Source organism: Protomyctophum bolini (assembly GCF_963924005.1).
Source record: "Protomyctophum bolini genome assembly, chromosome: 12".
In the NCBI taxonomy this organism is placed as follows: Eukaryota; Metazoa; Chordata; class Actinopteri; order Myctophiformes; family Myctophidae; genus Protomyctophum; species Protomyctophum bolini.
The window spans coordinates 26,563,720-26,707,898 of NC_137873.1; the positions used below are offsets into that span (position 1 = coordinate 26,563,720).

General features: G+C 41.8%; 8 protein-coding genes across 10 annotated transcripts in view; 2 read left to right on the forward strand and 6 right to left on the reverse strand.

Moving 5' to 3' along the window:
• Positions 1 to 6,740: 6,740 nt before the first annotated feature.
• ptbp2b (polypyrimidine tract binding protein 2b) lies at positions 6,741 to 25,133 on the reverse strand. Its single transcript, XM_080778559.1, has 16 exons — positions 25,038 to 25,133; positions 24,214 to 24,235; positions 23,749 to 23,797; positions 23,365 to 23,528; positions 22,585 to 22,656; positions 22,422 to 22,493; positions 22,012 to 22,170; positions 21,397 to 21,507; positions 20,782 to 20,953; positions 17,570 to 17,682; positions 14,309 to 14,342; positions 13,507 to 13,599; positions 13,064 to 13,180; positions 10,836 to 10,935; positions 10,665 to 10,742; positions 6,741 to 9,739 (listed from the first exon to the last, which is right to left on the reverse strand). The coding sequence occupies exons 1-16, from the start codon at positions 25,043 to 25,045 to the stop codon at positions 9,610 to 9,612; spliced, it is 1,494 nt and encodes a 497-aa protein (XP_080634685.1). The 5' UTR covers positions 25,046 to 25,133; the 3' UTR covers positions 6,741 to 9,609.
• A 672-nt stretch (positions 25,134 to 25,805) lies between these two features.
• Positions 25,806 to 28,700, forward strand: sumf1 (sulfatase modifying factor 1). Its single transcript, XM_080777577.1, has 2 exons — positions 25,806 to 25,996; positions 26,175 to 28,700. The coding sequence occupies exons 1-2, from the start codon at positions 25,862 to 25,864 to the stop codon at positions 27,222 to 27,224; spliced, it is 1,185 nt and encodes a 394-aa protein (XP_080633703.1). The 5' UTR covers positions 25,806 to 25,861; the 3' UTR covers positions 27,225 to 28,700.
• A 1,032-nt stretch (positions 28,701 to 29,732) lies between these two features.
• dpydb (dihydropyrimidine dehydrogenase b) lies at positions 29,733 to 48,575 on the reverse strand (the record flags this gene model as incomplete). Its single annotated transcript, XM_080777553.1, has 26 exons — positions 48,451 to 48,575; positions 47,598 to 48,227; positions 42,608 to 42,718; positions 42,057 to 42,139; positions 41,137 to 41,224; positions 40,789 to 40,950; positions 39,529 to 39,725; positions 38,785 to 38,866; positions 38,553 to 38,640; positions 38,281 to 38,388; positions 37,921 to 38,090; positions 37,229 to 37,439; positions 35,443 to 35,627; positions 34,809 to 35,024; positions 34,472 to 34,636; positions 34,043 to 34,111; positions 33,814 to 33,897; positions 33,496 to 33,616; positions 33,252 to 33,371; positions 32,941 to 33,083; positions 32,291 to 32,345; positions 31,775 to 31,899; positions 31,480 to 31,629; positions 31,261 to 31,323; positions 31,002 to 31,079; positions 29,733 to 29,897 (listed from the first exon to the last, which is right to left on the reverse strand). Exons 2-26 carry the CDS (start codon positions 47,625 to 47,627, stop codon positions 29,733 to 29,735), a joined length of 3,069 nt encoding a protein of 1,022 aa, XP_080633679.1. The 5' UTR covers positions 47,628 to 48,227; positions 48,451 to 48,575.
• A 112-nt stretch (positions 48,576 to 48,687) lies between these two features.
• rwdd3 (RWD domain containing 3) lies at positions 48,688 to 55,525 on the reverse strand. Of its 3 annotated transcripts, none has more exons than XM_080777555.1 (5): positions 55,365 to 55,525; positions 53,188 to 53,423; positions 51,402 to 51,620; positions 50,554 to 50,672; positions 48,688 to 50,376 (listed from the first exon to the last, which is right to left on the reverse strand). In XM_080777555.1, the coding sequence occupies exons 1-5, from the start codon at positions 55,447 to 55,449 to the stop codon at positions 50,250 to 50,252; spliced, it is 786 nt and encodes a 261-aa protein (XP_080633681.1). In that variant the 5' UTR covers positions 55,450 to 55,525; the 3' UTR covers positions 48,688 to 50,249. The 3 variants fall into 3 exon arrangements, with proteins under 3 accessions (XP_080633681.1, XP_080633682.1, XP_080633680.1); XM_080777556.1 differs by having other exon boundaries at positions 48,688 to 50,368; positions 51,402 to 51,623; XM_080777554.1 differs by having other exon boundaries at positions 51,402 to 51,623.
• Positions 55,526 to 57,353: 1,828 nt separating this feature from the next.
• Positions 57,354 to 68,193, reverse strand: LOC308325279 (holocytochrome c-type synthase-like). Its single transcript, XM_080777759.1, has 9 exons — positions 68,095 to 68,193; positions 67,766 to 67,840; positions 65,633 to 65,727; positions 64,687 to 64,766; positions 64,056 to 64,166; positions 63,727 to 63,875; positions 62,655 to 62,774; positions 59,717 to 59,803; positions 57,354 to 59,249 (listed from the first exon to the last, which is right to left on the reverse strand). Exons 3-9 carry the CDS (start codon positions 65,724 to 65,726, stop codon positions 59,048 to 59,050), a joined length of 843 nt encoding a protein of 280 aa, XP_080633885.1. The 5' UTR covers position 65,727; positions 67,766 to 67,840; positions 68,095 to 68,193; the 3' UTR covers positions 57,354 to 59,047.
• A 20,600-nt stretch (positions 68,194 to 88,793) lies between these two features.
• Positions 88,794 to 98,528, forward strand: LOC308326420 (tissue factor-like). The gene is made up of 7 exons (XM_080779300.1): positions 88,794 to 89,169; positions 93,291 to 93,405; positions 93,929 to 94,015; positions 94,863 to 94,957; positions 95,175 to 95,356; positions 96,349 to 96,508; positions 97,967 to 98,528. Exons 1-7 carry the CDS (start codon positions 89,115 to 89,117, stop codon positions 98,128 to 98,130), a joined length of 858 nt encoding a protein of 285 aa, XP_080635426.1. The 5' UTR covers positions 88,794 to 89,114; the 3' UTR covers positions 98,131 to 98,528.
• Positions 98,529 to 98,965: 437 nt separating this feature from the next.
• Positions 98,966 to 116,046, reverse strand: LOC308326186 (uncharacterized protein; the record flags this gene model as incomplete). Its single annotated transcript, XM_080778994.1, has 12 exons — positions 98,966 to 103,408; positions 103,777 to 105,296; positions 105,893 to 106,348; positions 106,606 to 106,650; positions 107,123 to 107,270; positions 107,902 to 107,982; positions 108,368 to 108,526; positions 110,157 to 110,354; positions 111,181 to 111,342; positions 113,026 to 113,083; positions 115,744 to 115,871; positions 116,014 to 116,046. The coding sequence occupies 12 exons, from the start codon at positions 116,044 to 116,046 to the stop codon at positions 103,361 to 103,363; spliced, it is 3,036 nt and encodes a 1,011-aa protein (XP_080635120.1). The 3' UTR covers positions 98,966 to 103,360.
• A 7,003-nt stretch (positions 116,047 to 123,049) lies between these two features.
• LOC308326188 (voltage-gated inwardly rectifying potassium channel KCNH6-like) overlaps positions 123,050 to 144,179 on the reverse strand; it is a gene marked incomplete at both ends in the record, with an annotated part of 77,568 nt that continues 56,438 nt past the window's right edge. The window contains 15 exons of the mRNA XM_080778996.1: positions 123,050 to 123,421; positions 124,072 to 124,450; positions 125,202 to 125,499; positions 125,811 to 125,971; positions 126,924 to 126,934; positions 128,761 to 128,832; positions 129,232 to 129,353; positions 129,712 to 129,876; positions 130,286 to 130,373; positions 130,732 to 130,931; positions 131,188 to 131,429; positions 132,852 to 133,006; positions 133,600 to 133,710; positions 134,137 to 134,275; positions 134,735 to 134,907. Of these exons, the coding sequence (XP_080635122.1) occupies positions 123,050 to 123,421; positions 124,072 to 124,450; positions 125,202 to 125,499; positions 125,811 to 125,971; positions 126,924 to 126,934; positions 128,761 to 128,832; positions 129,232 to 129,353; positions 129,712 to 129,876; positions 130,286 to 130,373; positions 130,732 to 130,931; positions 131,188 to 131,429; positions 132,852 to 133,006; positions 133,600 to 133,710; positions 134,137 to 134,275; positions 134,735 to 134,907 (2,688 nt within the window). The remainder of the gene's footprint in view (positions 123,422 to 124,071; positions 124,451 to 125,201; positions 125,500 to 125,810; positions 125,972 to 126,923; positions 126,935 to 128,760; positions 128,833 to 129,231; positions 129,354 to 129,711; positions 129,877 to 130,285; positions 130,374 to 130,731; positions 130,932 to 131,187; positions 131,430 to 132,851; positions 133,007 to 133,599; positions 133,711 to 134,136; positions 134,276 to 134,734; positions 134,908 to 144,179) is intronic.

The window sequence follows — 144,179 nt, forward strand, 5'->3', positions numbered from 1 at the left end:
TTTCAAATCCTCAAAAATGATGAAAAACGGCGTGCCATAGTATGCCGTACGATATGGGCTATAGCCCACGGTCCAAAATGATGAGAAACGAGGATAACTTTTTTTTTCAAAATTTCAAAAAACATGGGCTATAACCCACCGTTTTTTTCATTTTTCATTTTTTTCAAATCCTCAAAAATGATGAAAAACGGCGTGCCATAGTATGCCGTACGATATGGGCTATAGCCCACGGTCCAAAATGATGAGAAACGAGGCTAACTTTTTTTTCCAAAATTTCAAAAAACATGGGCTATAACCCACCGTTTTTTTCATTTTTCATTTTTTTCAAATCCTCAAAAATGATGAAAAACGGCGTGCCATAGTATGCCGTACGATATGGGCTATAGCCCACGGTCCAAAATGATGAGAAACGAGGATAACTTTTTTTTTCAAAATTTCAAAAAACATGGGCTATAACCCACCGTTTTTTTCATTTTTCATTTTTTTCAAATCCTCAAAAATGATGAAAAACGGCGTGCCATAGTATGCCGTACGATATGGGCTATAGCCCACGGTCCAAAATGATGAGAAACGAGGATAACTTTTTTTTCCAAAATTTCAAAAAACATGGGCTATAACCCACCGTTTTTTTCATTTTTCATTTTTTTTCAAATCCTCAAAAATGATGAAAAACGGCGTGCCATAGTATGCCGTACGATATGGGCTATAGCCCACGGTCCAAAATGATGAGAAACGAGGCTAACTTTTTTTTCCAAAATTTCAAAAAACATGGGCTATAACCCACCGTTTTTTTCATTTTTCATTTTTTTCAAATCCTCAAAAATGATGAAAAACGGCGTGCCATAGTATGCCGTACGATATGGGCTATAGCCCACGGTCCAAAATGATGAGAAACGAGGATAACTTTTTTTTTCAAAATTTCAAAAAACATGGGCTATAACCCACCGTTTTTTTCATTTTTCATTTTTTTCAAATCCTCAAAAATGATGAAAAACGGCGTGCCATAGTATGCCGTACGATATGGGCTATAGCCCACGGTCCAAAATGATGAGAAACGAGGCTAACTTTTTTTTCCAAAATTTCAAAAAACATGGGCTATAACCCACCGTTTTTTTCATTTTTCATTTTTTTCAAATCCTCAAAAATGATGAAAAACGGCGTGCCATAGTATGCCGTACGATATGGGCTATAGCCCACGGTCCAAAATGATGAGAAACGAGGATAACTTTTTTTTTCAAAATTTCAAAAAACATGGGCTATAACCCACCGTTTTTTTCATTTTTCATTTTTTTCAAATCCTCAAAAATGATGAAAAACGGCGTGCCATAGTATGCCGTACGATATGGGCTATAGCCCACGGTCCAAAATGATGAGAAACGAGGCTAACTTTTTTTTCCAAAATTTCAAAAAACATGGGCTATAACCCACCGTTTTTTTCATTTTTCATTTTTTTCAAATCCTCAAAAATGATGAAAAACGGCGTGCCATAGTATGCCGTACGATATGGGCTATAGCCCACGGTCCAAAATGATGAGAAACGAAGCTAACTTTTTTTTTCAAAATTTCAAAAAACATGGGCTATAACCCACCGTTTTTTTCATTTTTCATTTTTTTCAAATCCTCAAAAATGATGAAAAACGGCGTGCCATAGTATGCCGTACGATATGGGCTATAGCCCACGGTCCAAAATGATGAGAAACGAGGCTAACTTTTTTTTTCAAAATTTCAAAAACATGGGCTATAACCCACCGTTTTTTTCATTTTTCATTTTTTTCAAATCCTCAAAAATGATGAAAAACGGCGTGCCATAGTATGCCGTACGATATGGGCTATAGCCCACGGTCCAAAATGATGAGAAACGAGGCTAACTTTTTTTTTCAAAATTTCAAAAAACATGGGCTATAACCCACCGTTTTTTTCATTTTTCATTTTTTTCAAATCCTCAAAAATGATGAAAAACGGCGTGCCATAGTATGCCGTACGATATGGGCTATAGCCCACGGTCCAAAATGATGAGAAACGAGGCTAACTTTTTTTTTCAAAATTAAAAAAAACATGGGCTATAACCCACCGTTTTTTTCATTTTTCATTTTCTTCAAATCCTCAAAAATGATGAAAAACGGCGTGCCATAGTATGCCGTACGATATGGGCTATAGCCCACGGTCCAAAATGATGAGAAACGAGGCTAACTTTTTTTTTCAAAATTTCAAAAAACATGGGCTATAACCCACCGTTTTTTTCATTTTTCATTTTTTTCAAATCCTCAAAAATGATGAAAAACGGCGTGCCATAGTATGCCGTACGATATGGGCTATAGCCCACGGTCCAAAATGATGAGAAACGAGGCTAACTTTTTTTTTCAAAATTTCAAAAAACATGGGCTATAACCCACCGTTTTTTTCATTTTTCATTTTTTTCAAATCCTCAAAAATGATGAAAAACGGCGTGCCATAGTATGCCGTACGATATGGGCTATAGCCCACGGTCCAAAATGATGAGAAACGAGGCTAACTTTTTTTTTCAAAATTTCAAAAAACATGGGCTATAACCCACCGTTTTTTTCATTTTTCATTTTTTTCAAATCCTCAAAAATGATGAAAAACGGCGTGCCATAGTATGCCGTACGATATGGGCTATAGCCCACGGTCCAAAATGATGAGAAACGAGGCTAACTTTTTTTTTCAAAATTAAAAAAAACATGGGCTATAACCCACCGTTTTTTTCATTTTTCATTTTCTTCAAATCCTCAAAAATGATGAAAAACGGCGTGCCATAGTATGCCGTACGATATGGGCTATAGCCCACGTTCCAAAATGATGAGAAACGAGGCTAACTTTTTTTTTCAAAATTTCAAAAAACATGGGCTATAACCCACCGTTTTTTTCATTTTTCATTTTTTTCAAATCCTCAAAAATGATGAAAAACGGCGTGCCATAGTATGCCGTACGATATGGGCTATAGCCCACGGTCCAAAATGATGAGAAACGAGGCTAACTTTTTTTTTCAAAATTTCAAAAACATGGGCTATAACCCACCGTTTTTTTCATTTTTCATTTTTTTCAAATCCTCAAAAATGATGAAAAACGGCGTGCCATAGTATGCCGTACGATATGGGCTATAGCCCACGGTCCAAAATGATGAGAAACGAGGCTAACTTTTTTTTTCAAAATTTCAAAAAACATGGGCTATAACCCACCGTTTTTTTCATTTTTCATTTTTTTCAAATCCTCAAAAATGATGAAAAACGGCGTGCCATAGTATGCCGTACGATATGGGCTATAGCCCACGGTCCAAAATGATGAGAAACGAGGCTAACTTTTTTTTTCAAAATTAAAAAAAACATGGGCTATAACCCACCGTTTTTTTCATTTTTCATTTTCTTCAAATCCTCAAAAATGATGAAAAACGGCGTGCCATAGTATGCCGTACGATATGGGCTATAGCCCACGGTCCAAAATGATGAGAAACGAGGCTAACTCTTTTTTTTCAAAATTTCAAAAAACATGGGCTATAACCCACCGTTTTTTTCATTTTTCATTTTTTTCAAATCCTCAAAAATGATGAAAAACGGCGTGCCATAGTATGCCGTACGATATGGGCTATAGCCCACGGTCCAAAATGATGAGAAACGAGGCTAACTTTTTTTTTTCAAAATTTCAAAAAACATGGGCTATAACCCACCGTTTTTTTCATTTTTCATTTTTTTCAAATCCTCAAAAATGATGAAAAACGGCGTGCCATAGTATGCCGTACGATATGGGCTATAGCCCACGGTCCAAAATGATGAGAAACAAGGCTAACTTTTTTTTTCAAAATTTCAAAAAACATGGGCTATAACCCACCGTCTTTTTTCATTTTTCTTTTTTTTCAAATCCTCAAAAATGATGAAAAACGGCGTGCCATAGTATGCCGTACGATATGGGCTATAGCCCACGGTCCAAAATGATGAGAAACGAGGCTAACTTTTTTTTCCAAAATTTAAAAAAACATGGGCTATAACCCACCGTTTTTTTCATTTTTCATTTTTTTCAAATCCTCAAAAATGATGAAAAACGGCGTGCCATAGTATGCCGTACGATATGGGCTATAGCCCACGGTCCAAAATGATGAGAAACGAGGATAACTTTTTTTTTCAAAATTTCAAAAAACATGGGCTATAACCCACCGTTTTTTTCATTTTTCATTTTTTTCAAATCCTCAAAAATGATGAAAAACGGCGTGCCATAGTATGCCGTACGATATGGGCTATAGCCCACGGTCCAAAATGATGAGAAACGAGGCTAACTTTTTTTTCCAAAATTTCAAAAAACATGGGCTATAACCCACCGTTTTTTTCATTTTTCATTTTTTTCAAATCCTCAAAAATGATGAAAAACGGCGTGCCATAGTATGCCGTACGATATGGGCTATAGCCCACGGTCCAAAATGATGAGAAACGAGGCTAACTTTTTTTTTCAAAATTTCAAAAAACATGGGCTATAACCCACCGTCTTTTTTCATTTTTCTTTTTTTTCAAATCCTCAAAAATGATGAAAAACGGCGTGCCATAGTATGCCGTACGATATGGGCTATAGCCCACGGTCCAAAATGATGAGAAACGAGGCTAACTTTTTTTTCCAAAATTTCAAAAAACATGGGCTATAACCCACCGTTTTTTTCATTTTTCATTTTTTTCAAATCCTCAAAAATGATGAAAAACGGCGTGCCATAGTATGCCGTACGATATGGGCTATAGCCCACGGTCCAAAATGATGAGAAACGAGGCTAACTTTTTTTTCCAAAATTTCAAAAAACATGGGCTATAACCCACCGTTTTTTTCATTTTTCATTTTTTTCAAATCCTCAAAAATGATGAAAAACGGCGTGCCATAGTATGCCGTACGATATGGGCTATAGCCCACGGTCCAAAATGATGAGAAACGAGGCTAACTTTTTTTTTCAAAATTTCAAAAAACATGGGCTATAACCCACCGTTTTTTTCATTTTTCATTTTTTTCAAATCCTCAAAAATGATGAAAAACGGCGTGCCATAGTATGCCGTACGATATGGGCTATAGCCCACGGTCCAAAATGATGAGAAACGAGGCTAACTTTTTTTTTCAAAATTTCAAAAAACATGGGCTATAACCCACCGTTTTTTTCATTTTTCATTTTTTTCAAATCCTCAAAAATGATGAAAAACGGCGTGCCATAGTATGCCGTACGATATGGGCTATAGCCCACGGTCCAAAATGATGAGAAACGAGGCTAACTTTTTTTTTCAAAATTTCAAAAAACATGGGCTATAACCCACCGTTTTTTTCATTTTTCATTTTTTTCAAATCCTCAAAAATGATGAAAAACGGCGTGCCATAGTATGCCGTACGATATGGGCTATAGCCCACGGTCCAAAATGATGAGAAACGAGGCTAACTTTTTTTTTCAAAATTTCAAAAAACATGGGCTATAACCCACCGTTTTTTTCATTTTTTCATTTCCGCAACAGTAGGACTTCCACCTGCCTTTGGGTCTTCTGCATTCTTGTTGTTGAAGACACCGCTGCACCGTTGCGTATGAAGTTGCGGAGGGCATTGAAGTGTTTATTAACAGCTTGCAGAACTATTTCAAGCACAACTCAATACAAACTGTGAGTGGACGACCAATAAAGCACTAGACTTGTTTACTTCATAACATTTAGAGACAAATATACACTTCTAGAGAGAGCGAGAGAGAGAGAGCAGGTGAAACTACATGTTTAAAGTAGTTTGTCATGGACAGACTGGGAAACCGACGTTTTGCTTCCATCTAGTGTTCACCAGCAGACACTGCATGTGTCTGAAGATTATTATGGATCTGCAGCAGTTCGTGACAAACCTTTTCATCCTGCTACCCTAATAGACAGGGCCCTGTACATTGACAGCATGCATGGACGGACCGACGGACGGACGTGATGGGTCATTTCCCCACAAAACAATTGAAGACATTTGGCTCATGCACTTTACTGAACTATCCGGGTACTTGTCCTTGTTTCTAAGCATGCAGCGCCATCTAGTGGCCATGGTTACAAATACTATGTATACTGCAGCTTCCGATGTCCATCATAATTGTTTTTTACTTTTTTTGAACTTTCTGGCTTTTACAACTTTTTTTCCCCTTCAGCATCTTAGTTTTCTCTGGATGATCTGCAGCGCGATCAAGTCACGGGACTAGCACTTTAATTTGCCCCATTTCTGCATAATAACTTTATCCTCCACATCTAACCCAAAAGATGAGACATGACTTTGTTCAAGTGAAGTCCCAACGATGGGACCGTGTTTAGGTGAACCTGGTGAAGGCAGCAATTCTCTTTTCTACCCAGTATTCCAAGTTAGGAAATATAGAGGATCGGTTTCTTTTTGGCATCCTCTAAAATGATATTGAAGTAGCCCAAGTATGTTTGCAGCTTGTTAATCTGTGAAAGAAGTTCTTATTCCTTACATTATACATTTTTAACATGGGTCCGCTCATTTGACCGAATTCATCCACCTTTTTCTTTAGACATTTAAACCTTTGATGCGATCCCCAACTGCCCCAAGACCTGTTGCATAGAAAAAGAAAGAAAGGTGTTCATGTATATCCACAAGGACTGAAAGAAAGAGTACAGAATATTAGAGATGCTGAGGGAAAGAAAGGAGCGAGAGCAGAGAAACAGGAGTGAGTAGAGATAGAGGTTTATTGAAAGACAGATCATGTCGTAACACACATGAACCATCAAACTTGGGACTTGTCGGTAGAAAAGGTTTTAATTTGTGCCATTGTTTTCCTTCACATTGGACTCAGAGACTGAAAACAGGTAGAAAATATACAACAAGAGAACATAAATGTGGAACCACCAGAAGACCACCAAAAATCATTTTTGCAGATTAACAGGAGGATTAGAGTGAAGAGGCACCCCTAATTGAAAAGCATTTAAAAAAAAGCATGATTTTCATGTTTTCTATATCGTCAAAAACCATGAAAGACGACATAGTATGTCATCTAAAACCAGACCGTATGTCGTTGAAAAGCATGATTCTAATAATAATAAAAAAATCCTTAACACAAAAGTTTACCGGTATATGATGTTCAAACACTGTTAACATAGGAAGACACACTTTAACCGCAACAACCATACTACAGACTAAAGGCACATGTACTTGGTCCCAACAGGTCACATTTCAAAGCCAATCAGACAGACACCAAGACCATAATCACATGTTCAAAACTTGTCCAATAGGATGACACTAGAATGCACTCCTAAGCGAGGGGGTGTGTGAGAGTGATAGAGATATGGGCTTGTACAGTATTATTCTACCACAATTCCTCCTTGGTAGGGACTCAAAGGTGGGTCAAAAATGTGAGTGACCCTTTAAGGTTATTCAGGAATTAGACTGAATGCCATTTAAAAAATATGTGTCTGCATAATTTCAATATGACAACCGCTCCTCTACAAAGTGATAAATAGGTGGAGAAAATGAGAAGTTGCACAATGTGCAACTGGGTATAATGTGGTTTGGCAAACAAAAAGCTGATCATACTTGGTTACTAGACATTTTCCGTTAGACAAAAATGACGTATATGTTACGGCTGACCCAATCACTTTGATGCAGGCCAATCTGAGCTTGAAGACTTCCATATCTTCATCACTGGGATGTTATAAAAAATATATATTTAAAAATTAAACAAATTAATTTTGTGCGAGCAATGGCTCTTAAAAGCGAATTCCTGATTTCGGCTTTATACTGAACTGTCTTTTCTAAATTATAAAGTCAGTCGGTAGAGCACTCAGTCAGTAGAGCACTCGTTTTTCGATGACAAGGTCATGGGTTTGATCGCCGACAACTCTGTGTACAAGTGACACGGCTAGGGTTGGAGAAGTCGTGAAATAAGTACTGGAAGCTGGTAGGTGTTGGGATCCACCTCAGCAGTTCATCTCCCAGGGGTCTAGTGCATTGAGAAATGAGGATAGACTCTGCCTGATACCGACATAATAAGCATCTTACGTACAGTGTAAATACTCTTCTTTCTAGATCTAGAAGGGGAGGTGAAGACCCTGCTCTGCTTCTGAGTTTTCTTGAATGCACTGTTGCTTTAAAGACAACATTTAAGTGAGCTCCAAAGACAACATTTAAGTGAGCTCCAAAGACATTTAAGAGTTAAAACCTAAAAAGTGTATCAACCCAGTGACCACTCAGTGAAAATCTAGACATAGAAAAATGATCGTTGTGTGCCTGTCCAAAGGCTGACAGGAATGACTGTCAACTAGGGGGGGGGGGGTTAAATGCTATAGCATTAGTCTCACTAATAATATTCTTCTTCGTACACAATTAACGAAGGATGATGATTACTACCTTTAAACAGAGTTGATGTGCTTCCAAAACATAATGCAGACGTAGAATACGCACATCGACAGGCTGGGTGCTGGACTAAATAAACTTCAGTAGGTATTGGATGGAGCCCGCACACGATCTATTTGATCTTCATCGGGTCATGTCCTGACCTGATGAAGATCAAATAGATCGAAACGTTGTCAGTATTTCAATAAAGAACGTCTTTCTTATACCTGTGGTGTGCAGGCTCCATCCAATACCTACTTCCAAAACATAATGCCTTGTAAATTATCAACGTTTCATAAAACCTAAATAAGTCAATGCTTTCATTGTCATTCTCATCTGGTCTTTGACTAAAAAGATAGCCTTGAACGCTTATAATTCACAGACTCCGCTATTCCACTGCGAAGTACCAGCCTAAGTCTACTTTGTTTTTGAGTGGTGCTAGCCATTCCTATGCATGACTATGTGTGTGTGTGTGTGTGTGTGTGTGTGTGTATGTCTGTGTGGTGTGTGTCTGTCTGTGAGCACGAACGTACCATGGCAATACCGCTATAGGGCGCGCACACACAGACAGCACCACTCAGTTCAGACGGGTCTGATTTTTCAGTACCTGGTAGCTCTGTTGAGGTTCAAAACAAGCCGGGGATACCAAATTATCGACTCCCCATGTAAGTTTGTAAGCCGTTTTTGTATTGTTCTGTATTTTGATTTTATGGTCTATTTTTTGCAAATATGTCTCCTGCATGTCATTAACTGGTGTTAGAAATCCAGGAGAGTTTGTTTACTATAGGTAATTTTGCAGTGAGATAACACTGGCAAGTTTTTCTATTAGCCTTATCCGCCTGCTACTGATTTTCCACAATGTCTAGTGACTATAATCCATTGCACTTGTAAATATAGTATGGAGCAGTACGGGTGAATCGCTCTGTTTCTTTAGGGAGTCAAGTCTGGTGAATGTTTTCGTTTTCTAGGAGGAATTATTGTGTTTATCAAAGAGGTAGCTTGGGTTTTTATAATTTTGGCTTTGGTTAACCCTGATGTCAAGTTTCACTGTTCTTTTTAAAAACAAAACGTCCCAGTGTGTTGCCGGTTCTATGCAATGGAAAAGTGAACGCCTTCACCCTAAAGCCAAAAATTCTGTTACAAATATGCTAATTTGGAAAGCCAAGACACTGATTTACAGTTGAGATTATAGAGAATTGAAGATTAATGAATGTAATTTGACAAAAGGTGACGTTCTCCAACGTCACAGTTGTGAGGAGTAGGAGTACTGGGACGTTAGATTGTCGACTTGGAAAAGGAAACTTTAAGGTGGTGATTCGCTCCCATGTCGTAGTTGTGAATCTCAAGCAGCCCCTGGATAGCCTCCTCTACCGCAGACATCTGGATCAACGCCATTTTATGGTCCCTGACAGAGGGAAGGAGAGGGAGAGAAACTTTGTTAAGACTCAGTAATAATTAGGGATGTGCCGAAGAGACCTTTTGGCCGATATCGATATCAGATATAATTAATTGCCGTCATGGCCGATAACCGATATTACCGATATCGATATGATCTCATTCTGTATTGAAAAAATATAATAATTTTGTCCATTCTGAAAAATCCATGTAACAGGGTGTCTGCACTGCAGGCTTAGGCAAGTCAGATATAACTTTAATACCTTTAGATCTGTTTAAGCTGTTACTTTGGGCTTGTTTATCTGTAAAGACAGACGATTAATTAATCGGTCTGATTGATTAATCGAACCGATGCCGATTAATCTAAAAACAACTAAAATCGGCCGATTGCTGATTAATCTCCCATCACTAGTAATAATAGATAAATGTACTATTCCACAAACATCTTTATTTGTTTCATTGCTTCCCTTAACCAAGGTAATGTCATACATTTTAACAGTAACCATTAATTACAGAATTGTTGAATAAGTTCCTTCTCTTTCAAAAGTGTGTCCTTTGAATTGCGAATTCCATTGGAAGAAATTAAAATGGTAATAAACAATTGTTTAATACTTTCAGTCGTAAATGAACACAGAAAGTGAATCCATCATGGACTTTTCATAAATGCTTATTTGTCATAATTATTTAGTCTTTACATAGGTTCTTCCACACTCGCTGTCTTTACTCATTCAAACATGCACTACATTTGATGAAACATTGAATCTGTGCTTTTCCTTGTCGAATAATTGTTTGTTTTTTTAAACTGAGAACATATGAACTGCCCATGTAACAGGGACATCTAGGACTTGATTAAATAGAGTTTGGTTATGAAACCGGGATATGGTTTCTTGCACAAAACAAATGAGTTGCCTGTCAAACAGATAAACGTTTCTTACTGGAAGAATTTGAAGGCCTTGACTGATGCTCCAGCATTGGAAAACAGCAAGCGCAGGTCATCCTCAGATACACCCTCCCTGAACACAAAATATGCATCTTAAAAATCCTTGTCTTAGAAATCAAACCAGTCCTTATTCAAAGAGGATTTATTTGTGTCCAGTGTGTCTTACGGTATATTGGAGAGATGTAGCGTTGCTGAGGGAGGAAATATGTTCTGAAAATTCTTGGATCCAGGCTTCTTAAAGCGATGGAGTGGAGAGCCAGAGAAATCTGCACAATATAGAAGAGACAAAGACAAATTAATTGAGGTTGTAGATGTTATCAGGGCTCGACAGTGCGAGCAGGTACTCGCATTGGCTAATTAAAAACATATTACAGTGCGAATTGTGAAATGCAATTTGTAGCACCCGTGTGACTACAGAATTTGACTAGCCACTAGATGCCTGCGGCACCTGGTGTCGTGGTTACATTTTTATACTGAGTGAGTGTGAGAGAGAAGTTAGAACGGACAAAAGGATTTATGTAACTCATGTTGGCTGTTAATGTTCCATTTCCACCATGCTATTGCTAATGGAATCACGGGTGAGTAAACATATATAAACAGTCCCGAAAAGAGTTTGACAATTTGGCTATAATCTAGTAGGCTACTGTAAAATCACAGATTACATTGCCAATGCTCTCAAACCCAGATACATACAGTAGCATGCGTAATGTGCGTCACAGACAGTAACCAAAATAACAGACATATTACAAGCCCATTAATGCACTGCTCATGGCCTGTCCACAGCTCCATTAATGCACTGCTCATGGCCTGTCCACAGCTCCATTAATCCACTGCTCATGGCCTGTCCACAGCTCCATTAATGCACTGCTCATGGCCTGTCCACAGCTCCATGAATGCACTGCTCATGGCCTGTCCACAGCTCCATTAATGCACTGCTCATGGCCTGTCCACAGCTCCATGAATGCACTGCTCATGGCCTGTCCACAGCTCCATTAATGCACTGCTCATGGCCTGTCCACAGCTTACAGGGCATTTTGGGCATATAACAAATGAGGCGCGCCACACGACAGCTACAATAACGGCTACTAAACCAAATAGCCGCTACAGTGGACTCAGGACTAACATACTGTAACATACTGTAACTACTAAACCAAATAGCCGGTACAGTGGACTCAGGACTGTAACATACTGTAACATACTGTAACTACTAAACCAAATAGCCGGTACAGTGGACTCAGGACTGTAACATACTGTAACTACTAAACCAAATAGCCGGTACAGTGGACTCAGGACTGTAACATACTGTAACATACTGTAACTACTAAACCAAATAGCCGGTACAGTGGACTCAGGACTGTAACATACTGTAACTACTAAACCAAATAGCCGGTACAGTGGACTCAGGACTGTAACATTGCATGGTCATCATGTGACGTTGATTAGTTATAATTCACGAGACATAGACAAAACGAGCTATATCGTGCGATGATCTTGTAAAACATTTCCCTGGCTAGCCGGGGCGCCTGATGGAGGGGAAAGGAACTGGTTGGAATCACCAACTTGAAGAAACAACTTGGACACTCTGGCATGAAGGAAGCATGAGTTCAAGTCCGTTGCTCTCCCCTTGTCCCCCATATATGGGGACTAGGTTGGTGGAGAGTGTGTAGAGCCCAGGATCACATTAGATGATTGACACAGGGGTGAAAAATGAGTTACAAAATCATGGGATAAAAAATATATTTTTAGATCTTGTAAAACATTTAAGCATATATGGCAAGTTAACTGAAGTTATGTAGCTCATTTGGTGCGCCGCAAACAAGAGGCCAGCCAGCGTACGGTAGCAAGTTAGCAACAACAACAACCACCACCACCAGAGCATTTTTGCTTATAAATGCCTCCTCATTGACCTCATATCACTTTAAAGAAAAATCACACCCATGTGAACTGAGTGGTGCAACTCCCCTCTCCCCCTTTTTTCCAAGTAGCATATGTGCTACTTGGAAAAAATCCTTAGCGTCGAATCCCTGGCTGTTATCTCATTCACTATTATGTTAACCCTAACCCCTATTATGTCACATGTAACGTACATTTCACCTACCATAATCGAAAGGATAATGCAACAAAAAAAAAGGAAGCTTACAGCTTGGTCCCATTGCTGTCCTTAGCTGATAGTAGTGTGGTGAGTGCATTAAATGTATAGTTTCCTGCTTGATGTTAAGAGTTCATAAATGATGTGCTAATGTGTCCCTGACCCTGGTTACATATGAAGAAGTCTCTGAGTGGATGCGATCACACAAGAACACACTGAACACGCAAAATAGCCGCCGTGTGAATATGATTATGGTGTTGACTGTAGCTAAACAAGATGCTTTGAACAGATCAGTCCCGTCTTACCTTTAGTGAGAAGCTGATCATCCAGTCCCTCTCTGGGCAGAGCAACAGTTTGGTGCTTTGACAGTGTAACTCTCATCACTTTACCAAACATCTTCTGGCCATTCAGATGACTCATAGCTATAGAGGGAGAAGACATGTTGTGATCATCAGGAGGAAGTTAGAACTATATAGCATTCATGGTTTTCTGGCTCATGACTGTGGGTAAAGAAAATTGTGTTAAATTAAATATACAGAAGAAAAATCAAAGACACATTTTTCAGTCTAAGTGAAAATAAAATAAGTATATATATATATATATACTTATATATATATAAGTAATATTATTCCCCTTTGACCTGTGTTATTCACAAGTCAAGGAAGAATTGTGGCATTAAGGCAGCCTACAGAAAAACATTAAAATGCTTGGGGTGCCTAGCACTGAGTCAGATGAAACTGTCACTCACCTAGTTGAGCCTGGTTGGCATCTGATAACTGGATCAGAGCACTGTCTTTCTTGTTATAGAGGATCTTCACACGCTGCACATCACCGTATACACCTGGAGACAGATGGAGTGAGGGAGAGTACAACAGAGAGAGCAGGGTAGGAGGAGGAGATACAAGGTTGATAGGATAGACAGAGCAGGAGAGATGGAGCCGACGGAGGTTCGAGAAAGAGGAGGATGTGAAGGATGGAAGGAACAAAGTTAGTGTCGGAAGGACAAACTGAAAAGGAGAGGTGGAGCCTTCCCGTGTGACGACAGCTAACTGATTGTGCTCTCCGTGGCAGTCTGTGGGATTGCTAACCAGTTGGTCAATGTGAGGAATACGCTCTCACTTGACCGCTTTACTGATGACAACACAAAGAGAACTCTTATAAGGTGGCTTTTCGCTGCGTCTCTCTGGCTGATAAACTGACCAATATATTACCTAGCTGACTGACTGAAAAATGTCTGGTTGGTTGACAGGTTGATAAGACATTCTGGCTGGCTGGCTGATCCAAGTGGCGGACTGGAAACTGACCCAAACTGTAGATGCTATATGCCATCTTGAATAATCTTAAATATGAAGATTAATGGGTAAACTACGACTGCACTGAATATCGACAAGACTTGACAGGGAGAGACCGAGAGAGCCGATAGAGATTAAACAGTACATAGAGAGAAAGCTAGAGGTGTAGAGGTCAACTGTACCCAAGGGGGATTGACAGTATAGATGCACAGACAGATAGTAGAGGTGAATAGATTGAATATTAGACGTTAAACATACCGAAGAGGGTAAAGAGACTTTGAGGCGTGACCATCTTTAGAGAGAGAGACCGCAGAGCAGAGGACAGGAGAGGAGGAGCAGAGGAGGAAGAGGAGAGACGGAGGTAGAGAACCATGGACGGACAGAGCAGACCGCCAGCAACGGAGGAGAGAAGAGGTGGTGGTTTCCACGACGATGGAGGGGAGTGGAGCAAAAAGATGGAAGGCATGGGGAGGTCAAATGGCAAAAGCAGTCAGGTTAGACCAGTCAGTATACAGTGGTAGGCAACAGAGGGCAGTGGCAGGCAACACAAAAGGGAGGGTCGAGGGGAGGAGGATAGAGGTGAGGACAGGAGGATGAAAAACAAGAAGAGAACAGAATGCCGACATTATATGATGCCGTAGCGAGAGAAAAAAGGTTGGAGTGGGAGGAATAAAGTAACAGACAGCGAAATAGAGGGAAAAGGGGATAAGTGGTGGTAGGGAAGGAGATAAGTGGTGGTAGGGAAGGAAGGGAGGAAGGAGGACAAAAATCAAAGCATAGGTCAGTAAACAGCATCAGTGGAACATTAACAGAATCTGAATGATCGCTGGTTTGAATCCAAAACAACTGCACACCCCCGCGCCCCTCCCAACACACACACACACAGCCAACTCCTATAGTTTTTTGTCGTCCCCACCACACACACACACACACACACACAATTATTAATGATGGGTGAAAAGGAAGCTAATTGGGGGGAACTGAGGAGTAAATTGAAGTAAAAAGAAACAAGTGGCTAAGTAAGGGAGTAAACAATGAGGAACAGGGGGGGGGGGGCATGCGGTGGCTAGCCAGTCAGGTCAGATGTAGAGTCAAGCTGATGGCAGTAGCCAATGGGTTAGAGACAGTTTATGGGGGGGGGGGGGGGGGGGGTGAGATTGCAGCCAAATGCCACTCCGAGCACTAGAGGAAAGACAACCCTGTTTTTAGTATAAAGGCCCAGTTGTGTAGAACAAGTAAAGTAGACCGATTACAGCTCATGAGTTACTATGTGCACCCCTGTTGTCGACTTTGAGGAATTGCTTTGACTCACAGAACCTTGCATGAGGATGGGTTGGGTGTGGCATCTTTCAGGACCTTTCACTGCTTCGTCTCAACCATTGCTCTATAGCTCTGGTCTCAGACACCGCTGTGTATTTTTTGACATTCCGTTTCTCTCCAAAGTTGAATGTTGCCACTACTGTTAACTACACAGGTTCATCCCGATGTTCTGGGCATCTTTGTATAGTTAGTGTTAGTAAAAAGCAGGTAAAAGAGTAACGTTTGAGCATACTAACATCAGTCACTCTACCATTCAATGTAAGAGCTGGCTGTTTACACCGCAGATACGTCGTCTCCGCCTACAGGAAATACGTTTGCTGCGACCATGAGACCCATTTCTGAATTTGTCTATATAGAGTATACGGGGGTCTATGAACATGTTCGTAGTTGGCACTTGCCGTACCCTAGTCTAGGGGTCAGAATATGTGGTTGGGGATACTACCATTACTTTCCTGCATAGAGGAATGTTTGGTGCCCCTAAGAGGTTTGAGTGTGTGCCAAAATTATAAACAAAAACTTACACAGAAGATTGTTTCACTTGCAAACGTGTTTGTGACAATGACCGTGGACGTTGAAGCCGATAAGATTTGTGAATGAAAACTTTCAGGGGTTCACAAGAGTACAATAGGAAGACAACAGAAACAAGTCCCCACAACTTTTTTGTTATCCTTTTATTTTAGCCTTAATGTCTTACTGTACTACCTGCCGTTCATATTTCAGACTAATAAATCAATCAATATTCTATGCTATGCGATGCAAGAGTGCAATCTAGCAAACACCAACTCAGGACTCCTGAATCGCTGCCTTCCACACTCTGCTATCCAACGTCGGGGTCTTGAGCTCTACAGTGTCGCTAGCTAAGCTGCCGCGCCGCAGTGGGTCTGTAGGTGGTGCCGCACGCTTCTTTCCTTTCCTGGCTTTGCATCACAGAGAGAGGGGAAAGTAAGGCCTACATAGTATGAACTATGAACGTCAAAGTGCCGTAGAACCATCAATAGCTTTGCAGTCTTTTTGTCATTATGTGGGGGTCAGAGATCAGCTTTAGTAGCATGACAGAATAAACAATGGAAGCCACCTTCAAGAGACCGCTATAAAGAAAGGAAAATAGAGAAAAGGACTACAACAATATAGTAGATAGAGATTTACAGAAACCAAAGACTTGAAAACAGAAGTTACAAACTGAGAAATCCTGCAAACATTCGATGACGACAAATATGAGTGGACAGAACAAAATACAAGATAATAGACCAGGAAATGTGAATCTGGAAATCTAAATTGTAAAGAAATATTGTAGATTGTAGAGAAAATAACACTCTGTAACCAAAGATTGTCGTTGAAATTGATTCGAAACCTCCACGGTTAATCTGGCTTGGCCCAACAAACTCGATTGACCGTGTTCGAGGGTAGGAAGAGAGGTGAGAGGGTGATCCGTCGCTTCACTAGCGACTCCTACATGTTGGTGAGGGTCTGTTGTGCAGTGGGGTGCTGAACTAGGAAGAACAGAGTGCACCTCTACACACGTTTTGTCCTCCCCATGAAACTCCTCACTGTCCGGTCACAGGTATAAAGAAGTGGACTGGCAGTGTCATGTGTAATGGAAGAGACCCCTGCTGACCTACATCCTTCCTAAGACCAACCAGTAAGGCTCAGCAGTTACAAGAGACTACAGTACAAGGGGACTTGGGAATCGACAGAATGACTAAATCGGGAGAAAGGTGGGGCGGAAGTTCAGAACAAAAGGTATTGGGGCAGAACATTTTTAAAGGAGAAAAGATTCTAGATACAACAACAGAGAGAGGGGAAAGTAAGCCTACATAGTCTGTGGAAAGCCTGTTACACACACACCCCCCTCCCAATCAAACATACAATAAAAACATTCACTTACGATATAGCATTCATCATTCTCCCATAATAGTTTCTCCCATTTTTTGAAAAAAAGCCAATGGTACACACTGTGTCTCTCTCTCTGACGTGCACGTACACACAGCCATCTCAAATGAGGTACACAGTCTGTGTCTCACTGATGTGCACGTACACACAGCCATCTCAAATGAGCTACAGTTTCAACCAATGTATTACAATTCAAAATTAACCTCAGTCTCACCTTTTCACAGACATACTGTACATGACACATACAGGTATACAGTGCACACAGTACACAGAGCCCACACACACACACACACGTTTGGTGTAGCGTACCTCGTCATTCAGGTTGGACGCCAACAGGACTCCTGAAACGCCGGACCCAGACAGAGCGACCCGTCCAGCATGTGCTGCCGCAGCGGCAGCGGCACTCAACGGATTGATGGCTCCTACGAGGACAGCAATGACACGACACAATGAACACAACAACGCCATAGAGCACAATACTGTTAGTCAGTTAGATCACAGCAGCAGCAGCAGCACGCGGCGGGACCTGTGGCTCCTGTAAGGAGAAAGGGTCAACAAATTCAAATGCATTGATGGTATAACACCATCTTGAATAATCTTAAAGCATCTACGTTTTCCATACATTTCAGTCAGTTACAATACAGCCAGAAAGACAAAAATAACTAGAAAGAGGCAATTCTGGGAAATTGCAAAGTGTGATTGCCTACATCGCAGCCGTCGAAAATGGAATCGCTTTTGGCTCCGCGTTGATTAAGCCACCCTCGACACGTGATTAAGATTTGGGATGGATCGGACATTCCGTGCGTGAATTGTGGCGTTTTTTGTAAAATAGGCCCCTCCCACTAACTTCGGAAGACGATTACGGCCGAACGATACAGAAGATCTAAATTCTGACTGTGCTGTTTTAATCAGATAGGTCCGGAGATGATGTGTACTGATTTTTGTGAGATTTGGACAAAATCTGTAGGAGGAGGAGCAAAAAGTGTGTTTTGAACAGAATTCAAAATGGCGGGAAATCTATCTAGACGCAAATGGGCGCCTATATGGGGAGATGCGTCATGACCCAAGGAATCCAGGGGAAAAAACATTTTGATTTTACGACCTACGGTTCAAGAGTTATACCCAAAAAACGTAAAGTTGGCTGTTATAGCGCCACCATGAGGCCGACCGGTATACTTCTAAGGTAATTAATTTTAGTAATTATGATGAATCTCTCCTCCAAGTCTTGTAAGTATAGCCCTTACGGTCTCAGAGGAAAAAATACTTGAAAGTGAGTTTTTGCATTTTCCCATTCATGTCTATGTGGAAATTCTAATTAATTCATATCAATTAAATTATCCAACAAATGTCTTAGCACACGATTCCCGATGTAGCCCGTCGTTTTGACATATGGCTCGAGTGCGTGCGACAAAAACTGTGGGAGGAGTAGTGCGTCAAAATAAACAGAGCAGTAAAACAATAGTATGATTGCCCTCAGGGCAATCACACTAATAAAGGCTAATTCAATATCATCCTCTACACATCAAACTTTACGATCAAAGTGCTGATGCAATTGGTGTTGGGTGTGGGGGCCAGGAAGGATGATTTAGGTACGGTCCAATTGCCTCCCCCAAACACTTTTTGGTTATACCTCATCCACAAGCGTTAACTAATAACAGACTCCTAAAGAATAAAATGCGACCATTGACACCTTATGGCAATAATCCCAACATTAAACACTCGCACAGAGTGGGCACTGGTTAGGATTAAATGTAATGTGAGGGGAAGGATTAGAGTCTTTACATGCCATGCCCACACAAACAAAACACAGCAATCTATGCATACATTACATCCCATTACCATTCACTTCACATACAGTGTAGCTCTGCTTTCAGTCCTTCCAGAGGATTTGAGAATTTGCAAAGAACAGAATAAATGCCCTGCTATTGAACTTTTTTTTAACTAGAATATCACCACACAATAAAAGTATCCATTTGCAGAAGAAGCACATTTCAAGTTTAGTTACCGTAACTGAATTTACATAATTTACTGCACTTTCAACAACATTTAAATGTATTGGGAATTAATTTATTTTTCATTGGTTAACAAAGCAGTGTGCAAAATGTATTAAGAGCAAATTCCCAAGGACAGCTTGGATGGACTGTGTGCTGAGGACACACCAGGGTGAGGAAATATCAAACAAACAAACACTGGGGACATACTTACCAATGGCTTTATCTACAATAAAGGGATAATTAAAGGAATGTAGACACTTCTATTGTGGCCAATGACCCAGTGGAAGTAATTTCCCTGCCCTGGTGTTTCCAGGCAGAAGCTCTAGCACAAGTATTAAAAGACAGAGTATAGCAGCAGGAGGACAGGGAGAGAGACAGAGAAAGAGAGGGGGGGGGAAGAAAAGTAGAAAAAGGAAAGGATAGGTACCTCCACCCTGCGAGAGGGAGAGAGAAGACGAGTAACCTCCTCCACTAGAGTAGGAAGCTAGCGCTCCAGATGGGGTACCTATAAGACAATATGACAACTACGTTTATACCACACAAAGCTAACCCACGCCAATTCACTTTCACATGTAGTGGTGTGATGTTAGCTAGTACTGCTGAACGGTGTACCTACAGTACGCGACCTAGAACAAGAGACCACATCTCTAAACTATGCTAGGAGTCTAGACAAGGACAATATCCAACTGCATTACTTGCCGCAATAGCTGAATTAGCGCAGCAACCTTGGAGGTAGATGCTTGAGATAACCTGCATAACTAGCTACAGCCGGACTGAAATCAAACGTCAATATGTTTCCATAGTGATGGAATTTCTATTGACTTTCTGAGCATCGGTTTCGTCCAACTTCTCAAAATAAGATATCCTTATTATGGAATGCAGAGATAAGCATGTCACAACTACGCCCCATCCCCACATGGGAATTTTCAAGTACATGTACAAGAGGGAGCGATAGAAATCACTGAGGGGGAAAAGAGATGAGGAAGGGAGTTGACCCAAAAGGTCTACATTATGTCGAAAATGGTCGATGTACAAACTCATAATGCATCTTTCAACTCAAGGCGTTGTAGATCTGCTATTTTAGCCTATGACATGCCCAAATAGGGATGCTACGGTTCAAGTTTATGAGGGTGACCAATCCCTGTTGACCCTGCCTTCCCATCTCCAGTTGACCGCTGTGTGCCTGACAAATCTCTCTTCATCATTGTGGACGATGCAATTCCATTAGAGTGCCCGTATACTACAGTCTACACTACCAACTTAGAGTTTACCTGAATGCTCACTGACCCAGTGGAGGAAGAAGAGAAGAGAGGGGATAGAGAGGAGGGAGAGAAGGAGGGATGAAACAGACAGCATATTTACCCAGAACGACAGCCATCGCCGTGTCTCTCCGTACCAGAGCATCGCTGGACATAATCTCTGCTGCACTTTACTTTATCATTTTTTTTAATAACTCTCGGCTGAAATCTGTGACAGACTTACTGCTCACTAGCAAAACAAGGGACGGAGCAGCGGGTGTTGTCTTACCCAGTAAAGATGAGTGGTCCTTGTTGCCGGACCCCTCGTCTCCAGTGGGCAGGTCAGGTCGTGTGTAGTCTCGGCTCTTGTCGTTGTTGTATTTGACGTTGAGGCTCACCAGCTTGCTGAAGTCTATCCTTAGTGTACAGCACGAGTTGTAGATGTTCTGTCCATCCAAAGACTGGAGGGAGGGAGAAAGAGTGTATGGATAAAATAGGGGGAAGATGGGAGTTAAGCACTAAGGCTTGGGAATACCGTGTAACAATGTACCGAATAACAAAACGTGCTTATATCTGATAATATGCAGGGCCAAATCGGCGATACCGATATTTATATTTACATCATCATTACATACATCTGTTATATATCATTTATATCTACTCTGTGTGTGTGTGTGTGTGTGTGTGTGTGTGTGTGTGTGTGTGTGTGTGTGTGTGTGTGTATATACATAATTGCTTTTTTTTTTAATTAATTTGCATCAATATCAGTCAATAGCGGTGAAATATCTGTCAATACAGGTGGAATATCTGAATTATCGCCATCGGTTTGATGGCCATATTGCATTATTCATGACATATCAATAATATTGTGCATCACCATTTAATTTGTTGGATGTCAACCTACCAGTTTAGCTTGCTGGGCGTTGACTGGATCACTGAACTGCAGCAGAGCTTGAAACTGGTTGTTCTTGGTGAAGGTTATGATTTTCATCACCGTGCCAAACTTACTAAAGATCTGCAGGGAAGAAAAAAAACGTTAGTTCACCAACACAAACTTACAATAAACATTTACATTGGCCGGTGGTGGTATAATTAAGTAGCAGGGAAACCAATGCTTCCCGAGGCCGAGCCATATGGTCCATAGGTCAGAAACCTATTTCCTGTTTCTGTAACGTGAGGCGGCTTGATGTACTACATCTCCATGAACATGACGCTAGCATGTCACAGGGACTTACTATACGCCCAATGCAATACTTGATGTTGAGTGTAAAGCAAGGAGGCATTGGGTACCATTTGTATAGCCTTTGGTATGACTCGGCCAGTGATTGACCTACAAGCCCACTGTGCTGGTAGGTGGCGATAAATATGGTAGCTTATAAAGATTAATGAAATTCCTAACTCCTAAACGTAACTAATAAACACAGAATTTGAATATTCTTGAATAATCTGAATATTGGAAATAAAGAAATACCTGTTGGAATATTCTTGAATAATCTGAATATTGTCAATAAATAAATACCTGTTGGAGAACATCCAGTGTCACAGGGTAGAACATGTTGTCAATTATGATGCGCAGAACGGGGCTGGGGGGTGGGGCCAAGTCCAGAACTCCAGGCTCAGAAGACGGAGAGCTTCCATCCTGAACAGCTGACACCGCCTGCAGCACCGCCTGAGCTCTCTGAGGTCAAGAAACAAACGCATCATAGACAATATTAAATGTGCCATCTCATATCGCCCTGAATAAAAACAAAACATTGTGGGCCAGCAGCGCCACTAGGGAGGACAAAAAACAAACACACCAGCTGGATCAGGGAGAAAGTGCAAAAGTCTTGAGAATGAATGGTGCGTTAAGACTTGCTGACTGAAAGTGCATATTCTATGTCTGTAGTGTGTGTATACCACGAATATTACATGTGCCGGTTTGTGTACCTGATTCAGAGCAGAGTCAGTCTTCAGTTCCTTGTGGTTAGAGTACTGGATGAAGACTGGTGTGTTTCTGACCTGTGTGACAAACAATATATTTTCTATCAGACACATATTCAAGTGTAAAACTAGGTAACAGGTCATCTATGAGAACAGGAGTGTTTCAAACCTGGGGGGTGACAGCTGTGTAGTAGTTCACCATAGTGATAGCCGCTTCCTCTGTCCCCAATTCCAGAAATGCCTACAATATAGTGATATTTAAATCAGTATTGCCATACGAGGTTCACATGAGGAAATGTTTAACCGGATTTGGTTTTGAGACAACCCGTAGACAATAATTTGAAGGAAGGAAAAACAACATCATAGATAGCTCGGCAAGGCTGCTCTTGTATTACAACAATAAGTATGGCATTGATTATGACATTTATTATACATGCAGCAGTTCACAATATTAATATCACAGTGATTGGCTGTTAAAGAAAACTGTGAAATAGCTTGCCACATAATTAAGGTAGTTTTTCTGTGGAAATAATTTTCCCTCAAGGGGTCAATACTAGTGTAGATCATTTCAGCTGCAACCAAAAGAAGGCTTCACATCTCAAGTGTCAGTGGGTGTATTCCTAGACCTAGAGCAGGGGTTCTCAACCCGTGGTTGCATTTTCAAAAAGAAAATGCAACTGAATGGCTGGAAAATGGAAATGCAGAGTTTACATATAGTACACATTCCCTAATGATTATATCTAGTTTCAGTATTTATTTATGGTGTATTGTCTATTATTACGATTATTGTTTGCAGCCAATTTATATTGGGGGTCGGGAGGGGGCAGGGCAGGGGCCAAAGCATTTCTGGGGGTCCCCGGCCAAAAACGTTGAGAACCCCTGACCTAGAGGACTTTCTGGTTGTTGCAGTCGATGCGACGGTCAAAACGTTATTACATTTATTATTTACCTGGTTCTTTCCCTTTAGCATCAGGATGTTCGTGACCTTTCCAAAAGGCAGTCCCAGAGCGATGACTTCGGTCTCTGAGACCTCGTTGGGAAGCTTCCGGATGTGAAGAACTCGGGAGGGAGGAGATTCATCCAGTCGCTGCTTCTTGTTGTCACTCCCGTTGGCTGCAAAAAAAAGAAGAAGTTAAACCACAATAGCAGCGATTAAAGCGACAAACTACATAAAGCCATTTTTAACAGAAGCCAGGGATATGAACATTTTTCTTCATCTTCACTCCCACACACAGACACACAGGTTGGCCTACCACACTTTTTGCAGCTTTTGTCTCTGCTAGAGTGAACGCAGCATGAGACTATCATTAGGTGTGAACTCAGTCCGACTCACCAGTCATAGGAGGGCTGCTACCGTACATGTTGAGCTCATCTGAGCCTCTCTGAAAGAAGACATTCAAAGTTTAAATAACTGGAAGACTAGACAAACATTTCCACGATGCACATTTTCAGAATTTCCCTAGCATTTCAAATTACATCTCAATTCAGTATTACATCTTCATTCATTAGCAATAATATGAACCACTCCTCCAACCATGTAAAACTAATTTGAGCTGGAAAAAAATGTAGTTAATATGAATCAATTAACAACACCAATATTGTCCATCAGCTGTTGCATATTATATTATATATCTGGGTTATGGTGAGTTTGATTTGAAAATGCATATAGCCTACATGCACATTATATGCACAAAATAAAGGATAAGCCTGAGTTTTTCATTTCCATTGTGACGCTGTGTGTGCGTGTGCGTGTGTGTGCGTGCGCGCGCGTGCGCGCACGCACGCACGCAATCTTTACCTTCAGTCCAACCGCAACATCACTGGTAGGGATGGAGAAAACCAAAGGGGGAAAAGTGGAGTAACAGCAGTATTTTAATGGTTGACATTTAACTGCATGCATGAGTTTTACATTATGCAGCAATGCAGATGAAATGTCCATCATCTTAGCCTTGGATCAAGACCACCCGAGATGTATGTGATCGATTTTGTATATTTGCATATTGATATCCAAATCAGAATCGATCAAAAACACCGATAGTCTTGATCCAAGGCTATGCATGTCAAACTGTTACTGTAAGGAAATATAGGATATATAGTACCGCGACCTTACAACAATGACGCGATCACAGCAATGTCACAGTCACACAATAATCCACCTGCCAGGACAGTGCAATAAGTGCATCCTGGTTAGCATGTTTAGGCCTCTACAGTTAGAATTAAGCTGCAGACAAAAGAAAAGCCTGCGGTTCATAACAAAGGAGGGACTGACATTAGCGCTATGCTAGGCTAACCCGGCCGGCTAAAGAAAAGGCCCATTAAATAAATGACATTGATGACATTATATTTCCAATTGCATTAAAAAAAGAATAAATAAAAATACAGTTGTAAAAGAAGCACCAAGTGTTGTTTTGTTTTTTTAGGTACCAAAATACAACATTGGTTGTGACCGTTTCTATCTACGCTAATAACCAACGACATGACGCTAACATGTAATTTCGCAAACAACGAGTGCATAAGTTCAGGTCGGGGGCCACGTCTGTGCAAGTGTATTATCATTTTATTTTTGCAGAAAATGTATAAATGTCAATTAAATGATCATAAATAGAAGGTGGTTTTATTTACCCGTCCATTGCAAGGTCCTGCTGGCTCTTATTTCAACAGCTCGAGCTCCTTCTAAATAATACTGCAGCTGCAAAATGGATACAGCTCACTTTTCTCTTTAAAAAAAAAATCCAACATCATGGAGCTTTACCGCCCCCCAGTGGCACTGTTCAGTACAACAAAAAGCTCCAGCCCCAGCTCCTCTTGTGTACTGTAAATTCTTATGGTCCCTTCACACTCTAATTGGTTATAATAATCAATATATTTCTTAATGATATCTCATCTGATTTCTATACTTGTTGTATAACTTGTTGATGGCGCTTCTTATTCTTATTTGACTGATTGATTGAACATTTTATTCACAGTTTGTAGAATGGGTACATTTCAAACGAAAGCACAAGTCAATACAAAACTGCTACGAGGATAAAACCATAATAAAAAAAGGACTAAATAAGCCTTGTTTACATCAGGGTCCTTGGCTTTCATCAATTCAGCAGAAAAGGGATGTCTGAAGTGGGATTCGAACCCACGCCTCCAGGGGAGACTGCGACCTGAACGCAGCGCCTTAGACCGCTCGGCCATCCAGACTGATAGACTACTGTTTTGCTGCATCTCTTTTCCTTACTCTGAATCTGTACATTTTGTAATATTGACTGCTGCTTGTACTGCCTCTGAGCCGTGGTGGTATCTATCTATCTACCTGATTAGATACATAGTTATAAATGGTTATATCACACTTTCCAGCTCAGACCAGCTGATTGGTCACGTGATTTTTGCGGAAGTGTGTGAGCAGCGCGTACAGATAGAAGTAGTCGAGCATGCAGTTTTAATAACTGCGTTGTGTTATGATGGTCATAATGCTGTTCCGTTGCATTCTAGTGGTAGTTGTAGTAGTCAACTGTCAGTACTCTGTTGTTGACGCGCTTCAGTCAGATCATATACCTGTTGTTGCAGCGGAAGCTGAGGGGAGCATGATGCAGGTATGTCTTGAAATGTTTTGATAAATTGAAAATGGAGGACCCTAGTGCTTTTTCTGGTTTTATCCTCTTAGCAGATGTTACAATTGACCTGTACTTTCCTTGAACTGTACCCATTCTGCAAACTGTATTCTGTACTGTTTACATTTCTGACAAAGTATTCAACCAATCAATCAATCAGGAGAATCCTGGCCTGAGCCCTGGATCTGAGGAGAGCCCAACGGAGGGCTGTGGCTGTGGTGGCCACAACCTGAACAGACAGAGAGGCCACCTGCACGATGATGAAGATGATGATGGAAACCCAGCTGTGAAATACTCCAAAACAGCTAACGAGGATCAGATTCCATCTGAGAGTGTGCCGGGCGGACATTATGATGAGACATACATGGTTCTGATCCCTGGAGGACAGGTCCTGATGGGCACCAATGACCCCGGCATCCCCTTAGATGGGGAGGGTCCTCAGAGGAGGGTCCACGTGGACCCCTTCTACATGGACGTCCACGAGGTCACCAACGCACAGTTTGAGGGCTTTGTCAACTCCACAATCTATGTCACCGAGGCGGAGAGATTCGGAGACTCGTTCGTGTTCGAGGAGATCCTGAGTGAGGCGGTGAAAAGCCAGATCACCCAGGCGGTGGCCGCTGCCCCTTGGTGGCTGCCGGTGAAAGGTGCCCACTGGAAGCAGCCTGAAGGTCCAGAGTCCTCTGTCATGGACAGATCAGACCATCCGGTGGTCCACGTCTCCTGGACGGACGCGGTAGCCTACTGCTCCTGGCTCAACAAGAGACTCCCCACGGAGGCAGAGTGGGAGCACGCATGCAGGGCCGGGCTGAAGGACAGGCTGTTCCCCTGGGGAAACAAGCTGACCCCCAAAGGTCGTCACTACGCCAACCTCTGGCAGGGAGAGTTTCCCGCGCGCAACACCGGAGAGGACGGATTCGCCACAACGTCGCCCGCGATGTCGTTTCCCGCCAACGGTTTTGGCCTGTACGACATGGTGGGGAACGCATGGGAGTGGACCTCCGATTGGTGGACGGTCCACCACGACACGCACCCACTACACAACCCCACTGGACCTCCATCGGGAACGGATCGGGTGAAGAAGGGAGGCTCCTACATGTGTCACAAGTCATACTGCTACCGGTACCGCTGTGCAGCTCGCAGCCAGAACACTCCAGACAGCTCGGCATCCAACCTGGGCTTCCGCTGCGTGTCTGAGGAGCAGCGGTGACCACTGAACTCTGACCCTTCTACACCTGTCGCTTTAGGACAGTGGTTTTCAACCCATATCAAGTCTCATTCGTTATTGGCCACCACGGACCACCATTTGATGAGATTTAGCCTCTCAGACGCAAGACTTGTCTTAGAATATTTTGTTGTTGAATAAGATTCCCAGAACTCCATGCTGTATTGATGTTGGTACCATAGGAGAAATTATAGGCAAAAAATCTTAATAACCTTTTTTCTACATTCTCTGTACAGTAGACTTCATGTAAATGAAGTAATGCAGAATGATGTTTAACGATAATTTCACTTCTGAGAGCGTAAAATGAAACCAAATAGTTTTACGCTCTCAAGAGTTAAAGATCTAGTAAGGGTCCATTTGGTTACCAACTCTCCATCATTTAAGTTTAACTGTGGACCACCTGGAACCCCCCCAAGGACCACTGGTGGTCCTCGGACCACTGGTTAAAAACCACTGTTTTAGGAGGTCAGGACAGGTCAGCGCCCTAGGGTTCAGCTCCAGGACCCTGTGTGTGCCAGCTGTGGAACGTCCCATTATGTACTGTCTGTGCCAGCTGTGGAACGTCCCATTATGTACTGTCTGTGCCAGCTGTGGGTGCTGCTTGAGAAGAACAGTGTCCCACCTTGCCAAGCCCCGCTCATCCAGTACAGCCTGCTTGGACTAAATCAATTTTCTATTTTTGGACAATACAAAAAAACAATGTACAGTATCAAGTTATACAAAACAAACAAATATATCGTTTAATTGGATATTCTGCTGGTTCCTGTTTTTACAATAAGTCTTTCCTATGGGAATATATATACTGTATATCATTTATATGAATTTGATATACATGGTATTACCATGTGGTGTTCTTGCTTACTGTAAATCACTCTGGATTAAGAGTGTCTGCTAAATGCCTAAATTGTATATTGTTTAAAAATGCTGTAATTGAAACGGGGATGTTTATTGTTTATATAGTCCCTGCTCAAAATTTAAGTTAAGTTAATTGTGGCCACATTATATATCCCACTTGTTTTGACAATAGAATAATCCTTAGACGATAATAGATTGCACGGTGAATGTAGTGAACTCGACACAATGATCATTGCACACACACACACACACACACACACACACACACACACACACACACACACACACACACACACACACACACACACACACACACACACACACAGCTTCTCCCTCTGGGCATCCATTTATAGAAAGTCCATTCTTTACCAATTTCAGAATGTGGAATTGAATGACTATCAAGGACATAGGTTTGATAGACATACGAACTGTTGACAACTGTTAGTTTGTTTAGAGCTGAATCATGTATTTCCAGTATGATGTGAACTGATGCTCTTTGATGATCTTTATGGCTCCTATAAATATTCGGTGTCCATTGAGGATATTCACTCACTGCCACGTCTGTACGTTGTAATGAGCCGCTGCAGCGAACTTGTAATAAATGAGCTTTCCCTGAGGGATCCTGGTCTCTGAGCGCTTTGCTTCTAAACCACTCATAATCCACTTTGACAAATGGCAAAAAATAGTCGTCGGGTTGCAATGTGTTGTGAGCTTGTCGATATTGTAGCCTGGACCAATAGACCAGCGGGCGCCCCATGATGTGAACATTTTGTAAACTATAGAGGGAACCAAGTACAGAACCAACTCAGGACATGCATCAGTACAAGACTCATTTATGTCATATATATCATATTTAATAACAGAAGTAGAATCTATAATCAGAATCCCAATCAGGTTCAGATATATGCACCAACACACCTCAGAGAGAATACAGCATACAATTAGGCCTACTGCAATCTGCGTCAGTTTTTCCTGCTGCTTACCCTTGGATAAACTAAACTTACACCTGAACAAACTACTCAGCTTCTTTGGTGAGTGTCTCATTCACCGTAAAATCTAAATTTCTAATTAAACACCAAAGGAATGGTCCATGATTGTATTTGTACACACTTGGGAGTTAAATTAACACTAGGGGATTTTACTGTTACCAGTCATTTGTACAATGTTTGCCTTTGATTTGATGGTAATCTGTTTATTTTGCAAAGAAAAGTACATCCATATGATTATTAGTAACACTATTTGTATAATACAATCAAGAGTGCATAGAAAGTTAAAGCAGAGAGAACCCTGGATCCCAAATGATTATACGAATCTCCTTTAGGTTCATAAAGACCCATTGTTAAATATCAATTCAGAGTATACATAAATATACAGTATTTATAGGCAGTAACACGTTGTTTCTCTATCTTGGTGCCTCTGTCTTCCCATCTCCAACATATTACTTCAGATTGATATAAGCATGACAGATTTGACAGATAAATCAAATGTATGTGCTCAGTATTGGCAAACAGGAAGAACCAAGCAAGGGACCCCTCACCAAAAATGACACAACCGTCATAATACATTTTTCCTACATCTGAGCTTTGACTCAATTATGTTTGAATGAAATGGCTCACAAAAACAGCCTCTAAACAGCGTCTAGCATACAGGGCTGACGGGCACGCCCCTCTTGGGTACATAAGGCGTTTTTCTGGTTACCATCTTGATGCAGTCTATGATTGGACAGACGCTGAAGCACAGTGTACAGCCAGTGCAGGTGTCCATCACAAAAGGCAGGTGGGTCTCTGGATCAAATGTTATAGCCTTGAGAGTGAGAGAGACATTTGAGTCACATTAGATGCCTGAGAAGTATCTCTGTCCAGAGAGAAACGCATAAAGGAGACACAATAGTTGAAACAGAGACTGCAAAATTACTGTTGTGAGGCAGAAAGACCAGTTTGTTCTCTGAATAACATAAGAAAACATAGCATAGAGGGACCCATATAGAGAATTCATCCATTAGAATGTGGATGCACAAACCTCGTCAGCAATGAAACATTGATCAAGAACATTGATGCATGCTTAACGTGTGACTGCACACAAGTTGAGTGCTGACTACGAAGGCATTAAACAAATAATCAAAAGCTACCGAGAGGGATACAGTGTTTGTGCGCTAAAAAGCTAAAGTGATACTGTAGTTGTTCTTTTGTTTAAATAAGGTCTTCTTCAGCCAAAGTCATGTTTTTATCAAGTTATTTAAGGTACACCAAAGCCTTCCCTTAAAAGTACATACCAGTAAACAAATGCATGTAACCAGGGCCTGATGTGAGCACAGGCATTCTAGACGTGTGCCTAGGAACCGGGCCCCAGACAGAGGGTGAAAAACCATGAACTGTCTACATTACATAATATTTTATATACCGTATTTGAAATGAGTGTAGTTGTAGAACTAACTTGGATCAATTAGTTCCGTTTTTGTGGAAGAGAGAGACAAAGCTGCAAGATGTGAATACAGCTATTGCCATTCTAATAGCTTCTTCCTTAAAATAAATAGCTGTAGCCTACACAATCCTGCCCACAAATTCTAAACTTAATCCCCATCTGATCGGATCAGATCAGATTTTTAAATCCTATATTTGGTGATCCAGGATCAGACAATCCAGACAGATTTTGTCCTGGGATTTAAAAGAAATTCAGCATATCCAGCTTGATCCAGATTCTGATGGTTCAGGATTCTGAATATCAGTGCTCTAATCCTACCTATTGCCACTTAGTGGATATCAATAGCAAAAATAAGGGAGCCAGACCATATCGATGAGTCTCCAGAGAGAGAGAGAGAGAGAGAGAGACACAGACAGAGACAGAGACAGACAGACAGACAGACAGACAGACAGACAGACAGACAGACAGACAGACAGACAGACAGACCTGGTATCCAGAGTCGTTACAGGTCATGTAACATTTCCCACAGTTGATGCACATGTCCTCATCTATCAGAGCTTGGACCTGCAAACACAGAGGGTTACATTAATTTATTCATGGGATTGTATCTTAAAGCTGCAATCTTCTTGGATGAGTGGTTGTCTGCTTTCCCATGCAGGAGATCTGGGTTAAAATATCGGCTATTACATCGGCCCTCCCCCAAAAACAATAACGGAAATAATAAAATAATAAAACACATTTATACCTGCTCTGTGTTGTCGAGTTCCTGGTACGCACCAATGTGACGTAGTGCTCTGGCTATCACATCCTATCACACACACGCATACAGCATGTTAAATACAACATTGTATGGTTTTAAGCATTGAAATATCAATAAAAGTGTGTGTGTGTGTGTGTGTGTGTGTGTGTGTGTGTGTGTGTGTGTTTGTGTGTGTGTGTGTGTGTGTGTGTGCATGCGGCACACCTTGACTGCAGGAACAGGTTTCTTAGGCAGGTTGACACGGGCCACATTGGTTTCAGTGACTTCATTGTCATTGCTGTCTCTCAGTCGTTTCTTGTACTCAGCGATGGCTTCTGTCTTCTCGTGCAGGTACTGACCGAAGCTAGGTAGGCTCTATGCACATCACATGCAAGTAAACACACACTTATTATTAGTAGTAGTAGTAGAAATATTAGCACTAGTATTATCATTGGTGGTTGGTAGTTTACTGTAAATCAGTATTCAGTAGTAGTAGGCCTGGTAGTAGTATAGACTTTACCTTTCCCACCAGCTCTTCCACTCTGGGGACTGGTTTGCCTTTCTGGTGTGCCCGTGTAGGAGGAGACTGTCCATCCCAGTCTCTCAAATCATCCAGACTCTTCAAATACAACAAGGTCTTCAGACCTGGACGGACGGACGGACGGACGGACGGACGGACGGACACACGCACGCGCACACGCACACGCACACACGCACACACACACAGGCAGGAAAGAAACGGTAATAAGTAGGTGGGGATAGCGATTGATTATTTGGTAGGTAGGAAGTTGGGGTAACTTGAATGTTTACTTGAAGTAAACCTAAGTTGTGGTTGAACATGCTTGTTTAGGGGAAAATACTGTTCCCTTGAGGGCCTTGGCTTGCACTGGTGTATCCCAACAGATGTCAGACATGACAAGATACAGGATACTAGGGGTAAAAGCATTAATCAATTGACAGAAATATGAATCATATACAGTACTAATCAACAAAGACATGCATATTTGTAGTTATGGTACCACAGGCTGATACACACCCGTACAGTAGTCCTCAATCACTGTGAAGTCCTGGTTCTGAACGGCACTACACACCTGGATGGATGCACATGAGGAATGGGTGAGTTCGTCAGTCAACGCTGAGTCATGACAAAAAAAAGTTCTTCAAGATTGTGATTTTAATATCCAACTAAATAATTCAAACATAATGGCAGTTTTACTTTTTCAGTCCAGTGGCTTGTGTTTGTGTGGTGTGGAGCACATGACTAGTGGAAGGCGTAGTAACTGTAACAGTGGTAAGAAAGTGGTTTAAAGCTGCTAATAATATGTAAAAAATGTAATGACTTTCTGACAGCCAGCAATGGGTAGAACACTCCCCAAAAATGTTTGTCTCTGTGACATATCTAGGGGCCACAATCTGCATTCAAAGATGTTCCTAGAAGCTTTGTCATCGGTCGATTTGCCTGTCTGCTTCCTGATTGGTTAGTCATTGCGGAGAAAAAAGGGTCATTAAAATCTTGACATATTATTGCTTATAGCAGCTTTAAGTATACCTGTAGTACTGAGGACCTATAGTGTGGCAGTATTAGCAGTACAGTAGTACTAGTATCAGTGGTAATAGTACATGTAGTACTAAAGCTACAGTGAGTATTATGCTGTATTATCAGCATAGTAGTAGTAGTTGTAGTACCTGTAGTACTGAGGCTCCAGCATGAAGGAACTGCAGTCCAGAATCTGCCGAGTCGATGCCTCCAGTGGCCAGAATTGGAAAACCAGGCAGCGCTCTGCCAATGGCTGACACTGCTCTCAGAGCTATGGGTCTGATAGCATTTCCTGAATGAATGAATGAATGAATGAATACTCTGCTTTCAAAGCTATTGGTCTGATTGATAGCATGACCTGGATGAGTGAACGAATGAATCACCTTAAAAGTTCCCTGACTGGGCCGTGTGTGTGTGTGTGTGTGTGTGTGTGTGTGTGTGTGTGTGTGTGTGCACTGACCAGACACTCCTCCATACGTGGTGCGTTTTCCCTGTCCAATGCCAGGCCAAGGGGAGCCATCCGCCTTCAATCCCATCATGCCAGAGACCGTGTTGGTGGCTGTGACTCCATCGGCACCACCTACAAAGCGAGACAACAAACATTAAATATATGTGTGACTCCATCGGTACCACCTACAAAGTGAGACAACAAACATTAAATACGTGGAAAGATGATGGGAGAGACGTCGTTGATGACGGTTTACCTTCATGGGCAGCTTTGGCGATGTCAACAATGTTGGTGACATTGGGTGTCAGTTTGGCAAAAAATGGGATGGGAGAGGCAGCACGTACCCAGCGACAGATGTTACGCACCAACTCTGTGTCCTAAATGTACACGCACATGCACGCACACATGCGTGCGCAAGCAAGCACGCGAGCAACCACACACACACCAAGTACATAAATAACAGAAACACTGATCTACTTCTCATCATTATTTTTCCACCGCGGTCGAGATCATGGATTTCACAATGCCACACCAGACTACGTGGTCCTTCATTGATGCATATGTGTGTGTGTACCTGTCCACAGGCCAGTCCCATTCCTTTCTCTCCCATCCCATGAGGACAAGACAGATTGAGCTCCAAAGCATCTGCACCTGATTCCTGCACGCGTACACACACACACACACACACACACACACACACACAACTATTATATTCAGGTCTATATTCAGGCCTACTCAGGGAAAATAAATATTCTAATTTAATTTAATTCGACTTTGTTAGGATTACAACAATATATTCTCACCACAGCCATCTTTGTCAGAACAGTCCAATCGGATTTGCTGTAACTACACATTATACTTGCAATCACCACCTGAGAGAGAGCCAGAGAGAGGAGAGAGAGAGACAGAGAGCGAGAGAGAGGAATAGAAGCATTATGTTCACTTTATGTCATGCTGCAAATGATACATATTGCTGAGTTAATGTTGTCATAAGTTTTGCGGATTCACCGTTTTGCCTGTTTACACGGAGAAGGGATAAAACGGCGTTCTCAAATATTTCCACTCTAGGAGGTGGTTTCACTTTGTTGCGTTTTCACCTCCTGAAAACACAGTTCTCGTCTAAAGGGACCACAGCAAACGATACTTTATTTTGCCGTTTTCTATGAACACCATTCTCGTGTAAAGACCACCTAACAGAGCACAAACAAAGGCAGAACAGAGGAAGGCGTTACGTTTTTAGGGAAGTCTCTCTTCAGTTCAGTCACCCCCTGGCACCAGTAGGCTGCTGTCTTCTCACTGATGAGCTCAATGTTGAGGAAGGCGCCCTGCCCAGGCCCAAACAAATGGCCCGATGTCGTACCACGCACGATACGAGGGGACACGTTGGTCACCAGGTCCTGGAAAACAGGCAGACAGAAAGGCAGATTCTACAGTATTGTCTATATCTATAACATGAATCCCACTGCTCCTAATTACGACGCCCAATAAACGCCCGACAAACGTTTAGGTTAGTCTGTGTGAGGTTTACGGTGTGTGAGGTGTAGAGGTGAATATATTATGAGGGTCTACCTTGTCCAGTCCAAATGTCTTGGTCAGAGCAAAGCCCCAGCCTTGTTCAAACGCCCTCCGGATCATAGCGGTGCTGGTGGTGGGGGGTGCTGAGGCCAGGCCAAAAGGGTTGGGAAACTTTATCCCACACACGTCCACACTGATGTCCACGTCGTCTATGGCACTGTAGAACAAAGGCAGCCTGGGCACTGGGTCTACCGTATGCCCGTACAGGGACTGGAGGGGAGAGGAGTACAGCATGGATTTGTAAAAAATATTTGTTATATGTGGCTATAACATACATACATATTTAACTGCATGTGAATAGAGGGTATGCGTGTGACATCATCATCATACCCGGACGTTATGCGGGGACACCTAATGAATGGCAAAAAACTATTGACCTTGACAGCCCATGCATCCAAACAACAACAACGTTAAACTCAATTTGCCACTTGATTTGCCACTCACTTTAATGCATGTGCAAAATATTTACCTATACAGTGTATTTGTGAAACTACTATATTTTCTTAAACATGAAATATATTTTTTTGCGGTGGGTCTTTTTCTGCCTTTATTGATAGATTCACAGTAGTATGTTGAGGGGGAGAGATGGGGGGGTGACACGCAGCAAAGGTCGCCGGGATCTATTTACCTGTAGATATCTGTGAATGTGCCAGGAGGCCTGTTTGCCGTCATTGACCGACTCCACGCTGGTGTTGGCAAGACCAGCAATGTCTCCTCCTGCAAATACCCAGGGTTCACTGCTCTGCATGGTGTCTGGGTTCAACTCCGGGGTTCCCCAACGATTCATCTTTATGGGAGCCATGGCCTGAGACACTAGGGATTTATACACAGGTAAATATAGGTTCATTTAGAGTAGGAGGTAGTTATAATTTACAACATAATGTTGCTCTCGGGCAGAAACCTCTTATTTCCATATTCTAACTTCCTTTCTTTTTTTGTAAATTAACGCCTTAATTGATCATACTACAGCGCCACAGAAAAGTATCAAAAGTAGTGGATCTACAAGCTTGAAATGCAACGTGAAGCGATGCGCTTTGACCATGTCAATCTGTTTTTTTTAATTAAAATCCTGAAAAGTACGAGTTTTAGACACATGAGGTTTCCAACCGACGATATAGTGAATTTACAATATATGATCTGACCTATGTGGGACTTGGGTTCAGCTGAGCCACTGGTTCTAAATACAAAGTTGCTTAGGAATTCACTCACTCACTACACAATATATCTATCCCCCGCTACAGTACCTACACTATACTATTGTTGACATAGGATTCACACCCAGATGCAGTGCCACGCCAAGGTGGTGTATACATTCTATCTACTGTATGTTTATTACAGCCAGCAGGTGGAGCCAGATCCACATGCTGTTACTCTTATACTCTTATAGCTATTGCCTTTTTCTACTGCATTCTATTTACTCTTTTACTGATGTAATGTATTTTTATATGTTCATCATGCTCTATCTATCTATCTATCTCTAGATCAGGGGTCTTCAATGTTTTGGTTTTTTTAGCCCGGCCAAGGACCCGCTAGGCGCTAGCTGAGAGAGAAATGATGCAGGAACCCCCACTACCCACTACATATTGTATAAAATTGTGTTGCAGACTTGCAGATTAAACTTTTTCATAGACTTATTTGACAGCACTATTATGTTGGATTCATACAATGTATTTCCAGACATTAAACAACGTCAATACTTCATTCTTCATGTATCTCTTGTGAACTTGCAGTTCTCAACAGGCCCACCTATCCATTGAAACTCTAGACGGGCCCGCCCCAAAGTTATTAGTGCAGCCGTGCCCGGCAGCCGGCGAAGTTCTCAACAGGCCCGAAAATGAAGGCCCGGCTACTACCTGGGCCCTCATCAAACCCTGTACACTCAAGAGAATGTTCCCGCTACCACCCTTAGATCTCCATAGACTGTATGGTTCTGTCATTCCATATGTTGATCTGACCTCATCAAACCCTGTACACCCTCTCTAGACATGCTCCTTAAATGGCCAGTACAGAATTCAATCCATGTGGATCTGACCCCCCATGCCAAAGCACCAGCGCTCGCCCACATTCTGCCGTCAACGAGGCGGATGCGCGTACGCAACCTCGTTCTCGCCCTCAGGCATCTTACTGGTGCCTTATTTTAGACTTGCCCTATTTGAGCTCAGCTTGTAAAAGATTGATATTTGCACAATTTTTTAGATGAAGACATTTTAATTCATAGGGATGCCAGATTGGAAGTGCTAAAGTCTGTCTGCTGTGGGTTTTACAAGCATTTAACTAATGAAAAGTATTAACAAGAGCTTGGACTAAATAATAACTTAATTGAATCCGTTGGAATACATGTTATTGCTTCGACTTACAAAGTTTATGCCTGACAGCAACAAAGTCAATAAACTCAAACTCAGTTCAATAGCTACCTTGCGAGTCACTGAGCATGGAGCCAAAGGCGCTGATGATGTAATCAGCCTTCAGCTTGACGATCTGGTCCTCGTCCTCGATCCACTGTCCATCATCCGTCTGCTCCGTGCGGCAGAACTGGAGCCCAGCGACAGAGCCATTCTTCATGGTGACCTCACGTGGAGACAGGAAGGGCAGGAACTCACACTTTTCCTCCTTGGCTAGCTCCATCTGCATGGGAAAGCAGAGGAGAATCAGAATCAGCTTTATTGTCACATCACAGCTTTACAAGTAAAAAAGTGGGTAATTTGTTTGTGCATATAGTTTCCATTGTGTTATTTTTCTAAGAAAACAAAGAAAGGGAAGAAAAGGGCGGGGGGTAAGGAGATCAAGGCAGGCAAGAAGAAAGTTTTTACCACAAAAAAGTACAAGTAAAGGGTTTCATATATTTAGAAGCTTGTTTCACAGCACACTCATGGGTCTCTCTTAGCTTATTTACAAACGGCACAGCCATAGGGTCTATCTTATTTACATTACAAGTAAGGGTTTTCAGATATGTACAAGCTTGTTTCTCTCTTAACTTATTTACAGGCTGTACAGCGGTAAAATAAATTCTACAAAGAAAATGACACATAGTACTTGATATAGTGCATGAAGAAGATCCATCTATCTAACTATCCAACCACCCATCCTTGCCTCGGTCCCTCCTTACCTCCTCGGGTACAGCTCTGATGTTGGTGAATCCCTTTCGGAAGCAGACAAACACTCTCTTGGCTCCACATCGAAGGGCGGAGGTGGCACAGTCAAACGCTGTGTCTCCAGCACCTAACACGATGACCACTCCGCGAAGCTCTGGCAGGGATGCACGACAGCTACACATCCCTACACACAAACACGCATGCGCACGCGCACATGCACACGCACACGCACACACACATTCAATGGATATGTGCTTGTATACACCCAGTTTGGCTCTTTCTAACTTTGGCAGGACAGATGTTGGATTTAACCTTGGTCATCAGGTTGCTCTCTACTCATTGTACCTGCCACTGTGCGTGCATGCGTGCGTTACCTGTTTTGCTGGCTGCAGCCACCATGGGCAGAAAGTCTTTGGAGGTGAAGAAGCCTTGCTCCATGGTGAGACCTTGAAAGATCTTTGCTCTGTTGGCCTGAGGAAGACCTACAACACAAATGAATACAACATGATGTATCACTTTGATTCATGTTATATGCCGGCAACTTAGCAACAGCCCTTTCTGTGCACAATATCATATTACAGGCTTCTGCTTATTTGTACTTCTGGTGCTACGGATCAAAATATTTTGTTGATGATGAGGTACTGACCAATTCCAATGAAGACAGCTTTGTATCCTTCCTCTTTCAATGATGTCAGAGTCATCCCGTTTACACCTAACCCCTTCTCACACACCACCTGGATACAAAAATCATGCGTTTCTAATGCTGTCTGGCTGTGTGTGCGTGCTTGCCTACCGTATTTGCCATGCATGTGTGTGTGTGTGTGTGTGTGTGTGTGTGTGTGTGTGTGTGTGCGCACGCGTGTGCGCGTGCGTGTTACCTTGACGCCCAGGTCTTTCATGAGGTCAATTTCGAACTGGACAACCTCGTAGGGCAAACGGAACTGAGGGATCTCGGCTGTGCTGCAAGGAAACCAAGGAAAGTGCAGAGTTAAAAACAGCACCGGGCGCAGCAGTGATGACTGCAGAAGATCCTCTTAATATATCCTCACACATAATCTATAATTATAGAGAGTGAGCAGGAGTGCTTAAGACACTGGCTTCTGGTTTGAGGTCAGTAATGTCATACTGGGCTGATAACTACACAGTGCAGCGAGTTCGGAAATATATATTCAAAGCCTAGTATTGAAGCGTGTGTTTGTTTGTGTGTGTGTGTGTGTGTGTGTGTGTGTGTGTGTGTGTGTGTGTGTGTGTGTGTCAGCAATATTCCACCGACAATGCACAAGTTTGACTAATGACAGTAATCGCCTTTATTTTGAGAACTACAGTATGATGACTAGATAGTCTAAGTTCATTAAATAAAAGCCTATAAAAGCCAGTGTCATCCCTTTTCATTAGGCGGCGGCCCCCCTTTTTAGTCCATTACCAGACCAACTTGGGTATTATACACTAGTATCAACTATCAATAGGCCCCAGAATGTCTGGGATGTAGCTGTAAATGCTACTGCTCTAAAAGTATTGAGATTCCTTAACTGGCAGACACAGTTGACAGCATTGTTTGAGCCAGAAACATCAAAACAGTTACCCCTCTACAGAGTACAGACACGTGACATGACAGATATTACCTCAGGCCTCCAGTGTACTTCTGCTTCTCAAAGACGGTGATGTTATCATATCCAAGGCGGGCCATGAAAGAACCACAGCTGATTGACGCAGGGCCACAGCCAATCAGCGCAATGGGGGCATGGTAAGACTCTGGCATCTCATTGACCGGTGGGAGCTCAGGGTTCCTGATCTGAGGGATACCCATTTGACCGAAAACCTGACCCCACACACACACACACACAGTTGAGGGATGTTGACAGCTTTGGAGGCATAAATGTATGCTTAGTAGAGTTAGTTAAAGACAAGATGTTTGCCCTAGCCTCGATGACCTTAGGCGTATGCAAAGACTCAATTTATGTAATTTAGATAGCATTTCATGTATACTCATAGTTTCATTGGACAGACATTCTGCTATTGGACGTATGTTCTTAGCATACTTATGATTCTTGATGACTATTGTTTATGTATTTGATGTATTACCATGTGTTGTTCTTGCTTACTGTAAATCTCTCTGGATTAAACCCCTTCTGGACGGGAACCCCTTTTGGTGTTTTAAGCATTATGTTATACTTTAGCTATTGAAAAATAGCAGATCTACGAGTGCCGCGCTACGAGCTTGTAGATCTGCTATTTTTGAAAAATCATGAAAATGCGGCGCACATCTTCACATCTGAATATATATTCTTTCAGAGCGAATGTTTTTAACTCAAATCTTTGCTTCTGGGGGGTCCCTGGAACAACATTTTCAGATGGGGGTCGGTGGTCAATTTCATATATTTCTGGGGGTCCTTGACATGAAAATGTTTGAGAACGACATAGAAACATGGGATTTTCAGAAAACTATCTAGAAGACATTTTGTAGAATCGAGCTCAGGTCTAAGTGGGTTAAGAGCGCCTGCTAAATGCCTACATTGTAAATTGTGATGACTTCTTCACAGACACACGCCCTTTTTGAGCACTGGGGTTTGAACCCCAAAACATACTGAGTGCAAAGCAAATTAGTTTGTACAGCACATTTCATACACAAATACATTGAAAAATGCACACAGTGCACAAAGACCTGCACACCGTCTGCACTTAAGAACTTTATTTAGGCAAAGTTTCGGTCAAAGACCTTCTTCAGGCATCTTTTCTGAGTACATTGAGCCCTGCCTTATACGCACCCGTTTCAGAGCATATAGGTGTGCATAAGACTTTGTTGTCTATACACAAATACATTCAAACTAAGTGCTTTACATAAGGCATAAAATACATAACTACAGGCATGAGTACAATTGTACCTCTGTGGCAAACTGCTGTAGCCCCCCTATATTGATGGGTCCTTCCTCTGAGGCGAAGAGGTTGCAGCCTCCCACACACAGCTCCGAAGTCGGACAGACCATTCCACATGTTAGACCCAGGGGGTTGTCAGAGAAGATGGCCTTCGCTGCACCATAGTAGTTCTGATACGTACGTACGCACGCACACACGCACACACGTACACACACACACGCATTACACTACAGACTACACAGTAGTATATATACAGTACAAATAATCCCTGCATCGCACTTTTACTATCATGTCATGTGTGATATAATGTATCGCTCTGCGCGCATGTCTGCAAAGCTTCATACACCTTATAGTACCTTATTGGAGATGCTTGAGATAAAGGACTTGACGTCCAGGTTGGTGGGACAGCTCTTCTGACAGGGGGCATCTGCACATTTTAGACACCTGGACACACACATTATATATTCTCATTTAACACAAATGAGAATTGCATCATGACAAAAAATAGCTGAAAAGAATCAAAAAGTCTAGTTGAGTCAACAACAAAACTCAACGCGATTCATAAAATATACACGTGTGTGTGTCGTGTGTGGGGCGTGTCTGTCTTTGACTGTCTGTCTGTGTATCCAACGGGCAAAGATATAGATTCTGCTCAGGGTAAAGTGAAGGTCGTTACCTCAGTTCTGTACACATCCTTGTTTGCAGAAGGGATACTGTGTGGGGTTTGTGTCACGTTTAGAAGTGCAATATCACTACAAGACATTCAAGGACCAGGATTTAAGCAACGTTTATTGGCTCAACCAATGACAGACTGCTCTGTATATTATCTATTCTACAGGTATACCTCTGTGGGGATGTTGAGGTACAAGGTGTGGAACCCATCGAGGTGATGTGAGGTAAAGAGCAGAAAGGAGAAACCAAGAAATGCACAAGGACAAGCACACCTTTTAGCAGAATTAGCACAAAAGGGAAGAAAGATATAAACCTGACAGTGAACAGATGTTAAAAATGTTTTGTTTAATTTCAGGGAGAGTCTTAACTGGAAATGCCTTAACCTATTGACCACAAACACACCTGAAGTTCCAACTGCACAATGTGTGTGCGCACATGCGTCTGTGTGTACTGTATTAAAAATACGTTTGGATGAACTTGTCTCACCTTATTGAGAAAACCTATGCCATTAAGTAGTGGGAATGCACTGGCTAAAGCTTCAGCGTGGTACACATGCAGGGATGGGTCATAAAATACCCATAATGCATCGTGTATTCTCTCTCACCTCATCGCCTCGCGCAGCGCTCCCCGTTCACTCAGTGTTGTATGTTTGATGTCATCAAAGTTGTTCTCCAACTTCACACAGGCCTAAAGGAGAGAGAGGTCAAGCATCCAGGAGAACATAACTTAGGAGAACATGCACTTAGGCATGTGCATAAGTTGGTTGTGAGGGGCTTACAAATGGCCGGCCTTTCCAAAAGGAGAGCCAAGCAGTTAGCGAGGTATTGCTCAGTTTCAGCCATTATAGGAAGCCGCTCAATTTGGAGGAGGCGTTGTTTCCTTTATCCATGATTTATGTCTGCTGCCCTGTGTCCGACATGTCAGCTGTACTGTATGTAACGATGCTTTGCCGTCCATGCACGTTGTAACTGGCTGCTCTCCCACTGTCAAACTGCACTGGCAGTGTTTATGTCCTTTGTACAGTAACAAGGTATTCCTGTACTTTTCATTATGTGGACATAAATAAATATTTCAAATGTGTGTGTGTGTGCGTGTGCGTGTGCGTGTGCGTGTGTGTGTGTGTGTGTGTGTGTGTGTGTGTGTGTTTTGTCTCACATCAGAGCACTTCTCAATATTCCTCTTCCAGTGTTTCTTTTCTCTCTGCTTGGTTGTCGTGGAGAAGGCCTGGGCATGAGTCTTCACACGAGGATTCAGAGCCAGGATGCTCTGTGACAAGTGACAACACATGAGAACCCATCAAAATCACATCAGAGCACACAGTAAGATAGTAAGATCTAGTATAAAGTTTGACCCTCACACATTTCAGTTTAATTTACACAGAGGAGTATTATTCACATTACGTTCATTTAAAACCAACCCTAAGCTGTTACTTCTGATTTATAACTGTCTTTAAGACGGCTGATAGAATATGTTTTGTCACACTGATGTACCTCTTCTACAGTACCTCTATTACAGACAGTCTGAGAAAGTGAGATTAGTTTTTTATAAAAGACCGTACCGTACCATGTAGTGAACATTCCAGAGTTATGTGAATGAGCTTTGATTTCTCAACAGTGAACTTGAGCAAGGCAAACATAACCTCGGTTGCTCCTGTGGAGCTAATCAGTGACTGTGGTCGCTCTAGCCAGCTCAAACGTGTATGCAATAATGTCAGAGTAATGTCGAGTTTTAAAAGACATCCTCAAAACATTAAACTCATGAATTTACAAAGAAATACATATTGTTAGTGATTGAGTAACTTGCCTATCTCTTGCCTTATCTCTTGATTACACTTTCACACACATACAGTATACACACGCAAACATGCAGTTCTGCTGGCAAAAGGTGACATAACATTCTAGGAAAAGTGGTCATGTTTTTGGTTAGAGTGGAGATGATAAGATAATGATTTAGCTGACTGACCCCTGACTGAGCCAGGGGTTTATGATTTATTTACAAAGTATTACTAGAAAATTGAGTAACATCTTCAACTTTATTCATTAAAATTGTCTAACACTTCCAAGAAATGCTACTTTACTGTAAGATGTTTTAGATTAATTATAGTAGGAGCTAATGTAATGGTATTTGATGATCAAGGTTGGGCTCAGTTCAATTTCAACTCAATCCAAACTAGAAGGCTTAGAAGACAAGTTAATTGCATTTTGCACTGACTATAACAAATGTAATTTAAATGTAGAGTTTGTCAAAATTCTTAATTTCATCATATGCCAAATAATATAAAGCAAGACATCCTGTGTAGGCTATAGGCAACAGAAATGCAAGTTATACAATTTAGGCATTTAGCAGACGCTCTTAGTTTGTCAAGCAAGGGGGCAAGCCTCAGAGCAGCAGCAAGAGACTCCTGTCAACCGAGGCAGGTGGAACATGAGGAACCTAGACCGTCAGTTGAAGTTCCCGCAAGAGATCACCAGGTGTGTCAGGCAGAAATGCCCAGCAAGTCTTCTCACTTGTGCTTACATCCATACATTTAGCCTTTGCATATGCCTGGCTGTAAGGTCGCAGAGGCTAGGGAAAGTGCTACGGCCAATGCTACGGGCTAAGATGAAGAGTCTGAAGAGGTGGGTTTTCAGACGATGGCGGAAGATTGGGAGTGAGTCTGCAGTTCTAATTTCAATGGGAAGTGCATTTTATAGTTTTGGAGCCAGAAGGGAGAAGAGTTTGGGACGTGTGGAGCATTGTCCCGACGTTTTTAGTGAAGTTACTTCCAGCTTCCCTGTGTCATGGCTGATCTGAGCGCGACGGTAGGGTCCGATCAAACTTGCAAGATATGGTCGTGCCATACCTTTGGTTTCTTTGAAGGCCAGCATCAGAGTTTTGTACTCTGTGTGGGCAGCGACTGGGAGCCTCTGAAAATAAAACCGAACTGAATTGAACCATGGAGTGCGTAATAGTGCGTAAACAGCTAAACCAACCTATGTCATATAGATAACATGTTTTGGTCATTTGATCTGCAAACACGGACAGACAGTACAGGACATTGTCCATCACCCTGGCCTCCCTCAAAATACATTACACTTGACTTATTAACAAGGTTGATAACAAGCAAACCAAGACGTGGGGGTCCTGGATGAAAAACAACTGGCTGTTATTCATTGCTTTGGAAACTGTCTTTTTGGGGAAGACAAAATGCAGTATACCACTATACCAATAAAGAAAATGCAAGGTAACCCGTTTTGCACTTGTTTTTGACATATATAACTATGTTTCTTTTTCATCCTTTTTTTAAAAGATTTAGTTTTGGGGCTATGAAAGCCCCAAAACTAAATCCTTTTAAAAAAGAAAATAAAGGCATGAAGCCTTTATTTATAGGACATCGGTAGACTGAAAGAAAATGGGGAGAGATGGGGAGTGACACGCAGCAAAGGTCATCGGGATTCGAACCCGCGACACACTGTCAGGCTGGACAGCTACGCCTGCGGTCCGGGCCAAAACTATGGTGTTATGAAAAATGAAAAATCACAATAAATGAAGAAAAAAAGTCAACTTTGGCATTTATCAAATACAGTCCACATGCATCTTGTATTTTTCAAAATTTCAATATTATATATCAATATTTTCCCACACCTGGGCATCAAAGGATAAACTAGAAATGCACTCTGTCGAGGTGCCAACGTGCGCAACACAAGTAGGCCATAAGTAGCGCAAGTACTGCTACTAACTAATGTCTATTACAACTGCTGTTCTAAATCCTTTAGACCCGTTATTGACCTTATACCAACCTTGAAACGTACCGTACGTGGTTACGTCACCATCAACAGCCAATAAGGGATAACCATCCTTACCCCGAAATACAAACATATATACAGGACAGGTACATACCCAGCCGATCACCAAACGTACCTTAGTTGGCCATCAAGAATGGTGGTCCCTTATTGGCCGGTGGACAACACCGACATACGGTGGACCGTGGACAACACCGACATACATACCCAGCCAGTCGCAGTACTGCGCAAGAAAACAAATGCAATTTCATATCCCTTTCAAACGCTAATATGGTATTCGCTTCGCATTCTGGTTCTTGGAAACGCCCCCCAGCCACTGCGTTAGTTTTACTGAGGTTAGGTTTAGGTATAGTTTACTGAGGTTAGGTTTAGGTATAGTTTTACTGAGGTTAAGGTTAGGCTTAGGTTTAGGTATAGTTTTACTGAGGTTAGGGTTAGGTTTTTAGGTATAGTTTTACTGAGGTTAAGGTTAGGGTTAGGTTTAGGTGTAGGCTGTCAATCACAGCGACTGGCCAGTCACAGCGCGCCATTTACTCAGGGGGGGCGTCGCCATTTACTCAAACGCGAAGCGAATACCATATTAGCCTTTCAAACGCATGTACTGGAAACTACCAACATTATGAATAACTTACATTACAACTACAACCAACCCCTAACAGGTCTCCCCATCGGAACGATCATCAGAGCAGCCATCATGCTGGGTGAAGATGAAACTGAATTTCCGCCATGGGATTAACAAAGATCTCCCCCTCCCCTCCACAGGGGAGGGGATAGTACAATAAACTAAAAAGTGTTGCTTGCCTTAAACCATAGACCAGGAGTATCAAGTAAGTTTGGCTTTGATTGATTGATTGAAAATGTTATTCACAGTATGAAGAATGGGTACATTTCAATTAAAGTACAGGTCAAAACAAAAACTGTTACGAGGATAAAACCAGAAAAAGCACCAAGACTTGTTAATGTTTACATCAGGGTCCTCAATTTTCAATTCATCCGAACATTTAAAAACGTACAATTTGTACAATGTAACTGTCATTCACTCTCAACTTACAATAATACAATAATCATTCCTCAGGGTAGATTGTCTATTTTAGCAGACATTTTTGCCTATATGTGGTACTTACATCACGGGTCAGTCAGATCATGTAAATGATTTACAAAATGAATTGCTCTGCCAAATATTATCACAGGGCCACCTCACTTTTCACCTGTTGCAGTCTTCAATACTGTGCCATACAGTACGTGAAACCTTTAATAATGATTATTTGGGCCTGGGCCATGGCTCAGCGGTCCAGGCACCTTGGCCAGCAGCCCGAGTCTGGCAGTGTGCCACGGGTTCGACTCCCGATCAGCCTTTACTACATTTCACTCCCCCATCTCTCTCCCCCATTTCCTGTCAGCCTACTGTCTATCCCTCCATACAAATGGGAAGGTTCACCATTTATTGACAACTGGTACTTGGTTTTATTTTGACAGGAAATGGGGAGAGAGATAGGGGGTGACATGGAGCAAAGGTCTTCGGGATCGGGACTCGAACCTGGTAGAATAGAGAAGTGGAACTAGTGTAGAAAGAGCAGGGGTACAGGTATTGCACATGGTTTTATTTTTTATTCTATGGAACTAAATGATCTGGTGGCTCATCAATATTGTCAGTAGTGGGAAGTCGGAGGTCAAGAAATTCCATAGAAAATATAGCTCTGAACAACTAGCATATTTCTGATAATGCTTGGGCTGGGCTTGCTGTAATTTGTTGCACATAGTATCATGCAATTAATTAAATAAAGTCCTTAACAGTCATTATTTAATTCCGAGCTTTTTCTTCCACACCACGCCTATTCATTCAAATATATTTTCTTACATGGATTTATGATTTATATTTAACATATATAATTACATGTATTTGCATTTTTAAACATTTTTTCCCATGGAATACCTGCAGGCCTAATTATGCCATGCCTAATCAAACATGTTTGAAAGTGAAATATCCCTTTAACATCTCCATCAAGCAACATGAACATGTCAAAGCGATGCTGGGCGTTAGTAGAAACTTGGATTCTCTACTTCGTCAAATTAGGTTTACTCATGCAGTCTACATCAACATACACTGTAGTATTTATTATCTTTATATGTTGGGTCTGTTTGATTAATTATCACTGTATGTGGAAAAAATAGACCTGTCGCAAAAATCAGTTAACTTTTTTCCATCATGTTCAATTTAACACATTGACGGCACTGAGCATACGCATGGCACATTTTGAATGCGCAACAAAGTGTTTGATCATCAAACACTTTGATGTGCACACTTTATTAAACTATAGACATTTAGGCCTATCATTGTTATTAGAAAATACACACAATTTTACCTCGATGTCAGCAAGGTCTTTACTCAGCATGGTGGTGGTCGGTTCTGAATAAGTTCCAAAGAAGGACAGTCAACTTCAGTGGCGAATTCTGGATTTATAGAGGTCCGAATCACTGTCCGGGACTACTCTGTTACAGGAAGGGCAAAGGACTGGTCCTTATTAACGATGCAAGACTCGAGGATTAGGAAAACTTTCACATGCATCCAGCCAGAGGTCAGACCGAGCTGATAAGAGTGTTAAGGGGTCGAAGTTCCCTTGGTGGTGTGCACAGTCAGGCACATTCCACCGTCCACGTGTAGTGGCAGAAAACAAGGCAGTGTGCCTGAGTGTGGCGATAGACTCGTGTAGCCTGACAGGTCACAAGTTTTAATCACGGGAAGTACAGACAAATTCAGGGGCGTATAGCTCTGGTCCAGACCGTCCATTCCAAAACCCCAGTCCCTCCCCCTTTTGTCTATTGAGAAAGCAATAAAATGTCAATGTCAATATTCGACTATAATGAATGTATGTTTTGTATTAGCCTTCACACACTGACACTGGTAGGCCTATAGCTTGTTTTGTACAACATATCAGGCTGATAATCACATTACATGAACTAAACAATAGACCAATGCAATTTTTCTTCCTGTTCTGAGGAGCATTTGACATTCCTAAACAAAGTGGGCAAAGTTAGGTATTTTGTTTGTGAATATTACTGAGGCAGCATTGCAGGCATGGGTGCATGCAAACATGTCCTCCTGCACAATACACCAAATAAATCCACCCAGGAGAGAACTCTGTCACATTCTGACCGAGTGTGGATAGTGCTTGCCAAAAGGCACTGGTTGAATAGGCAATTTTTTTTGAATATTACTGAAAATTCCTTGCTGCAGAGATGACGTACGGTTTAACTTTTGCACTGCAGTGATCAAAATTAAATAAAAGTATTTACAAGACTAACTGGATTTGACGTCTCTCTACCTCAACCGTGCTTCATTTACTGCATGGCAGTGGCAGACTGGCAGTCTCTCTACTTTTATAGGCTAAGCCCCTCCAACTGGACCATACCAAACCTGAATTGATTTCACAATTATCAATGTCCAGAGACATCATAATTCATAATACACATTTAAAGTCTCACATTTTTCCTAACCAAAATATCCACATAGTAATATAAACATTTTTACATAATTAGAGTACTCAATTTGACACCATACACAAAACCAATGTTGGTATGTTCCCTAATCCCTACACTGGAGCAAACAATCAGTCAATCATCAATTAATACCAACAATCACAATATATAAAGTCAAACAAATATCACTTTGCAACATAAATAATAATTCAAACTTTAACCCTGTGTGTTGAATTCTGTGTCAGGTTGAGCTGCCACAAACTTACAAGATACATGATAAATAACTGAAATTGGAAGTGAACAGACAAAAATTGGAACCAGAACAATATAGGCTAATTAATTAGAGCGACAGAGAGAGAGAGAGAGGTGTGTGTATGTGTGTGCGTTAACAAAAGGTGCGATCAGAAATCAGTGTGATCGATGTTTGCGCTACTGTATGCCATATTGAAGTGGACTCGGCCCCAAACATTTTTTTCACTCACTGGTGAAAGTAAGGGAAATAAACTTCACAGAAAGGAACTGGTTGGAATAACGCTCCTTGCCCTACGTCCTTCCGGGGAAACTCACAAATAAAAACAATAACAAACAAACAATATGTCTTATAGTGCATAAAACCAAAAACACTCATAACAGAGTCATGTCTGACTCTGTTATGTATAACATCAACTCAAGGTCCAGGACCAAATCATAGAAACAACATTGTGCATGTGATACACATTAGCCTGCCCTATGCACATTCCTTTCCTTGGCGCCGAGCCAAACTACAAAGTAGTAGGCTACAACGTCTAATAGAAAAAGGGGGGCACAACTCACTGAATTTACTTAATTAACGTAACAACGTTTTGAGTCTTCTTCGTCACATGATCGAACCTTGTTACACCAGGGGCCAAGGGGTTTTTCGGGCCAAGGGAGTTGAGAGATTAAACAATTTCATAGATAGCGTCATGTTTTTCCATTTGTTTACACATTATCTTTCATGTTAAAGTAAAGTGTGTATATTCAGGCACTTAAGCACTAAAACCCTAGCCTGGTGAAACCACTCTCCCTGCTGGACAACATTTGCATTCTGCCAGCAGGGATAGTCTGGGAACTCTCAGGCAGAGATGGTGTACACCGGTCCAATTCTGTCCGGAGCAATATGCGGCTGTATGGGGCCGCTAGAGGCAGGATCAACGCGAGACTTATGACATATTGAAGCGCTATTGAAGCGCTGCCACAGCGCAAATGTAAACACAAGCTAACAAGACTACAACTCGAAATTATTATAGAGATATCAAATGTTTGTCCCGCTGCTTCCGGGTTCATCGTTTCTGCTTGAGAGATCCCAGATGCAGGCAGGATGAGGGAACTGGTGAACTCAATACTGCCGCAATCTGGCGAAGTCAGGTTACTAAAACCCTGCATACTAGTAAACTTGACTCTTGGATCTGTACTGGGTCTGCTCGTTTGTCCCTCCACCAAATCTCTTCACCGACAATAGCACATCTACAAGTTCACATGTCACGCCGAGTGTTGTTAAATTTAACATTAAACAACAGTCATGTCAGGTCGTTGTCAGTTAGTGAAGACAGGATCTGTTGCTGGACATCAGGCATGTTGAGTTCCTGGAAGACTGCTTCCAACTCTGACAATGACTGGTAGTCTTTCACTATGAAACCTGATGGACTGACAGAGAGGCAGAAAGAGATACATTAAAAACTCCAGTGTTGTTGTACCGTGATTCTGATGTGGATTATATGGCATTTGGAGGTGGCGATTCTCAGTTCTGATTAAAGTGTTTCAGAATATGAACTGTATCACAACCACAGCAGACCAAAAAAATATATATATAATAATACACACCCATGTCTATAGGGGGAGAAAGAGGGGCTTTCACAGAGAACCTTCATCATCCTCTCCTTACACTTCTTTCCTGAAGAATCTACATCCACCTTCACTGTCTTCAAGAGGTGGCAAAACTCCTACACAGAGACATAGCAGTGAAATTGGGATTAATTCCCATTAATACTAATTTAAAAGTATCACTGCTACAGTATAATCAACATTCACAACAGTCATGTTTTTAATAATTAAAATTAAAACAAAAGGAAAATGCACAGTCTGTGCACTCAAAATGCCACAATGATAGTTTTTTGTTTGTTTTTCCAGTGCATTCAGGACAAACATGTTTTGACCAAAAACTATGGATTCTTCCAGCAAACTAATAATGTTGTATAATGTTTCGAAAGGCACTCCAAAGTCTGCTCTCAAAAGTAAAACAAAACAAATGCATGCCATGTACCAGTAAACAATCAGTATGACACAAATTACTCAATGCAGTATTTTTTCATTAATTGGGTCATGTAATTGCATTGCCATTCTAAAGTTGCTGTACATGATTCTGCAAACCAATATACATATCACCCGTGAAGTATTTTCGGTTTTTGACCACAGTTTGTGCACTACTGGTCAAAGGCACACTAAGCGCCCTATTTTCGCCAGTGCCTTACCCCTTACCCCTAAACATCTTTGCCTTTCTTTACTACTTAAAAAAACATTTTAAAATTGTTCAACTAGCTGTCATTGTGAGCTTGTAGGTCGGCTATTTGAATGTTTTTCAAAATAGTAAAAAAATGTTAAAGATAAGGGTGTAAGGCTCTGACTAAAATAGGGCCCTATAAATGCCCACCCGGTCTACAGTACCACTGTACCTTGATGTCAGGCCTGGTTCCCTGTAGTATGATAAGTATATGTCGTCCGAGCAGCAACCTCCCAGTCAGCTGCAGCTGTTGACTCCAGCGTTCCAGCAGTTTGACGTAGCGTCCTCTAGAGCGCATGTGGTCCAGGGACAATACTGTTGTCCACTTCTCGCCTCCTATCTCCTTTACACGCTCCTCCTCCTCTACGCATCCCTCGGTCACCTCCCCAGACTGCTGTAAAAGAGTTTAAATGGTAAATGGTGCATTTATATAGCGCCTTTATCCAAGGCGCATAGATTGTGCATTACATTCACCCATTCACACACACATTCATACACTGATGGCAGCGGAAACCATGCAAGGCACCAACCAGCACATCAGGAGCAATTAGGGTTGTTTACACGAAGACCACCTTGTTTAATTATTATTCTAGGCCTCGACTGCTAATCCAGCTTGACAGCGTGTTGCGGGTTCGACTCTCGTCTCGATCCCGACAACCTTTGCTCACTCCCCATCTCTCTTTCCCCATTTCAGCTTACTGTACATATCAAATAAAGGCAGAAAAGCCCCCAAAAAGATGTATTATCCTCAGAAGCTTTCATGCTTTATTGAATAGTACAGTAAAGTGACCAGAAAGAGATGGTAAAGATTTGATGTTATACAGATACACTTGCGTGCATGTGCATTCACTGGTAGAGCCACCAGGGTGCGCTGAAAGACTGTTTTTCAATGTTTGTTTTCCGAATATGTGAGGAAATATTTGACTTGAGTTGTAGTGTTGTCAACCTAATAATAATAATAACAACTACAATAATAATAACATAACATTCAACAACATTCCCAAACACATGTAGGCTCTCTACCTGTGCTCAAATGAGCATGAGGGCACAATCAAAATAAAAAACAAAGATCAGACTGAATCTGCTCCCTCCATTGGCTCCCGGTCGCTGCCCGCACAGAGTACAAAACTCTGATGCTGGCATTCAAAACAACCAAGGTATGGTACCACTATATCTTGCAAGTATGATCGCACGCTACAAATCCTCTTGAGCGCTCAGAATAGCCGATGCAGGGAAGCTGGAAGTACCTTCGCTAAAAACGCCGGGACAGCGCTCCACACGTCCCAAACTCTTCTCCCTTCTGGCTCTAAAACTATGGAATGCACTTCCCATTACAATCAGAACTGCAGATTCACTCCCAATCTTTCGCTGTAGAAAACGCAGAAAACGCACCTCTTCAGACTCAGACTTTTGATGTATTACCATGTTTTGTTCTTGCTTATTGTAAATCGCTCTGGATTAAGTAAATTGGATTAATGCCTAAATTGGAAATTGGAAGAAGAGCAAAGTTGACAGTGGCGCACGTATGCATGCACGCACGCACAGTCGCATGCACGTACGCACACACAAAGCCAGTTGAGGGGACTAAGCCACAGAATGTCTGTCAAACCAAGTCCAGGATAGTAACACTAGCAGAAAGGTTGTCATTTTGAGAGAGAAATGTTCGGCAAATTAATATGAATACATAATATCCAAAACATAATGTGACATGCCCACCCAAAACAACAGACATACAAGCAATCAACACACTGCGTCATGGCTGTCGACAGCTTGTAGATCTGTTCTTTTGGGCACATAGAGACACGACGAAGACACCAGCGCAAAATGAACCAAAATGGTAGTGTATGCATTATGCAACTACCAGTATGCGTTCAGTTGGCGTAGCATCTGAAAATGTTTTGTGCCAGGAGAGTATAATAAGTTGTCACTGTAACATTAATGATACATAGTTATTTTACCTGTAACCAGTCAACCAGTTGATGGATCATTGGTTCCTCAGGTAAGGTGGCGGCTTGTTCCAGAAGTTTCTGTCTGACGTGTTGACAGCGACCCCTGGATAGGAGTGGAGAGGACACTGAGATGTCAGGAGGGCAGGAAGGGTAGTGGGGGGGCATGCAGAACACCAGGCTCAACTCCACTTCTCTCTCTGCTGCTCCAACTGTTGTATTGATCTGTATCACCAGCCCGTCCTCAGCTAGAAGAAACAAAGCACAACAGTCAATATGTCCTATTAAACGTCCATTCAGGTGTGCGCTCGGCTCACACCTAGACTTTCAGGCAATTCTGCTAGTTTTTTGTTTGTTTCATGAAATCACTTCCAATTTCACTTGTTTGTACTTTATATATTGTATGAGCTCTCCTCACTGGTATCCCGACTTGAAAATATAACATATAATTTCTGTTTTGCTAGATTGACAGGGAGACCTTATACTACAAACACTATACTATTATTAAGCAATGAATATTATCCCCCTTTAATCAACAAATTGACGTTGAGCTATGCTGATCCACTGCCTTTACTGAAACAAAAAATAAATGTATTCATTGTTTATAAAGTCCACCACCACCACCCTACAATTGTGAGCTGCTTCCATCCATCCATCCATCCATCTTCGACCGCTTATCCGTAGTCGGGTCGTGGGGGCAACAGCTCCACCAGAGAGCTCCAGACTTCCCTCTCCAGAGCAACATTAGTGACTTCCTCCTGGGGGATCCCGAGACGTTCCAAGGCCAGTGAGTTGATGTAATCCCTCCATCTGCGCCTTGGTCTGCCCCGGGGTCTCCTCCCAGTGGGATGTGCATCGAGGACCTCCCTAGGGAGACGCTCGAAAGGCATTCTAACCAGATGCCCGAACCACCTAAACTGGCTCCTTTCCAGGCGAAGAAGCAGCGGCTCTACTCCAAGTCTCTCTCACGTGTCTGAACTTCTCACCCTATCTCTAAGGGAGATGTCAGCCACCTGTCGTAGAAAACTAATTTCTTATTCTTTCGGTCATGACCCACACTTCATGACCATAGGTGAGAGTAGGAACGAAGATTGCTCTGTAGAGTGTAGACGGAGAGCTTTGCCTTCTGGCTCAACTCTCTTTTCGTCACAACAGTGCGGTACAGCGACTGCAATACCGCCCCTGCCGCTCCGATTCTCCAGCTGATCTCCTTCTCCGTCCTCCCTCGGCCCTCACTCGTGAATAAGACCCCGAGATACTAAACTCCTTCACCTGGGGTAATGCCTCATTCCCTACATGGACTGCACAATTCACCGGTTTCCTGCTGAGAACCATGTGAGCTGCTTCCTCCCCCGGATAAAATTAGGTCACTTAGGTCAACAGATCAGGGGCTCCTCAAAGTTCAACGCACCAAGCTAAAGTTAAAAGGTGACCAAGCCTTTTCGGTCGCCGCTCCAAATCTGTAGAACAATTCCTACCCTTAATTATTAGGTCTGAATCCTCATTGGACACTGTTTCATGTTTACCAGAAGCCTTTATTTTATTGTATTTGATGCCGTTATTTTATTGTATTTGTTGCCCTTTTTTACCTTGATGTGACGTTTTTGCGTTTATGTGTTTGATGTGTTTATATTTGTGCAATGTGTAGATATTTTGTTTTTTCTATTGTTGAACAGCACTTGGCCGTTGGCTGTTTTTAAATGTGCTTTAAATACAATTGACTGAAATGTATAAATTGTGTTACTGGTAAGGTTATTTAGATTTAGGGTATGAATATATTTGTTTTGGGGTATTTTCTTTTCAGTTTTCATCCTAATTTGTTTAAATTATAGTGAAATGTAGCTCAGCTCATGCATGCAGTTGCAGTATAATGAAGCTGCCAAGATTATTCACATATATATTTCATATATGTGTTGTTTTAGCATTTCTTTGAGCGTAACATCATATTCACATACCAGAGATATGGGAACAACTAGAATAATAAATAAATAAATAATAATATTATGCACTTAAGAGAGCGAGTGTGTGTGTGTGTGTGTGTGTGTGTGTGTGTGTGTGTGTGTGTGTGTGTGTGTGTGTGTGTGTGTGTGTGTGTGTGTGTGTGTGTGATCACAAATAATCATGCAAACATGTGTTTGTTTACATGAGTGTTTGTGTGAACACTGATGACAATCTGCATAAGTCCTCACCGGACTGTTGTAAGAGCTGGTACTCCCCCTCTCCGCAGTAAATGGAGGCTAAAACTGAGGCTTCTTCTAAAGCCGCTTCAGACATTATCAAACTATCCGTTATGTAGAATAATTTAAAAAGTTATATTTGTTACACACGATACGGCCAAATAGCTACCATTTTTCCACTCGTGCAACGTCTTTAAATTCCGACAAGGGACGCGAACGGAAATATTTGTTCCGCTGTCCCACCACTTCCTCTTTTACCATGTCACGTTCAAAGTATCGTCTCGCGAGACTTCCGGGTTCTCTTTTTGTCTCACAAAAACAAGTCAGTAGCTGTATCAGCAGCGCGTGTTGTCGACTTCTCGTCCTACTAACTCTGTCTTTGTTTGTAATCAACTCTTATTCTGGATCCTGTTATTCTCCCATTCCTCTGTATACTATTTTGAGCGTTTATTGATTATTCAGCTCATACCAGCCTTTGCTTTTGGACAATTCATTGTAACAACAATGGCCGAACATATTGATGAAGAATTTGATTTTGAAGAGTTTGAATATGGTGGCGCGCCGTATATGTTCGAACCCGAGTATACAGATGAGGAATTACGTGAAATGGATGAACGCCGGGCACTACAACAAGAAGCTAATGGCGACACAGTTGACGGAACACCCCAGAGAATTCATGATGAAAATCTCGACTGGTGTCGTTGTGGTAAAAGATGCGCTAGAATGCCACTAAACGAGGAATGCGTCTGCTGCACAGAGTTTTATTTATGGCGCCCAGAGCAGGATTCAGACTCGGAGGTAGATGAAGATGACCAAATATCACCCTGTATTACAAACGCTGAGGAGTTTGCACCTATGATAAACAGAGGTGTCCTAGAAACTATTTTTCACGCAAAAAACAGTTGTCATAAACCAGAGCCTGCTGGACCGGATGGGCATTTATCGAACGAGTAAGTATATGATTGAATATAATCGCTTATTACAATTGGCTCAAATGTGCTATGCAAACTTCAAATATTTACACGTCGCATCTAGTTCTATTCCACTGTAAGTAGCAAATGTATAAATAACTAATACTAACACTGTAGTGTTACTGTATTACAGTAATGAGAACATGTCATAGTTTATGACATAGTTTATAGGCCTAATATATGGTTTCTATTTCATAAATGCATCTTCTAAAACGCTAGTTTGTTGTCCTTTTCTCTACAGCCAATGTCGACTCGAGTCCTATGAGTTCTGCTTGGAGTGGCTTTTGCGTGGTGAGAGCTTAGCGAAAGGAACAATCCTCCCCTCATGCATGGTTGCTGCAATCCGGAGAGCCTATCCCTCAGAAGACGTGGATTTTTAGACTAAGCTGGGGATCTTTCCGATGATAAAAAGATTATAGCAGTTGACTATTGTGAATGATGCACAACTCCCCCCCCCCCCCCCCCCCCCCCCAAGCAATTCCACTACAGAGTACAGACTGATATTTGTTTGCATAATCAAAAACTACTATTTGTATCCTTGACCAATTCCAAAGAAAGTACTTGGCACCCTGTTTGATTATTTGACTGAAGGCTTGTCTCGGACTATCCTGTGTATATTTTCTCAAAATAAAAATGCAATAAACACACATTTCATCGTAAGTAAACATTCCACTTTGTTACTTCTGAATACATAACACTGCTCGATATACAACAAATATTCATAAAAATATAGCCAAAAGATTTACTAGAATAAAAGACATGTTCAAGTGAAACAAATCAACAGTTTGACATTTTTAACTACATTTATTATTAAGATACTGAATAAATAATAAACTAAGGCACACGCATGAAATATATCTGATTTAGCACATTTTTAATTACCGGTATGTTGAAAAATAAAGCAGTTTGTGATGATGGCTGCTGCAAATCACATCTGTGTTTTCTGGGGATGGGGAAGCTTTCGAAAGTTAGTTGGAACATTGAAGAAAAACAATACTACATTCAAGCTGTTTGTTGGGATATGAGCCAACATGTCAATGTTCTTTTAATACAGAATGAGATATCGACATCGCTTATCGGCCATAATAGCAATTAATTGTATTGGATATCAATATCAGCCAAATAGTCTCATCGGTACATCCCTAAAATAAACAAATCATACATTACCACATGCAATACCTCCACGGACCACCTGTTGAAAACCCCTAACTGCTTCTGAAGGCAAGCCTGTCTGAGGCTGAGCTCAGCAGTGAACCTAGGTTTGACATGGCTGTATTTAATATGGTGGGGAATCTAGGGATACTATTAAGTACAACAGTGCAGGCAAAGCAGGCTTGAAGTTCATCCTTGACCTCTCTGGTCAATTTCTAGACTTTAGTTACTGAGCATTAGTTTGGGAAAATATACCACTCCACCAGAGGCATGAAAATAAATATGTTTTAATAGCAGAAATATCACAACACTAACATTTGCATAATAGCAGCAATGGCAAATTTGTACAGTAATGAACATTCTGAATCTACAAGGTCATCTCTCAACCCGAGGAACCCCATAAACTAAAAACCTCCTACATTGAGCGATCTGGAACTATTTGAATCCTTCAGTTCGAGCATTATGTGCAAGTAATACTCATGTATTACCATGGAAACAAACCTGTCATATTCAAACTATACCGAACAATACTAAGAATGAAAGAACAGATGAATCACAGATTCTGTTTACATGTGGATTCAATTCATCATGAATGCACTTTAGGCCTGGTTAAAGGCTGGGTAGGAATACGACTCAAATGAGAACGGGTCCATGTAGCAGTTTCTATTTACATTTTGTAATTGAAAGAGAACTGACCGTGTGACAGTGTTGAGATACAAATCCTCAAGCTGCTTCACTAATGACAAAAAGAAGAGCGACTTTGTAGACAATAGAGCAGAAAATAAATTATGCGTAAAGAAATGATGCGTACCTTTTATGAATTGCAACCGTTCCACCTAAACCGTGCCAACCCTGTGTCTAAGTCAGTGGTTCTCAACCTTTTCAAGCCGCGACCTCCTAAAATAATCATATTTGAACTGGGGACCCGGTTAAGTTAGGTTCCACAGTGGCCTGGGCCACCTAGGCCGGTAATCCAACCTGATGGCGTGCCGCGGGTTCGAGTCCCGAGCCTGTCTGCCATTGTCGAATGTCTTCCCCCCATCTCTCCCCCTTTCCTGTCACATTACTGTACCGTAATCAAATGAAGGCAAAAAAGCCATACAAATATAGTTTAAAAAAAACTTAGGTTCCACAGATAAATATTATGAAAATAGACGATCTACAAGCTTCTAAAACGGGAGCTTGTAGATCTGCAATTTTCACAATATTATCAATCAATGTTTGCCTTTCTTATAATTTGGCCAATGTTTGAATTTTTTTTATAGATCGTTTGATGCAGTAAGGCATTAAAACAGTCATAAGTCTTTATATTGTCACTTCACTGTCATCCGACAGGTTGAGAACCACTGGACTAAGCAAGGTATGAGGGGGACCAAGGCGATAAAGGATTTATTTTTTATTCTCTTTTTTCTCTCAAGCCTATTTTTGTAGTTGCTTCCATCGTGCCAATTAATTATGATAAAAATGTGTCACTTCTTTGAGCGTAAAGCTTCACATACCAGAGAGATCTGGGAACAACTAGAAAAATTGTGTTGAGAAAAAAGCCAGACTTATATCGTTTAAAGTTAAGCATCAATGTGTCCACCTCCACCATGTCACCCTCATACGGTCCCAGATGGCATTGAGGGAGTCCAGAGCGGGCCTGACGTCCAGAATGGTTTTGGACTGCTGCTTTTGGTCTATGGAGCCGGCATCATAATAGTCAATGACGTACCGCACCTCTGTACCGCAGCGATCCACAACCCAGTCATGCCTGTCAAACGGTAGGTCATAGCTACTCACATTGCGACACACACACACACACACACACACACACACACACACACACACACACAGAGTAAAAAGATTGAAACACAGCTAACTCTCCCCTCCATGTTTTTGTGACATTAAAGTTCAAGGGTAGAAACTATACTGCATGGCAGAAGGCACAATTTATGTTTACGGTACTCACTCTGTTTCAGATGAGGCATATGGACCGTTCAGAAATCTGGCCACTAATGACATCATACATTTACCAGCATGCTAACCTTCCAATGCTGCACTTTAGCTTTGCAAGTTTTAGCTACTTTAGCTTTAGCTTAGAATCCACATCAAATTCATTGTAGGCAGGATTCTGAACTGTCTATAGCCCTCCAATGAGATGCAGAGCGATTAGACTTATAATGAGCATCAGTGAGGCCCAATTAAAGACATTTTTGATAAAATGTTTGCGATTAATCACGACACACACACAATACTGACCCCATAAAATTTCTGATCCTGGCTCTGGGAGTAAGGTCTTTCGCTTTACCTCCAAAACGCACCAGAGATGGACCACATGGACATTCCCTGCACATGAACACAGAGGGGGGAAAAAAAGGCTAAATACAGACGCATTATGGCCCTCATTGTCTCTACACCAGCCAAAGGCATGTGTATGACAAGGAGTATGTTTTGCACCCTGTCTGTCTGTGTCCGTCTGTCAGTGTAGTACACTGTACAGCTAATCTCCAGCACCGTTAACCTGGCCGATGCCAAATTTTGCACACACTCTCCCTGGATGCCAACCTCTGCCCCAAATTCTCCAGAACGACCTGTTATAGCACCACCATGACGCAGCTTTTCAATTTGTTTTCACCTATAACTGCACTAATCTGAATGAAACGTTGCAGGCACACTCCCTAGAGGCCAAGGACAAACCTTTGACCTGCATTTTTGACATCTGCCTTTTATAGCGTCACCAGGAGGCCGACTTTTGTAAAACATATTTTTTAATATTACTCCTCTATTACACCTCCTATTTGATTGGCTGAGCACCCCATAGCGGTGATTTGATTAGCTGAGCAATGTACGCATTAAAGATAAAAAGTGAGGACAGAAAAGTGACGACGCCAAAAGTGATTGGCCGTTATGTGATGATGTACGATGATGATATGAGCGCACCTCACTTCACACAGGTGTGGGTTTTTTTACAACTGAATGGGTGAATTATACACCTTTACTTGGAAAATAAATTTGGAAAACACCCTGGAATCTTAAACAGCATAATGTTAACACTGGATGCTGACAATGTAACATGCCACACATTCTGATTTCAGAACGCAGGCAGATTAAAGCACATACAAAGACGGCTTTGTATGGTTCTATGTAAAAAGCCGTAACGCTGGCATTAAAATGTATGTCCTCTTTGTTATTCCAATATTTCAGGATATCTGTATAAAATTGGCTACTTTATCACCATATATCAGCTTCTGTGAAGACAATATCCCCAGCAGGGCCCAAATTAAATACAAAACAGACACTGTAGTTCACCGCCAAGGAGGAGGCCCACAGAAGTTTGTTGCACCAGAGGGAGTGCAACAAACCATGTACAACCCAGATTCGGCACAAACAAGGGACTACATTATTTTCGCTCCTATGCCACCAAAATGTGGAACGCCCTACCAACAGTCATTAAGACATGTGAATCCCTTGACTCCTTCAAAACCGCTCTCAAAGGGCACCTACGGACGGCTGCAAATCGAAACTGGCCCCCGTAAAATCTGAATCCCCCCCACCCCCCCTTTTCCCCTCACTGTATATGTTTCTTTTCCCTTAATGATGAATTCCTGTTCTGTTCTTTGACTATATAGAAGTGTCTATTTGTACGTCTCTAAATGTTTTGATGAATTGAACATGGTGGACCCTCTTGTAAACAAGTGTAATGCTTAATTGGGTCGTCCACTCACAGTTAACAGTCTTTGTATTGAGTTTGTGCTTGAAATGTACTGTAATTCAGCAAACTGTTAATAAATATTTCAATCAATCAATCAATCAAAGTGGACCAGGAAAAGAACACAATGATCAATTTAAAGCAGCCAAAAGAAACTACTCTGAAAAGCTGAAAATCAAGTTATTCTAAGGCCAAGCCAACGACAAAGAACACTGACTCTTTGTCCGTGCAGGACATCACTAACTCTAGTAACTACAGGAGGACATCCCCCATACAAAAGGAGGCCTACTGGCTGATTACATTCTAATTCAGGTTTGAGAAGACCAGGGCCACACCCTTTGTTTGCCCCAATCCACACCCTGCATAAATAATAAAGGTCATGGGCCTGTATCTGGGTAAACCGGAATGTCCCCCCCAGTCCCGATACTAGGGTTCTGGTGGCCAGAAATACCTGGTGCGTCCGCCCATTCCGAGGGCACCAGATTTGTGGGTCTGACTGTTCCGAGATTTGACTGGGGCGAGTCGACTTTGGTGGCCAGACAAAGAAGGGTCTGACCGTTCCGACGTTCCACGGTTGTGGAGCGACCATTCTTGTATTCTGGTAAACCATACAAAGCCATGCTGATGGATGTACCGCCACCGGTATGTAAATAATAGATATGCATAATACCTACATTCGAGAGAGGGCTCAAAATCTCAGTTGGCCTTTCAACTCAACCGAACTAAACAGCCTTTGTTTCTTTTGTTGGCCTATTTCTTAAAAGGCTTTAACACACCAAGTAGACTTGTTAGAACTATTGCTAACTATAACTAGTACAGCGACAGATCAAATAGGTTTGCGTCCGGTCATGTCTCCAGTGTTATTTTACATATGCTGGTCCGCTGACGGCACTGTTCTACGCCTTAATGCATCTACAGGCCAAGCGGTCTTATCTTGCTGGAGTGCTGCTATTGGGTGACGTCACGTTTAAAAGTAGCTCCAAACAAACCACAGAGACTACAGCTGACGATCAGGTGGTGCAGCTGTCCTTTGCCTGCCTGAGAGGAAATAACACGAGAGATGGGATCGTTCATTTCTATAGAAATCAATCAATCCCCTTATCGATACTTCTTATTGATTAGATGCGTTATCGATCCTTCTATTGATCCTTTTTTATTATTAGTAGTTGTTAGCTAGTAGTTGTTAGTTGTGTTGCTAATCTGGGGCACTCAATATCACTTTCATTCAATTCCTGCAAACAAACAAAGGTATAATAGCATGTTAGCTTCAACTGATGCGCAACATTGAAGCACTATGGGCATGCAAGCCGAATTCAGTTTTTACAGGTAAGTTGGTATTGGTAATATCCGACTAGCTAACGGTATGGGACACACCACACAAACTAAGGCCGACTGTCGGATACAGACACTCCTTGATGGCCCGATTTCAACAACTATGTGTGTACTTTGTGTTTGCAATTGTTTGAGTGTAATGCGTGTGTTATGTACTTTTTGTGCAGAGCTTCCCATCTCAATATTTCCTGCCAGGCAGCATCATTGTTGTGGTTGTGGATTTGGATGATGTTGTTCATGTCTTTCTGATTCAGGTCTCCCTCATTCCACCGCCACCTAGATACACGCACGCACACATGAGAGCGTGCGCACGTACACACACAAATGAGAGCGAGAGCGCACACACACACACACACACACACACACACACACACACACACACACACACACACACACACACACACACACACACACACACACCGTTATGACAGATGTTCATTTGACAATGACATCTGGGCTGATACCAAAGATAGGAGAAAAGATAAGACAAGATTATGTATGGTGGCTCAGGGGTAGTGTGGCTGATTGGTAACCGCAAGGTTGCTAGTTCGAACCCGGGCTCCCCCAGAGTTAGTGTCGAAGTAGCCTGGGGTCCACCTATGCTTTCTATGGCATAGGCAGCTCCCGACAGGATCCGCCGGGAGAATCTAGACGCAGCTGCGCAACATGAGACTAATTGATTAGAGCGACAGAGAGAGAGAGAGTGTGTGTACATACATGTGCGTCAATTTAACAAAGGTGCAGATGATCAGAAATCAGCAGAGAGTGATCGACGTTTGTGCTACTGTATGCCATATTGAAGTGGACGCGGACCCAGACTTTTTTTCTCCCTGGAAATAAAAACATTTGGGTTTCCGAGGCTAGTGTCGAAGGCTAGTGTATGAATGTGTGTGTGAATGGGTGAATGTAATGCACAATCTATGTAAAGCGCCTTGGATAAAGGCGTTATATTAAATGCACCATTTATTTGTATACCAACAGCTGTCCATGGAATGTGTAGCCTATGTATGCATTGTCTTGCTTTCCTCAACTGCCTTTGGCTGATGCCCAATCTTTTCATCAGCACAAAGTACTGCAACAGACACATGTCAATAGACAGACAGATACATACGTGCCTGCATACATAGTGTAGTGTAGACAGAGACAGTTCCTTTTTCCTTCAGCAACACATATAAGCCGTGGTCTATGAGTAAAACAGTCACACAGACAGTTATGTTGTCTTCCTCACCCTTTCCTCAACATGGCATTCCAGAACATCTGTTCAGAGGGATACACCCATTTCTGTTCGGAGCCAGCTCTTGGTATGGCAGACTCCTGTCTGTCCCGTGACAGGGAGAAGGGCTGGCCTGGAGACGGAAGCTGATTGGGAGGAGGCATCTGGAGGGACAGAACAATAACAATTAGCCAATGGCTGTGTGTGTTACTTTAGCATTTATTAACTCTGGTTTGACTCTGAGGAAGAGGAAAGTCAAAACGTCAGTCACCCCTGGAAAACAATAAAAACGTGCTCCAATCCAGTGCACCATTATATTTAATTTGGGTAGTGTGTGGGTGTACCATATTGTCTGGGTTGATGTCTGTTGGGATGTACTTGTCTCTGTTGGCAGCCTTCATGGGACATTCAACAAATTCATAAGCTCTCTCCTGGTGGGCAGGGACTGATGGAGTCTAGAATCAAGGCAAAATATTATAGTAAAAGATGACAGACTATTCTAGTACATCAATTTCCAATTAAAAAAGAGACATGGTCATAATAAATATGTGAAATAACTAAGGCAGGCAAGAGACTGAAATAAATACAGTATGACTGTACGTAGACTTAAACAGTGCTATGAAGCAAATGCCTAGAGAGTCATTTCAAGTGAAAATGAAAGATTCATTCATGGTCTATCTATGCCATAGACACTATGGAACCAGAATATGGTTTGTTAACTGTTGTCCTTTAAACAGGAAGGAACTACAACAGTCAGTTACAGTTATCTTATCACTAAGTTTAATCACGGCCGTCGATCTGTGTCCTGAGAAGACCCAAAAGTTGAGAAACACAAAATATGTTGTGAAATGTTACCACCAATGCAAACAATTTCATATAAACTAATTGGCTAGAGAAAGTACTGTTCAAGTGCTTTGGTCACACATCTGAGAAACTTGTCTCAACCTTCTATCTACAACATAAAGAGCTACTTACAGTGGGGGAGGTGTTTGACTGGTGCATGGGGCATTCTGTTGCTTTTGATTGATGCATAGGGCATTCAGAAGGAGAAGTGCCTGGCAGGTCAGAAATAAAAAAACAGGTCAGTTCAGTAGAACTTTCTTAAGCCTGATCTATAATATAAAAGGTACAGTATGCGTTTTTCACTTGCAGTTGTTTTCATTGTGCAGCAAGTTAGAAACACATGAATTTGCCTTTACACAAGGCAGATCTTTACACTGACTGAGGAAGCAAGGCTTAGGCCAGTTCTTTGTGCTTGCAGCCATCAAGCTCAACTACCATTAACAGAAATTAATCTGGAGAGCATCTGCTATTTGTATTCTTTCCAGTTTTTCATGTGCTTATGGGGTGAAAGTACTTCATTAGATTAGACCCCTTGGTCTGGTTGTTATCATGTGCAATGATGTCTTCCCTTTGTAGGGTTTCTTTCTGGAGGCTGAAACCTTGACAGTCAAACGTGCCAATGAAAAAAACAGTGATATACTTACTGACATCACAATATCATCCCCTCCCCCTTTATCATACAACAGCTGTGGGTGCGGTTCAGGTGGATGCAATGGTGTTTTTCTTTTTCCTGTACCACGAGTACGAATGAGTGTGAGCTTCAGTTCCTGGGGGATTCTCACTGCCCTCTACCATATTGCCGAATTTCGTAAAGCTTAGAACTGCCAAAACTGCTAAAATGGCGGAATGTTTACGGAAACAATAAGGGGTCTATTCTATTGTTGTCTATTTGGGCTTGACCCCTAAATAGGTGACAAGAATGGTTACAAAAATGAGTGCTAGGGGGTGTGGTGGAAATCTACAAGACCTCAGGTGGAGTCAGAAAACAATACAGATATTAATAAATTACTTTGAAATCTTTATACTTTTGCCTAATTACTTGGCTGGTAATATTATGAAAGAGAGATATTAGCCATACTTGTGTGTTTGGACTCCTGATGTGTGATGGGACATCCCTGAGTTGGAGTCACGAGGCTATCCGCTGCTACGGTGGGGTGGACTGAGGCTGCCATGCTGCCTGGGGAAAATACATTATTAGAAGAAAGCTGTGGTCATTCAGATATACAGCACGACACAATTATGTTTTACTTGACGATTAATTGTCATACAAATAATTGTGATTAGTGATTTAAAAAAGAATTGCACAGGGCAATGGGCACATATGAAACATAACTTAAAACATACAAGGAAATGACATGTTTTTTGGGGTCCCCAGATGATTACATTGTTTTCTCACTCAACAATAAACAAACCAAAATACAGTATAAGTGTATACAGAGAGTATCTTCTGCACTTTTCTAAAGTTACAATTTAATGCCGTTTTAATAACAAATTGGCCAAATATTATGTAAGAAAGAGGCAAACATGTCTGGAAAAATATATATATTTATCTTCTGAATCAAGTCAAACTGAATGTAGTCTCTCAGACTGGTTCTCAGATTGAACTAATTAATGTAATGCCTACAGAGTGTTTGTCAGGGTGGGGGTCCCCAGTTCAAATATGATTATTTTTGGGGGTTGGATGAAACGTTTTGGAACCCTTTAGAGACCAGCTATGTCTGTGGCCACTTTTCCGCCAAAAGAGCTTTGGTTAGATTCTTGGAACCTTGGTGCTTTCACGGAACTGGCAGCCATTTTTTTTGTTCCGGTTCCGCACAAACCTTTAGGGTTCTGAGCGGCTTCATTTTCAGTTGAAACGTTTGGCGGGAAAAAATAACTGATCCGGCTCAACCCCAGTGGAAAACCCCGCTACAGCAGTGGTTCCCAAAGTGGTGTCCGGGGACCCCCAGGGGTCCTTGAGGGAGTTCCAGGCGGTCCCCAGCTAAATGATAGTTTGGAACCAAATGGACCCTTATGTGTCTGTAACTCTGAGTGTACAAATGGAACCAAATGGACCCTAACATGCAGTGATGTAAATAGGTTTTCAATGTAATGGGTCCCGAGACCCAGGGGTTGTCTTTGGTCCCAGGGACATTTTATGAGTCCTAGTTCAGGATAAAGTACAATACTGAGCACAGTATTGCATCCCAGGACCCCCAGAAGGTGCCATGATTGCGTCCTTTCTCAATTTCGTAAGTCTAAGGATGCAGGATGCAGGCTATTTGCATCACTGAACAGGTCCATTTGGTTCCATTTGTACACTCTCAGAGTTAAACTAACAGTGATTTCACAATATAAATTGGGGGTCCCAGAGATAGAAATGCCATTCAATGGGGGGTCCGTAGACTAATGCATGTCAAACTGGGGGTCCAATTAAACGGGTTGAGAATCACTGCTAGAGCTGTAAAACAAATTATCCCTGTCATATCTTTTCAAATGGGGGTCTGCGGGCTAATAAGTGTCAATTTGGGGGTCCTTGACATGAAAAGGTTTGGGAACCACTGCGCTACAGACTGTGACAACAGTCACACTCGCACCTACATGTGATGTGCCCTTGAGCACAGACTGTGAATCAGGGTACGTGTTACTGAAAAAATGGCATAGTGCAGTTTTAGGCAATGAGCTGAGAGACAATTGACTTAATGACTGCTCAACAAGAACCTGAACCTTTGACTGTACTGTATAAAGATTAAGAGGTCAAATATTATAACTGTCTACAACAGCAGATGACATGATATTCTGTATGAACTTATCATTATAGTCAGGCAGACAGGAAATAAATTGGTCATTTCACTTGAGCATATTATATAGCCCTAGAATGTCTGTGATCTTATACATTCTAGGGATAGAGCATATTGAGTCAGAAAGGAAAGCTAATACGTGCTCCAATTAAGTCTGCATTAAATAGCAATTTAATGAGTAAGCAAATAAAAACCGCATGGGGATTCTGAGTGTATGTATTGCTGTCCACTTGTCCATTTCGGGTCGAGAATGGGGGGCATCTGCCATTGACATTCATAGCACACTGACCAATGCTGCATTATAGATGTTTTAATTACCATCACTCATCATCTATTCTATTGGCTATTCTGACATTACATTCTAGTATTTGTTATGTTGACAACACAACATGTATTTTAAGTATTACTTTCAGTAATTTCGCCAGTCTTACCAGCTGTATCTGCAGTCAGTCCGGACTCCAATCTCCAATGTCGTGCTAATAGAAACACCGCTTACCCACAATTCACTGCGAACGGTGACGTCAGTCACGTCAGCGAAGAAAAAAGGGTGAAATCAGTATCTTACGAATAAATAAAAAAGATAAGAAAGAAATATATACACCGATCATGTCTGTGGGTGTAATTTTTAAATTTTGTGTGATTAATTTTTTTAAATTAATCACAGTTATTTTACCTCTCCTAGATAGGAGAGGTAAAACAGAAAGGAAAGAAATACATAATAACAGTCTCCAGTAGGGGTCAGTAAACTGAGCATAAATACCGGTAGTGTGGGTTTTTCTCGTTTTTTCTGCAATGGTTCTCTTTGACTGGTTCCCCAGCCCATAGGAATGAATACTCTTCCGGTTGAAGTAGTGCTCTGTGCTCCACCCACACACACAGGCTGCGTCCGAAATCATTCCCTATGCCCCATATAGTGCACTACTTTGAGGTTCCGCCATTTTGTTATAGTGTCCGAATATGTAGTGAGCATTTTTGCACCCTAACGTAGTGGACTGAAGTATCCCACAATGCACCGGGAATTGTAGGGAGCATCCGATGGTCACTACAAAAACACAGCGAAGCAAATCTGCCCCATAATGCATTGCGCAAGCTCGCTCTTGAGCGCACATGCACGCGTTTGCGCACGTGCGCTGCTTCTGCATGCATGCGCTCATTGCGCTCCAACTCAGAAGAGGCAGAAGTTGAACCAGCGAAAGAAATCAACACAAATATACTTTTTAAACTTTCGTTTTCCCCTCTTTTCTTCCCTGGCGGATCTCGAAGCTACAGATCTCGAGACAAATGATCTGTGCATTTATTTGAAATTGTTTTATTTTATTTATAATAAATCTACTCGTTTGCAATAGTATTACTAATCTGATTCATTAAGTATCACCCAGGCCCAGCGCATGACGTTAGGAGAGCAATCAGTTGCTTGCTGTAGAATATATTTGTGAGATTCTTTATCACAAACGTAGGCTAAATACATGCATGTGAGACACATATTAATTGCCTGCCATGAATATGCTATCTAACATTATTTCATTGAATTGCGATAAATGCATTAAAACTTCATTGTGTAGGCAGTCATTTATTGGACTGCTGTTTCTGTTAACACCAAACGTCCGTATTGTGAGCAGAGCTTGTAGATCGGCTACTTTTGGTAATTCTTTACCAAAAGTACCCAAGTAAAAGTATACAAGCTCACAACACGGACGTCGCGCGTTGCTTAGATCGGCGATTTTTGCCGTATCCCCCCCGCCCCAGGATTAGCGGGGGTTCATGTGGTTAAGATTAAATCATGCTGCTGATATTTTCATATATTGTCAAGGTTGTGCACTGTTTTCCCATAACAATGGGTCTATGATTATTATCAATAAATTAATATTAGACTATATCCATTATCCTAAATAACCTTTTTATCATAGATATATAGGCCTAAATGCCTGCAAACATATTTTCATTAACCTATTTAAAAATAACTTTACAAACTGTCCTTGCAGGGAGGTGACAGCCAGACTTATTTGATACAGTCTGTTCCTAGCGGAAATTCAGCAGCAGCGTTTTGATTGGTTTCTTGTAGTCAGTTGATTCTTCATATCCAAATGAGTGAAACGGCCGGGATGATTTGTTTATTTTTCAAACAGTTCTTTAATTTTATGAGGCGATCTGAAAAAACCTAATGGGGATTTCATGCAAATAAAAAGTACATGAACCCGCGGAACTACAGCGCCCTCTATCGATATTGACGTCAGAGTCGGTGCTCCCCATACAGGGAGTATTGTCCGAAATCATCACTATAGAGTCCACTAGAATCTGGATCCCCGTATGGGGGATAGGGAGTAGGGAACAACCCTAGCAATTCGGACGCAGCCACACTCTCACTACACACTAGAAAGTAGAGACTCGAGTGAGACTCTTCGAGAGTTATAAAACAAAGCGAGAGAGAAGAAACTGAAAGCTGACGATTCTTCGAAGAGTTTTAAAACAAAGCGAGAGAGAAGAAGAAAGCTGACGACGATTGAACGCGTGAGTCAGGAAGAAAAATCGCATCCAACTTCACACACCCGCCATATTTATCGACTAAACAACAATAATAATACGGAACTTATTGCGAGTCGTCGAATATGGCTCTCACGGCGGAGATGCTGGGCATAACGCGTCCGACCGAGGAGGAGACCGACAAAGACGATGTGGCGTGCAGCGACGAGGAGTCCGCGTCGCGGCTGAAGAAGAAAGCCAAGATCAAAGTGACCCTGGAGGCGAAGTGCGGCTGCACCATCACCGTCAATCTCATCGTGGACTCGGGCTCAGGGGCCTCCATTCTCCCCGTGGCCATGTACAAGAGACATTTCAGTCACGTGACTCTCGACGCGCCCAGCGCGACTCTGTACACCTACACCAGGATCCCCATAGCCGTCCTGGGCTGCTTGGAACTGAAGGTGATTTTTAACTCAACCTCTGCCACCAAGCCCGTCCACGTTGTGCCAGTGGGACCACCCATCCTAGGTTTGGATATCCTCAAAGCCCTGCGTCTGGATGTCGACGGTGATGGTGAACTCGTTGCCCCTAAACCCTCTAAGGTGATGAGTCTATTAAAGTCGTTCATGGTGGAGAGACCCATGGCCATGCCAAAGCAGACTATACACGGATGTTTTGTCCACAGGTGTCAATTAAAAGAAGGTGAAATTCCGTTACGGCAAGGTTTGTGCCGTTTCCAGGCAAGTCTCCGTTCTGCAGTCTCCCGGGAACTACGGAAACTAGAGGAGGAGGGCATCATTGAACGCATCGATTCGTCACCGTGGGTTTCGCCCCTTTTTGCCGTGCGACACAAGTCAGGCAGGGTTAGGCTGCGTGCAGACCTGAGAGAAACCAACAGGTCTTTGGTACTAAGCCCCGCCCCGATGCCAAGTCTTGAGGAAGTTTTCCAGGAGCTCAAAGGAGCAGGGTGGTTCTCTACTATAGACCTCCAGAACCTCTACCTCCAGATACCGTTGCATCCAGACAGCAGAAACCTCACTGCATTCATCACCCACGATGGTCTCTTCCAGTACACCAAGGTCCCCTATGGTCTCGCTTCTGCACCAGCTGCATTCCAGACAATAGTGGCACAGGCGATGTGCACTCTGGACGGTGTTCTGTGTTACCTGAATTACATCATCGTGCATTCAGACAACTTTGATCTCCACCTGACGCGCCTTGATTCCGTGCTCCGCCGCCTGGGCGACTGTGGTCTTAAGTTGAGCACAGGAACGTGCCAGTTAGTGAGGAAGCAGCTCAACCTCCTGGGCCATGTGTTTTCGGCGTCGGGTGTCCGCCCAGACCCGGAAGCCACTGCTGCCCTCTCAGAAGCTCCTCCCCCCCGCAATGCTGCGGCTCTGCAATCATTCTTGAGTGCCTCGGGGATGTACAAAAAATATTTCCCCAACTACGCTTCTCACATTGAACCACTCTCTGCTCTGTTGAAGAAAAACCAGCCTTTTCAGTGGAATGACACTGTGCAAGAGGCCTATAGTTGGGTTAAAGAGCTGATGGCTGGATGCCCAGATCTGTCCATTTTTGACCCTACTCTCAAGACCTTTGTCACTACAGACACTTCTGATTATGGCATAGGCGCAGTACTGACACAGGTGCATCGTGGCAAAGAGAAGCCTGTCGCATTTGCGTCCTGCAGCCTGAGTAAAAATGAGAAAAAGTTCACAGTGACAGAAAGGAGTGTCTACGCTTGTGTGTTGGCGACTGAGAAATGGTACGATAATCTGTGGGGTATACATTTCACCTTGCGCACAAACCACATGCCACTCATAACCATGCTCTCCTCTACCGAGGGTCTTGCCAGAGGAGGCATCCTTGCAATGTGGTCTACATGTCTCATGAGCCATCACTATACTATGATGTATAATCCTGGCCCTTACGGTGCGATAGCGGAATGTCTTGCACGCATACCCTTACCCTTCACTGGCTCTCTCACTAAGACGGCACTAGTAGGACAAGAGAGATACACACCCATAAAAAGTTAATGAACCATCACCAGAAGGCGAAGACCTGGTTACCACACTGCTCCGGGCAGCGCACCCCTCGCGCCTCCGCCTCCCAGTTCTTCTGCGTGTGTGTGTGTGTAGTGTCAACACACGCAGAGATGATACATCAGAATCACACACACACTTGCGCGCACGCGACACAGTTTTGGTATGGAATGAACATAACATAATAATTAGGCTTGCATAACTAAACTAAAGAGAAGTGAGCCATCTCTCTTCCCTTACAATCTGATGATAGTTGCACAGTAGCGACTGCAAAGCAACATATGACACATAACGATTATAGTATCAAGAACAAAACATGGCTTGAATATATTGTTTTAAATGACCTATTTGAGTTCAGAAGAGTACTGTTCCTTCTAGACTGATGCATGTGTAGCAATTCTTTAATCAAATGTCACAATAAGCCTAAGACACCATGAGTTGCTTTAATACATTTTAATTTAGTTTGTCTTTTGAATGAATTATATTTTTTGTTAGTTAGAACATGTCAAATAACCTAAAATATATTTTTAAGCTTAAGGTGATAGCTAAATAAGTGTCATAATCCGATTAATCGTTTAAATAATCGGCCGATGAATCGATTATGAAAATAATCGTTAGTTGCAGCCCTAATGTACATATAACTACAGGCATTCATAACTACAGACATTAATATAGCCTGATTGTACAATTATATAGGCTACATTTAACAAACAAGTAAAGAAACTGAAAAAGCGCTAAGACTTGTTTACAACAGGTAAAAAGTAAAACGTGACATCCATATGGAAAAAGGGGCAGAACAACTTGGAGGCGGAGGTGTGGGGGGTGAGCTGTCCGGAGCAGTGGGCTAAATGGTAACCAGGTCTTCCCCACCAGAAGGTGGCCATGTTCCCCCTTTTCCCACACAGGCTGAACTGGCCAGTTTTGTATTTTTCACAAGTTTTTGTTTAGTGTTTGACTTAAGTTCAGTTAAGCATTATTTTCCAGTGTGGCTTTGCTCATTTCAGTCTATTTTGTATTACTTTAATTATTAGTATTACTATACTATATGGAGTAGCAAGATATTTGAAAGTATGATTTAAGAATGTCAGAATAATGCCAGATATTTGACAGTATGATTTAAGAATGTCAGAATAATGCCAATGCCTCCTCATGCTTAGTTGTGTTTACATAGTTGACCAAATGCAGACTAAGACATTTTCAGTATTTTTTTTTTATCCCTTTATGACCCGAGGAAGCTTCTACAAATGCCTTCTAAATCAGTAGTTCTCAAATGTTTTCGTAGTTTAAAATTACGAAAACATTAAAAACACTTTGGGCTCCATCTTGCGCCACCCCTTACCCCTTATCCCTAAACTTATTTGCCATTTTTTACAATTTTAAAAATAGTTCAACTAGCTAACGACACTTATCTTGTATTTGTACTATTTTAAAATAGAAAAATAAAATATTAAATTGCAAATAAGTTTAGGGATAAGGGGTAAGGGGTGGTGCAAGATCTTAGTTTAGTCATTGGTAACTAACCTAGCATTGAACCTGGTTGTTCTCAGCATGTGATTCCCACAGATCTTTAGAAAAACTGGTAACCCCCTGCAGCCCTGCCCCATGACACTCCAGGATCAGTGTCGGGACCAAAGACTAAGAACTCGTAGTTGGTGGTGTAACTATGAGAATTTAGGATGGCGTTTATGGACTAGTAAAAGTTGGATGGATCAACGCAAATTATGTTCAAAGAGTGCTGTTTGTTTTAGTTCCGACATACTATTGTTATGACTGTCATTATACCGACACCCTACCCAAAACCCTAACCGCAAGCACGGCACAACCTTAGAGTATAAGGGCGCAACGCATGTCGGACCAATGCAATATCGGGAGCGACGGGTGATTTCTACATGTCGGACCTTTGACGTGTCGGATCTGTGTGTGTATCCTGTTTGGATGTATGACAGTATGATCAGGTGTTGACACTAGTAAAGCAAAGTAAACGCATGCGTGTTAAAATGAACAGTAGTTGGTAGTGCTGTCGCCTCACAGCTAGAAGGTCCTGGGTTCGATTCCCGCTGGGGACTCTGTGGGCACTGGCTGCGTGTTTCCTCCCCCGCGTCATCAGTGCCCATACCCGAGGCGGGGGTTGGAAATAGGGCCTTTCTGTGTGGAGTTTGCATGTTCTCCCCGTGTCCCCTAGGGTAGATACCCTCACAAAAACATGCCGTAATCCTGGTCTCTAAAACTACCTCCCCCTGGCCAGCCGGGGCGCCTGATGGAGGAGAAAGGAACTGGTCGGAATAACGTGTCCCTTCCACGCGCTACGTCCGGCCGGGGAAATTCCCCTCTGTCAGTTGAAAAGAAGCAGCTTGGACTCCTCATGCATAGAAGGAGGCATGAGGTCAGTCCGCTGCCCCCCCAGGTTGGCAGAGGAAGTGTAGCGCCCAGGATTACATTCGATAATTGGCACTGGGTGAAAAAGAAAACTGGGTTACAAAATCGTGGGATTTTTTTTTTTAAATGAACAGTAATTCCAATTTGACCTATCACGATTTACTTTTCGGGCAAGTGGGCATGAACTTTGGGCAAGTAGAACATGACCTGTACTTGCTCAATGGGCAAGTGCCGCTGAAACCTTTGTGTCAACGCCTGAATGATTACCGATAAATCTAAAATGGTAATCCTGATACATTTGATTATTTGACTGATTATTGTACTCACAATTATTGATGATGCTCCTTATGTCTTGGATCAAATAGTATGTCAATGTCTTCATGGTTTTATTGTTCTCAGAGTCCTGGGAGTTATGAATGGAGAGATGGGTTGTACATGGTTATGGTTAATCTTTGTGTAATGGTGAGGGCAAGGTGCAAATGCTGACAAATACCTTACCTATACTTTTGCTGCATTTTGTAATTCAATTCTGAGTGTACTTTCTTAAATGCCTTACCAGTGACAGACATTTTAATTTGATAACGGGGTGCCTGTGTGTTACATATTATAGACACGCCATTTTTGTATTCCTTGCTTTTAAAAAGGTGCCCAATGAACTTTCTACTGCTTAAAACTTTAATAAATGTATGTCCTGCATTCCAGGAGCTTGCATCCCCCCCTACCAGAGAACCAAAAATGCAAACTATTGGAGGAGTAAACCAAACTAGTGGTATGATGTAAATACTCACTGACGGCTTACTTGTAGATTCCTGGAGGTGGCAGTATATCATTAAGTGAAGGAAGGTCTAGAATTGACTGATCAATGAATAATGAGTGACCCTAACCCTACAGTCTACACACTGAGTTCGCCATTTCTATTTCCTACATAGCCTACATAACCATATCCTCAAAGGACATTTTGCCTACCCGTTCAACTGCTGGGCCCAAGTCTCTAAGATCTGATCAGCATATTAGTGATTTTCTACAACATCTGTCCCTAAATTGTTTACCATGCCACCACAGGATGGTGCTTAGCTGGTCAGTTTACAAAGGTTGCTAGTGAGATATTCTACACTAGAATCTACAGGAATGGAAAAATAAATGACATTTTAGCATTCTATAACAAATATTCAGTAGGGGGTCCCCAGCTAAATCATTGATAGTTAGGAACCAAGTGGACCCTTACATGGACTTATGGGTCCATTTGTACACCTTCAGAGTTATGAGAGTGGTATTAGGTACGGTCACCCCTAAACCATCTCGGCCCTCGGTTTTTTTCCCGCCGACCGCTCGGTGACGCGGTTCTTGTATTCTTTATTTTGTTTTACTGAGAATAAGGTCAGAAATAAATGTAGGGTTAGGCATAGTTTTACTGGGGTTAGGTTTAGGCATAGTTTTACTGGGGTTAAGCCTAGGAATAAGGTTAGGTTTAAAGAAGAATAATTTACTTGGGTTACTTCAGGAATACCAGGCCGTGCATGATGCTGGGGCCTGGGGGTCAATGGAGAATTCTGGTCTCAGTTTTTTACCCCTCTTTGTATTGAGACAAAATGTTCGGTTTATTGTGTGTAGCAGATGGATCAAGTGGCATATGCTTCCTAACAGTCTGAGGGGGAGATAGAGATAAACATTGGACCACATTTTGTTAGATATTTGGAGCATATGTGGTGTTTGGCTTGGAACTGAGAGGGTTACTGGAGCATGAAGCTGTTGTAAACATCCTGAGTGCCTGTGGAGATATATTCTGCAGTGAACTCCTTCGCTGCAGCAGGTCAGAACCAACCAGCTCCGCCAAGGCAACACAGCAAAGAAATACGTATTAAGAGAAATTGACATAGGCCTACAGCTAGACTACGGGTCCACTTGTTCATTTGTGTCTAAATTATATTCCTTGAATCTTGAAAATTAGCTAAATTGTTTTCATTGTGTTTAATAAAGGTTTCGTTTTTAGTCACTTCCACTAAAGCTCGAGCTGTACACAACAAACTGTCAAACTTGTCAGTATGACTAGGTTGTCTACATTTCATGAGCTTTCATATTATCATTAATAGTCAGGTGGTTTCACCTGACAAAAACTCTGAATAGGCCAATCAATCGGTGCCTATAAACCTAACAGCCTGAGACAACTTTTTTGTTTCAGTCAGATTAATGGAAAGTATCTCCAGTTGAAAGAGACGAAATTAAACGTTTTGCGAACAATTCTCGTCTTCTTGCCTGGAGAGCAGCGCTGGAATTAGCCCCATATGTGCCCTCTCCCTCAGAGGGCACATATGGGGCTACGCTGGAATATTCTCTGGGTGTGCCATACTTTATAAACCAGTCCCAAGGCTCCCTCTTGTGGCAGCCATTTGTTACTACATGTAATATTTATATGAATTAATTTAGATGTAGGCCTTTAAACAAAATACCTTTCTGACAATGTGTTTTGCCTCAAAAGCCAATTTGTTTTTTTAACTGATTGTGAACCAGGGACCACCACCCTGACTAGTAAGAATCAACCAGCGGACCACTGTTTTCCCCCCTCGAGTTCCATAGGCTGCACTACTTGGCTATAATGGTGAACAGGGACCTTCTTGTATCATTTTCCTAATCAACCTAATCCTGTACTTATTCTTCAGGTATGTCAGGAGAAAAACACTCACAGAGATACAGTAGTAAAAGTTGCAAAAGTAACACTTTTACAGCAAAAGTATCACTTTTACAGCAAAAGTATCACTTTGCTTTTACTGTTTAATAGCTCTGAGAATTCTGCCTGGCAATTCATTCAGGGGCTGTGTTTCATTCACGTGACCTCTTGACAGAGTATTAGACCAAGTGGACATTTCAGTGAGCTGATCCTCTTCTGTTAAGTTTAAAGTACTTTTGCAATTGTACGACCACTGACAATTATGGATTTGCTTTTCCGCCCGGATACCCCCTAGAGGACAGGCTTCAGATGCGCCTCCTCAGGAGACTCGGCTCAGATCTGAACCCATTTCATTTGGCGTTAGGAACCCGTTGCTGATGTCTTTATTTCCACTGTCCTCATGCAGTGGTGGAAAACGCACTCACATGTTATATTTAATTAAAAGTATCAATACCGCAATTTAGAAATACACTGTCACAAGTAAAAGTCCGAAATTCAAAATCTACTTGAATACAAGTACACAATCAACGTTATAAAAATGTACTTAAAGTACCAAAAGTAGAAAGTACTTATTATGCAGAATGTCACATTTCACAAGTATAATCTTTTGAAAATAGCAGATCTAAAGATTTAAAGATAGCTGATCTACAAGCTGATAGCTGATCTACAAGCTCACAATGCGATGCATCGTGAGCTTGTAGATCAGCTATCTTTAAATGGCCAAAATGTATAGGACTGAAGTGGTTAATGTATGTTGTTGATGTTTGTAATAATAATCAAAATCTACAAAGTAAGTGGAGTAAAAGTACAATATTTTCTTCTGAGATGTAGTGAAGTAGAAGTAAAAGTACTGAAAATTGGAAATACTCCAGTAGTAGTAAGTAAATCAAACATCTACTGATGCACAAACTTGGAATCGTTGGATGTTTCTGGGTCTTACAACAGACACCCTCCCCCAGGCGACCCGACCAAGGCTGATCAGACCCTGGCCTGTGTCCATGTTCCAAGATTGGTGTCCAAGTGGCATGCTACTCTACAGTCCCCGCTGTATCTTGTGGGACTGAGAGATGGTCACAGACTGAGAGACAGATACAATATGCAGATAAAAAATACCTCAAAATTGTACTTGTGTAAATGTACTTTGTTACTTTACACCACTGTCTACATACAACATAGTACGATGACAGTTCCCATAAACTACATTCTAACCTAATGGCTATTACTACAGGATTTATCAATATGACTTATATTTTCCTGTATTTCCTGTAAAATGTTTTAAAGTAGTGCACATACAGTATATGAATGAATGAATGAACACCACAAAGGAAAATAAAACTCAGCTTTGCTTGTGGCCAGTGTATACCCAGTGTATATATTGCATTGGGAATTTGGGAGATAAGTAAGGTTTAATACAACCAGTTGGAGGATTGCTGCAACAGGATATAAGTTTCTCCTGCAATGAACCCTAGGGGGGCATTAGTTGTATGGAAAACACATGCTGAACACATGTTTATTGTGGGGATGGGAGATGTAATACTGTTTTATCAGGAAGGAAATACAGCCTACTAATAATGGTCCAGATGGAGAATAATTATGAGGATATTGGGAGTCTGTCTGTCTGGGTCAATATCAGGGTTGTATGATTCAGACGGTTTGGGTGGGGTCATTTTCGTATGACAGTGTGAAGTATACATTTAGAGGAGTCAGACCTGGACAAAGAATGGTCAAAGAAACTATAGTCTGACTGATAAATCAAAAAGGACCCACCCTCATCAGGAACAGCTAGGGTTTCAGTTTTTCATTCGTCTTGCTCATGGAAACGGGAAGCCCCAGCCTCCACTCAGTGTCGGCTACTGTAGGCCTACTGGATCAGAGACAGCTAGAATGATGAGCATGTCATTGTCTGGGTTATATGCAGGTTAGTGACAGATCGACTTGCCAAGGATAATGTGAAGAACGTTAAGTGAACTGTATGGACAACAATGAGCAGTTTGTCGGGCGTGTGCCTAATTCGTTCCAAATACAACAGTTCTATTCTATCTTAGCAGCCCAGTCACACAGTGTCAAATTCTCTGACAAAACACTGAGAGAACGCTGCAGCCGGTGAGATAGAGTACACGCATGCATGAGTGAGATCACATCAGCTTCATGGTGTCATGAGATGGTTTCTAATTTCTCTCTCTATCGCTCTTTCCTCTCACACTCTTTCCTTCTTATTCACTCAGAACACGACTGAATGGAACACACACACACACACACACACACACACACACACACACACACACACACACACACACACACACACACACACACACACACACGTAGAAAACAACATAATGCAATAAAATCGATAGATAATAGATCAACAAAATTAAATGAATGCGTTTGTTTCCAAATACCAGTAGACACAAAGTCACACTTTCTTGGTTAATGCCTGCATCATGTTCAGAGAGCCTGGGCAGCCATACAGCATGATGTAATCATCAATATGGCAGATTATTCTTCCTATCCATACCATTATTGACTAGCGTTGGATGTCAGTGCATTTGTGTGTCATCATGCATAACCTTTATTTCAACTCGGAGTACAATTGAGGGGCAGGCCCTCAACTGTGTGTGTGTGTGTGTGTGAGGGAAAAGTCAGGACCCCGAGTGTCAGATTGAAAATCTGTTTCCGCGATAGTGGTTGTCATGGATGTCACGGGCCTGTCACTTCCTATTAGTGTCCTGTCCTTGGAGTTGGAGGTCTAGACGCCGGGATCCCGGCTTGCTAACAACATGCCTGACAGGAGCTTTCATCACTACAGGAAAAGGGTACAAATCAGTTATGTCTGCTGATTTACTAATTGACTCTAGTGGTCTATTAGTGTGTGCGGTATATGTAGGAGTATATGAGGTCACAGAGACATTGGAGGGTGGAGGAGAAATAGATTACACATGATGAGACGGCAATGACTGGAATTCTGTTCCATTAACATGTAAAACCGTACAGAAAATCCCTTTACTGAAGCATAATTTAAAAAAGAAACGCCCGACTCCTTTATGAAATGGGTGGGGTGGTTACTTGACTTTCAGCTAACAGTTGGGTCATTTAATAAGCCACATCCCTTTGGACAAGAACCGAGTCCGTCCTAGACTCCTAGTATACCACACTGAAAAAAGGGGTCAGAGGAAGAACTTTGAAGCTCAAAACGTCACAGCTTTTTTGTGGTGCTATAAAGCGTCTGTCACATTGGAGCCCTCAGTGTGCGAGCGTTTATTTATTTTTCTCTGCCTAGTATACTACACTCCCAGGAAGGAATCTAACATTCCTAACATGATTGGCGATATACTTTTCAGCACCTCAAGATAAAGGGAGCTGTTCGGGTGAAATATGTTCATAATTATTCAAGTCAGGTCTGAGTTTCTCCAGGCTCTCTCTTTCTCTCTCACGCTTCCTGGAATGTAACCATCCATTACATAACAGTCCCAGCTGAGGCAGTATAGGGGCCCTGTGGTCACACACACTCTTTGTTCCAATCCCACTGAGTAGTGATGCTTCCACTTAGCACAGCATCAGTAATAAGTTGCGCAACTTTATGTATCCTAAACTGTTTTATCTCTGTACTCTGCAGATAAATGGACCTGATCAACATCTCCGGTCTGCCTGCCTGCTTCTCAAAACATCTGTCCCAGTTTAGCCCAGAATCTCTCAGAGCCTCTTGTACAGGAGAACTTGTGAAAATATACCACATATGTTTATGTTTTCCCCACGGTTTTCATTTCTACGAGATGTTTCCAAACAAAGTACTTGTATGCTAAGTTGTACGACCACTACCATACCTATTGCTCTTTATATAATTTGTCAGTTGATGTAAGACTAATACAATTGTATTTCTGTATACCGGTAGTTTGTCTGTTGTGAGTATATGGTATGTAACAGCAAACTAATTGCTATTACTCCTGCTTGTTCTGATACAATGGCAAATAATTACAACATAACATTTGTTCCAATCTAGGTAATTGCATGAATAAAAAATTACTCATGCACAAACTTGGACACATCATCTGTGTTGTAATTTGTAATCATTGGATGTTTCTGGGTCTTGCAACAGACACCCTCCTCCAGGCGACTCGCCCAAGGCTGATCAGACCCTACCCTGTGTCCAAGTGGCATGCTACAGCCCCCACTGTCTCTTGTGAGACTGTCAAGTAATCTAGAACTCTATTCAAGGTAAGAGTGGAGGCAGTGATGTTCACTGTAGGTAGGCTACCACAGCAGTCTTGGTTGTTAACAATATGATGCTGATGTTTTCACAATTCATATAAACAATAACACAGTTATACCATTGGAATTTCCAAGTCCTCAATACCTCCTAATACTATAATCTAATCTGATTATTATGGCTTTAACAAACAAAAATAAAAAACTAGACGACATAAAGCGTATGTTTTAAAGTAAGCTCTCCGTCTATGGAACCAGATTCCAGGGGTCACATACTGGGCGCGTTCGGAAATAGCGCACTGAACGCATTGTGCAATGCAAACTAATAGGCGAGTGTGCTCCGGTGTGGTATTTCCGAACGCGCCCATCATCATGGATCACAGTTAGGTCTGCATTTGACCTTTAACCTATAGTGTAGGTCTTCTGAACTCAACCCAACATCATTTACTGATCCCTTGTGTGTGTTCAGCCCAAACAACGTGGTTACAAACATGACGTCCACTGTTTCTTACTGTGATGTGATGTTAATTAAAAACACATGTCTTGTCTTAATGAGCTTATCCCCTCTAACGCTGCTATCCTTCAAGCTTTTATCCCCACCCTCCCTGTCACGGTATCGGGAACAATGACTCATTCCCCTCTTATATTCAAGGGTGTATACAGTACAAAAGTGCTTGAGTATGCTTAGCATGCTTAGAACTAAATAGCAATGCTAATTTACAAATGTGTCAATCAATCAATTTTTTTGTTAGACAAGAAAATGTTAGAAAATGTATCATCTTCCATTTGGGAATGGGGATTATTGTTTTTTTATGCTCTTTTTGAATACCATACCATTTACTTCTGTGTGCACAGTGTGTTGTGGATTTTACTGTTCTAAAGCTCTCACAGATATAAAGTGTTGATTGACTTGAGCGCTTTCTATCTCGGAGGGCATTGGGTTATATTTTCCTGCCCAGGCCACTACAGGTTAAAAACCTGGTATTTAACATCTCTCCTTGTTTTTATACTATCTTTGCACATTGTCCCTGTTCAAATAAAGACATTAAAATTAATATCAGCTAGTTTACAGGTTGAAACTGAAAGATTTAGGGAACAGCGAGTGAAAACAGCTAGACAACATTTAACCTCAAGATTAATCGCACTCAATAGTCTGAAGATATAGTACTGTGTAATTGTGATTTAAGAAACAATATGAAAGATAGCTGCGGCCTGTGTGCTACATTTTCCTTCTCCCTTGATGCCTTTTGATAATATACTGTACTTTTTATGTAACGGTCGGCAGAGTTTTGATGGGAACACAATGGAGAACAGTTTTCCCAACAGCTGTGAGGTTCCTTGCTGGTCCCAAACAGCTGTCCTATTTAATGCACTCTAATGCTGCACTTCACACGGGCAGATGCAAAAGATAAAAAGATGCAAAGCTACACAGCGTACTTGTAGCTTTGCATCTGTGTAGTTGAAGTTGAAACTAGCTCAACATTTTTGTAACTTTTACAGCAGCTACAAACGTCGGATGCATCTTTTCATCTTCATGTCGCTGGCTTCCATTGACAATGAATGGTAGACTGTATCTTTGCATCTGTGATGTGTTGTCATTTCTAGTTTATAATTAACAGACATAATTCTAAGAAAAAAATATTTACAAACACCATCAGTTCCTTGATAACTTTTAAATTCATTTTTAAATTCACCTTTCACCATGTGCCCAAGATCTGTTACACACTCTTCCTCTAAAGTAGTGTTCGAGGGGTTATCTTGGAATAATTTGGCACAAACAAGGCACTGAATTATCAATCAGGCTGGTCTCATGAAGGCTGTCTAAATTAACTCCAAATGTTTATAAGCATGCAGTAAAGTCTGGGTTGGATTCCTCACTGATGTGAAGCAGCTGCCAGTGAGGTTTTGTGATGCTTTGTGTGGGGACACAATGTAAAATCCAGTGATTTTCCCTTTAAGGACATGACCAACTAGTCGAGCCGTTGGCACAGAACTATAGTGTGTGAATCCCATGGCCTGTTATAGCGCCACTGATTTGGTCATTTTCAACTGGCATATTTCTTCCTCTGCCTAGTGGGAATGTGTGTGCAAGATTTCACAGAAATGTCACGCTGTGTTCATGATTTGAGGCATTTTGTTCAAAAGGGAGCATTCCTGCAAACTTTGGAAGCCAATCTTAGCCAATCAAAATGGAATATGGATAATGACTATAGAGATACTATGTATACCGATTTGCATGATGTTTGGACAAAAAAAAGTGCTGTGCATAAATCGGCCGTCTCGTGGTGCTACAACAGGCCCATGTGAAAAATGTGGGGCAGAGGTTCTGCTGTTGTGTGTGCACAGTTTCGCTGGCATCATGCCAACGGTGCCGGAGATTAGCTGTCCACATACGGGGACACACACAGACGGACACACGGATTCTAAACCCTTTTTAATTTCAAGGACCCCCAGGTTGCTATGCATTCTTGCTGTTGAACTTGTTTCTATGTTTTAGCTTTACAGTGCATTTAGCTTTTTAACTTTCTGTACAGCACGTTGTAAACATTGAGTTGTGAAATGTGCTATTGTAAATAAAGTGGATTGATTTGGATACAGCTAGTGTAGATAGTACATTATTCCAGTTGTAAATACCAACAGGAATGTTAACGTATACAGTGAGCTCAGTACTCAACAGCCTAGAGTATTTTGTTTCAGCCTGAGAGTCCTAATATTTAGAAAGTAAAACCACACAATGACCTTCAGGTCAAAGTACCGGTATAATGCGTAAAAGGGGGGAATTTCCTTTCAGTATGTCAGGTTATGTGTTACGTTTATTTAACAGACATTCTTACTCTGCAAAGAAATATAGATGTCCAAAACTCACAATAGCCTGCACTACTGGTATATTTTATTCCTCTATTTCAGATCTCTGTGACACAACTTTCTTCTAAAGTCTATACAGTATTGTTCGAGGGGTATCTTGGAATAATTTTGGTTGAACAAGAACATCTCATCAGTGTCCCTCTCTCATGAAGCAGTGTCACTGGCAAAATTGACTGCAGTCATGTGAAGCCGCTGCCATTTATTTTTTATTTTTTATTGATTGAGTGCATGGTTGCATGGATAGGTACAGTACAAAACGAGGTCTGCTAAAAGGATGAAACCAAAGTGTTGTGGCTGATAATAATCCCCAATAAATGAATCAGCCGCAACATAGTCCACAAAATGTATCACTCCCATCTAACCCTACCTCATGGTCAAACAGCCTTAGGGTGAGCAGTTATAGTGACCTCCCACCAATGAAGCGTCAATGCGGTGCCTACATTCATCACAAATCAGTCACCCATCAATAATGCACAAATAAATACCAGTAAGACGCCTGAGTGCGAGAAGTGACCTCGCCCTAAACACTATTTGGCTTGTACACAAAGAAAGCCTTTCATCTTGTTTTCATTACTCAAATTATCATTACTTTTTGAGGGATGCTAGCCCCGCCCCTCCAACACCTGGCTTTGTGCGGGTGCCCTGTTTTACAACTTCCCGGGGGGGGCGGAACAGTCCTACTGACCCCCATCCTGTCCATCACAGGGGACAGTAGAACAGTAGAATACACACAGGACTGAAACCACTACAAGAGTCACAAGAGAACAACGTCCAAGATCTGGCAGCAGGAGGGAACTCAACTGCTGGGGGTTTAAATAGACACAGGACTAAACACAGGTGAAACTCAAAGACAATTAACACAGGGATTGGCTGGGAGACAACAGGACACAGGGGGATAAAACTGGTAATCACAGAGAGGTGAGACAACACACTACAAAATAAAGGTAGAAGGCAACAGATCCTGACACTGCTATATCTTGCACCTTACCTTTTTAAATAGTTAAAATAGCCGATCTACAAGCTCACAACATGTCGATGTAGATCGCTTGATGTTTTTCAAAATAGTAAAAAATGGCAAATAGCCTACTGTAGATTTAGGGATAAGGGTAGGGTCCAAATCTACAGTAGCGTGTGATGATGATTACTCAGGCTTATGTGAACACACCAGACCGTTTTTAGTAGTTAGATATTAGATATTTACTGTTTGTTTTGGTAGACAGGGCAGGGGGGTTTTTGAACTACCAAAACACAGAAATATACATCGATAGGGCAAATGATGGGTAGAACATTAATGTATTTATATGCCTTTGGTCATTATATGTTTTTCCCCAGATGAAAGGGAGAATAACTTTCAGCTGGCATAGTTATCCAATGAGGGAATTGCTGTTCCTTCCTAAATGTATCATTTCATTTTCTTTTCATCTAACGAAGGGAATGAATTGTTCCCTTGCGTTCCCACATGCCAGTGTGACCTTTTGGCTTTTCCCAATATTCTTAAAATCATGAACTTTGTCATGACAGTATATGCTTTATCTTTTGTCGTTTGATCAAATCAAAGTGATTAGTTAATGGCAATGGTCTACTTATTTAATCAAATCCAAATGACTGAATGGACCACCAAAATAAATTTATATTCACACAATCGTGTGGGAAACCAGAAAAGGTGTTTCCTTACCAAGACTGTTCTTTTTTCATCAGATCATATTAGCAACATGTCTGAAAGTTAGTATAATGTGGGTGATAGTGTGAGTGCGAGTGCGAGTGCGAGTGCGAGTGCGAGTGCGAGTGTGTGTGTGTGTGTGTGTGTGTGTGTGTGTGTGTGTGTGTGTGTGTGTGTGTGTGTGTGTGGATTTAGTGAGTCAAACCTGGTGCACCAAAGTGCACTTCTCAGATTGTTTATCATTTCTGCCTGAATGTTTTCTGAGATGTTCCCACAGCTCAGCTATGATTGAACAGTTTTCCTCGTGTTTAGTGTCAGAAAAAGAAATGAAAAAGAAAGAAAGAAAAAAAAAACTATCGATGATGATCCTGTGAGAGTTCAAATAAGTTGTGAAGTTCTACCAGGGAGATTCCTTCCACCCTGTTTCCTGGCCCCTCTCCCTTCTGCCCATGACTCTAGGGACAGACAGAGAGCAAAGCTGCTAATGTCATCATGTTGCATTGCAACACACTAGTCCTGAAAAAAGATCATGATGTCCAACTAAATGCTAACTAAATGTTATGATAATTGAAAATGACATGACTTTTTATAAAAGAGCAGTGGTATTAACCCCCATAACCCCCAAAACCATCAACAAAAGTATTAGAAACGCAGCTATACAAAATCTTTAGCTATCCCAGGGGAGTGGACCCACAGTGGTTCCCAAACCTTTTCCTTGGAGCTCCCCCCCGGTCCCTCTTACATTAGACAAACACTGAGACCCCGCACGCGTAGGCTACACATACGCATGGACGGTCAGAAGGACAGATGAAACACATATTTGACCCGTGACCTCTCCAATGACTGGCTGCGTGTGTATGTCTGCCAGCCAGCGGTGTTGTTGAGCAGCCTGCACCGCTCAGTTCACACAGCTGTGATTTTTTTGTTATATGTTACACTTAACTTAAGCCCTTTAAAGGTTTATTTTGCTTGCCTTTATTGATAGTAGCCTACAGTATAGGTAGACAGGAAATGGGGAGAGAGAGATGGGGTGTAACACGGAGCAAATGGCGAACAGTGGCCACAAGGTCACAAGGTCTGGTCCACCAGATTCGCTACACCACCAAGATACCCATGTACCTGTCTAAATACTTCCTTAATGTCAACGAAGTTCACACCCACAACACCAGAGGGGGTTCAACAAACCATGTGCAACCCAGATTCGGCAAAAACAAGGGACTAAATTAATTTCGCTCCTATGCCACCGAAATGTGGAACGCCAACAGCCTCTTCGATGAAGGACATTCATCGAAGAGGAATGTCCTTCCTCTTCGATGTCTCCCTTTTGACTGATACCTGTTCATTCAACCACTCAACCACTCAAGACACTGCCCCAGCTGCCACCCTTAGATCTCCATATATGGAGTTGACCTGTGCTCACCTTCCATATGATGATCTGACCTCATCAAACCCTGCAGTACACTCAAGATACGCTCCATATGTCCAGACCTCATCAAACCCTGTACACTCAAGACACTGCCCCCGCCGCCACCCTTAGATCTCCATATATGGAGCTGACCTGTTCCAACATTCCATATGTTGATTTGACCTCATCAAACCCTGTACACTCAAGACACGCTCCATATATGGCCAGTAGCCCAGTACAGAATTCATTCCATATGTTGAACCCCCCCCCATGCCAAAGCGCCAGCCCAGCAGTCTGCCGTCACCCAGGTGGATGCTGCTTCTCGCCCTCAGGACGTCTTATTGGTGTTATTAAGATCTTGTTTTCTTATTAAGGCCTATATGTACAGTAGTGACATTTCTTATTAAGGCCTATATGTACAGTATTATGTTACATTTCAGACAACAGATTAGTACATGTGGATTTAAAAGAATAGCCTATACGGTAATAATGGAAAAAGCTTTAGTAGCCTACAATCAATAATGTTCACATGTTATATTCTATTGGGATTATATTGACTGGATGACAATGACATAGTGACTGTTGTTTATTGTATTCAGACCTGATCAGACATATTAGATAAATTGCCAACACAATTATGGTTCCCATGTTGCCACAAATAAGAAGTCAGTCTCCAAACACCTAGGTTCCAGTCATTTGTTCAGGCTTGTTATTTCATAAAGAATATTGCTCAAATTCCATTAGTTTGAACAAATCATCCATTTATGTTTTATTTTATTTTAAATATTTACTTGTTGTGAAGTAGGTAGGCTACCTACTTAATTTCGGCTAATCATTTATTTATACTTATTTTTTGTTACTTTTACTACTTCTAACAAAACTGAAGTCTGTGATGATTGATTCTTTATTTAAGTGTCATGCTTCCGAAGAAGTCTGTGCCGTTTTGTGCTGTGCTATATGTGGCTACATTTCCTGGGTGAGTCTATTTCTATTATAGCCTATTCGCAACTTCTTCCAGATGGCCTCTTTTTTCATATGCGTCATATCAGACATATTCTAGATATGACTTTCATAATCAACATCAGCTATTGCTCATGTTTTAATCATTCCAGAAATCCAGGTGCCGCCGCCAGCCGGCGCATCCATCCGCATGACCATGTATGGACAACACTATGTCAGCATAATGAAACCTGATTCACTGTTTGTGAGATAGCATACACAGCTCCATAGTTTCCTGTTCTCGGGAAAAAAGAAAACATTTATCTTTCACTCCCTGGTTGGTTTCAAACTAAACAGACTAGGTTACTAGGTTATTAGGTTTCCACATTTGCGTGGATTAGGCCTACATATCAAACTAACTTCGCCGCTGTGTGCGCGCTAGACTCTTGTGTGTAGTCTGCTGCAAATGGCAGAAAACGCAAGCTGATCATATAATACAATATAAAATTGCAGCTGCAATTCCGAGAAAAGAAACGTACAAATCCGTCATAGTAAAACATAATAAGGTTGGAAAATTGATCGCAAAAATGAACATGTTTCATTGTAGTGAAAAGTATATGCGTTGGCCGGGAATCGAACCCGGGTCAACTGCTTGGAAGGCAGCTATGCTCACCACTATACCACCAACGCTGACGTTCTATCTCACAGAGATACATAACAATTTTCGGGTGGAAGAAGAAAGGTTACAGGGTTGATTCTCCGTTTTATATGATCGGACCATGCAGTCACTGGTCATTCTGATTCTGTCAGTCAGTCATGGTATCAAACTGAACAAATCTTTGTACAGTTGTCACGATTAAGTCAGTGGGCGGGGCGGGGGACCACATGAGGAGAAAACTCCCTGGTCCCATGCTCCCATCACCCCACATTCCAACCGTCTCTTCTCAGGTTGTATTCGAACTTGTAGGACACTCCACAACTTTCATCTGCAGTAAAATCTCTCCGACCATTCCATAGAAATCCACACTAAACTACAAGACCATCGCGGAAGGAATAGGCTATACTTTTGGTAGAAACAGAAGAATACAAGTTCTTTCACCTGCGATCAAGTACAACGTATCGATCCGTTTTCTTTTACGCAGTTGTTAGACTCAGAGCAGACATGGATTTCCTCAAGACTGTGATTTATCTTGGAACCTTGATGACGACAACTGCAGGTAGGATATACATCATACATTAGGCTACTTAATTACTAGTATATAACAATGTGATAGTAATCTACACACGGTATCAGATAGATCGATAGATAGACAGATAGACATGGTTAAATTGTATTTACTATTTAGTAATTTAGCAAATACACTTTCATTGGATATTTTTTGTCCAAGGCAGAGCAGTATGCAGAAGCAGTTTATAAACAAGTTGAACAAGGAAAAAAGCCCATTTGAAATGATGTGAAGTGAAGACATACTGTTAGTTACGATTATGTGTTATTACGAAAGAAGAAAAGGAATATGCCCACTATATGTGGTCCTGTCTGTGTGGCGATTGGATTTGAACAGTTTGAAGGTCTTTGTTTTGGAAGTGGTTTTCATTCATTTGCAGTGTACATGAAGTTTGATCATACCGGTAACTGCAAATGACTGTAGCATAATATGTATTCGGTATTCTGCTACAGACTGTAGCAGAATATATATGGGCTATTTGGATAGTAGGCCTGTAGTGTTTATCAGTCTGGCCTGCAGCTGTTGTCCATACCCAGTGTGAGGTTCATGTAAGGAATGTGCTTTGCCCCCCCAAACCACTTCTGAGCACTACAAGCACAATGTAAACCATTCACTGCTCAGTGAACTGAAAAACCAGCTCCCCACCAAATTAATGAGCCTTTCGCTGCTTGGAATTGTGCCAACTACAGTCAAGTACCCTACTTTCAAGTTTCATCTTACTTTATGTACTACCATTATGCCTTTAGGCAGGCAGTCCTAACCAGATGCCCGAACCACCTAAGCTGGCTCCAGGCGAAGTCTCTCTCGATCTCACCCAAACATGGTGAAATAGCACGGATTGGCAATAACTACAGTAGCCATAATATGTACGGATTTTCTGTGTATATGTACGGAATTGCCAATCCGTGCTATTTCACCGGGCTGCGGTCTGACATACTGTATACTGTATAGTGGGGGTCTGCAGCCCAATGTATTGGACTCAGACCCCATCTGAAAATATTTTGTCGCCATGCAGGGACCCCTATACAAGATTTCTTCAAACTCACTGCTCTTACATATAAAATAATTTAAAAAAAAAAACGTATCAATTAGGTTGATCCAGAAGATGGATGAAGACTTAAACATAATATGGACAACAGATGTAGGCCTATTCCAATACACATTCCTACTCCTAGAGACATCCAGAGAGCTTACAATTTAGAGAGAAACATTAGATAATAATTTGTCTGGAGTCTGAAAACCTAGAGGGAGAAAACTGTCAAATGAATGTGGAATTATTAGATTAGATTTTTTTGATTGAGTGATTGATTAACAGTTTGCAGAATTACAGTAGGTTTCAAGTACAATTCAATACAAAAAATCTGTTGTGAGTGGACGACACCATAAAGCATTACACTTGTTTACAATAGGGTCCACCATTTTCAATTCATCAAAACATTAAGAGACGTACAAATATACTATACATGATAGTCCAAATCTGTAAATCTGTAGCCTATTCCTTAGCCTTCCCAACTATAAAATGTAGGCCTACTTTTTGTGCAGTTCAGATGAGTTTTGTTGTAAAGATTCTGCCCCCTCTTGGACACAAATGGAATGCATCCTGATGCTCTCAGTGAAGAGAAAGCCCAGGTTGATCACAAAGATTGGTGGAGACAATAAATAGTCAGCTATTACATGAAACCGTTGCAGTGACTATATGTGTGGCCTCAAGAAGCACACATTGCCTCTATTGAGACCAATCAAAACAGTTTCAGAGAGTCCTGAAGTTTGTTCCATTTGTGCGTTCACCATTCTTACGTGGTAGGCCTATATCTATGCGTGTGTGACTGACTGACTGACTGACTGAGTGAGTTGAATTCCTGTTCTGTTCTTTAACTATATAGAAGTGTATTTGTACGTCTCTAAATGTTTTGATGAATTGAACATGGTGGACCCTGTTGTACAAGTGTAATGCTTAATTGGGTCGTCCACTCACAGTTAACAGTCTTTGTATTGAGTTTGTGCTTGAAATGTACTGTAATTCTGAAAACTGTTAATAAATATTTCAATCAATCAATCAATTGAATGTTCAGTGACTTTTGCATCTAAAAGTGAGGATAGGTACAAAGGAAACTTACCACACACAAGGCCTTATAAATAAAAAATCACACCTGTGTGAACTGAGTGGTGCAACTCCCCTCTCCCCCTGCCCCCCCCCCCCTCTCTCTCTCACTCTCTCATTAGCAGGCAACAGTGCAGCACTATCTCTCTCTGTTTCTGGCACAACAGCTCCACTTTTGCCCCTACTGGTACTCTAAACATAGTAACAGTCACATAGTCACGGACATTGCTGTTCCTTGGAGTGGTTGCACCAATATAATGTTGGTCTCTACGAACTGCGAGAATGCCCAATCCACTTTTTCATATGAAATGCCACGATGGGTGAGATAGCCATCACCAGCAATAAATCACAGAGCACTGTGCTTCAAGAGGCTTCAGCGTGGAGAGAAGCATGCACAGCACATCACATCACCATAATCAAAGACAGACATTATTACAGATTGAACAATAGTCTTTCTTTCTACTAGCAAGAGAAAAACAAGACTTATTTCTGTAGAAAAACCAATCTGTCTCAGGGGGATCAAATTACATGAGGAAGAAATCTTCTTGAGCCTTGCACCCGGTAAACTGCATGTACAGACTGTACAGACTGAGACTCGACTGAGTGGTTGTTTTTCTCTTCTATTGGGATCAAATTACATTACCTAAATTGCCAGATGAATTGCGAAAATTTCTATACAGTATTTTATTCATGGTGTACAGTCTGAAGACAAATGCACAGGGGATTCAGACTTGCATTACAATTGTCAAAGATTAGTTTTTCTACAATCAATCGATTTAGCTTGACTCACAATTATCTTCACCAACTTTACTATACTTCTCAGGAACTCTAGGGAAAAACCCTCTTATCCCCGAAATTTTTCACATGTGGTATAGCCTACATGCAACTGTTATTTCCTACATTGCACCTGGGAGTGTGTTTGGCATTTTTGTAACACATTGAAAAAGATGATAGGAACATCAATTCCACTACACCCCAAATTTAGCCTTCTAGGCATTTTTAGTTACCCAAATAAACTTGAACAAATATTTATCAAATAATATTGAATTGATTTGACAGATGTTGCCCTTGCTGTAGTGAGAACATATTTTTTACTGATTTAACCCTTCTCAATGACAAAAAAAGAAGAAATGTTGCATGTGCCTGTAGTGCTTTTAAAGCAGAGAATATCAGCACTCACAGAACCGTCCATTAAGGCACTTTATTGTTTCATTATAGGTATGGTATGCTGCTAACAGACAGCATAACAATGAACGCGTTTCGGTGCCTGTGCCTGTAGTGAAAATAACATTGACAGATATGATAGCCTTTCTTAGAATATGTAAGTTGGAAACATTTGATATGATATTAACAAGATATCAGACGAGGCTACAGGTATTATAACTAGGCCTACTATACAGTCGTTATAATACTTGTTGTACTCAATGTACTGTGTTAAATGTACTGTGGTATAATTGTAGGACAAATACTGTAGTTATTTTTGTAAATTAACAATTTGACCTGGCCCAGTGTGAGTTGGCGAACAGCTCTACTTCATATACCGGTACTTTACATTTACACAGTGCAGTGAGACAGAGACTCAGGGAGACAATGAGTCAGGCAGCAAACAGCTGGATCTAATCATGCCAGTAGCACCCATGCATGGGTCATGTATAAAAACAGTACATGCCCTGACAAAGTACTGAAGTGAATACTGTTGGTTTGGAATGCTGAGAATGTTGCTGAAGAGAAAACATATTTTGTAGTAGATAAAGGCCTCATTTAATGAGTCAGGTTGCAGAGAAGTACATGAAGTAGTGTTACAAAACGGAGTAATGCGCTATTCTCCTGTGCTGTGTTTTAAATTACTGACATATGTTCTATTTGCAGGATGACTAGATATAATGAATCACATGAAGTAGTAAGACTCATCACTACAACAGAAAATCTATAATCTATAATAGATATACAGTATGCCTACATCCAGTATGTTTTGTAAGATAAAAATGTATTTTAAATGGTTTTATCCAAGGTGAGGACTTTGATGTCAGAGCAGAGAATGTGCGTTGGGTCTCTGACAACTTTAAGACTCTCCTCACCTGGACTACGTCATCAAGTGACAACACATACACTGTCCAGTACACTAAGTGAGTACACAGCACGCATGCACATGAATGCACAGACATGCACAAACAAGCACACATATAAACTATGGCAGTCACGATCACTAAATATTAGTTGATGATGAATTGTCGCGTAAATAATTGCGATTAACTTGGCTTTGATTGATTATTTGGCTTTGAACATTGTAATATGTCAAATAACAATTACATTTATTTTTACTTTTAGGCTTGGTAAACAAAAATTGCACAAGGCAGATATGACAATTAACTTGCATATACACAGAAAGGACTGACATGACCTGTCCCATAATCAAAATAGGCCAGAACAGGCTATACATTAAATAATACCTTAAAATGTTTTGAATAATAGTAAAAATACCAAATATGCAAGTGTAGATCTGCTATTTGTTAATTACATTACATTTCACATGAATGAAAACGATTGATGATTATGCAAAAATAATTGCAATTATGCAAAATAATTGTGATTATAGGCAATTATGTAATAATCTTATTGTGTTACTAACTGTACTGTGTGATGTTGTAGGGAGGATGATGACTGGATGCAGACACACTGTATCACAACATCAGAGACAGAATGTGATATGACCAACCACCTTTTACCACTAGACAGGTAGGAGCCTAGACATGTTCTGTTCTATTCTATTCTATTCTATTCTATTCTATTCTATTCTATGAAGAATATTCACACCACTGTGGCTTCTGGCCTGTATTCAAGCTCTAAAATGAACTCTGCTCTTGTGCCTCACAGTACTTGGAACAAAAATAAATAAAGAAACGTCTCATTTCTGCCATTGAGGCAATTTCAGAATGTGATTTTCAATGCTATAGCATTGAACTGAAATTGTACGCAAATCTTGTTGTTTTACTGAAAATCAGCTGTGCTGAAAATAAGGGGCTTTCTTGCTCAACGCATTCCCGTGGTCTAACTACAGTTTGAATGAATGATGGTATCTAATAACGAGATACAGCTGTAAAAGCACTTCTTTGTTTATGTGTGTGGCTGTGGCATGCACTTTATTTGGGCAAGGCTTAGAGGAGAGGCTAGGAAGCCTTAGTTCATCACTTGGCTGACTGAAAGAAGTGCCTCATTGTTACATGGAACAGGAAAATGTTTTCTCTTTGTTTAGTTGTTTTTTGCCAGGTTGTTACTGATGTTTATCCCTTCAGCTGAGGTAATAAGGCAATGTTTCCATTTCATACAAATCACATGATTGTGAAAGTGTGATTGTCTTCCAGTCAAAGTCTCAATTAAATGAACACTGATGATTTTACTTTGCAGAGAAGTGTGTGACTTTTTGCTGGTCTTACCATTGCATGTTTCTTAGTTGTTTTTTACTCCCACTTTTCTGAATAGGCAAATATCGAAATAGATCATACTAGAGGTAGAAGAAAATCTGATTTGTTAACTGCATTTGAGGATATTTGACATCTGGGTATTATGTATTCCTATTGGACAGGGCCTGGACTGCTGACATCCTATCAGAATCCTCTGATAGCTACGATGAGGATCTACCTCACACCATGTCTGAAGAGTTCAACCCTTATAAAGAAAGTAGGTCCACACACACACACACACACACACACACACACACACACACACACACACACACACACACACACACACACACACACACACACACACACACACACACACACACACACACACACACACACACACACACACACACACACACACACACACACACACACACACACACACACACACACACACACACACCAATTTGTGCCTGCCTGTCTGTGTGTGTCAGGTCAGATCACTGCAGTGTCATTTAATGCGGAGCCTACTAAAGACAACAGCGTGATTCTGAACATCAGTGACCCCATCACAAGCCTCACCAACAACCACGGGCAGCCTCTCACCATCAGAGATGTCCTCAAGCAGGATCTCAAGTACAAGATCAACTACAACAAGGCTGGAAGTACTGGAAAGGTATTATACTGTACACACAATTCATGCCGATCCATAACCCAAGTATAATCAGACTATTTAATACATTGGCTCGTTATGTCTAGGGATTATGAATTGGTGATGCGATCTGCGATGTATGTTGCAACCATATACTGTAAAAGCGAGCCCCATTGGTTTCTACACTATTCAGTATTTAAGTACGACGTCATTTTGTAGTGCTACGTTACGTCCGGGTCCAAGTGGCACCAGCTCCCGTCCGCATCTCATTGTAAATAGAACGCGTGAATCTTTTTACAATGACGTTATTTTTCAGAAAGGAAGCCATTGAGGGTTAAAATGGGTCTTCTTCCAACTCTAGTAGAATTATTAATGTTTTGTACAAGTGTCCATGACAAAGAAAATATATGATGTGGAGACAATAAAGACTATCATCATTATTATTGAAGGTGGTAACAGTCCATTTGCTCAGTACAATATTTCGGGGGCATATTTAGAATGTGTGCAGGCTTGAGTATGTTGAATCTAGTTTGCAATTAATAAGGATTTAGTTGACACAATGAAATAAAATGGCGATAGTATTCCGTGTGGGGCAGACGGCCTGTCACAGCCAGATTTGGGAGAGCAGCAGCTTTGTTGTTGCGGGGAAAGCGGTAAAATGAGACTTTCGTGGTTGTTTTCGTCTCAGATTTAGTCCGACAGAACGTCACAGTATAACTCTATGGGGACAGAAAAGCGACACAAAGTCGGACCCGGAAGTATCTCTGGAGGGGGAGCTCACGTCACGGCTAAAATACTGAATAGACGTTAGATGTTGAAGCCACCTTTTCGGCTAAGTAAAATCCTCAGTGTTCATTTAACTCTGAAAGTGTACAAATAGAACCAAATTGACTCAAATTGAGGACTATAATAAAGGTCCATTTTGTTCCATTGGTAGGCCTACACTCTCACTGTTACAGACCTGTAACGGTAAAATGTCTTCCTAACTTACAATAATTTACCATTTTGTTTTACAGAGAGAGTACATATCTGACAGCAGTGTTGCAGTGGTGCCTAACTTAGACCCAGGACAGGGTTACTGTTTCACCGTGGCAGCATACATCCCGTCCAGACCCAAACATTCCCAGCTGGGAGCATTGAGCACGCAGCAGTGCACATCTACAGACAGCTTGGGAGGTAGACTGTGCTTTCTGTTATTGATGTATACATTGATGTATTCTACCGCTTATCCGTAGTCTGGTCACGGGGGCAACAGCTCCACCAGAGTGTTCCAGACTTCCCTCTCCAGAGCAACATTAGTGACTTCCTCCTGGGGGATCCCGAGACTTTCCAAGGCCAGTGAGTCGATGTGCTTCCTCAAGTTCCTCCAACTGTGCCTTGGTCTGCCCCGGGGTCTCCTCCGAGTGGGAGGTGCCTCAAGGACCTCCCTAGGGAGTAGCCCGAGAGGCATCCTAACCAGATGCCCAAACCACCTAAGCTGGCTCCTTTCCAGAAGAAGAAGCAGCAACTCTACTCTGAGTCTCTCCCGCGTGACTGAACTTCTTACACTATCTCTAAGGGAGATGCCAGCCACCCGTTGAAGAAAACTCATTTCGGCCACTTGTATTCACGCCCTTATTCTTTCGGTCATGACCCACACTTACTACATTATACTATACATTCTAAAAATTATATTAGCTATATATGCTTTAAGGTCATAAAACAGCCCACACACACTAACTAACAGGAGACTCACACATACATACACACACACACACACACACACACACACACACACACACACACACACACACAAATCATGAGGCTTGACAGATTAAGTGAAAATGCGATGCGACATGTTCGTCTTTACACTGACATTCGAGCACCGTGAAAACTATAACAACTGAATCAATTAATCACTTTCAATAGTCCACCAAGTTCACCAAGATATTATAATTCAGTGATGCAATAACTCAATTAATTTCAATATAAAAGGCAAATACTCCAGCAAAATTCACCATAACCAAATGTACCATAAACCAAAACAAAATACCATAAACAAAATACAATTAATTAGATCCCAAAGTAAATTATGAATGAAACCCCAAACAATCAATAAATAAAGAAACAATCCTGTACCTTGCTCCGCTAATCAAAGGTGCTAAGGGAAAAGCCACCTTGAACCTCAGGTACATCAAAGAGTCACAGCATAGCAGGCACTGCAGGGTAGGCTACACCAAACGAACAGGCACTGTGGAATGTGGATATAATAAATAACTTCACTCAACTGTGCACTTAAACTGCAAACATCTTACAGGTTTCAACATTACTTAAAGAATTGAGTATACATATGACATGAATGTTGCAAATAAACTATCAAACATTTCGTACTGTGTGTGTAGCGTTGTGAATCAAACACTCAGCAATGAGTGAGTGAAGCTAGCTGCTTCAGCTATGTGCATTCAGGTGCAGTAACAGGAAGTTTCAAAATAAAGTAAACCAAAATATACAGGAAGTTTCAAAATATAGTATACCAAAATAAGCAACATAGAAACAAATTAACCTTAAACTAAAGAAAGTATTGAAGTTAAAACAAAACAGACACTTACACTGACTCTGTTTTCTCCCTCTCCTTCTCTCTCTTAACTCCTCCAGAGTTGAATATAGGACTTCTGCTGGGAATCATCTTTATATTGCTCATCATTGTCATTGTCATCATCCTCACCGTGGCATTCCTCTGCTGCAGACGAGCACCCCAGCAGACAAGGCTACCTGAACATCAGCTACCTGAACGTACTGCCCAGGGCCAGGTGGTATGAGTGTGTGTGTGTGTGTGTGTGTGTGTGTGTGTGTGTGTGTGTGTGTGTGTGTGTGTGTGTGTGTGTGTGTGTGTGTGTGTGTGCACGTGCGCGCGTGCGTGCGTGCGTGCGTGTGCTTGCGAACGAGAGAGAGATACAAAGGGAGCAGGTCTCCAGTTAGTTTTTTTCCATCTGTATTTCCATCTTGTTGTATGAGTTTTATGATGATTGCTGCTGCATCACAGTATTAATTTTCAGTGAGATGATGACCGATGTCCATACATTATATTATAACCTGCCTACAGAGGATGCATTTGTGTCTGTCGGGAATCTCATTAGCAGGCTTTTGAGATTCTACTCTACTGTACATGTAACACTTTGTTTTAACCACTATGTCAATACAGTTATTTTTTCATACATTCATGTCTATGTATTCATTTCGACTGGGGCATTACTCACTAGTTGCTCAGTAGGTTATTGTCAGCATGTGTCAATGGGGAATACTAATGGGATAGCAGGATCACAGGGAAAGAGCAGCAGTGAGGCAGGCAGGGGTTAATCCCCCCCTGTCACTATTTTGAGCGAACCATCAAAAATATATCCGAAGTAGGCCTATAGAAAATAGGCTTAAAATCGTTAAACTGTTCCATATTTTGTTTTGAACCCCCAGGAACCCCCTCAAGGACCCATGGGTCCTCGGGTTCGTGGACAATTATGTTGTTTTTCTATGGAATGCTTTAGTCCTGTGTTGTTGTTATAATGGCTGTTTCCTGACTATCATTATTCATAACACATAACATATGTCTTCTTTCTGTGGGAGACTGTTATAGATCTAAATAAAGACAAAACACATACGTATGGTTAAATTATATATGTTTGATACTTTTATTTCTTTACTGTTCCAACACAGAATGTCACATTTAGACAACAACACATACAGCATCACACATTTATATTATATTATCATTATTAGTTAATATTATTATTGTATTTATTACACCCAACCAATGCAACCATGACTCTTTACCATGGTAACCATGGCAAAGAAGTTATTAGTATAATTACAGTCAACTGTGAGATTACCATGGCAACACAGTTATAATGATGTTATTTTCTATTATTATTATTATTTATTAGACCGTGGCTTTTAAAGTGCATATATCTGAATCAAGTACCTTGAATCCTTTGTCTGGATAATAGAAAACACCCACTGACAGAAATGACAAGCTTTTATTTGATCTCTCTCATGTAAAATACCTTCATTGTTAATCTTACTACACAGTTACCTTGAACTAGTTTAATTTGTTTCCTGATTATGTCTTGATCATATAGTTAAAGTGGATATTATCCTCTTGAATCTCTGATCCACCAGTAAAAATGTACTGAAGCCAGTAAAATTATCGATGATTCCAATTAAATACTTTAATGACTAGCCCTATACACTTAGTCGTACGACGAATAGAGAAAATAGTTCACTTGTTAGCTCAGAGGTTTTTAGATTAATTGAAATCTTTGGATTTCTTTTTAAACTGTTCACCTTTAATGACATGCCCAGAATAGGGGCACTAGTTTGAAAAACTTGAATATGAAAAAAGAAAAAAAAAAGATGCTATGCTACATTTGTCTATGTACACTATACAGTGAGAACTGAACTGGAAGCCAATGTGAGTCCTGCCAAAAAACAGAAAAAACATGGTCTATCAAACAAGTGTTTTAAATCTTGTATTTACAAATATTTCTCTTCTTTTCTAAATGTAGAGAATTTTTCTTCCAATTCCAAACACCATTCTCTTGTCAACATCACTGGAATTAAGTGCCGTGACCCCACATACTGTGACTTACTTTATATTTGAATAATATTCTAATTCAAATGTTTGAATCCAAGAGTAAAACACATGTTAAGATGGGAGTTTTTGCAGAAACAGAGAATTGGTGTGATTGAGGACACATGGATTCTGAATATACGGTAGTCTTGAGACTGGCCTCATTTCACTTCACATTCATTAAACTCACAACTAGAGTAAAAACAGAAAACAGAAAATTTTGCAAATGACAGAAACCATATTCTCAATAATTAGATGTGACTATCTTCTCATGCTGGAAGTGTCACGTCTATTTCATCAACAGAAGTGAAGTGAATTCAAACTAGTCCCAGGAAAACAGCATTAAGTGTTTTGGCTCTATTAATACCGCTGATCAGTTACAAGTTAACGCTATTCTATTATTGCATGTTGTTTCAACCACAAAGAACTTTTACATAGAAACATGAAAAAAAAATGAAAAAAAAAAATGACAGACCCATTTACAGTAGCACAATTACCCAATCCGGCCATTTGGTTCAATTTCAACAACAAATCACCTCTTGATCAAAAATTGCAAGACAGACTGCAGGAAACCCAGTAAACTGCCAAACTCTCTTAGGCAGTATGCAAGTAAACAGAGAGGATAGAAGGGGTGCTATCCTGGATCAATAATCTTAATCTTGAATGTCAAGAAAAAAAAAGTCAGAAAAATTAAGAAAAACATATTTTAATAATTTTAGAAAAACTACCAAGTGCACCATTTTTACCTAATATTGCTGTTTCATTATGCCATTAGTCATTAGTTAGGTCAGGATGCATTATGTCATTAGTTTAGGTTTTACAGTATGTGTTCTGACTAACAGTTTGGTATACAGTTGTGTTCATACTATTTATTAACAGTACACGTATGCCATAATTAAGTCGGCTTCTGTATGAAGAAAATTCCATGGGCACTAAGCCGCACTATTAAAAATGACTTTCACACTTCCCTTGCATTTTCTCTGCATACAATGAATGAGTGGAAAAACTCTTGATTCTGGCAAGGAAAGACACGCTATGGAGGGGGGAAAGTAAACAGCAGAGAGGAACCTACATTAAGGTCTATATGATGTCTGTTTGAAATCAAAGGGCATCACAGTTTAGGACAAAAGTTATACTGGGCGAGAGAAGACCAGGTTCCTCCAAGATATATTGGAAGCCAGCCAGACCTGTCATTGGTTTTTAGTGGCCAGGGTGGTCTGTGTGCTTTCTAGGGACTGAGTCCATGACAGCATCTACACAGGAATCTTGGGACTGAAGCTGAACATGATGTGATGTGCCTAAATGGGTGCATTCAGGCAGAATCAGATACAGTATGTAAGCATTTGATCATTCATACTTCAGCATTAGTTTGCTCAAATGTATCTCGCCACAGGCGATGATTTGGGATCACCATCCCTCTTCAGTGAAACTTGGGTGCATTTGCAGCACCAGCATTACATTTGAAGTGTTGTTTCTTTTTACCACTTTCTGATTCCATACAATCCACAATCCACAAATTAAATGTTCACAGTGTTTTCATGCAACCTTAGCAAAGTTGTCAATGAGGTAGGCATGAACAGAGCAAATACATTGTTACCTGTGTAAATGTAGCCAGTCATCTTCTATGTGTATTTATCTGTCTCTATAGGCTATAGCATTTGCATGGGCACAACAATATCCCATGATACATTCTCATGTTTAGTCGAAGTTGTAAACAGAGGAAATATGGTTGCATGGTATACTTTCCAGGCAGTACAAGAACACAGATTAGTTGTATGGAATATTTTAATGTGCATTGTTTCTTTTCACCAGGCAGTAATGTTTCTGTTTTCTACACTCTGAATAGAAAAAAAGAAACAATGAGATAAAACAAGATGTATTGTACACAACTGAACAGATACCGGATGTGTAGAAAAATTACATTTGTCTACAACAACACTAATGAACATTTGAGTTCATTTTTCAATACATCTGTTTATGAATAGTTATAGTATGTGCATTCAATGTTTTTTTTCCCAACAGATCTTTTTTTTTAAGAGTGTACAGGTGATGAAATATGTTTCACTTCATGCAGTTTGATCTACAGCCGATCTGTTAACCAAGTTTCATACACATCATTCATCGCCTAATCCAGAGCCCAAGAAATGCAGCGTTTGCGTCATTTCGCAGTTCAGCGGGAGCTGAGATTAGGAGCCCTATTTTCGCCGGTGCCTTACCCCTTATCCCTAAACTTTTTTGCTTTTATTATATTTTGAAAAACATTCAACACTCAACAACAACTTCAAATAGGCAATCTATATTGACACGTTTTGTGAGCTTGTAGAAAAAATGTTTTTCAAAATGGCAAAGAAGTTTAGGGCACTGGCGAGAATAGAGCCATAGGACACCATAGCCCGGCCTGCTTCAAGCGGATCTGGAGATCGCAGCAACCTCTCCAGATAACATATGGAGCTTGTTGTGTATTTATTTTACAGCCACATTTCCTGGTACTAGAAAAGGTCACAGGAACACGGCGGCCATGGTTCCACCTGGCTCTAACCTATACTTATAACTACTATTTACCTAAAGAAGCACTAATCCACAATAGACTCTTTTTAGATTAAATTAATGTATATACATGCTTTCTCAGAGACCGCTAGACTGGCTTCCAACCCCAAGTTGACAAAAAAAAGGGAAATCATTTTCCATTTGGACTGAGTGGTCCTACTGAAAGGTAATCCTTTAAAAAAAGAAAAGTTGAAATGAAAATAAGGATGATTCCCAAGAAATGAAGTTGCGTTGACAGCACTCGCAAATAAATATTAAAATAAATTAATATACATAAATATATTTTATAGTTGACTTACAGGCTCCACCTAGGGTAGGCTACAGTCGCTGGGTAAATGGCTTATTCTAAAAACCATTTTCTGGGAATGTTGTTCACTGTTCTTTCCAGCAGAGAGCGCTGTTGCTCAACACCGTTCCCCTAGGTCTCTAGGCTATTCAGGCCTAAGCAGCAAAAGTGTGACATTTTGCTGACGGCGATGACACCAGAGATATTTTTGGACCAAACAAGCTCTCTGGTTCTGTTCACCTCTGGCTCCATGTCAGCTCGGGAGTTGTTTAAATACACCAGGAAGTTCATTGACCTTGCTGTCTGACTTACTGTTCATCTAACCGTCCAATAATAGACCCTAAAACATTTCGATTAACCACAAACAACCAAATAAATAACTTACTGCCTCATTTCTCCTGTCCTTGCTCTTCCCCCCCACGTCATTGTCCTTCTATATGCGTCCTCCTCACCGTCTTTCTCCCACCTTCTCTTGTGTTTCTCTTTTTGCCCCTGCTGTCACGGGAGCCCCAGGAGAATGTTATCAGTTGTCACATTAACCCCAGGTGGGTGTTGGTCGATGTAGTGACGTCACCACCAGGTCACAGTTCAGAGTTCACTTCAGGTCAAGGCCCTGAGTTTTGGACTGAACCTGGTCCTTGGCCTGCACAGACAGAACAACCCAGGTAAGAGACAGAGACCTTCAACTCTATAAATATATCATCGATCATTTAATAAAATAATCAATTCATAATTGACTATACACACTATAAATCTGATATTACAAATCTTGAACAAATAGATACAGATACAACAAATATTGAAATGAGTTTGTATATTGGCTATTTTTGCAAGACACCGTTGTATGACAAAGTATAAAATAGCACTAATATATTTTATGAAACAGCTTCTCGATTATTTCATTAATTGAAAGAGTAATCTATAGATAGAACAATCGCTAAGAACATAAACGATAGTTGCAGCCCTAATTAGTGCGATGCATCAATGCATGTACAAGCGAGTGTAACTTACCATGAGCGAGGGCCGTGGGGGTCGGACAGGTCTGACGGGTCGTACCGGCTCTGCTACAGGTTTCACCTGCTTGCGGGCCAGGGGCTCCAGATCGTCCGCCACGTCCTGACAGCCAACATAGCCTCCGGTCCCGAATATAGATCCCAGATCGCCGTCCAGCAAGCTGTTGGTGGCGGCCATGCTGAACGATGCCGGGTTCTGGTTGGCGGCTGTGTTGCGCGTGGCCAGGTCGTCACCTGCAGCCGCGCAGAGAGGCTCAGCGGGGTTGTTGGTGGCGTCAGTGTTGCCAATAGTTGTGTTGCTAAGCTCTAAGCCCAGCAGGTCCAGGGTGGCAGGACTGTTAGAGACCACTGATGATGCAATGCTGGTTGAGCTGTTGTTGGCTGAATTGGTGGAGCTGTCAGAGGAGTTGATGGTGGCGTTAACGTCCAGCTCTTCCTCCGCTACACAGTCGTTATTGTTAGCTTCAGCGTCCTTACTAAAAAGATCTAGCACTTCCTGGTTGTCGTGGCTACCTGGATCCAGCACCTCCTGGTTTTCATTGCTACAGAAATCCAGTAATTCCTGGTTGTCATGGTCACGGGGTTCCAGCACTTCCTGGTTGCCATAGCTACAGGGCTCCGGTAGTACCTGGTTGTCTTGTGATTCTAATAGCTCCTGGTTGCCGTATTCGCAGGGTTCCAGCACTTCCTGGTTTCCCTGGTTGCAAAAGTCCAGGACTTCCTGATTTTCAGAGCTAAATACATTCAGAACCTCGTAAGTGACATTACTCCAGGGTTCTACCACTTCCTGATTTCCATTGTTATGGAGTCCGTCGTTGTCAGGGCTACCGGATTCCAGCACTTCCTGGTTGTCATCTGCACACGGTTCCAGTACTTCCATGTTGTCATAGTGACTTGTTTGCATCAGTTCTTGGTTGTCATAGTTACAAGCTTCCAGCTCTTCCTGGTTGTCTGTGCTACAGTTGTCTACAACTTCCTGGTTTTCTCCTTCGGGAGTGAGCTTGAAGCCATAAGGGTCAAAGGCGTCTTGACCCACTGCCTCAGAGGTCCTGAGCTCAAACCCATATGGGTCAAAGCTGAGCTGGTTGGGCTGAGCAGAGGAAGGCTCGGGGTCAAAGGTCAGATCTGGCTCATTTAGCTCTGGGCTAGATACTGCCTCATCAGAGTCTAAGAGGTCGTGAATGGAATGTTCTGGGCTCAACTTGAACCCATATGGATCAAAGGATGGTTCATAGCTCAATTCATAACTCGGCTCTCTGCTTGGTTTAGAGCTGGACCGGCCCAGTGGGCTCTGGGTGTCCACTGAGGTTTGGGGAGTCACGGAACATTCATGTTCCAGTGACTTTTGGGGTTCCGGCCTATCCCATGCCTTAAGCTCCACCTCCTCACAGGGGAAGACATGTTCTGTCGCACCAAGGTCAATCCAGTCTGATTCCACTGATGTGGTGGCTTGAGAAGCAGAGCTGCAAGCATGTATCTGGAGCTCAGACACATTGTGAGCTGGATCAATGACCAGACCTGGAAATAGAAGGCAACATTGGACATTCATTAAAGATGGAAATAAGGGACCATAACATTTTCTTTGATTTCCATTCCTGTGGCGACACGCGACAATTACGTTTTTCATTTCATCACGATTTTCAATTCACTGCATTGTGGTTTAGGGTTAGGTGGCCTGTTAGGTGGTTGTTCTAACTTCTGCTACTGCTGTGTATAGGCTCTGTTAACGACTGTAGTTCCCTTTTCCAGAAGGCGGCATTCCTGTTTGTTTGGCTCAGCAGATTTGAACTAAAACAGCTTCATAATGGGATCTCTAGACAGCTTGGCTAAATACCTGGGGAATTGACTTCTTACTAGTGAGGAGTCAACCAAACACTCCTTGCAGTGGCTGCATTCATCTGGAATAAACTCAAGTGTTTTTCTCTTCTATATTGCCGTTTAAATTGCTTAAATTGCTTAATATCCCGGCTGGGATATTTCTCTGTTGAAAATGGATGGATGACACTACTTGTTCATATTATTATACTTTCCATTCATAACTTGTATAACATGTTACTGGTATGATGGCAAAATGTAAAATATATGTTTCTAGTTTAAAAAAGAAGTTTAAATACCTTGTTGTTTGCTCACTGCAGTCTCTGTGACATCCCCTCCAGGCAGAGAGCCCATACTGAGCTCTTCTATGTCTGAAGGAGGTGAGAAGGCCCCCAGGTCCAGCTCATATCCATTGGGATCCGACTCCGTCGAATACTGTCCCTGCGACCTCCAGCCTCGAACTGGCCCCAGTTCCTCTGACGAACTCTGGATGGGTTTGAAACCCATCGCCTCGTCGGCTGCCTCGCCTCCCGTTGCTATGGCATCCAGGTCCTCTCGGCTGTAGCTGATCTCTATGTCGCTATCTTCATCGGGGAACTCTGACTCAAAACACTGAGTTGCTGTCGAGGCTTTGTTCTCAGTGCAGGACAGGTCTGCCTCGTCACCTTCACCTTCACCTCCGCCCGCCGCATCTCCGAACAACGTGTCTGCTGCAAACGGGTCGGTGCCTTTGAAAGGGTCGGACCCAAATGCACCTGGAAATATTTGTATATTTAGCAATCAGCTAAATTAGCTCAATTTGATATTCCTAACTACCCAGCCCATAAAGGACCATGGAAACCTTCACTTAAGAAACCCCCTGCATGAACTAAAATTGGTGGGTTTTGAGGGGTTTCAAGTTATAACAGAAGAAAAACCACCCCATGGTAACAGTCATGCATTTCTGTAATCCTACCAAAAGTTCTAAATGAAAGATATCTAGAAAAGTGATTTGTAGTTTATCATTACTCACCAGAAGAGTCCGTCTTTGGGAATAAGTCTTCATCAAATAGGTCATCTATAAAACCGGAGACAAAACATAATTTCGGTAATCATTGTGTCATTTTTTATGTTGATGGAATACATTATTTCTTTTTACTGTTCTTCTAAACTCTGATACAGTATATCCTGGAATGTTTAACCACAATGATGCAGCCTAATGCAATGACAAAAGTCAGTTTAATTTATATCCAACTTATTTAAACAACTGCAAGATCGATAAATTGACTGTAGAATGGAAAGAAAAACAAAAGGCAAACAAAACAATTTCACACACACAAAAACTTTACTGTAATTGAAAAAGGCTACTTTGTAAAGCTGAGCAACTTCATAATGTGCTAATGGGACCCTAATGGTCTCTCCCAAGTGGTATCTATAGTATTAGATTGTTTTTCTTCACTTTGACAGTGGAGGTTAGATAATGTCCATTCAGACAGTGGAGGTTAGATAATGTCCATTCAGACAGTGGAGGTTAGGTGTTAGGCGCATACGTTCAGTCTGGCAGTGGACAAAGGGGTCAGCTTGGTAGAAGTCCAGTTGGTCAGTGGGGTTGGGATTGGTGGACAACCCTTCCTTCACCTTCTTCTCCGTGTCATTTCTGATCTTCCCCTGTCCCTCCTCTCTGTCACATCTGTTTATCTGTATGTGGAAGAAGGAGAAGGTAGTGCTTTCTGTGAAGTTCATGTGTGTGCTCAGCTCAGTACCAGCTCAGTGGCCTTGTGGTTAGAGTGTCCGCCCTAAAACTGGGAGGTCGGGGTTCGATCCCCGGCCGGGTCATACCAAAGACTGTAAAAATGGGCCTCCTGCTTGACACTCGGCATCAAAGGGTTGGATTGGGGGTCAAATCTACTAATCAAATGATTCCCGAGCGCGGCGCACGCTGCAGCTCACCGCTCCTTGGCTGCGGCTCACCGCTCCAAGAGATGGGTCAAATGCGGAGAACAAATTTCACTGCGGTAACGTGTGTGACAAATCGTTTGACTTTGTGTATACTGTATACATGTATGCGTATATGTCGCACGCACACACGCACGCACGCACACAGATGCACAGACAGACACACACACACACACACACGCACACACACACACACTTCAAAAATACATTATTTAGTTTTGAAGTAATCCGGTTCTTAGCCTTAATGGTTTTATTCCGCAAACCAGCTCTCATCCAGCCAGGGGTGCAGTGCTTAGTTTAGACAGTTTTTGGTTTAGCCAGAATCATTCATATGTTAGCAAATAGCAATATTTACTTTCAGGGCCTGGTCTACCTTTGGTGTGCTGGAACGACTGTCATCTTCCTCCTCCCTGGTCTCTGTGAGATTATTACTGAAGGACGAACCACTGGTCCTCTGGTAGGTAGGTAGGTAGGTAGGTAGGTAGGTAGACAGAAAAAAAAAGAAAACCCTCAATACATTGTATAAGGTGTGTGTATTTAAAATTTTAAATGACAGACAGACAGACAGACAGACAGACAGACAGACAGACAGACAGACAGACAGACAGAACATTTATTTATTTGTTCATTACTACATAGTACTATATATAGTACTATATAGTATTCTATTCATAGTGTTATATTTCATATAATACTTCTATATTATACCATATTTATACACTGAATGTGTGTATGTTTGTTCCCCTTGCTACAGTAACAACTCTCCCAGGCCAACGCATTCTTTTTGTGGTTGGCTTTATTCTGAACTCCTGTTGAACTGACATATAAAACATACATACCATTATGTAGTCTGCATAGGCGGGCAGCGACTGGCTCCTTCCCCATGGCCTCACAGGAATTGGCTCTTCTTCAGTAGTGTCGGTTGGAGATGCCGACTCGTCCAGCTGGCTCGATGGAGTCACTGCACTTCCTGAGAGAGAGCCCAGAGTCACCTCCTCCTGTGAGGAAGAGACAGGAAGGAGGTGAGAATACAGACCAGTAGACTAAAAACACCTAGCAGTATACCTAATATAATAAAATAATAAATATAACTATAACTATAAAGATATAGTTTAATACAAAACAAATTGGGGTGCAGGCTTTAGTTCCGACATACTATTGATCCGAAACCTCAATCCTAACCTAACCCTAACCGCAAGCACGGGAGCAGCGCATGTCGGACCATCGCTTTTTCGCATCGCATGTCCCCCCGCTTCGGATCTTCGGTGTCGGAAAAGCGTGCGCACCCCAACAAATTTATCTCAAGTAGTCACCAACTTCACCCCCCTACACACACACACACACACACACACACACACACACACAGTCACACACACGCAAGCCACACACGTGCATTTTTAAGCAGCAATGTCACAGCTGGAATGCAAATGCAACAATGGGATTACAAAAATAAGTCACAGCTCAGCCCCAAGAGGGGGCCAGGATACTGGAACCCTGCCTTCTGATATGGACCAGAGCTTTATTGATCTGAGGGGAAATGCGCCCTTGCATTAATGATCCTAATTAATTATATCTGCTGACCTGCATCTGGAACACAGATGTTACCCAGCCAGGTCCCATATCTACCAGATGATAACACTATGAATTGTATTTGTATGTGATCAACAACGTGGATAATTGGTATTATACTTTAATAAATATAACTCATAACCGCAACCACGTGGTGTCTGCTGTCTGCCCTGCAAAATTAAGACAATTTATATTGTAAGCACTTTACCAAATTGCAGCCACACAGAAACCGGGACATAATGTTCAGCTCTGAATGCTTCAACTAAAAGAATTGGTTTGAATTTACCTCATGTCTATAAGCCCAGTTATGCAATCCATCCTTACTTCAAAAATGAGCAATAACTATTGGTTAAATTGAAAACGCCTCTCTTTTATTTGCGTTGCATTTAACTTGGGCTTGTCACACCCGTGCGAAGTGAGTGGTGCAACTCCGTGTGGGGGTCCCGGGGGGGGGGGGGGGTCCCCGGAACATCCAGACCCTCAGGAACATGCCCAGTGGGCCGGGCCGGTTCCGGCGTACCGCTCCATGTCCGAAACGGTTGAGAAATGACAGAGTTACTGTGTGGGGGTCCCTGTACTGTACTGTACTGTACTGTACTGTACTGTACTGTACTGTACTGTACTGTACTGTACTGTACTGTACTGTACTGTCACACCCGAAAATCATCATATATACAGTTAATATGTGCATGTGTGTTGTGTGTGTGTTAGGTTGCGCACAGGTGATGAAAAACAACCATGCTGTTTTCGTGCTCAGACCCACCCAGGCACCCACCCAGCCATCCAGCCACCCACACACATAGCTCCGTAAGGGAGTGGTTGCAACACTCAAAAGGTCCTTATGCACACCTACCGAGGACAGGTGCGTCGGATAATTGGAACTGGAGAAGTAGAAAGTCCCGCACACTGTCTTCACTTTACAACTTACAGCATTTTATTGATGCTGTAAGTGAAGACAGTGTGCGGGACAGTGTGCGTTTTTTCTTCTTCTCCAGGTTTGGTACTACTGCAATTGATTTTGATAATAAAGACAATGTTACAGCATTCATGTCTGTTTACCTCTAGGATCTCCTCATACGACTGTTTGATGGAGTCTTGCAGAGGGATGTCCCTCTCTCCGGCCTCCTCCACTCGCCTCCTTTGCCTTTTGGTCTCCTCCCTCAGCTTTTTGAGCCTCCACCGAGCCCTGGCTAGCTCCCGCTCGTACTCTTCCACCTGGCCTTCCTTCTTCACCTCCTCTGTCTGCAGAGACAATATCTGGATGGGGTGGAGAGGGGGAAGGATGATGATGTGTACAGCAACACTATCTCAATCAGTAGCATAAGGTCAGGCTAGACCCGACTACTGCCTGACCAATCGCAGTGGTTTTATTATTACCATAAAAACCCCACAAGAAGTGTCATTTCACATCACTCTATAATATAGAAATGATGCATTGCATATTATACCAAGATATAAATCATCAATATATTATATATTATCATAGAAAGCATGAATTTCTATAATAAAACAAAGTATAATTTACACAGTCAAATTCTGTGGTTCCGTTCAATTAAAGGATTATACAGTTGTGTCAGTACCAGAATGGAGTGTCTCTTTGTATGTTGATAGGCATTCACTCAACTCACAATACAATGAGAATCACGAAAAAATATATATTAAATTTCCAGTAAAATCCAGTATTTTCTTTCTTATCCTCTTTTCAATATAGCAAATGACTGAAAACAAATGTTTTCATCAATTCTCGTACAAAGATCCTGTATTTTCAACCCTTTTTTTACACACCCTCTGCTGTTTGCATTATGTTTAAGGGCGATTTAAATTTAAACCAGTTTGAATCGTTTTGAATCAATTTACGATATATGGTTAGTTAAATGCCTACTTGTTGGCTCTCCTCAGAGCACAGCTGATATATGGTTAGTTAATGCCTACCTGTTGGCTCTCCTCAGAGCACAGCTGATATATGGTTAGTTAAATGCCTACTTGTTGGCTCTCCTCAGAGCACAGCTGATATATGGTTAGTTAATGCCTACCTGTTGGCTCTCCTCAGAGCACAGCTGATATATGGTTAGTTAATGCCTACCTGTTGGCTCTCCTCAGAGCACAGCTGTCTAGTGTTCTTGAGCTCCTCCTGTAACTTCGTCCTGTGTGCATCTAGTTTTTCAAGCGTTTCCTGCAGCTCTTTGCGGTCAGTCTGCTGCTCCTGTAGCTCCAAGTGTTCCACCGACACTGCATTCTCCAACTCCTATAGAAACACACGAGCACACAACACGCCCGCATGCATGCACACACATTCACAGTGAAAGCCGGGGTTAATTTAACTCCGATAGAGCAGGGTTTCTCAAAGTGGGTACCGTCTACTACCGTGGCACCCTCGGCGCTGTGACACAAGTCCAGGGGTGCCGTGGCACAAGTCAGAATACTTTGATAATATTTGGAATTGATTGAACACTTCAGTTTAATGACCTAGACACTCGACTTGTAACGGACCCGAGTTGCACTGAACTTGAGTTATTTTTCCATCTACAGTACAACAACTTTCTTCACCGAAAATAGCAGATCTATACACGTGGGGTTGTAGATCAGCTATTGTTGGTGAATGTTCCCCCTTAATAGGGACCCTGTTGTTCAAGTTGCTAAACGTCAAGTATAAAGTTATTTTCAGTCTATCCTATAATGGAAACTGACTGACTGACTGTGACATATTGTAGCGGGAAAGATGTGCATACAGTATTTACGTACCGTAATATGACATAAGATTCTAAACAATAAAAAATAAAAATAAAAGGTTATTAAAGTGGAGTCAAAAAGGTTTGAGAACCACTGTCCAAACAGACCTTGCACCTGTTAAAGCATTGTGTGATTTAACATAACAACTTTGGACTGAAACAGGAAAGCATGCACAATTGCACATACATGCCGATACCAACAACAGACAGACAGACAAACAAAACAAACCTACATACGCACACCTGAGCAATCCATCAATGTTAAAATAGAAATGATGCGGAATGAGTCACCCACTGCCGACTGAGCCCGATGAGAGGAGGGATGTGACAGATGGTGTGTGTGTGTGTGTGTGTGTGTGTGTGTGTGTGTGTGTGTGTGTGTGTGTGTCTGTGTGTGTGTGTGTGTGTGTGTGTGTGTGTGTGTGTGTGTGTGTGTGTGTGCGTGTGTGTGTGTGCGTGTGCGTGCGTGTGCGTGCGTGCGCGTGTGTGCCTATATGTGTATGCCTGTGTGTGGCTTTTGTACACTCTAATGATGATGATGATGATGCTAAATATACACTACTGTGAAGTATACAAATCCCAGTTGTATTATATCAGACAGTCTGTCATTATGATGTCTGAACATTGGAGGGATGGTAAAAATAAGCATTTAAAATGTGTGTCAACTGTAGCCTCATTGAATACTATAGGTTTCCTTTTCAAGTTGTAATCTGACTTAAATAGACACTCTATACTTTGTAAAAACAGCCCAGAGTTGCGTTTTAGGCGACTTGGTGTGCTCTCTTTTTATGTGCACCAAATCATTTCGACAAAAATACCCGATCCACAGCTTGTAGATCTGCTATTTTTGGCAATAGGGATGCTACTTGACACCCACATACAGAGCTTTATGTTGACCTGTGCTTTATGTGTATCTGTGGCAAGAATGGGAAATACTAGAGTCTCACGCACGCATGCACGCACACAGACACAGACACACACCCACACACACACACACACACACACAGACACACACACACACACACAGTCACACACACACACACACACACACACACACACACACACACACACACACACACACACACACACACACACAAATATAATACACATTAACACAGACATAATAAAAACAACACAGCATGCACATGCCCCAAACACACACAACACACCAGTGCTAGGTGCTGCGGCCGTGGTCTTACTCTGATCTCCGTCGCCTTGGCGACGACCGGCTCGTCCGTCTCCACAACGCCCGTGTCCCTGGGAGACGACCAGCACAGGAGACAGGACCGTTTGAGCATGGAGGAGAGGGAGCACTCATGCATCCATCCCGCCTTCCCCGTCCCCGTCCCTCCATCCCCTGCCACCTCTGTCTGCTCCTGCTGCTGCATGGTTGCTTCTTCCTCCATGTCCCCCTCTCTACTCTCCTTTTATTCTCTCTATGGCTCTCCGTTTCTCTGTCTCTCTCTCTCTCTCTCTATCTTGACGCCGCAGAGGAGGAGCTGTGTGTGTGTGTGTGTGTGTGTGTGTATGTGCGGTACATGAGTGTCCTGTGTGTGTGTGTGTGTGTGTGTGTGTGTGTGTGTGTGTGTGTGTGTGTGTGATGGAACTGGAATGAACCATGAGGAGATGTGTTTTTGTGTGCCAACAGCCAAGAGCTGGAATGAACCATGACGATTATGTGAAAAGAATGGGCAGAGGGAGTGGGCCGGCCGGGGGGGACCTAACCAATCCATAAGGCTACATGAGTGCGTCCCTCCTTTCATTCCTTTTCTTCCCTCCCCCTTTCATCTTTATATTGCCCTGCCCCCTACCTTTTCCTAGCACCCCCCCACCCCCACGTTAATGGACTCCATCCCCCTCCCTCTAAAACTATACTCATTGCAGTATACACTACAGTAGTAGCCTATATCAGTCATGGTTGATGTGAGTCCGTGCGCGCACACACACACACACACACACACACACACACACACACACACACACACACACACACACACACACACACACACACACACGCTCTCTCACTCTCTCTCTCTCTCTCTCTCTCTCCCTCACATGTAGGGTGAGAGTGCATACCAACTGAGCCATTCATAAAATTCCCAGTGCAGAACACAACCATGATTTACACTACTACAAGCAAACCAGAGGCAGATCAATCGATAATCACCTATCGTCATTTAATTTAGCCATTGTTATGAATTATGGCCATTCATAGCAGAGAACAAAACCGTTGCATAACAGTAGCTATAGTGGCTATAACTATGGTCCTTACATTACACCTAGTCACCTACTACAGTATCCTACCTCTCAATTACAAACTCATACTTCCAATACCAGCTTCCATTTAGGCCTAATCTGCATAAAATAGATGAGGATCTATCTTTCTAAAGTTAGCAATAATGTGTACACCCATACAGTACTTAATATATCCATTCATTGGTAGGCCATACAGAAAGAATCACACAGCAATACATATTAATGACCTTAGAGTCTAAGGTCTAAACTAAAGGTTAGGGCTTATATAAAGGCTTAGACCTTTATATAAAGAAAAATCACACTTACAATAGCCTAATGATGTTAGACCTGATAAGACATGATAAGATTTGCCAGGGTTAAATGACAGGCTAGCACTAAATTAATTATGAAATGTGCACTCATTAAATAGATTGTGGAATGTGGATTTAGAGAGCTTGAGACAGCAGTTGTGCAGTGAGTCTGCAAATAAATTGGCATGATATCAGCTAAATGATTTGACAATATAGGTTGGACACAATTAGAAACTATTCATTATTATTAGATTATTATAGACATAACATTTTATAATTATAATAAGTGTTTAAGTGTTGCAGTCGCACAGCAAACTATAAACTAAGCTTAGGAGACTCAAAGGCTTCTGTAATAAGCCTAAAGAAACATCATGTGGGCTCTAACCACATTTCCAAAAGTTTATAGGCCATACCTTAATTATTAACAGGCCTATAGTTTTAGGTATAGGCCTACAAACCCATAAACTAAGACTTAAACATTGATGTCTAAAGATTAGGCCTACTGAGTTGTTGTTGCAGCAGTCTTTCTGCAGAAGACTTGACCTGGTAGTGAAAGAACTGACTTGGCAGTGATGGAGAAAAAGATGAATATCATGTTTGCTGAGGCCTTGTGGGACCTGAGAGATTGTAGGTTAATTATTCAAAAGAGATTTCTGACTACATTATATTCCATTGGTGTTGCAATTGGCATGTTAGACCGCAAACAATTATATTCATACATAGCAATATATTCACTAATCTGAACCTTGAGTGAGTCAATCATCCTGTTAGGAATATCCCACTTTCTCTACATCCCCCCTCCATTAAGTGTGTGACGTCAAGCAGCAATAATCACTGTTAGCTATATCATCAGGCCTGGGGGACTTCTTCTCAGTTGATTGCAGCTATGGTAGGACAGCTGTGACAGTTCTGGTAGCCTACATCTGCAATAAAGCCAATCGATAGCTCTTATTATCTATTATCTGAAGGAAACGAGAGCCTGGCCCTTCACAAATCACACATTCCGTCCATTCACAACAATACCATTACGTACGTTTGGGGGTTCAGAGATGTAGAGATTATTTTAAAAGGGGAATAAAATGATTAAGGCTCATCATGAGAACCTGCAGACACCATCATTCAAATGAAGGCGTTCTGGCGTTGGTTAAACATTACGGTAAATAGGCTAACAACACAAAACTGCAGCCTTTCACATGTGTAACCCAAAATTCTGCATTGTTTTAATCCAGTTTAATCCTTCGTCTAAAATAGGATGCATTTTCTTTTCTACCCCCCGACTCACTGTCTTGTAAGAACCAATAAATCGATAAATGATCAATAAATGGGACTAAACAATGAATCCATGATCCTGATCGTGCATGCTTTACAGACCCCTCTTCTCCATGGTGGGCTCCTCGCGCTCTCGGCGTCCTCAGACAGTCCAGAATAAAACGCATCATTACTGCAGTGCTCGCGCGCTGATCATCATCCTCCAACCGGCCCGTCTCGTATACTTGCAGCTGGTACCGATCAGGCAGTTAACTGCAGATCAGTGGATCATATACTAGCTGGGTTCGGTTCGGGTAGGCTAGGCTACTATATATAAACACGGGAGACGGGAGAAATCTACCTCCTTCTCGGGGTACATTTCAGTTCTCAAACGTTCTGGCACTCAGCGCTGCCGCTCTGCAGCATCCTCGTGCCGTTTTGTTGTCACGTGAGCGTTTAACGGTTGGCACAAGAGAGAGCTGAGGTGGGATAGATGGATATGGAGTGTTGATTTTTACAGCAAATGTATTGATTTGATTTAGTTTTAGTCACATTTTAGTTGTCTGAAATGTTTTAGTTTGTCTATTTTTCTTCCATTGAATCTATCATGGATTCATGGTTCAAATCCATCCATATCTTCAGCCGATTATCCGTAGTCGGGTCGAGAGCTCCAGACTTCCCTCTCTAGAACAACAGCAACTTCCTCCTGGGGGATCCTTCCCGAGGCAGGGCCAGTTATCTGATCCTTGGTCTCCCCCGAGGTCTCCCCCCAGTGGGAAGTGCATCGAGGACCTCCCTATAGTGAAACACTGGAGAGACATCCTAACCAGATGATAGATATGGTCAAATTACCCCAAAACTTGATATTGTAGCCCAATAAAAAATAGCAGCCTGTGCCCTATATTGTACAAATTACATTGTTATTTATATTTGTATTGACACTGAGGTTGCATTGTTTGTAACCTGTCTCCCCTCTGCAGGGCTGGCACTCCTCTCTAGATTGGAGGATGCCAAGTACTGTGGAGGAGGAGGGGTGTTTGTTCCTTTTTATGTTACATTTTCATTGTATTATGTTGTCTTACGCTCTATAAATGAAATGTGTGAAATGTAGTTGAATGTATATTCCTTTAAAAGATAGTAATGTGGAAGAATTACTCGTAGGCCTTAGATAGCCGTGTGGTTGAGTAGATAATTTACAGTACAACTATAGCGAAATCATATGGAAACAAAGTGTGAAACAATGACTGAGGCATAGGGCATCTTGCTCAGGGTACAAGCCAACTAGCCAGTGCATACTGAGACTGCCACGCAGGAATGAATGAATGAGCACCAGGCTTTATAGGGCAGGGGTTACTCCGTGACTACTTACACCTGAGTAATTGGGGCGTGGGCACTGCAGATTGGTGCAGAACTGTGTATGGAGACAGGTCTCCCTGTTAACATGCTTCCATAGGCAGACAATTTAGCCAATTGAATGGCTCATGCTGCCTATGTGGGTCTGCCCTGATACAATTTCACTATAACCAACTTTTTCTGAGCAATTTTAGCTTACCTTTTAGAATTTAGATGATAAGAATAAGATTTTGATAATTAAATCACAGGGCAAAACCTATAAAAGGGAAATACTGCAGCCTCTGTTACAATTTCACCATAAGTCACCTTCATAATATCCCAGCAAGCACGGTCAGGACCTGGACGAATTAGTGACGTCTCTATTGGGGCCAGATCAAGTCAAACCAAGACTAGTCACATCTGACCCAGAATATCACCTGATTTCAACCAACATCAATTCTGCCCACTAAGACGGACGTCCCTGGATGAATCAGAGAGTGTCCGATCGAGGCCAGATATCATAACTAGTCAGATCTGGTGCAGAATAACTTATATTATTTCAACTGGTGAAGACGTCCTGGAAATCCCCATATGGGCTGGCCTGGGATCTGGCCTAGTCCTGAAAATCAATAAGTAAGAGTGCACTAAAGTTTAAAATGTACACACCCACAATACAAATCAGTAGAAATCATATATAGAGACATTTATTCAAAAGTGTTAAATTAATTCTGTTATTCAGGCGGGGGTGTTTATTAAAACCAAGAAAGTGTGCCATCTGGAGTTGAGATGGGCCTCATTTGGTGAAACATCTGGCATGTGAGGCGCACATATTACATAAAAATATTATGTGTTAGTAAATGTGAAAAGGATATACATTGAATTGTACTTTTCTTTTTTTTCTCCATGCAGTTTGGGTCTTCCTCCAGCCTTCATTAGTGCTGACTGACACTGTGGTGATGCATGTGCCAGGTGGTCTGTTTTATAGGCTCAGCTGGTAACAAGTAACATCGTTAGATGAATTACAACAGAATAGTTGAGTGAGCACAGATGCACCCTGCAGCCACGCACTAACAAATGAGTGCCTTGCTCAAAGGATATGGTAACTGTTGATTAGCCTAGCATTTCATATTCACTCACTCACACCTGGTCTTACCTTATATATTACTTACTTTTATATTTACTTTTTTATTTATTTTGTATAGCTACTGTACTCTTGTTGTATACTTTGTATACTCAGAGACAATGATGTATTGACGTAGAAAACAACAAACAAACCACAATGCTGATCAATAGAACCGAACCCCTTCATTTATCACTCACTACAAGTCATTGTGAATGAAGTTACTAATTAGTTCTCTCCTCTAAAACGTACACATTCTCACTCTCTATAGTGACGAGTTGGGGCAACATCTGTTATCCATCTGACCATTTTACAATGCTCCTGGTAGTACCATCCGTGTCATTAATTATCTTACTTCAATAACCACGTCTCCCAAGACCTCCCAGTCTATCTAGTTATTCTAGTATGTCAACATGATATGCGATGGGGAACAATTGACGCATGACATGGTCAAATCCATACCAACTCGTCACAAGTTTGACGCAACAGGTGTGAGACTCTGTTGCATTATCTTATAACATGGCAAAGCCATTGATATAGGCTACATATCATATACAAATGACCAATCATGACAATCATGAGAAATTAAATTATAATTCAATTTAATTACAATTTATAGCCTACAAAACAAGAAGGGCAAAATGTTTCAAAATTGCTTTACTTATTACTGTCTGTTTGTATTGTTAGTAATAGCCAAGATTTTTCAGTTATTCTACATTTGAGTCACAAAAAAGTGTTTAATATTGTCACATCAAATATCCACAAAAGGCTAACAAAATAATAACAAATAATAAACAATAAACAAATAAATAATATAGTAAACAATTTTGGGACACACCCAAAAACACAGATGTACCAAGAAATACCTGTCACACTGATGCACTCCTGAGTTATACAGGAAACAGGATTACATATTCTAAAAACAAAATGTGGCTATCATGCATTGCATAATGTAAACTTGCAAAAATAAATTATAGAGATTAGATATATAATACCAATCTGTGTTATGTTTTAATAAATATTAATTGATTGTAAATAAATGTTATCTGGCTAAATGTAAACCCATTTTTGTTCAACAGAACTTTAAAGGGTGTGGGAAGCTGCCATCTAGTGAATGATTTGTGTCATTACAGTGATACAATGTTAAATTCATTCTATCATTCTCTTCGGGAATGCCCTTCATGTCTTTATACTTGCTCAATTTTTCAATCAACAGATGCCTGAAGAAGGTCTTTGACGAAACATTGCCTAAATAAAGTTTGCATTGCAAGTGCAGACGGTGTGCAGGTCTTTTTTCAACATTGTAAAATGCAAAACAAAAGGTAAGAAACTGATATAGCTCTCTATGGCATATTCATCAACATGCCTTGTAATATTAGTTGACATGTATTGTTGTTTTTTGTTGTGATACTAAAACAGAAGCTCTACTGTTATAGTGCTACAGCTCACTTCTTCAAGTAACAATCCTGTGGGAAACCAATGCATTCGGCTATGGAACACAGTAACTGGTTTGAATCCATATTAAACTCCTTTAATTTGTGCCCATAATTTGTTCTGCTAGCTTCAGTATTTTGATTTTGGTCATTTTGAGGTTTATTTTTTGCTAAAACTCACCTAATATTGTTTGTTGTTTTGATTTAAAAAAAAGTGTAACTTATTTGTCTTGTTCTTCTTCAAGGAGTTCATGTTAAATGGTCCAGTTTGACACCAGTTAAAAGACAACAATAATAAAAACATAACAAGACAAGAGAAAATCGCAGTGCAACAAAAATCTGCCCACATATGCTACATTCCATTCCATTGAATCAATCAAACAATAAACAATACCCGTCATAAAACCACTGGCATAGAATCATAAGCATATAGGTGTAATTGTATTAACTTAAAGTATTGCCAGGCTAAGGAATTAGCATGGCTGCCACTATAGTACAAGTTATTAAGGAATATCCTACAATACAAGGAAGCACAGTTCAGTGAACTGACATACTGTAAGAGGTCATGAATTTCAATCCTAGAATCAAAACATATTGATAAGAGAGACCATAGAGTTAGACCATACATATTAGGCCATGAATTTTGGCTACTGATGTAATTTGGCTAAAAGTGAGTTGACTCTGCAAAATAAAACAAGAACATACTGAATCATGATGTTATTCTAGGTGAATAAGTGTGAATGCTCAAAATCCATTCTTGATCTTTATTTTATATTACCAATTAGCAATTGAAGGCTTTCTTATATACTCCATTACAATCTGGATGTGGCTTTATGACTGTCGACTGCCCTCCATCAAGGAACTGCCTGATCCTCCACTGACGACTCATGAAGATCAACCACTTAAATCTGTGCAAGATCATGCACAAGTCGTGTAGAATTACTTAATATCACTTTTTAGCCTCAGGAATGTAGGTACTACAATGATTACAATTTATTCAATCCAATTCGGTATATAACTCTTACTGGATCAATCACTTACTACTAGGGATGCACCGAAAGGGAAATTCTTGGCCGAAACGAATACCGAATATAGGAAACAGTTGGCCGAAATCAGAATACCGAATATGATTAATATTATATATATTTTTTCCTACCATTGCCGTCATGGCCGTACCTTAAAGCTACCTGATTTATGGCAAAATAAATGGTTATGGCAAAACTTCACTTAAATAATAATCACTATTATGGGTCCATAAAACATTTATTCAGCTCTTTTGAATGCATTAATTGCATACACTATTCGGTGATATATTTTCTGCCTATTCTGGCCGAAACGTCGGACTAGTGTCTGCTCCCGTGCTTGCGGTTATGGTTAGTTTAGGAGATGAGGTGGGTTGTCATTTGTCGGACCAATGACTAGTCTGAACAACGTACTGCACCCGAATAAGCCCGAAATGCATTTTTACCCATTTTCTGTGGCAGAATATTCAGTGCATCACTACTTACTACACAGTCATACTATAGCTGTTAGCTTTGGCTCTACATACCTATGCTAATTTCTTGCACAATCCCATTGCACTTTAGTTGTACCATGTGTATCAGACCTATATAGCTATATGCCCTAAAATTTGCCAATGCTGTTATGTGTACTGTGCTGCATATAATCATGGTTCCACAAGGGAAGAAAATGAAGAGTGTGTAATATACCTTAAATATGGATGTGGTTTCATGGTCGCAACTTCCCCACTGTACTGAAGTCCTTATAATCCCATCTGCAGAGCCAAGACGTAGATCTATCATCTATGTCAGAGGTTGTCAAACATTTTTATACCACAACCCCATATTATGAGGGAAATGTTTTGGCGACGCCATACTTTATTTATAGTGCAATTTCAAAGTGGAAATAAATAATACCTTATATATGATTATTAAATAGGAATTTAAGTGAAAGCAGTAATTCCTGCTCACGTGTAAGGCTGTGTAGACCTATCTTATCAATTAAATGAATCAATAATATTGTAGCGCCAATATGGTCATGCCTTTTAAGGTATATTTATCACTATCTACAACTGTATAGACATGACTGTTTGTGTTATGGTAACTTCACTCAATTGCCATTGCCATCCTTGCAAAAAATGTCTAGCATGTACACACCTGTGGCAGCTTTCTCCCCACACTATAGAGGAGTCAAAATCCCCTTCCTGGATGAGGCACTGTGCAAATATCTGCTACTCTGTGTTGAAGCGGACGTAATTTGTATACGTACATTTGTATGTTATTAAATGTTCAGATAAATAGATTATGAAGGACCTCAATGGAAACAAGACACAGTGCTTTCTTGGGTTATACATTATCTTAGCAGACCTTGTATTGAACTGTACTTTCCTATGCTTTTTAAACCGTTAATAAAGTAATCAATCAATCAATCAAGGGAACAAGCCTATGCATGTTAGGCTGCTGTCTGCAGGACAGGACTGACCCAGGGGTTATGACTTGTGATTGTAAAGACTTCAGGACTTAAAGTGTGCATTAACACTTTACGGTACGGAATCAGGATATGAAATAATTAATGCATGGAAATACATAACTTACAATAATCAGGAATCGAGTTCACAGTGTGCCATTCATGTCCTCACATATGAAGCTAAGGTAAGTACATCATCTGGAATGATTTATTAACCACTTTGACCCTGGCATACCAATTTTTGGCACTGCATTATAGGCAATATAAGAATAACATATTTAAACAATTTCATCAATTGTTTAAAAATGGCAGATCTACAAGCTCCTAGCACGTTGATCATGATCAACCCATGATCATGGTTAATAAGTCGTCATTCCTGATTATGTACTTACTTACTTACTTAAATGTGTTCTTCCTGCATGAGGACACACATACATTAAACATACTAACGGTGTCTGAGGTCAGTGTATCTTATTGCTCAAGTTACAGTAGGTGTACTGTATATTTATATTTAATGGTCAACCAGTGCTTCGCCAGTCGAGTACTAGTTTATAGTTTCAAACTGGCAGACGACAAGCCAACTATAAAAAGTGATAGTGTTCAAGGTATCTTGAGAGTTCTATTGTCATCTATGTTTTTACAAAGCCTTTGATATCGACAATTTGGCCACGTTGTCCAGTAGACATACTGTACATGCTGCTGAAATAACACCTGTTGGCTGCGAATGTTTAACACCATCCATAATGTCACCAAGGCCAAGAGACAAACTCAATCCCCACTTGAGACACGTTGTGAACACACAGCCTTACCTACCTCAGTTCATTACATGAGAGAAGGAAACGAGATTCCCATATAAGCCTTCAGACAATAACTGTGTGCAAGTGTTCTCAAGGTGTCGTCCACGACCTTGCAATGTATCTTTTTTCTTTTTTAAATTCCAGCTTTAAATGTCAGTAGGTTCGCACACATGGCAGAAGAATCCAGCTTAAATCCTTTTTTATACATTGAACAAATTCACTGTTGACTTCTCGCACACAACGGTACTGTACAGCATGCGCCGCCTCCAGTCCCGCTATTCCTAACTCGCTGGGTCTGAACTGTGGCGCTGAGTCATCCAGCTGTTGTCCAATGACGACGCGGGTTCCCCTGGCAACGAGAGGCGCCGCTGGCCCTCTGACGGCTCCGGTCGAGCCATCGCTGTCCCCGAGCCCGCGCCCGACCTGGAGGAACTGTTGTTGTTATAGGCCAAGTTGAACAGACCATCTTCTTCCGGTTCGTTGGTTCTGCCCAGGAAGTGATGCTCCGTTGGGCTGATTGTGTCGGAGGGACGGGGCTGTGAAGAAGTGTTCTGCGCAGGAAGTGGCTGAAGGAGGCGCAGCTCTATTCCAGGGATGTGGAGCGGTCGCCTGGGTTTCATAGGTGTGTCCTCAAAGTCTGGGCGGAACAGAAGCTACAAAACAATGACAATGACAATAAGAAATTAGAAATGTTGTCCAAAGTGAAAATAAAGTGAGAAAAGATGAGATAAAAGGGTAATAAATTAAATATAATATAATATAAGACCCGAGTTAAAAACGTTCGCTCTGAAATACCGGTAATATATATTCAAAGACTTCTTCCGCATTTTTACAATTTTTCAAAAATAGCAGACCTACAAGCTCGTAGCGCGCCACATCTGGCTAAATCTGGCTTGTCATGCCACCACCCAATGTAGACCAAGCTACATCTGATCATATTTGATTTGTAAAATATGTTCTTCCATCAATTGTGTTCTGCAAAATGCAAAGAAGCCTTCATTTCCCAACATTTCTTCCTGCATGAATGAATCCAGTATCTTTATAAAAAGCAGTACAACACCTGTGAGAGAGATGCCTGACTCGACGTCTCGAGTGGACAAAAAGGTTGGAGCCGCTTCTCTGAACTCAGGGAGGTGAGAGGAGGGAAGAAGGAGACAGAGGTAGACAGGCATGCTTCAGTCTGGGCTGGGATGGGAGAAGACAGCTGGGCAGAGGACGGACTCTGGGTGGCATGGGGGGAGGTATTCTGGCTAACAGCTGGGGGGGCCAGAGAAACAGTTTGGCCAGAGAGAGTTTGAGCGACTTGGGCCAGTGTTTGGATGGATGGGAGGGGCTGGGGTAAATCTTCACTGGACAGAGGACCCTGAAATAAGGACGGTAGAGGGGGTGAGGTAGACATGAAGGAGGATCGCCGGTTGAACGAGGCAGTAGGAGAGGCGAGGACAGGAGGAATGTTTAGGATGACACCGGGATGTTCAGTGGGGGACTGGGTATGGGGGTGAGAGGAGGGGGAGGTTGGGGTGGGGGTATATGATGGAGAGGTGGCAGTGGGGGACTGGACCGGGGAGGAGGGCACGAGAGGCGTTGACCCCAGGGTGCTGTAAGACGGCGGGATCATGGACATTTGCCTCTGCAGCAGCTGCAGGACTGACCCGATGTCTGCTGCCATGCGCGTTTCCAACCTGGGGAAATAATGGACATAATATGAAGCCTGGGGAAGTGACAGAATAAAAGCCATTTTGGGAGAGAACTGTTCCTTTAAGGCCCCTCCCTTTACTTATAGAAAAAATACATCCTTTTAAAATGATGTAACCTTTACTGCTCAGTGCTCACATACTTCCATGTGTCCTTTGTGTTGGCATGAGTTCAGAATCAAAGGATTTCTGACAACAAACAACTGTGGAGGCATAATAATGTACCTGATAAGACAGAGCTTGTTCTGTAATAGTCAATGACATCACTCGCTTATAGAATAACATTGGGTTATACAAGAATTCAGGTCCAAAACTCTCTATGTGATATTGTCAGGGAGGTGGCTCTGTATCGTTTATGACATTCTGTCACTCATAGTTGACACAGTCTGTTTCTGGTAAAAAAAATATATACAAATTCAGGGGCAATAACATTAGCGTGTTTTCGCCGTCAGTTGATTATTCATATCCATATGAGTGAATCGGGATCATTCGTACATTTTTGTCCCTATGTTACTCTAAACATAGGGACAGACAGACAGGTACATTGACATAGGGATATTGCTGTTCCTTGGAGTGGTTGCACCACTCAAAAAAGAAAGTCTATGGGAATTCAGGAAAAGAAAAAAAAAACGCGACTGAGGTAGGATGTGTGAATGATGTCAGACTTTGGTGCTCTATGCGAGTGTGATGTACAGTAAGAATAAAATGTCCACTGTGTGAATTTGGACATCAGACCCACCTGTGGAGCTGTCTCTGTAACAGATCAAGTCGGTTCTCTATCTCCCCCTTCTGTTTGCGAGAAATGGCAGCAGTGGGAGGAGGAAGAGGAGGGGGAGTAGGGGTAGGGGAGGTGGAGGAAGTCGTGCAGAGGGGTCGTTGCTGAGAGGGGTGTAATAAGGAGAGAGGGGAAGGAGGGAGTGGGATGTGGGGAGGAGGTGAAGGCAGGCTGTGGTGGCAAGGCACCTCCTGGTACTGCTGCTCCTCGCGACTCTCAGTACTCCAGAAGCTGAAGATGTTGGTGACGCCAGACAGGGCATCTGTGGAGAGAGAGAGAGAGAGAGAGAGAGAGAGAGAGAGAGAGAGAGAGAGAGAGAGAGAGAGAGAGAGAGAGAGAGAGAGACAGACAGACAGACAGACAGACAGACAGACAGACAGAGACAGACAGACAGACAGACAGACAGACAGACAGACAGACAGACAGACAGACAGACAGACAGACAGACAGACAGACAGATAATTACTGAAGTAATGCATATAGCGTACAAGTAAACACCTGAGTAACAAAATGTTCATTTATCCCAATTTAGGATGACAATGGATGACAATGGGAAATTACATTTGGTTGTACCTGTCAGAGAGTTGAGTGTCTTCTCTTTGCTGTCTATCTCCACGCAGCTAGTAGCAGTGTTGTTGTTGGCGTGGCTGGCGTGAACATGACCAGCTAATGAGGATGTCTGAACATCCTCATTGGCTGTCAGCTCTGACCCCCCCCCTTCCCCATCATCTCCGCTGAAGAAAGAAAAAGTCTGAAAGTTATCATGTTTGTACTTATTTTGCGAGTCAAACTGGACCCTATTGATTTTAATCATTCCGAAGCACCTACTGTCCTGTACAACCTCATACGTCTTTTTCATTCATAACTACAACTTTTTGTTTTGTATTTTGTGGCCACAAGACACATTTATCTGACTATTTTGTTTGAGGGAGGAACCAATTCACTTCCTCCCTTACAAACATCCTGTGTTTAATGTATTGTTGTTGTATGCAATGTTTTGAGTATTTTCTTAATGCAAATAATTAAATTAAATTAAATTAAATCAAATATATACACAAGGGACTAGTAACATTAGAAAAAAAGTTACCAGAAAAAGCAGCTTTATATAACTTCTTTATTACTTTTAAAGGACCACTTCACCACTTTTCAACTTCTCTTCATATAATTGGACCACAATATTTTTCTACTCAGTCTGTGTCTCATAGGAGGGCTGTGTACAGTTCAGAAACCCGTCCACCAGTGACATCATCATTAGGCAGATTTTCTTTTTTTAGGCAGATTTTTATTTTAAATATATATTTAGATTTTCATTATCGTGAGAACAATGGCTTCTATGTTGAGCAGGGATTACAGGGATATAAAGCCTGCAGTTTCTATTAGTTTGGATTCCCATCGATGATGTCACTGGTGGTCCTTTAATGATTCAATTAATCAAAATGTATCCAAGTCTATGTAAAAAGGCATAGGTATAGTACCGTTTATTTTCTAAAATAATGGAAACAAAGTGTGGACTTAACCTGGCTTCAAGGCTACTCCAAAGAATATCAATTAAATCAAACTTATTTTTACAAAGACTCACAATTTATGTTTGCAATCGTCTGCATTCTGCCCACCACACACGTCACAATGACTCTGCCCACTTCTGTAACGAGATCTCTGAGATCGACTGCTCTCCTCTGGTGTCACCTGGGAGTCCCCTGGGAAGAGAACACATACTGTACATCAACACCAAGGCATATTATTCAATTACTGTACTAGTCACAGTTTAGTAAATATGATATTGTGCTAATTCTGGATAGAAGCTGAAGTGGCAGAGATCAGGTTCTATGGAATTAATGAATGGCTCCTATTCACCTGGTTCACACTGGATGCAACATGCAATGCATGGCACAACAATCTATTCATTTCAGTGCTGAAACGGCCTTGAAAATGGCTGGTATGCTCTGTGCTTTGTGACACTTCCACATATAACGGAAGATCTAAATGTAAAGAAAGACACAGGATACATATCCAATGGGACTTGGATATGTATCATGCATCTTCTCTCCATCTCCTGAACAATCCTGACCCTCTACCTCTGAAATGTACCACATTTTATGACCGTCATATTGCTTGCTGTGTTTTCAGATGGGGTTGTCCATGTTGCCCTTTGTATTTTTGTAAGATATTTTGGGGGCTTTTTGCCTTTTATTGATAGATTAACAGTAGTTTGACAGGAAAGGGGGAGAGAGATGGGGGGGAAGACACGCAGCAAAGGTCGTGGGGATCGGGACTCGATTACCAGCCTATAGCCGGTGCCTGGACCGCTCGGCCGGCCCAGGCCATGTTGCCCTTTGTTGTTTGTGTGTGTATACTGTGCTGTCTGAGCATGCATATCAAACACTCAAACACAGCAAAGTGAGCTGTTGTCACCTGCAATTAATGAGGCGTAACAGTTGCCCAGGTGATTTAGGGCAGATGATCAGGTGTGCTTTGTCCTTGTTATTACAGGGCGAGACTGGATGCAAAGTGACAGATGAGTCACAACGCTCACCATTGGAAAGCACTATTCATGAAAAGGCTTCTTCAACCAACCAGCTTCACATTTTTCATATTTGAATTAAAGTCACAACATTTTCATTGAATGCCTACCATACATACAAAAGAAAACGTTGAAGAGATTATGAAAATAATTCTAAAAGACTTAAAATCGGACAATCACATCTACCATAAACTAGAGGATTTTGAAAGGACTGTGAACAGTGGGGCTGGTATGCTACGCTAAACATACATGTGGAGGATACACGCACGACTGCAAATGCACAGTAGACACATGTACAGTATGCAGAGCTAGTGTATACATGCACAGTAGCTCTACACATAAACAGTATTTCTACCTCCGTTGGTTCTGTGTCTGTGTTTTGGGTGTCTTCTGCTGAAGACTGAGCCGTGGTCCGAGTCCTCACTGCTCACTGAACCAATGATATTAGCGGTCTACACAGAGAGAGAGAGAGAGAGAGAGAGAGAGAGAGAGAGAGAGAGAGAAATAGAGAGAGAGACAGGTCATGGAGGGAAAGCAAAGGAAAAATCCCACTTGTGTGAAGTGAGGGGTGCAAGATGTATTTATATTGGCCATATGACGTCTTAACGTCGTCATTTTCTGCCTTAAAAAACATTAAACTCCAAAGACTTGTCTGGCAAACAATTTACGTCACAAGGGCCCTAAACAAACATTAAAGTCCATAGACTTGGCTGGCAAACGATTGATGTCATAAGGGCCCTAAACAAACACTAAAAATCACACCGTGTGAAGTGAGGGGCGCTCTAATCAATTATTGACCTTATACCAACCAAGATCTACACTATAGCTGTTTATAGGAAGGGCTAGCTCAACTCAAAAATCACGTAGACTTGACTGCCATATGACGTAATCTTCAAAATCCATGTATTGGATTGCGCCCCTCAAAAAAAGGAGGGAGAGCGACAGGTCAAGATGAAAAATAGCCTAAAAACGACATTTGTATTGGTGTGAGGTCATACATACATCTCTGAGGTTGAAGGTGATCTCCAGATTGTTCCAGAAGTCATCGTAGAACTCTGGGTACATTTGCAGCACCTGGAAACATCAACAGAAACAACAGCTCAAGGAGTTTTCCAATCCAAACACACAAGACAGAAATGTAGTAAGGCCTTCCAAGGACTCGGAATGAGGCAGACAGTAACGCTTTTGAGTGCAATGCTGGCAAATATGTGTGAAAGTTTAGGAAAAACTCTCTTTGACTCGTTTAAGCCACAAATCCAACATTATGGTCATGTCATAATAGGCAAAAATCCCGCATTCGGCATACAGTAACATTCGGCATTCGGGAAAGAAATGGCAAAAATAAGCAAACACTCAGTGAAAATAGCAGATCTAGAAGTTCACACCACATTGTGTGCAACGTGTTGAAAGCTTGTAGATCTGATATTTTCGGCATAGGGATTGGGTTCAGCCTCAGTTTGTCTGTTACAGTACCTCAAGCATGTCTTCTCTCTGTATCTTATGAAGGTCACAATAGGTCAGAGCTCTGACATCAGCACTAGACTTCCCTGGCCGATCATACAGGTTAATGGGCTCACCGAAGATATCATTCTTCCCTGGAAAGGAGATTTATAACAAATAAATATCTCTACTTAACTTTATACCTGCAATTCATTGTGGTAAATTAGCACATTCAAATGTTTGTTTTACCACACTTTCTCTGTCAGTAATAGTAATGCTCTTAATATATAGTAGTAGTCAACCACAGCTGAATGAATATAAACAAAACACTGTTTGTTGTAGCTATCAATACCGAGACAGGCCACTAGATGGAGGTATTTGCTTTACGCCTCTCCTTATGCAGAAAGGAAAATGAACACAAAACAGCTTAGCTAATGCCAGAAGATCAGTGAATCAATCAACATGCTCTTTCTTCATTTCCGGTTAGTTTTTGCATACGTTCCTACTTCCTACCCAGTATGGCCACCACCACGTCTCCTTTGAGGATCTCTATTGATCCTCTGGATATGAAGTAAAGGGCCTGGATCAGGTCTCCAGCATGGACCAGAGTGTCTCCGGGAGGAGCATGGGTTGTCTTAAACCTCATAGCCAGGGCCCTCAGACAGCCCTTAGTCGAACCTGGAGCAATAAAACATCAGTCAATTAAAAAAGAAATAGAAAGAAAAAAACTAAAGAAAACAAACAAAAAAAATGCTTGAATCATTGTACATTAATTTTGATCAAAGCAAATCTCCAAGAATGGTTATGTTGGAGGGAATATCACACCGCATTGCCTTATCACTGTATGCCCAAATCCAGTTCATAACCATCTACCTTCCTCAGCACCCCACAAGCTCATTTGTTCCACCACCCCTTCCTTCTCCCAATACCTAGAGAGTGATCTCCTCCCCTCTAGTCCAAAAACACAACTCCTACTGGCACAATCTCGGTCTACATCCGTCAGACGATTTTCCCATCCCAAGCAATTATGTAAAGCAGCTCAGTAAAGGGATTCAATGATGCTGAAAGCAACAGGAGGTTACTGTACCTTTGAAGGCCTTACAGTTCTGCAACAGTGTGCGGTTAAGATGCAGACAGATGTCTGCCTGAAGACAATCTGGAAAACCTTTTAATACCTTCAGAGAGAGAGAGAGAGAGAGAGATAATCAGGATCATATGTAGTGTCACATGTTTACAGGCGTAAAACAGTGGGTGAAATGAGTTTTCGTGCAACTTCCATAGCTTTTGCTATTTCCATAAAGGTGAACAGGAACAAGGATAAAGGGAAGGGATACATGAGACAGTGAAAGAGATTGAGTCACTAATATTTCCCTCTTCTCATCAAGACTCACGCGTGCGTGCGTGTGCGTGAGCGTCTGTGTGAGTGTGTGTGAGTGTGTGTGTGCGTGCGTGCGTGTGCGTGTGTGTGTGTGTGTGTGTGTGCGTGCGTGCGAGCGAGCGTGTGTGTGAGAGAGAGTACATTTCTTCACTCACAGCGTTCATATCGATCCCGTTGGTGTAGGACCAAGCGTGCTGGAAGTACTCCTCCAGCCTCTGTCTCAGTGGGTTGGGAATCTGATGGAAGCGAATGAACTCTCTCACCCTCAGCATCTGGGTGTGGTAGCGGGCTGTGCCCGAGTACAGACGCTGGATAATGGCCGACACGTTACCAAAGATACTGGCATACATCAGAGCTGGTAGGTGAGGGAGAAGGAGACCATGTTATACAGTAAATTACACTACTGTTTCCCAAACTTTTATTCTGTTTCCCACATAATTGTTTTTAAATTATTAATTCAAAACATTTTCAAAAAACATTCTCCCCAAAAAAGCTAAGGTTTTCATGAATTATGCGTGTGTGTGTGTGTGTGTGTGTGTGTGTGTGTGTGTGTGTGTGTGTGTGTGTGTGTGCGTGCATGCATGCGTGAGAGTGTTTTTCTCAGAACTCACATCCGATGAGCATGACACAGATGGAGAATATTTTCTCAGAGTTGGTGTTCGGGGAGACGTTACCAAACCCCACGCTGGTCAGGCTGCTGAATGTGAAGTAGAGCGCTGTGACATATTTATCCCGTATGGACGGACCCGACCCCTCCACGGTGTCATTGTATGGCTTCCCCAGGTCGTTCCCCAAGGCGTCCAGCCAGCCATTCCGTGTTGAGCTTGCCCGCTCCACGTTACCTATAGCATACCTGAAAGTGGTCGTTGTTGGGGAAAGAAGACATTCTTATTGGATGTGCACGTCTCAACATGGACATCAGTGTAGTTTATATGTAGATTATATCAATTTTGTTGAGAGACGAGATATAGTGTTGCTGCTTTGACTTCTTTATGAAGCTGCCACTTTACAAAAAACAGCAATTTGTTGTGTCAGCAACAAAAAAACAGCAATTTCTTGTGTCAGGAACAAATATCGAAATTATTCCTGATGATATGTCGTGCCGATAGCCTAGCCTGGCTCCAGCCCTGAATCACTAGTCACGCCCATTAAAACATTATGTTCTGGCGATTCAGAATAATGAAGTGAAACTAGTGTCAAGCTACCGATAGCCTATATGTGTTGGTGGAATAGCATGTGTACCTGATGGTGACAAACAAAGATTTACATTTAATAACTGTTAAGCTTCAGTCATGGGAGGAGAGAGCAAATCTAAACTTCCATCATTTAATACTAAACTTAATAATCCACCTAAAAAAATAGTAAAAATCTGACATCCTGAAACATAGCCCTCCTCTGAATATCTATAGAGCAGAGTTGCGGAGGTGAGGAGCAGCTCTATATTTTATAGAAATGTATTGACTATATCACAACTCGGGTCGGGACCCATTTGTAGATCCCAGACACATTTTCATGAGTCCCTTTATTTCGCGAATTTAAAGAAGTAGTGAAAATAGCAGATCTACAAGCTCACAGCGGGTCGCCTTGTGCCGCGTTATGAGCTTGTAGATTGGCTTGTAGTTGGGACCCGGGCAAACAACAAATTTCTGTTTTCGGTCTTGAGCTAAAAAGTTTACTAGTTTACTTTGACAAAATAAACTTGACCTTGACTTAAGTTATCATGATGGTGTTCACCAAAACTCTGTGATTTCCTGTGAGTGAGTGACACCATTACACGATATAGTATGAATGAGGTTTACCAGATGCAGGCCAACCAGTGGGTGATATAGTATGAATGAGGTTTACCAGATGCAGGCCAACCAGTGGGCGATGAGGACAAAGGTGATATAGTATGAATGAGGTTTACCAGATGCAGGCCAACCAGTGGGTGATATAGTATGAATGAGGTTTACCAGATGCAGGCCAACCAGTGGGTGATATAGTATGAATGAGGTTTACCAGATGCAGGCCAACCAGTGGGTTGATATAGCATGAATGAGGTTTACCAGATGCAGGCCAACCAGTGGGTTGATACATGCATGAGGTTTACCAGATGCAGGCCAACCAGTGGGTGATATAGTATGAATGAGGTTTACCAGATGCAGGCCAACCAGTGGGTTGATATAGCATGAATGAGGTTTACCAGATGCAGGCCAACCAGTGGGTTGATATAGCATGAATGAGGTTTACCAGATGCAGGCCAACCAGTGGGCGATATAGTATGAATGAGGTTTACCAGATGCAGGCCAACCAGTGGGCGATGAGGGCAAAGGTACACATGAGCAGGAAGAGTACAGCGGCTCCGTACTCCGAATAGCGGTCCAACTTCCTGGCCACGCGGACCAATCGCAACAGCCGAGCAGTCTTCAATAAGCCAATCAGCGTAGTGGTCTGGAAGGAAGAGAAGCATGAGTCATTTATACTGGATGAAATGGATGATAGTTGGACTTTTCTTTTTATTGACTGAAACTTATTTGAGTATGTTTACATATGTGCACTAACCAATATCCCTGCAATACTCTGAATAATAAGGATACAGTTTAGTTTAGTAACTGGTTCATGTGATTGTCATATTTAATAAGCTCTTATCCCAGCATGCATGCGCGCGCGCACACACACACACACACACACACACACACACACCTCTCTTTCTTCCTCCCATCCTCCCCGCGATTATTGTTTTCGTATGAGACGCGGCATGTGATTGGCTGAAACGGGGGTAGCGAGCGCTCGCCTGTGTTCCCTTGGACCACGCGCGAGGGGGTGTACCGAAACTATGGGGGGGTGATCCGCCGAATCAGCTGAAGCGGACTTGCCTAAACTCCGCCGGAAATAAGCCCTCCCTTACGTCTCGCCTCCTACAAAAACAATAATAGCGTCCTCCCCAGTGACCTCACCGTCTCCTCTCTTCCTCTCTACTCTGGTCTTCTCCCGTCCCCCTTCCCTCCCCTCCCTACCTCTCCCTCCCCAGATCCCCTGGCCACCTCCTCTCCGGTGCGGTAGATGAGGAGGTCGAAGGGAATGGCGGCCACCATGTCGATGAGGAACCAGCCTTTGAAGTAGTGCACCGCAATGCGAAGGGACTGGCTCACCACCTGTGGAAACGTGCGAGCGCACACACACACACACACACACACACACACACACACACACACACACACAATCAGTTAGCAGAGACAATAAGAATCTCATCAGTCATGCAGGGTAATTCAGACAGCTGTGATGTTACTCCACAAAATTCCAATGCTTGAATGATCCACATTATACGTAAATCGAGTTTTATATCTTTGGTTTGAACTAGGATGAAACTTCACTCAGTTGCCAGAAGGCTATATAGTCCCGTGTCCACTCCCACTTGTCTGTGTAATGATTTGGTGAAAAGAGAAAAATCATCAGTCAGTCTGTCTGCAGACCAACTTAAAATCTACTTTCCCATGTAGACTGACCTGTGAGTCCGCCCTGAGTTGGCCAGTCAATAAGTCAGAGCACAGAGACAGTGAGTAAAGCAGCCAGTCGGTTACCTCGTCGTTGGTGTTAACGTAGGTGGTTCTGAAGTTGATGGCGATGTCCACGATGAACATGATGTCCACTATGAGGTCCACTACGTTCAGTGGGGAGCAGGAGTAACCACACGACTGCATGGCTGCCTCCTCCTGGTCACTGAGGGAACAACACTTCATCGTTATTATCAGTAGTAGAGATAATAATAGCTATAGCTGTGGCTAAAATAGTAGAAGTGATCGCATATTAACGAATGGCAGTACAATCGGTCATCATAATGGTCATTGTGTGTGTGTGTGTGTGTGTGTGTGAGTGTGTGTGCGTACAGTATATATGTGTGTGCGTGCATGTGCGTGCATGTCCGTGCGTGTGCATGTGTGTGTGTGCGCGACTGCGAGTGCATGGGTGCATGTGTGTGAAAGGTGCGTTTGTGTGTGAGCCCATTTCACTGGTGCTCACCACAAAGGCCCATTCTAGAGTCATATTAAGGCTATAAGAATGATTGTAGTACAGTAAGTTGAAACTAATATCAATGTGTGTGACTGCACGTATACAGTATATGCTGCATTCCTGCATGCATATACGCGTAGCGCCATAGCCTACATGTGTACTACCAACCTTAGCAGAAACGTAGCAGAGTAAGGAGTGAATATAGCAGTGTAGATGACCAGCAGCAGAATGACCCAGTCCCACACAGCTTTAAATGGACTGTAGTGAAGAATGGTCCATTTGTTGATCCTGGGAGACTGCAGCTTATACTCTGGTAGCACGTCTGCACCCAGAGACAGCACCTGGTAGGAGAGAGACAGACAGTTAGTCAGAGACACAGCACCTGGTAGGAGAGAAAGGAGACAGACAGTTAGTAGAACCTGGTAGGAGAGAGAGGAGACAGACAGTTAGTCAGAGACAGCACCTGGTAGGAGGGAGAGGAGACGCGAGTGACTAATTCCTGTACCAGTTGCCAGTTGAGGCGGGTGGGCACAGGGGCTGGGGGAAGCGCACGGCAACTGGTACGATAATTAGTCACTCGCAGAGGCGACAGACAGTTAGTTTGCTGGCATTGCAGCGGGCCTTCCTATACGCTTTAAATTAACGTACAGTACAGCCAGATTATGAGATGAGATTCTTCCTGTTTGGCAAAACAGGCAACATCTTCAGACTTGGTAGTTATACCATGAAACTATAGCACGCATGCACGCACGCAGGGCAGATGCTGAAGAGTGGTCATTAAATTTGGACTGACTCTGAATCCATTCTCATTTTCCACTCAGTGACTCTGTTAATTAAGACAATGACAGTGGATTGTAAACCATAGGCCTCTCATGGCCCTTGATATACAATACAGTAAGCTAAGTTACACACAGCCCTTCTATACTAGTGGTGCTGGACTGGTAATGCAGGTGTTGGACAGTATTGCTAAATAAAAGGTAACATGGTGATCGTTTTAGCTTTTGACAACATGGGATACCGGATACCACCATGACTAAGCACACAGACACAGATGGGTGAACCCCAACTAAAGCCCCGTTCCGATATACAAGATTTGCATGTTCTTGTCTGTATGTGTGCGTTGCACAGGTGAGACTGGCAAGCTGATGGCTACGGGCTGAATCCACAGATATTTAAAGAAGAAGTGGGTGTGGCTCGGGGGGCATCTGTCAGTCTGAATAACAACAACAAATTACAGTTAGCAGCTGCAATCAAGCAAACATTTTACATCTATATAAACAAAGTGCATCATCTGTGAACAAGTAAACAAGGTACATACAGTAGGAACATTACTAACATCTTTCAAATTACCGGCAACAATTACAGATGCAGGGAAATAAGGAATGCTAGTGGCTGAGGTAGAGCCTGAGTTTACAGGTGTTGGAAAATGAGGAATGAGAAGAGTCTCACTTGGAGCATTGGCCTGGGTGTTGTATTGATATGAGTGGAGCATTGGCCTGGGTGTTGAATTGATATGAGTGGAGCATTGGCCTGGGTGTTGTATTGATATGAGTGGAGCATTGGCCTGGGTGTTGAATTGATATGAGTGGAGCATTGGCCTGGGTGTTGTATTGATATGAGTGGAGCATTGGCCTGGGTGTTGTATTGATATGAGTGGAGCATTGGCCTGGGTGTTGTATTGATATGAGTGGAGCATTGGCCTGGGTGTTATATTGATATGAGTGGAGCATTGGCCTGGGTGTTGTATTGGATATGAGGGGCAGATGTCTTGGAGCATTGGCCTGGGTGTTGTATGGACATGAGGGGCAGATGTCTTGTGCTTGTTGATCAAAGTGTGAGGTAAGCGCCTAACACCGTGCGCCTAACACCATGCCTGCCTTTAGCCACAGGTGATAACATGTTATCACCACAGGTTATCAGCAGTGTTCTTAATGGCTCACATGAGTCAGTGGAGTGAAAGTGAGATGTGAATGTTTTGGGAGGCAGTAGAGGTTTAATACAGCATGCAGGCGGACCATGTCTGACCCTCCAGATGTTGAAAAGTGCAATCATAAAGGAGCAAGTGATTGACAAGGAACAACAACTTTGCCCATCTCTCCATCCCGGACCACGAGGGGTAATTCACCGTTGTCTGAACAGCTCCAGAGACAGATGAAGGTTCCGCCAAGTGGCCAGTTGGTTGCAGGGGTTGATGTGACAGTGTAATCTATGTTGCTTCGTGTTTTGTTAATTGAATGAGAGGAGAGCGGAAGAAACATACAGTACATGAGGCTGATGAGTTCTAACCACATTATTGCTACTGATTACTAAACTCACTGCCCACTCACACATGTATGCTCACATGGAGTCGTATGTGTGCGCATGCATCGCACATACACACGCGCGTGCACACGCACACAGTCAATGTTCAATAATAAGTGGATACAGCAATTTAGTCAGTATAATAATGCCTAAATGCCAGTTTAATGTGTTTTCTCTGTCTCCCTCCCTCTGTCTCTCATGGTATTGCAGTTAAAGGTAGAAAAGCCCTCCCAGGCCTCCCTCCAAAAAAAGAGAGAAAGAGACAGATACATTCTAGCATTCAAAACCAGCTATATTTGCACTACTGTTGATTATAAATTTAAATGTATATTATATATGAGCAGTTGAGACGAAGAACCATCTAAGTCCATAATTTATTCTGATCCCTCCCCGAAAAGTCCTGACCCCTCATCCATAATTTATGCATGCATCGTGACGCGCTGTGAGCTTGGCTCAGGGGTGAACTTGGCTCAGTGGTGCCCTGGGCCAAAAATGTTTGAGAACCACTGCCTTATTGGCAGTATAAATGTAGTCTCTCATGAGTCGTACAGGCTTTCCAATCTGGGCATAACTTAAAAGTTATTGATTGCAGCTTAAATGATCATGAAAATGTCCTATAGACTCATTCATGACAAACAATTACAATTAAAAAAAATCAATTTCCTTTCCTCCAAATTCACTACCGTTTCTCTATTTCTCTGTCTCTCCACTTTGTCATTATGTCGTTCTGCAGGCTCAGCGGAACAACCTGCCACCCCACCACCACAAGACATGACTAATCACTCTCTGCAGACCAAGTGAAGAAGATCAATGGATCATTACTGCAAGCTTTGTGAATGAAGGCGAGAACAACTCTGGTCAAACTCGGTGTCCTATGAGCTGGACAACCTCAAGAAAATGGCTTATATAAATCAAAAACAGATTTAACAACAAAAAGGCCGGCCATTAGAAAGAGCATTGGCTGAGAAAGGACATGTTTAATCAAACAAACATTTATCATGCAGGACTCAGGAGGACCTTGAGACCCATGGTCAAGACCAGATCAATCAAACTCCAAACGGTCTCTTAATGACCTTGGAGTGGATAGCCAGGTAACCAAGACCAAATAAATCAAACACAACTTGATCCTGACAGCTTGAGAACCTACAGTAGGGAGAGTGGGACACCCTCTGGTATCTGAGCCCACTTACACGCTCTTATCTATCTATCTATTTCCTAAAGACCTTTCTTGTAGATCCTTATTACCAAAACCTTGCTTTTGTCTTTTTAGCCACAGTGGCCCACAACTGTAGTAACTGTATAGCTGCCTTCTCCACATTTTCAACAATAAGCAGTAGAGAAGGCAAATAATAAAGGGTAATAAATGTGGGAAATTACATCTGCATGCTTCTCATACCAGGTCATACACTTGACCAAGCATGTGTACACAGGATGTGTGCACATTGGTCCTGTGCTGGCGAATACATTAATGCACACTTTGCAGTGATTCTTTTTAAAGCTGGCACATTATAGTCGCACATTGCATTTCCCTGCCGATAATTCCCCTATGGATTTCCCTAGTGATAAAGGGCTGTGCCCTTCAAGTTTTTTTGCTTTTGAAAATGCCCAAGGGCCCCCAAGGGGCCGCGCCTCAGGTTCACAATCTGACCTGAAGCAGCAAAGGCCTATTTTTTAATTATTCATTCATGTTTTGGGTATAGCTACCTAGAGAATAGGGACACAGAAAGACCAAGCAACCACAAAAGCAAAGAGAGAAAGAAGAGACATCCGGGACAAGACAGGGGTCAGGTTCGAACTTCGAACCCGGGTCCATGCACTACTCCCTAGGAGCAGATGGTCTGTGAAATAATTGGCTGAGCCACAGGCACCCCAGCAAACTGACCTACTTTTCCACGTTTCTGTTACAGCTATTATGATGGTCCTGTGAACTGCAGGTGAGGCCCACTACTACCAGTAGTGGGCTTTTTTTCCTTCCTTCTAGAATTTTATACAATGTAGCACTAAAAGCAATACAATTTATAAATTATTATTATTATTATAATTCAGTCCTCCTGACACACAGGAGTTCAGGTCAAGCTAGGGCAGTCAAAGCCCTGACTGAGATACTGTGTAGATGAATGGAGGGGAGGATGAAAGATGAAAGAATGGAGGTGGGATTCCATGTTCTTTATTTAGCATGTATTTTGTTCATCTTTTAAGTCAGAGTGCAGGAAATCTGAGAGGAGAGGCAGATGAGAGTAGGGTTTGGTGGGATTTCAAAAGTAATCTAATCAGATCACTCAAAAATACCAAACTTCTAATTCTGATTTGTGAGCACCCGAGTTCCAATCAGCCTTCCATAATTTATCTATTATTAAGTCTTCCCTCTCCGCCCTCAGTTTCCTGATAGGATACTGAGAGATAGTGTAGATAGGAGATTGTAGAGAGCTACACTAAATCCAAATAAGCAAAACTGCCCTTTGAAAAAAGGTAAACGTGTTCCTCCCAATTTCGATGTTAGGCCAATTAACAATCCCTCTTTGTATTGTCAGTCCCATTGTCAATGACCCCCATTGGTTGGTCGTTAGGGAGGGTGTCAAGTACGAGATGCTGAGTAAACATGAACTCTAGACAACAAACGACAAGGTAAATAGTCAAATGAGTGACGTGACCCCTGAGAGAAATGTGCTATAGAGTTTAGACAGCTGATTCTCGGACTGACCCCCCTGCTGTGTTCTGGTCGTAAAAGGACAGCTGTCCAGTTCTTGGGCTATTCTCAGCTTGACCCCTGCTGCTCTATAGAGGGTATGCGTGTGACATCATCATCATACCTGGACGTTATGTGGGAACTTCTACTGAGTGGCAAAAAACATGCTTTCTTTCTGGCCTTGACAGCCCATACATCCAAACAGAAAGGTCACATCTGATTGCATTAAAAAAACGTTAAACAAAGTTGAACTCACTTTGCCACTCGATTTGCCACTCACTTCATGCATACCCTATACATGCGCATACCCTGCATATGAAGGCAAGGCAAGTTTATTTGTATAGCACATTTCAAAAGCAAGGCCATTTACATAAAGACACATTTGAAGCACATAAATATAGGACATTTGATTACAATTTAAATTAGATATGAAAGGGTTCAGAACAGCAACTAAGATAATATAAGTGCAATGTTTGACCATAGGAGGGCCAGGATAGCTACCATTTTGAAGCTCTCTCTCCTTTCATGCTCCTTTTCAATTTCAGGATGTATAAATCAGGGCTGGGCAACTTTGACAATGGAGAAGGCCACTATATTTCCACACTCCCTCCAGAGGGCCACATTGCATATTACTGTCATAGCAAAAATAGCAGATCTACAAGCTCAAAACGCATCGAAGTGCGACGCATTTTGAGCTTGTAGATCAGCAATTTTTGCTATATCTGAATTGAAATCCTGAATAATATTTTGATATTTTTTAACTGGAATCCTGAAAAGTCAAATTAAAATTTAATTTCAAATGCATTTAGTTATAGTTACCGGTATTTGAACTTTAAATACAAATATTGGACATAAGAAAAGACAATTACATTTGCATACTAGTAATTAGCTGAAATCAATAATATATCAATGTTCGGATATTATCCGGCCGTTCGCCTGCTATCGCCGGTAGTTGTCTGGCTGTTGCCTGCTGTTAAAACGTATACCGCGTTAGTACAGTATAAAGCACTGTTTATGATTTCATTCATTTTTTATGGGTCACGACTCGAGTAAAAATCCCATTTTCTTTTCCTATATTAAAAAAAAGAAGAAATAAATAAATAAAAAGAAAATCAATAATTGAATACATTTTAAAACAAAGAAAAAAATCTAAGAAATTCCATAATCTACAAGCTCGCAACATAGCGTGAAGTGACGTGTTGTGGGCTTGTAAATCTGCTACTTTCACTAGTTTGGGTCCCGGGCAAACATCTAATCTCTCTTGGTTTTGGAACCACTGCTCTATACAGAGTACCAAAGTCCTGATGTCACTACCAGTAGCCCTGAGTCACAGACAGCATAATCGCTGGAATCCCCATAGGCAAATTTTAGACCACGTCATATAAGAACTATGCTCCAAAAATAAACAAACTGCCCAGCGATTTTGTCAGGTATGTGAATCTGGGTCATTTATGACATTGAGTTAAATTTGATAACGTCTCTGTTTGGAGAAGGAAAAAAAAGTCTTACTCTTTGTCTTTGGATAAATTAGTACTTTTTCCACCATCAGTTGATGCTTCATATCCATATTATCCATTGAGTTTGTCATTGTCAATGGCATTTCATGTTTGTGTGCTATAGCCGGAATGGCATTTAATGTTTGTGTTAGGACATCAATCTGTGACCCAGGGGGATAGTGACCTCTAGAGGCAGTGATGTCAGACTTTGGGGGGACTGGATCAAACATACACATCAAAATGTTGGCGAGCCAGCAAAAGATCTAAGGCTTCCTGTTCGATGGTGAAATACCTGATGATCAAACTTGCGTGAAAACAAAAGTAACCAATCGGATGGTCCACTCCATCCAGGATCTCCTGCAGCAATGCTGCACTGGCACATACACCACTAGCATCCACCTTCAGCTTTACAGAGACGCACTAGCATCCACCTTCAGCTTTACAGAGACACACTAGCATCCACCTTCAGCTTTACAGAGACACACTAGCATCCACCTTCAGCTTTACAGAGACACACTAGCATTCACATTCAGCTTTACAGAGACGCACTAGCATCCACCTTCAGCTTTACAGGGAAGCACGGAATCAGGAGCAGAGAGCACAGGAGCATTACAGAGCCAACTCTTGATACTCTCAAAGGCATATGGTGGTAAGCCATTGTCCAAACTAGTGCTCCAGACTATAGAGACTATAGTGGGTTGGGTTCATGTCAGTCATTTTGTGTGTTTTAACATTGAAACGTCCATGTTTTTCTGAGATGGGTTGGGGGTTACCCGGTTACAGTGTAACCGTTACACGCATATCCCATACAGGTCAGACAGATGGCCCCCCCCATTGTTTTCTTGCCAAAAGGTCCCCCAAACACAACATAAACACTCATATGCAAACGGGAATCCTGGGCAGCACCAGTTTGTGCTGTGTTTGGACCCTGATGTGCTTTTCATGGTTTCGTCCACAAAGTAGCAGCTTTTATATTCACTTTGTTTTAAATGTACCAATTCTGCATACTGTGAAATAAAAAATTAAATCAATCAAACCAACAAAGAAAATGCACTAACGGTCCCTGCTGCCCACACTGTCATCAGCCTGATGACAGATCAGTGTCAGTGGTTTGTAATAAAACACGCACACACACACACGCACACACACACACACACACACACACACACACACACACACACACACACACACACACACACACACACACACACACACACACACACACACACACACACACACACACAACTCACCTCATGTGCTACCACAGAGGAGATGCGGACAGCTCTCTTGACACGGGTGTTCCTGCGCTCGTTGTTCATGCCAGACATCCCGTCCTGGGACACGATGCTGTCCCTAATACTCATGGAAGACATTATCCCAATGTAGGTAACGGTGCGTCTGTCACGTTCTTCTGCTCCCACGCCCTTTCTTTCGCCTCTTATTCTCTTTCTTGGAGTAAAAGTTCCCCTCACTTTTTCCTGCTTCCGTTTGGAATTTTTTGTTTCATTTGATTATTCTCCCGCCACCTGTCGTCTTGGTTTGGCCCTCCTTGTCCTTCCTGTCAGTCAAACTGCTTTCTGTTTGAGCTATTTGATCAGCTCTTCTGTTCATCCTCCCTATCATTAGAAACAGACATTTCGATTCTGTTTACAAACGGAAAATTCATCCTCGGTTATGTTATACTACATTAGATAACAAAACCATAATTTGTTGAAAATCTTTTGTCAGATCTGAGTTTAGAGGAAATTACACTTCCTCCCTGGACTGAACTGGAAGTGATCTATCACCAGACCTGTTAAAGGGTCTGTACAATCTCTTCTGCAGGAACAGATAGCCCACAGTAAATCACAGTTGTTGACGCGTCCTTGAATAAAACACTTGGCTGGCCAAGTATTGATCCAGGTCCTACTTTGGATGTTCACTTTGCAAGGCTCATAGTTTAGTTGGATGAGGTCCCTGCATGCTGTCCTGTTGCCATTATCATCAAGCTCTCATAGGCTCTTTGTGCCCAAAGTCCAAACCTTCCTGGTGAATACACAGCTGCTGGACCAGTATCACTACTGCATCACTTCACCAAATGTGTAGGTCCTCAGTGGGGGATACAATGAGTCCTGAGGCAGAACACCTTGTAGAGGCAGATGACGTAGATCCAAAAGTGAAAAATGTCCAAGTTGGGTTTCAATATCCACTCAGGTCCATGTTACACTCATGCAGCCACAAACTGAGCAGCTGCTGCCGGTTACGCTGGTTCAACCATAAACACAGCTGCTGCTGCTGCTACTAATGCTTGTACCACAATTGTTTTTTTTGCTGGAGTACAAGTGCTTTTGAGTGCCCTCTCTCTAGCTCTCTCTCTTTCTCTGGGTTCAGTATGTCATTTATGCAATCTGCTGCCTTTCTCTCTGACTGTTGTCTCTGGGCTACACTTTTAGTAGTGTTGCCATCCCATACATACAGTACTCCCTCACTCACTCTCTCTCTCTCTTCCCACTTTTTCTCACCTCTCCCTGTATCCCCCTCCCTCCCATTATCCCTCCTCTTTTCTCCACCACTCTCCTTTATCCCAAGGTCCCTCCTCTCCTCTCCTCCCATCAGTTAGCCCCTCCCTCCCTCCCTCCCTCCCTCTCTCTCCCCTCACCAATCCTCCACCAGTCATGATGGGCTGTAATAGCGACCTCCACCTCTTACTCCCTCCTCTCTATCATATCCTCTCCACCTCTCATCCCTCGTTCTCTTGTTGTCCCTGGGGCCACAGCTGAAGCGTTTGATTGATTTCAGACAGACCACTGTAATGCATTCCTCATCTCCCTACCTCCTTTTGCATCTGTCTCACATGCACACACACATGTGTGCACGCACGTACCTGCATGTACGCAAGCACACACAGGGCTGTGCACAGACGTTTTTGGGGAGGCCCTGATGTACCCCCGCAGACATACTGTGTATATGCATATATCCACATACAAATTGAATGAAAATGGACAGCCTACACTACAGTATTAATTGCCGAAGGACAGTAGCACTTTGATATACCGTAATCATGTTTGCTGAGATAATTCTATGATCACAGATTGGATATCAACTCAAATAGGGATTAAATGTTTTGGACTCTTGGGCCCAGGGCATTTTA

Excerpts from the sequence above, each read along its gene's own strand:
- rwdd3 (XM_080777554.1), bottom strand. The coding sequence starts at position 55,449 with ATGTCTGAAGCGGCTTTAGAAGAAGCCTCAGTTTTAGCCTCCATTTAC. Across the intron at positions 51,624-53,187 it reads AACTGGTTGACTGGTTACAG|CAGTCTGGGGAGGTGACCGA; the intron begins GTAAAATAACTA and ends ACTCTTTTACAG. Across the intron at positions 50,673-51,401 it reads GAACCAGGCCTGACATCAAG|GAGTTTTGCCACCTCTTGAA; the intron begins GTACAGTGGTAC and ends GTCTCTGTGTAG.
- ptbp2b (XM_080778559.1), bottom strand. Across the intron at positions 17,683-20,781 it reads GGACCACTCATCTTTACTGG|GAGCCATCAATCCGTTGAGT; the intron begins GTAAGACAACAC and ends CTGTCCTCGTAG. Across the intron at positions 13,600-14,308 it reads AAGTCTCTTTACCCTCTTCG|GTGTATACGGTGATGTGCAG; the intron begins GTATGTTTAACG and ends ATCTGTCTCCAG.
- LOC308325279 (XM_080777759.1), bottom strand. The coding sequence starts at position 65,726 with ATGGCAGCCTCAGTCCACCCCACCGTAGCAGCGGATAGCCTCGTGACT. Across the intron at positions 64,767-65,632 it reads TCAGGAGTCCAAACACACAA|GCACTTCTCCTTCTGAATGC; the intron begins GTATGGCTAATA and ends CTGACCTGCCAG. Across the intron at positions 62,775-63,726 it reads AATGCCATGTTGAGGAAAGG|GTGGCGGTGGAATGAGGGAG; the intron begins GTGAGGAAGACA and ends GCGTGTATCTAG.
- sumf1 (XM_080777577.1), top strand. The coding sequence starts at position 25,862 with ATGATGGTCATAATGCTGTTCCGTTGCATTCTAGTGGTAGTTGTAGTA. Across the intron at positions 25,997-26,174 it reads CTGAGGGGAGCATGATGCAG|GAGAATCCTGGCCTGAGCCC; the intron begins GTATGTCTTGAA and ends TCAATCAATCAG.
- LOC308326420 (XM_080779300.1), top strand. The coding sequence starts at position 89,115 with ATGGATTTCCTCAAGACTGTGATTTATCTTGGAACCTTGATGACGACA. Across the intron at positions 94,016-94,862 it reads CACCTTTTACCACTAGACAG|GGCCTGGACTGCTGACATCC; the intron begins GTAGGAGCCTAG and ends CCTATTGGACAG. Across the intron at positions 94,958-95,174 it reads GTTCAACCCTTATAAAGAAA|GTCAGATCACTGCAGTGTCA; the intron begins GTAGGTCCACAC and ends TGTGTGTGTCAG.